The sequence below is a fragment of the Schistocerca cancellata genome, chromosome 11 (assembly GCF_023864275.1).
Source record: "Schistocerca cancellata isolate TAMUIC-IGC-003103 chromosome 11, iqSchCanc2.1, whole genome shotgun sequence".
Classification (NCBI taxonomy): Eukaryota; Metazoa; Arthropoda; class Insecta; order Orthoptera; family Acrididae; genus Schistocerca; species Schistocerca cancellata.
In genome coordinates this window covers 10,457,591-10,582,433 of record NC_064636.1, presented here as the reverse complement: position 1 = coordinate 10,582,433, position 124,843 = coordinate 10,457,591, and the positions used below count along the sequence as shown (strand labels likewise).

Below are 124,843 nucleotides of genomic sequence, written 5' to 3'. Positions count from 1 at the left end.
TAGTAAAGAGATTAGAGTGGAGTATGAGTCAGTTCGAACAGATCGGTAACACAACTTTGCGAGAGTCCACACCACACATCGACCTCGATACGCACTTTCGACTTCACGTCAACGTGACGACACTCGGATGGACGGTAGCATAGTTCATTTTGCCAGATATGTCAAAAGTTCGCCCACCGGAGAAAAAATCTTTTTGAAAAAGTTACTGTTCGTGTCAGTCGCGGCTAGTGTCTACACTGAAAACTGTTGGAGCGTCAGTGCCTCGAGCAGCTGCACCTCGTAGCCATAGAGGTGTAACTTCTGAGGTGGAAATCTGCGCACCGCCGCTCGCAACACCCCGGACTGCGGCCACTCTACGCGGGGATTTTGTCACGTTCCTCGCAAATACCTTACGTACCTCGTGCACGTTGCTGTCCGAAATAGACGAGTGACAAGTTACACGTTTCTGTAAATCCGATGCACCAAATGCGAAAATTGTCGTGGCAGTGGCTTCCTGCCGTACCGTGTCTGAACATTTTGCTGTGCTGCAGTATTGGAACAAACTACACGTCGAGGTGTCTCCTGTAGCGGCCACATTTTTTGCCAAATTTGCGGAACCTGAAAAACAAAATATAGCTTTTAATTGTTATCTCTCTCACATTGCAAACAGATTGTTTACCTGTACTACTATATAAAGATAAGTCTTCGTTTAACACCGTTACCGAAAATCTCGAAGTTCTCGACCAGTTTTCTTCAAATTTTCATGTGACACTTTAATTAAATGTTCAGACAGACACAGGCTACCGATCTTTTAAATGGGAAATCCAGGACGGAATAATGACAAGGAGAGATTGCTACTCGCCACATAGTGGAGGAGCTGAATCGTAGATAGGCACAACAAGAAGCTTGCCAAAACGAGTAAGCTTTTGGCTAAAAAGACCTTCATCAGAGTTAGACAACGTGACACACACACACACACACACACACACACACACACACACACACACTCGTACGCCGAAGCCTTTATTTTTTGTGCCTGTCTGCGACTCAGCCAATCTGCTATAAAGGGAATAGCAATCTATCCTTTTCATAATATTGTCATTATTTTACAAATCTTTTTATGTTATGGTATATAAATATGTCTGTAATGCATAAAGGAGAAACATTTATAGCAAAAATCTCAAAGTTCTCGACTGATTTACTTCAAATGTTGCTGTACTCGCTATGAATACATTTAGTTTTGTTTCGTGCTCACCGCCGGTTTTAACTCTTGATAGTAGGGCATTTAAACCATTAGAGAAATTGTTTTTCTCATATACATTCTTTCAAACAAAAATTGTATACACAACAGTGTGATGCTTTGTCCCCTTTCCTCACAGTCGGTTTTTACAGAAAATGGAAAAGGTTTATTTATTATAGATTATCAGCATACAATTAGAATACTACTAAGATATTTTTAATTTGCAGTAACATTAAATGAGGCCTAAGATTAGAGAGAAACAGGGAGAGGAGGATACGGTCGGGAGCGTCGAGTGGGGAGGAGGAGGAAGCGGACGTAGAGAGGTGGAGGGGAGAAAGCGACTAGGATGTGTATCCAATTCTCATGTGTATTTAGCAATTGTGAAGCATTGCCACATTCATGTTTAGCAATTGTATAGCAGTGCCAGGTTCACTAGTCTAGTATAGTTCCGAAGTTAGCAAAGCATCAGTAAGAGGTGAGTATGGGGAGTGTGTCACACACACACACACACACACACACACACACACACAAAACCTGCCTCCCTCATGGTATACAACCAGCCTATAGTCTGTCTGTAAACTGAAGAGCGAGCGAGCGAGTCCCCACTCTGCCTACCCAGCTACGTCACGAGGCACTTCTACAGGCTGCTTCACAACTTAGTACCGGTCCTGCCGCGGCGCGCGTTTTAAATCTTTGTCAACGCCGTGTACAGATACATCCTGGCAGCGTTTATTTTTAGACAAATGTGTTAAGACCATAATGAATCCAAAACACGATAGCTTCTTCCGAAACACAACATTATAGAGTAAGTAATATTAACGTAGGAACGGAAGTCAGGATTCTGCTACAAATACAGAACCGAACGCCTGTTCATGTGAATGTATGTACCCTCCACTGCTATTCGTAAAACGAACCCTGTATGGTGCAATCAATCTGTAGAATTTAAGCCTTGTTCTTACTTTATGTTTCTATTAAAAGCTAGAAATTTCCAGGTAAATCCCATTTTACGCTGTGTCTTACATAAAACATCTTTCTGCCAAAGAAAACAGATTTTTTTTTTCTTTTTTTTTTTTTACGGCAGTAAGTCATGTCCATAACGTCGTCATTATTTTTTGGTTTATGTGACAGTCCTCCATCGTTTGTCGAATGACCGATTTTGTGAAACTGCCTATAAGGAAGAGTTTCCTCCCAAAATTATCAGTTTTCTTTTGTGGCGGTTCCAGTAAACCACGCGGTTTGTTTTCGCGTTTCTTCCTTATGCGTCCTATTGTGGCGAGGCTGACGTTTGCATAAATTGCAGCCCTCTGATTGGGACTGGTAATATTAGCCCATAGTTCTTTTGTGCCGCCTCTTTAATACATGATGTTGTAACATTACAGACAATCGAACGCTCGTTACTCCATAAATACCTCCTCTTCTCCATATTCTGCACATTTTCTTGCAATGCAGGGCGATTATCCATCACTTCCGGATACCGAAGTATATCAGTAAGCATACAAAATTAACTGTCTGACACTGGCAATTAAGATCCCACGAACAGAACGACGTGTATCACTGCTCGCTGATCTACACCGCTAGGCAGGTAATGGGCAACTCATTTTGGGTGCCCCTGTAGGCCAGTGGCTGGCAGGGTTCTTCTGGGAAAGGCCACTTCCCCCACCAAAAGCACTGCTCGCTCTTGAGTTTACAGACAGACTATACCTGTGCCTCATATTTCTTACCAGCCAACTGTGTATAGTGTACTCCACTCTCAGGAGGATGTACCGGAACAAAGGCATCTGGGTTGCTTAATGCATTTTCATTCATCATGGTGTTTCCAACACTAACATTATCAGATCAAAACTTCTACACATGTACAAGGGTTGTTCTGGAACTAATGCCTCCTGTAGTTTTGTGTTGGGTGAGGCCTGATTCAGATTGTGTCAGAGAAGAACTTACTTGCTGCAGATGTCCTGTCATTTTCATTGTCCTGTGACTGACGGCAACAGTAGGGGAGCTTTCCAAAATAGTATCGGATGTCGGGCTGCGAACAGAAGGTGGCGTATCGCTCAATTCCCAACTCCCGGACAAATTGTGCAAATTGAAGCCTGTCGACACTTACCAAAGCTTTACGGAGGTGGTAGGTACTGTGTTTCGATTGGGGTGAAAGGATGTGCGTGAACCGGGCGACTCGGCTCGGCTCGGCTCGGCTCCTATCAGTCTTAAATGCGGGCAGTGACGGTCGGCAGATTACGACTGGGCACAGCCGAATGTCCGCTACGGCGTCTCGGATGAGATGTCGGGCGGCCTCTGTTATCGCAGAGTATGTGCGAGGTCAGTCCTGCTGCGTGCTCGCACGAGCAAAACGGAGTCGTCAAATAGAAATTTGTCGGGAACCTGCCGGAACAGTACTAGGCCGGAGGTGACAGTCGATGAACACATTCCTAGCTGGAGATGAAATGTGGTGTCACCAGTAGCAGCTAGAACACGGAGGACAGCCCACGGAATGGCGACGTACGAATTATCTGACAAATTAGTTGTTCGAGACACAGATGCCTGCAGGCAAAGTGATGTGCACAGTTGTCTGGGAGATGAAGGGTCTCATTCTTTTGCACATTTTGGACCCTAAAGCAACTGTCAGTTAGGTTTGCAACGAGACTACGACAAACTTACACTCGCAACCCTGTCGAGTCGGACCCCGCGACAGTTTTGAGAACGGTGCACCTTGTCGCCAAATTTATCTGTACTTTTCTACCACGACCACCGTTCGATCCCAATATATCACCTTCGAACTTCTGTCCCTTCGGATCTACAATAGGTGGACTGCGTGCCGACATTTTACAGTTTTGGGTGCTGTCGGCAAAGGTGTGATACGGAGGCTCTCCTCGACCCGTTTCTCGAGTCGCCAGTCAACTCCCCGCCTGGTGTAAATTTTATTGCGATAGACACGGCGTAAGGTTATCGACGTGGCGGTGTCACTGCAAATTCTCAGTGGAACGCGCAGAATTGAAGTCTCTTATCCTGAAATTGCTTTAGTTGGTAGTCTGACAGTTCAGTGACAGCTGTAGTACCATTGCTTTTAATTTGATATTTTTGCACCTTTTGTGCAAATTGAATTGCACTCTAGTAATGGCCGTTACTCACTACATTTTATCATATACTCGTCAGTTTGTTAATAAGAATTTTGTTAATAATACTCATCTTTTCAGTTCATTTGCTCAGCAGTTAGTGAATGAATGTAACAGATATTGACAATGGCAGAATAATTAATCGTTGTGTCTTTTTGCACATATCATGAATTCGTTGATAGCTAGGCACAGGTCATGTCACAGACACGTCAATAAAATGATTGCTGCTTGGTTATTATGTTAACTTACAGATTTTAGCTGTGTGATAGTTAAGTGCTAAACATAATACTGAAGGTGATCAGAATGAATGTCACTCACACTCACTTTTCCCAATAGTAATTATACGAACTGACACGGAGATTTTGACTGTGTGACAGCTCGAATCCGACTTTTTACACAGCAGATCAGATGTTAATTAATCAAATTCTAGCCAATGGTTAATGAATTCTAGGCAGCGATTGATGATTTTTCATCTACAGAAGTTTATATAAACACAGGCCTATGGATAATTTGTGAAATTGATTGTTATGTTTTAATTTAGTTTAGTTTATAGTTTATTAATTCAGGGGTCAAATTTAATAGTATTGTTGTTATATTAAATCAAATCACAATCTCCAAAACTTCCTGGACAGATAAAAACTGTGTGCTGGACTGAGACCCAAACCTGGGAGCTTTTGCTTTCACGAGCAAGAGCTCTACACGCTGACTTGGCTCACGATGCCTCCCCTCAGCTTTACTTCGCCAGTAACTCGCCTCACACCTTCCGAACGTCACAGAAGCTCTCCTGCAAAACTTGCAGGACTTCACACACATTTCGTTTCACAGTGAAAATTTCATTCTGAAGTATTAATCTTGTTTAAAAGTGTGTGCTACATATTTAAAATGATGTTGAAGTTCCAGGTATTATTTGACTGATACACTGTACATACACGATGGAGTACTAGGTTTCACCAAAAATTCTCAGGGTTGTAAATTCTCTAGTTTATGCAGTTAAGTAGTGGCTTGTTTGAATAACCAAAGACATATCTGATTCAGAAAAATTAACACAACAGAAGTATAACATCAGGTCTGGAAATTAAACAAGCCTCACAAAGGTAGTGTTCTTATGCGAGTGAAAACTTAGTTACGAATAATTTCAGAGCTAATGAATTTTCATAGTAAGTTAACTGATAATTGGAGGCAATGAAATTTGGGATTTCTAGTAAGGTATGTCCCTGCCAGTAAATAGGTATTACCTGACCACATTTTTACGATCAACTGTCACGGGAACATAATCGACTACCACTTTCTCTTAACTAAAAGGATTTTAGGCAAAACTAAACTCCATTATAATAAGGAGATCATGAATTAAAACTTAAACAATATTAATATGTTGTAAAATACTGCAAGAGTAATAATTTGGCAATTTTGTGTAAGGAATATACGAATTATGTATATAATCGAAAACAGACGATAATAGGCTATCTAAAGACTTCTGGATACCTGTCCGCCGTACGGCCACGTCTACACCCCACAAACCTCCGTATGGTGTGTGGTGGAGGGTACTGTGTGCTGCACTGTCTCCTCTCCCCTTCCCTGTTAACTAGATAGTTATTTGTGTGTTCTGTGCATCATTGCTGTGGGCTCTGGTAGCAATTCAGGATGAGTTGCTTTTGCAACCATATTCCAGACTGGTGGAAAACGTGGCTAGATGCTGACCATTTGTATGCCTCGCATACAGCGATTTAGACTTGACTATGCTCAACACACACACAGAAAGAAAACTACACATTGAGAAATTCTTTTACCAAACAGAAGTAGGCGCAAAACAGACCGTTTCAGTCTGCATTTGAAGTTAGCTTTGCTCTCTGTAGTGTTGTTGTTGTTGTTGTGGTCTTCAGTCCTGAGACTGGTTTGATGCAGCTCTCCATGCTACTCTATCCTGTGCAAGCTTCTTCATCTCCCAGTACCTACTGCAACCTACATCCTTCTGAATCTGCTTAGTGTATTCATCTCTTGGTCTCCCTCTACGATTTTTACCCTCCACGCTGCCCTCCAATGCTAAATTGGTGATCCCTTGATGCCTCAGAACATGTCCTACCAACCGATCCCTTCTTCTGATCAAGTTGTGCCACAAACTTCTCTTCTCCCCAATCCTATTCAATACTTCCTCATTAGTTATGTGATCTACCCATCTAATCTTCAGCATTCTTCTGTAGCACCAAATTTCAAAAGCTTCTATTCTCTTCTTGTCCAAACTATTTACCGTCCATGTTTCACTTCCATACATGGCTACACTCCATACAAATACTTTCAGAAATGACTTCCTGACACTTAAATCTATACTCGATGTTAACAAATTTCTCTTCTTCAGAAACGCTTTCCTTGCCATTGCCAGTCTACATTTTATATCCTCTCTACTTCGTCCATCATCAGTTATTTTGCTCCCCAAATAGCAAAACTCCTTTACTACTTTAAGTGTCTCATTTCCTAATCTAATACCCTCAGCATCACCCGACTTAATTCGACTACATTCCATTATCCTCGTTTTGCTTTTGTTGATGTTCATCTTATATCCTCCCTTCAAGACACCATCCATTCCGTTCAACTGCTCTTCCAAGTCGTTTGCTGTCTCTGACAGAATTACAATGTCATCGGCGAACCTCAAAGTTTTTATTTCTTCTCCATGGATTTTAATACCTACTCCAAATTTTTCTTTTGTTTCCTTTACTGCTTGCTCAATATACAGATTGAATAACATCGGGGAGAGGCTACAACCCTGTCTTACTCCCTTCCCAACCACTGCTTCCCTTTCATGTCCCTCAACTCTTATAACTGCCATCTGGTTTCTGTACAAGTTGTAAATAGCCTTTCGCTCCCTGTATTTTACCCCTGCCACCTTTAGAATTTGAAAGAGAGTATTCCAGTCAACATTGTCAAAAGCTTTCTCTAAGTCTACAAATGCTAGAAACGTAGGTTTGTCTTTCCTTAATCTTTCTTCTAAGATAAGTCGTAAGGTCAGTATTGCCTCACGTGTTCCAATATTTCTACGGAATCCAAACTGATCTTCCCCGAGGTCGGCTTCTACTACTTTTTCCATTCGTCTGTAAAGAATTCGTGTTAGTATTTTGCAGCTGTGGCTTATTAAACTGATTGTTCGGTAATTTTCACATCTGTCAACACCTGCTTTCTTTGGGATTGGAATTATGATATTCTTCTTGAAGTCTGAGGGTATTTCCCCTGTTTCATACATCTTGCTCACCAGGTGGTAGAGTTTTGTCAGGACTGGCTCTCCCAAGGCCGTCAGTAGTTCCAATGGAATGTTGTCTACTCCGGGGGCCTTGTTTCGACTCAGCTCTTTCAGTGCTCTGTCAAACTCTTCACGCAGTATCGTATCTCCCATTTCATCTTCATCTACATCCTCTTCCATTTCCATAATATTGTCCTCAAGTGCATCGCTCTTGTATAGACCCTCTATATACTCCTTCCACCTTTCTGCTTTCCCTTCTTTGCTTAGAACTGGGTTTCCATCTGAGCTCTTGATGTTCATACATGTGGTTCTCTTATCTCCAAAGGTCTCTGTAGGCAGTATCTATCTTACCCCTAGTGAGATAAGCCTCTACATCCTTACATTTGTCCTCTAGCCATCCTTGCTTAGCCATTTTGCACTTCCTGTCGATCTCATTTTTGAGACGTTTGTATTCCTTTCTGCCCGCTTCATTTACTGCATTTTTATATTTTCTCCTTTCATCAATTAAATTCAATATTTCTTCTGTTACCCAAGGATTTCTACTAACCCTCTTCTTTTTACCTACTTGATCCTCTGCTGCCTTTACTACTTCATCCCTCAGAGCTACCCATTCTTCTTCTACTGTATTTCTTTCCCCCATTCCTTTCAATTGTTCCCTTATGCTCTCCCTGAAACTCTGTACAACCTCTGGTTCTTTCAGTTTATCCAGGTCCCATCTCCTTAAATTCCCACCTTTTTGCAGTTTCTTCAGTTTTAATCTACAGGTCATAACCAATAGATTGTGGTCAGAGTCCACATCTGCCCCTGGAAATGTCTTACAATTTAAAACCTGGTTCCTAAATCTCTGTCTTACCATTATATAATCTATCTGATACCTTTTAGTATCTCCAGGGTTCTTCCATGTATACAACCTTCTATCATGATTCTTAAACCAAGTGTTAGCTATGATTAAGTTGCTCTCTGTAGTGGTTAATAAAAAAGAAAAAGGAGAAAGAGAAGAAAAGAAAAGGTTGACCATGGTGGGAAAAAATGGTGAATAAAAAATAGGGGGATTTTAAAATTGTAAATGCCCATGAAAAAAGGAACGAATGAAATGCAAATCGGACTTCGTATTACAGAAAAGCTATTGTTAGGGGTGGTCCTTGTGGTGTTTTTGAGCAAAAGTTAAACCAGTTTCCACTACAAAAAGTATTGAAAAGAACAGAGAATACCAAAATGTACCTGACAAGGGAAATGGTGTAGCTTTGAGTTCATTCTTTACCAGGTTAACATGTCTTCTTTTGGGCAGCGTCCAGGTCTTCAAAAATCTCCTTGATTTCTGCGTAAAAAGTCTGCTCCGAAATCTTGCAATAGTCCAGGAATCACTAATTTATACCAATTAAAATCATTTTGATACCGTATGCAATTTACTTTGCTACTTCCATCCTCCGAATTTCTTAACAACTTCCATAATATGTCTACACATTAAAATCAGATCAAGACTAGCTAATAAGTTTTTTTTAACGTCTTCATCAGATCACGTCTGCCTTAAGCTTCGGCTATCAAGAGATAATTAAGAAACGAATAGGAAACAAAAAAAAAAACTACAATATTAGTAGTTTCTCTGCCATCGAGCGCTCATACCGCTGCGACGGGATATTTTTTATCTGAGGGAACGAGTGTAGCGCGGCGAAATTCAAAGTCCCGCTACATCGCCCCCTCGACTGTCACGCTAAAACATTTAGCATGGCAGGCTAGCAAACAATATAATAAATACACTTAAATGTCAAATATACATATTTTCTGGAACACGTGAGGCAATACTGACCCTACGACTTATCATAGAAGAAAGACTAAGGAAAGGTAAACCTACGTTTCTAGCATTTGTAGACTTAGAGAAAGCTTTTGACAGAATACTCTCTTTCAAATTCTAAAAGTGCCAGGGGTAAAATACAGGGAGCAAAAGGCAATTTACAATTTGTACAGAAACCAGATGGCAGTTATAAGAGTCGAAGGACATGAAAGGGAAGCAGCGGTGGGGAAGGGAGTAAGACAGGGTTGTAGCCTGTCCCCGATGTTATTCAATCTGTATATTGAGCAAGCAGTAAAGGAAACAAAAGAAAAATTCGGAGTAGGTATTAAAATCCATGGAGAAGAAATAAAAACTTTGAGGTTTGCCGATGACATTGTAATTCTGTCAGAGACAGCAAAGGACTTGGAAGAGCAGTTGAACGGAATGGATGGTATCTTGAAGGGAGGATATAAGATGAACATCAACAAAATCAAAACGAGGATAATGGAATGTAGTGGGATTAAGTCGGGTGATGCTGAGGGAATTAGATTAGGAAATGATACACTTAAAGTAGTAAAGGAGTTTTGCTATATGGGGAGCAAAATAACTGGTGATGGTCGAAGTAGAGAGGATATAAAATGTAGACTGGCAATGGCAAGGAAAGCGTTTCTGAAGAAGAGAAATTTGTTAACATCGAGCATAGATTTAAGTGTCAGGAAGTCATTTCTGAAAGTATTTGTATGGAGTGTAGCCATGTATGGAAGTGAAACATGGACGGTAAATAGTTTGGACAAGAAGAGAATACAAGCTTTCGATATGTGGTGCTACAGAAGAATGCTGAAGATTAGATGGGTAGATCACATAACTAATGAGGAAGTATTGAATAGGATTGGGGAGAAGAGAAGTTTGTGGCACAACTTGATCAGAAGAAGGGATCGGTTGGTAGGACATGTTCTGAGGCATCAAGGGATCACCAATTTAGTATTGGAGGGCAGCGTGGAGGGTAAAAATTGTAGGGGGAGACCAAGAGATGAATACACTAAGCAGATTCTGAAGGATGTAAGTTGCAGTAGGTACTGGGAGATGAAGAGGCTTACACAGGATAGAGTAGCATGTAGAGCTGCATCGAACCAGTCTCAGGATGAAGACCACAACAACAACAACATATTTTCTTAGAAAAGGCCACGTGCATTCAATGAGATTATCTTTGTCAATACTCACTTTCTAAACCTATATACTAAATACAATTGTCACAGTTTTGATCATTTTTACAAAATTAATATACATATATTTACATAAAGTTTGTTTGAACAAGCTGCTTGCCAGCGCAGTTAATGTTGTGCACTTCCAGCGTTGGTTTCCCAATGCATCTCTGGCAGCACGTAGTCTTTGTGCATGCGCATTAGCATCACTGAATTTCGTGTGCGGCAGTTTCAAAATCGCTGTGTTACGACAGTCTTGCACAGTATTCACTTTCACATAGTGTTCATTACAAGTTGTTATTCCAGAATAAATGGCGTGTTAAGTCCGGTGACACCATAAGATTGCATATTGTGATTGTGTGCGTGATCTGAAGCAACGTCCATGTCTTCTGTTATGACACAACACTCCAGGTCCTTGTGCGTTTTCATGACTATTGTTCCCGGGGCATATATGGTCGATGTAGTTTTTAGCCTCCACATCGCCTACGACAGCTGCTGTGTTTACTGTCTCCAAAGCATCTGAAGGCCGCCCAGGAACAGCGGCGTCTGTTCGCAAAGGTAGGTGTTTCATCATGTTGTTTACACTCGCCAACAAACGTTCATTTGCAGCTCATTATCATCGAAGTAAATTGCAGTTTATATCAGTTTCCAAACAGTTATTTGGTTTAGGCACCATAAGTTCCACAAATAACACAAAATTCGTCGTTTATAACGTTCACAGTTTGCAACACATTTTGCCATATTTACATTTTAACAAAGTTCACTGTGTCCCAGCATGTTTACATCGTTAATTATGAAAGCTTACTCTTGTTGGTCACATTTCAAAATATGTTAACAATATGCAAAGTTTTAACACCTATACAAATACATATAAATTTACAAGAATATGCATGTGAAATATTTACAGTAAAAAAATTATACTAAGTCCCATTGGCTTTCTTTTATTGGGGTATTAATTTTTTTTATTCCGGTTTGGGCGTGCCAAGGGATATCAGACTTTAATATATAAAGCACGGGCTTTCCTTCATTTATTATTTATTTCTTTCTTTTGATTCCATATGTTGGCTAGTGGATGACCAAGCTTGTAATGCCATCAATATTCATGTCTTTTTATTCATACCTGAAAGTTTACTGTCACACAATATATTCTTACATTCCATAAACAAACAATACCCAGCTGCAAGAGGTGGTAGGATAATGGAGAAAGAAAGAAAGATAGACTGGAAGAAACTATTCACTACATATAAACTACCAAATCTTACAGCTACTACATAAAAAGAGAACACAATACATTATAACGTTTGCATCATCTTCAAGGGGTCTGTGAAAGGAGGTGCTTACAATTTACCAAATCATGGGTAAATGTAAGTGTCCTTACATCAAGTCTGTGTAGTGTAACATCATGACAGATTCTCTGTTTGTGTTCTGACTGTTCATATGACTAAGTGTATTATACATTAACAAATCTTTGCATGAGTAAATCGCTGCTCAGCACTTCCTTCATATCTCCACTTCTTGTGGATACCGTCTATACAAATGGAAAATATATCTCACAGAGATTGTCTCTCTCATAATGTGTATTATATAATAACATATCAAATTTCCTCTCAAGAGTTCAACCATGAACTTTCTTCTGCTTTAGTGAAGGTTAAACATCATATATGTTGTGTATATATATCATTTCTTTCTATAAAACATAAATAAAGAACATAGTATTATAATTGACAGTAAAATGTCTCTTTCTCAGTGTCCGTTGCTCGACATCAGCTGCACAGGTCGTCACTGCTCCTTTGCACTTACCTTGCATACCCTGAAAAGTCAAATGTTGTCTTCAATATCGATGTAATTTTGTCATCTGTTCGCTTAAGTGGAGGTGTTGTACGAGTCGCAAAACAGCCTTAATAACTCTCCTATCTTTTGCTTCCTCAGGGTTTTCTGTCATATGTAAGTATAATAAAGGCTAACATGGCACTAAATTTCACTTTCGTAAAAAAAAATTTATACAAATGTATTCAGATGAGGGCTGTGTAAAAACTATATTTCAACTTAAGTTCCTTAAAATATCATTCTCCTGTCTGAACACGAAATATAAATGTTTTCTTCCACACAATGGCTTAACAAAACTTAACGAAAGGTTACCAAATTACACTTCTGAAATAAATTAAGGCTAATGTGTTTCCAAGTTACACTCTTATTACACTTCTTTCCACAGCTGTAATCATCATTATGTTCACTCTGCTTTTCTTGCATTCGTTCATTTTCAAGGGCACTGTAAATAGATTCACCTTTAACGTCTTGTACTCACGTGTTCTAACTCATCACAAATGTTTTCTTTCAAACTGAAATTCTTATGTAATCTTAAAGATGTAGACTGTTTACTCACTTCTCTATGTAGCACAAATATTACCAAAATATTCTCACTCATTCCTTACTCACATATTCATCATAATATATATATATTCTTAAACATTAAACATATTCCTCATCAAACATTAGTATATCACATACGTGGGGCCATTTGGCACTTCCATTCTCATAAAACTCCAATAATATTTTCCTCAAATAATCTGTCTCCATCAACTACTTCACAGTAACTTACCTTCTTATATTAACTTAAATATTAACTCATTCATACTGATCATTCATTCTTACGTCATTCATTCTGCTACATACCTATGTCATTACTGATCTCAATAGCTATTATCTCCTGTCATTAGAGTGCCTTGAAATAACTACCTAATTCTTGATTCACCTTATAATTTACAATTAACAACAAATGTAACCTGCGTAGACTTCATTCCTATATGAATATCTTTTCTCATTCAGTAAGTGTACTCACCTGAGTTTACATTGTCTTCATAATTATGTGTACAAGTGTAACTGCAGTATATAATTTCCATAAATTAACGTTTGTGTTCTTAGGCTGTATAACTTAATGTTCGTGTATTCAATACAAATATATATGATCTCGTTTTCACAGCAGCTTGCTCATGTTCAAATTAGTTGTCATTTTATTATGTTGTTTTAGTGCACAAAGGGTTTCAAATGTCTGTGGGGATGCAGCCCCCTCGGCTTGCGAGATAACGGGTATTCTAGGGAGTAACAACCTGGGGGAGGTATGCTTGCTATTCTGAAAGGACCTGAATATAATAGCTGTCATTCTCTGTTCAGTTGTTTTAATGTTATAGACTTGGGACGTGAACGCAAAAGAACAAGGTCATCAACCTGATAGGTTTCCTAATTCCTGATCTGCTGTCATTTTGTCATCGTACCTGAGGAAACAAACCGTCTCAGCCGTTGCGCTCTTACAATACCTCACGACCGAAGCACCAGCGCTTAGCTCGGTCGTCGACTGTTTTCCGTCGTCTGCTGTGTTTGGCCGGGTTCATTGACCAGCTCCACTATGTTTACATTCCGGCCGGTTGGCGCCCACGCGTCAGCTGATGGCGCGCCGCAATTGTTATTGCTACTTCGTGGCGGGGAGTGCATAACTGTACTGGGGAACGGGGGCGGATTCCGTGGAGGGTTATGATTTGTCAGGCGTGAATTTTGTGTGTTCCACATATTCCGTCGGTGATTGTTGGGATTGTTGTTGTTTTGGTGGTAATTATGTCTGTTATATGTCATGTTCCTGTCAAAGTAGCCCGGGTTGTACCGGTTATTCGCACGTCTCCTATTGTTGTTGTTGTTGTTGTTGTTGTACTGTCCTGTAATTTTCATTTTGCTTGTAGTTACCATTTTGATACGGGTGATAATTATTGTTATTATTATTATTCCACGAATTTCTGCGGTTGTTCCTACTGTCATACACGTTTCCATTTGAATATGTTTCGCGCGCAGGCATCGTATTGTGTCGCGGCGCGGACGGATGGTTCCACCAACCACCGTCACTACGGTTCCTTTGGGGTGGGTGCTGATTTTGGTTACTAATATGAGTAAAATTTGAATGGTGTGAATCGCCTCTGTAAACTACGTCCATTTGATCTAAGAAGTTTAAGAAAGTCTTAACGTCATTCTCCAGTACTCCTATTAATCTGTCTCGGTATGGAAAGGGTAAGTGGCTCTTTAACGTGTCAGTTATCGCTGGCAAGTCGGCTGGTTTGGACCAGTACAGTGTTTTGTCTAGGTACCTCTCAAAGTATTGTCTTAATGTCTCTTTTTTAGGGTCATAGGTCTCGGGGTTACACACTTCTCTCCTTAGACTCTGTTGCTCATTCTCGGACCAGAATTCGTCCGAGAAGGCTTGTTCGAACTGTTCAAACGTAAGGCACCGCCGTTTCATAGCGGCACCCCACTTGGCTGCTCGTCCTCTCATGAGATTGGTGACGTATCTGATTTTATCGACTTCTGACCATGATCTAATAAACACAATAGGGTGGACTTTGTGCTTGTCCTCACTAGAAAATGTCTGGAAATACCCATGCCTTACAAACGTGTCATCGGCCATGCCGGTTGACATACCTGTATTGACGTGGTTTGTGTCACTTGCCACTCTAGGTGTTGTACCGTAATATTGCTCGTTTGGTGGAAAAGAAAGCGGCACATTGTAATTTTGACTTGAAATAGGTGATCCACATTAGGTGTTCTGTCTGTGTCATTAGCCGTGGTTTTAGCTGTTTTGTCGTTCCATGACGATGCTTTTGCACCAATCGCTAAACACGGCACAACATTGTCTCGTAATTTTGTCACTTCGTCTTCTATGTGTTTTGTCTCGTCTTTAACATGTATCTTTGTTTTTGAAAGTATGTCTTTTGTAATTGTTTCAAGTTTTTTGTCCAGATAGTCGTCACACATGTACAATTCTCTCGGCCATGTTGGTGTCGTTTAGTGACGCGAGGTCCGCGAGGTCTTCTAATTTTTCTATCTTTTCTTTGAGGTGGGTTTGTTCGAGAACTACCATTGTGAGTTGTTGGGTAATATTTCCCACTTCTTCAGTCAGCTTTTCTTGGGTGGAGCTAGCTGAAGTGTGGGCCTGAGCTAACTCTTCCACACGGGTGTTCACTTCCTGCTGCACTTCCTGCTGCACATTAACTATTTGAGTTAACTGATTCTCACATCGGGCGATATTGTTTTTTGTTTCATGTGTGAATGTAACCAAAGTTTCTTCCTGTTTAGTGACTCGGTCGGACAATGTCTCAAATCGCTGGCTGAGCTGTTGAGTGGTGTTATTTAATTCTGTCATCTGTTTTGTCGTTCGTTCAAAATTTTCGGTCATAGTACGGTTTAATACGGCAATTTTCTGAATAACGCCTCGTTTCATGTCTGCAAATAACTCTAATAGTCGGTCCAGTTTGTCAGTTTCCTGCGTCCGATTTGTGTCACATTGATGAATTTGTCTCATATTCGGTTCTGACATTGATGTTAACAATGGCGCTGACGGTCTAGTCTCGCGTCCATTCCACATTTCGTCATTTAAAGTCGCCATCTGTGTATTATCACAAATGTTGCGAGTTTGAGGCAAAATCATTGCATTGGTCTGTGAACTCGTCCATGGAGGGAAACGCGGACTCATCTGCCGAAACTATCTCTACCTTACCGCGTTCCATTGTAATAGGATGTATAATTGTAAGTCAAAAAGGGAAGAATATAAGTCTGATTAATAAAGATTTGACTCAAATTTAGGATGAAATATTTTCTCGTCAATGTAAATGATTGCTCTATTGCAAACAATGGTTGAGAAAGATGCAGCAGGGCGGACAAAATTTTTCGTAACAAATGACTGTTTGGCGATCAAATTCATGATTTTCACATGCTACAACAATACTATAATTACCACAAACTACAATAGAGATACATAATTTTGAAAAGTCTAGAAGAAAACTACAGGATGTGTGGAAAGGGAAAAATGGATTCTGCGTTTGGCTATTGAATCCTTGAATGAAACATAATTGTGTGACTCACCATTAAATTTTCTGTCCTGCAGCGGCTGGTCAATCACTTCTGCGTAAATCGTATTCGTCAAAATATGGATTTTCTTAATACATCTCCATCGGATAATCACCAAAAGGTCTCAAAATAACAGTTTTGCATCAATATATGCCATGTAAAGAAAACAGATTGAATTAGTTACAAAAATTCTTTACAATATTGTTGTATAATCATTTGCTTAGGTACAATAAAGTTGGTCTTTTCGTTTTCAGGATTTTTCGTTATTCTCTGTTGGGAAAAAATACAAATTAAAGTTTCAAATTTGCTCAAAAACGACACATCCGAAAATTGCGTCCTGTCACAGTCGCCAGTTGTAGTGGTTAATAAAAAAAAACGAGAGAATAAAAGAAAAAAGGTTGAAAATGTGGGAAGAAATGGTGAGTAAAGAGGGGTTTTAAAATCGTAAATGACCGTGAAAAAAGGAAAGAATGAAATGCAAATCGGACTTCGTATTGCAGAAAAGCTATAGTTGGGGTGGTCCTTGTGGCGTTTTTGAGCAAAAGTTAAACCAATTTCCACTACAAAACTTACTGAAAAGAAACAGAGAATAACAGAATGTAACTGATAGGGGGAAGTGGCGTAGATGAGAGATCATCCTTTACCAGGTTAACTTGTCTTTCGGGCGGCGTCCAGGTCTTCAAAAATCTCCTTCATTTCTGCGTGAAAAGCCTGCTCCAAAATCTTGCAATAGTCCAGGAATCACTAATTTATACCAATTAAAATCATCTTGATACTGTATGCAATTTAATTTACTTTGCTACTTCCATCCTCCAAATTTCTTAACAACTGCCACAACATGTCTACACATTAAAATCAGATCAAGACTAGCTAATAAGTTTTTTTTAACGTCTTCATCAGATCACGTCTGCCTTAAGCTCCGGCTATCAAGAGACAATTAAGAAACGAATAGGAAACAAAAAAAAAGCTACAATATTAGTAGTTTCTCTGCCATCGAGCGCTCATACCGCTGCGACGGGATATTTTTTATCTGAGGGAACGAGTGTAGCGCAGCGAAATTCAAAGTCCCGCTACAACGTCACGGCGTCTCCCTCTATTCTTACCTCCATGCATCTAACAAACAGAACTTCAGTCCAAAACGTGTCTTTGGTAAACCAACCCTGCTGATAAGTCAAATGTTGCTAGTGCTTTGGTACAACCTGACAGTGAAGTGTTGAGTGCACATGTTGGCTTTGATCACACACACTCTAAGAATTACATTTATCTGTCCTACAGTTGTGTGTGCATGTTTGTGTATCATGGTTTATAGGCCTACTGGGGAAACTCGCCGTGTAAAAAAATGAGTAACGCCTCATACTCGGTACCTCAGGGTGATGTTGAAATCCGAGTGTACTTAATAAAGAAAATGTCAGTGTCTGAGTGTTTCTTTTGACTCATTTATCTAATTGCATATAGTTAACAAAATGTAACTGAAATATCTACTAAACTATAACATTAATTGGACTATGTACATAGTCATTTCAAATGGTGTTGCTATTTTTCACAGTAAAGTATGAGGTTTTCACCAGTACGAATGTTTTCCAGTTGACAACTGAATGAATTCAAAAAGCAAAATTTGCTTGGACAAGCTGAAAATTGTTTATTCAGTTCCAGTTATTATTTTTTATATTAAAACAGTCCCTGAGAATCTATTTTGCTGACTTCATGGTCTGTTGTTGTTATTGTGGTCTTCAGTCCTGAGACTGGTTTGATGCAGCTCTCCATGCTACTCTATCCTGTGTAAGCTTCTTCATCTCACAGTACCTACTGCAACCTACACCTTCTGAATCTGCTCAGTGTATTCATCTCTTGGTCTCCCTCTACGATTTTTACCCTCCACGCTGCCCTCCAATACTAAATTGGTGATCCCTTGATGCCTCAGAACATGTCCTACCAACCGATCCCTTCTTCCAGTTAAATTGTGTCACAAACTCCTCTTCTCCCCAATCCTATTCAATACTTCCTCATTAGTTACGTGATCTACCCACCTTATCTTCAGCATTCTTCTGTAGCACCACATTTCGAAAGCTTTTGTTTTCTTCTTGTCCAAACTAGTTATCGTCCATGTTTCACATCCATACATAGCTACACTCCATACAAATACTTTCAGAAACGACTTCGTGGCACTTACATTTATACTCGATGTTAACAAATTTCTCTTCTTCAGAAACGCTTTCCTTGCCATTGCGAGTCTACATTTTATATCTTCTCTACTTTGACCATAATCAGTTATTTTGCTCCACAAATAGCAAAACTCCTTTACTGCTTTAAGTGTCTCATTTCCTAATCTAATTGCCTCAGCATCACCTGACTTAATTCGACTGCATTCAATTATCCTAGTTTTGCTCTTGTTAATGTTCATCTTATATCCTAGTTTCAACACACTATCCATTCCATTCAACTGCTTTTCTGTCTCTGACAGAATTACAATATCATCGGCGAACTTCAATGTTTTTATTTCTTCTCCATGGATTTCAATACCTACTCCAAATTTTTCTTTTGTTTCCTTCACTGCTTGCTCAATATACAGATTGAATAACATCGGGGAGAGGCTACAACCCTGTCTCATTCCCTTCCCAACCCCTGCTTCCCTTTCGTGCCCCTCGACTCTGATAACTGCCATCTGGTTTCTGTACAAATTGTAAATAACGGTTCGGTCCCTGTATGTTATTCCTGCTACCTTCAGAATTTGAATGAGAGTATTCCAGTCAATATTGTCAAAAGCTTTCTCTAAGTCTACAAATGCTAGAAATGTAGGTTTGCCTTTCCTTAATCCAGCTTCTAAAATAAGTTGTGGGGTCAGTATTGCCTCACGTGTTCCAATATTTCTATGGAATCCAATCTGATCTTCCCCGAGTTCAGCTTCTACTAGTTTTTCCATTCGTCTGTAAAGAATTCGCATTAGTATTTTACTGCCATGACTTATTAAACTGATAGTTCAGTAATTTTCACATCTGTCAGCACTTGCTTTCTTTGGGATTGGAATTATTATATTCTTCTTGAATTCTGAGGGTATTTCGCCTGTCTCATACATCTTGCTCACCAGATGGTGGAGTTTTGTCAGGGCTGGCTGTCCCAAGGCTGTCAGTAGTTCTAATGGAATGTTGTCTACTCCCGGGGCCTTGTTTCGACTCAGGTCTTTCAATGCTCTGTCAAACTCTTCACGCAGTATCTTATCTCCCATTTCATCTTCATCTACATCCTCTTCCATTTCCATAATATTGTCCTCAAGAACATCGCCCCTATATAGACCCTCTATATGCTCCTTCCACCTCTCTGCTTTCACTTCTTTGCTTAGAACTGGGTTTCCATCTGAGCTCTTGATATTCATGCAAGTGGTTCTCTTTTCTCCAAAGGTCTCTTTAATTTTCCTGTAGGCTGTATCTATCTTACCCCTCGTGAGATAAGCCCCTACATCCTTACATTTGGCCTCTAGCCATCCCTGCTTAGCCATTTTGCACTTCCTGTGGATCTCATTTTTGAGATGTTTGTATTCCTTTTTGCCTGCTTCACTTACTGCATTTTTGTATTTCTCCTTTCATCAATTAAATTCAGTATCTCTTGTGTTACCCAAGTATTTCTACTAGCCCTCGTCTTTTTATCTACTTGATCCTCTGCTGCCTTCACTATTTCATTCCTCAAAGCTGCCCATTCTTTTTCTACTGTATTTCTTTCCCCCATTCCTGTCAGTTGTTCCCTTATGCTCTCCCTGAAACTCTGTACAACCTCTGGTTCTTTCAGTTTATCCAGGTCCCATCTCCTTAAATTCCCACCTTTTTGCAGTTTCTTCAGTTTTAATCTACAGTTCATAACCAATAGATGGTGGTCAGAGTCCACATCTGCCCCTGGAAATGTCTTACAATTTAAAACCTGGTTCCTAAATCTCTGTCTTACCATTATATAATCTATCTGATACCTTTTAGTATCTCCAGGGTTCTTCCATGTATACAACCTTCTATCATGATTCTTAAACCAAGTGTTAGCTATGATTAAGTTGTGCTCTGTGCAAAATTCTACCAGGCGGCTTCCTCTTTCATTTCTTAGCCCCAATCCATATTCACCTACTACGTTTCCTTCTCTCCCTTTTCCTACACTCGAATTCCAGTCACCCATGACTATTAAATTTTCGTCTCCCTTCACTAACTGGATAATATCTTTTATCTCACCATACATCTCTTCAATCTCTTCGTCATCTGCGGAGCTAGTTGGCATATAAACTTGTACTACTGTAGTAGGCGTGGGCTTCGTGTCTATCTTGGCCACAATAATGCGTTCACTATGGTGTTTGTAGTAGCTTACCCGCACTCGTATTTTTTTGTATTCATTATTAAACCTACTCCTGCATTACCCCTATTTGATTTTGTATTTATAACCCTGCATTCGCCTGACCAGAAGTCTTGTTCCTCCTGCCACCGAACTTCACTAATTCCCACTATATCTAACTTTAACCTATCCATTTCCCTTTTTAAATTTTCTAACCTACCTGCCCGATTAAGGGATCTGACATTCCACACTCCAATCCGTAGAATGCCAGTTTTCTTTCTCCTGATAACGATGTCCTCCTGAGTAGTCCCCGCCCGGAGATCCGAATGGGGGACTATTTTACCTCCGGAATATTTTACCCAAGAGGATGCCATCGTCATTTAACCATACACATGCCCTCGGGAAAAATTACGGCTGTAGTTTCCCCTTGCTTTCAGCCGTTCGCAGTACCAGCACAGCAAGGCCGTTTTGATTAGTGTTACACGGCCATATCAGTCAATCATCCAGATTGTTGCTCCTGCAACTACTGAAAAGGCTGCTGCCCTTCTCCAGGAACCACACATTTGTCTGGCCTCTCAACAGATACCCGTCCGTTGTGGTTGCACCTACGGTACGGCTATCTGTATCGCTGAGGCACGCAAGCCTCCCCACCAACGGAAAGATCCATGGTTCATGGGGGGGGGTTTCTTGGTCTAATTTTCTATATATAACATGTCGGTTACGACATGCTTGGTGATGGATGTTTTGTCACCAGGCATATGGCATCAGGTGTGTGGCTTTTAGTGACAATACTGCAATCGGTGTTAACAGCTTTTCGAGACCTTGAGCATGTAGTATATGCATCTCGAAGTCTTGTTAAAAAAGTGCAGCCAAAATTCTAACGTCTGTCTGAGGAATTTTCCTTTAATGGAATGTTTTTGCCCAATAATTCAGTTACTGTCTGGTAATTACTTAACATGGTAAGTGCTGTGAGGGCAACACCAGCCACAGGAGAGCCGTCTGCCATGGGTGCTGGCAACTTTGTGACATTTAAGGGATAATATACAAAAGTGGGCTGTGCAAGAGGTTCAACCTAGTTTTCTTTGGTTAAAGCAATTAAAATCAGACTTGTGAAGCATGTTTATAATCACATACTCCTCACGATAATTTAAATGTTTACATTGAAATGGTTCTGACATGTGTATAATATATGGAAATGTTATATTTTCTTGAAACCTTGAGAACCAAACCTGTCGATTGAATTAACATATGAGTAAACCCATCACAATGGCACTATGTCATGCATCAATTAGCTGTAGTTACAGGATAAGTAAATGTGTACAGAAAACTTTTCATATAAATTTTATTATGAAGCTTGCAAAGGCTATAGAAAAGATGGACAAGAAGATAAACTTGTGTAGGCATCGTTGTAAATAAATTTTTACTTCAAGAAAGCTGAATAGGATAATAATCTCAAGATGCCTTAAATTGCATGACACATATCACCAATCGGGTATTTTCTGTTGGAGAAATAGTCTGGTTTTCCAGAATTTTTTCATTTGTTCTTGTGAAAAACCTTGTATGAAACAGCTGTTTTTCTATGATCAATCCATTATTACATGCATGTATTTTCATTGACCCAATGGCAGCCATCTTAAGGCTGTATGCAAACCATCAGATAAACATGTCTACATAGTTAGTCTGCATTGTGCAGGTCCCAGCAGTTTTTGTATTAGATTCTGTGAATTGTCTCCTTCAGTTCCATGTGGATGCCTCTGACATAAAAGTATTATGATAATTTTATTAAATGCTTTCTTGCTGTGTTGATCTATATCGATGGTGACACAAGAAAAATTTTTACTGAATCGGGATTTGAACCCGTGTCTCCTGCTCTCAAGGCAGTCGCCCTGACTACTTCACTACCCAGACACAGTGCCCATCATGACTATGTGGATTACCTCAGCAAGTCTCCCATCTGACCCAAAATTCCATATGTCACTACTACTGCAGTAGTACCCTCACTACAGCAGTCCATCTCACTCAACGTATCCATGAGATATTCCTGCAAATGGCTCTGAGTGTATGAGTGCGACTGAACTGAAGAAAGTTCCCAAATGCCAAGCTAGGCTATGTATAAATACAACTGTATGCACGGTGACTGTTCTTTTGGCTGTCTGAAAGAGTGGATACCATGCATATAATTGTAGAAATATAACTAGTTGTCTTATGACTGAGGTGTCCATGTCAGTCTGAAGAAGTCCGTGGAATCTAATAAAAAAACTGGTGGCACTTGCATAATGCAGACCAACTATGTGATATATTTATATGGTGGTTTATGTATAGCCTTAAGATTAACGGGATGCCGAAACTAGTTGCATATAGTAAAGGATTTATAAAAAGTAAAACAGCTGTTTGGTACAAGGTTTTTCACAAGAATTTGAAGCCAGCTGTAGTCCTATATCCCATCTCTGATGGATTCACAAAAAGAAGAAAAAATCATTCATTGCCCTAAGAATTTCTCCAAAAATATTACCCATCACATGGAATGACCAGATGCTGCATTCAGAACAAGAATTTTGGAGACCTATGCAGGACCAACACCTGGTAAGTGCTAGATCAAAATATGACCTCTTCCAACACCTCTTCATTTTCTACCACATTTTCATTTTCTTCTTCTTCTTCTTCTTCTTCTTCTTCTTCACCTAACTCTGAATTACTGTCACAGCTGCTATATAATCCAGATAAAGGCCCGACTCGGCGTTGTAGCTGGTTACTTTCTGTAGAAGAGGGCAAAAGGAAGGCAGAAGTCCTAAATTTTGCATTTAAGAACTTGTTCACACAGGGTGATCATACAGACACACTTGATTTTGCCCATCACACAGACTGGCATGTGATTGAACTTGAACGTGGCATCAGAGATCACTCCCCAGAATTTACAAGAATTAGGGGACTCGTGTGCACAGATGTGGTGCCAACTCCCTCCAGCGACCTATCGAGGCTTCGTCGATTCCGTGCAAAAACGGGTCACTGTTATCCGTGCTGAAGATAGGCTATTAGTTAGGTGGTCAAAAGGTTCTGGTTAATCAGTGTGTGTAGCTGTACTTAGTCAAGGATAGACTGTAGCCATTCATCGAGTTGATCACTTATTTTCATTTCTTTACGAGAATATAACATCGTTTCAATCTATAGGAACAGGAAACAGTTTGCTAGAGAAATTCCACAAGCAGTATGGTGGGGTCAGTCTGGCCCCAAACTTACCTGTTCTGAACACAACCACTTGGTTTTATAGTTCAGAGTGCAAAGTATGCAAACCTAGAGCACTACAATTTTACAAGCATTCAATCTAAACATAAACAAAATTCCCTGGCATCCGTATTACCCCACCACACAGGTTATGGGTTAGATAGGCTACGCCTGATGACTTGGCAGACATCTGTAAAAGAAAGAAGTGGAAATGTTGTGTGGCTAGGGCCTCCCGTCGGGTAGACCGTTCGCCTGGTGCACGTCTTTCGATTTGACGCCACTTCGGCGACCTGCGCGTCGATGGGGATGAAATGATGATGATTAGGACAACACAACACCCAGTCCCTGACGGGAGAAAATCTTCGACCCAGCCGGGAATCGAACCCGGGCCCTTAGGATTGACAGTCTGTCACGCTGACCACTCAGCTACCGGGGTGGGCAAAGAAAGAAATGAAGGTAGTTAACTGAGGTGATGGAAAAAAAGAGGCAAGTGAAAGTAAAGAGTAAGTATCATTGAAGTAAAGATGCACTTGAAAATTGCATAAAGGAATTAAATTTTGTGAATTAATTGGAAAATATTTCAAAATCTTGCAGTGTACAGAAACAACTAACTTTCAGTTAATTTAAATAATATTACTATTTGCCTAAATAAACACATGCATAATATTGTACATATATTTTCAATAAAAAAGTTTTGGTTGCCAGCAGCTTTTCAAGAAGTAATGTATCTTATACAAATTCATCCCACCAAATACAGTAATAAATTGTAAAGTGAAAGAGTTAAACTGATTGTTTTGATAGTTTTCTGTAAAGTGATCAGAATAATGGTGCTAATCCATTCTACAGAAATTCTGAAAGTGCTTCTTAGTTTTTCAGCAGGTTATATGATTAATGTTTTATGTACTTTTAAATTATTCATAATTCAAGTGAACACACTGAAAACAGAAAAAACTCTAATAATTCAATTAAAAATAAATACAAGCTGAAACACTAGCACGACCATAAAACAAAAAATAAAGATTGAATTTCCATATGCAATGTACCATTATATCTGTATAGGAAGTTACTTTTATTTTTTAAAATAAATGCAAAAGGAAATAGTGTGCAAGGATTAAATTATTATGGGTAAATCACCAGAAAATGTTAATCAAACAACAGCATATGTTTTAGCCACTTCTGACAACTAATTAGTAATGCATTTCAGACATTGCCCATCATCAGAATATCTGTCCAGAAACATCACAAAATATGTATGACACATTAAGTATACTTAGATTCATGGGCAAATAAGTTAACATACCAGAGAAAAAAAACTTTACTTCAAAATATCATGCCAAGTGTTATCTATCATAACTTTGGAGCTCTCCACTCACAGCATTCTGCCATCACATAATTAGCTGTTATAACATACCACTAATTGACTTGGTTGTAGAAGTGCTGAGTTCATTTGTCATATTTTGACAGATAATTAACAAAAATCAAACTGAAAAACCACAAAAACAGTACATCATGCTAAATAATTTTTAATTCCTTTAGGAAAACTAATAATCACAATTGAGAGTGCAAAGATCACATTGGAACAAAAGTACAGTATTAATACGGGTGGTATGGGCAAGAGACGGAGGGAAGGGAAGGGACAAGGGGGGTGTGGTGAGAGGCTTCCAAATTAATCTCAGCTTATGTAAATGAGAACTAGCAATCTCTGGTATTAATAAACTTAAAATAGGGAATAGAGGCTTACTGTAAGTCCATTAGGTATTGCGCATACACATAATAAGTTGAAGGTGAAATTTCTTTAAAGTGCATAAACTGGTTATTAAATTATTCCAGAACTTAGGTAAGAACACACAATATATTCAATATGTTATTCGAGCGCGATGAAGCCATCGGCCTCTGTCAAATAGTAGTAAGTCACATATTTAGCTTTCTTTTGTTTGTTTTCATAGTTTAATTCTTAAGTTAGAAATGATAGGATGGATAGCGTGTGTGTTGGACACAATAGGAGCCGGCTGCAGTTCATGATTGGCTGAAGGTGCTTGTAACTACAGTCAGCTGTCTTCAGGCTGCTGCATTCAGGTGTAATGGTGGCGGAGAAACTGGTGCATTGCTTGGAACAACTCGGGTATCATTTGTTTCACCATATGCTCTGCTGTTGAGGCACCTTCTTGTGTATCTGATGTGGTGGGTCTGTCCTGACCATAGGGTGAGTGGCAGTCGGTAATACATTTGCATTACTGGAGGCAAAGGGTCAGCATTGAGACAGATCAATGGGATGGGGGATTACACATGGTAAAGTGAGCATTCGTGATCAAGGAAAGATGTAAGCAAAACACAGATTAAAGGGTCGGTGGAAGAGGAGGGTTGGGGCATGGAGGTGTACAAAATAAGAGCAGAAGAGAGGAATATCTTTGTTTTGATTGTGGAACTAACTCCAGAAAATACACTCTATATGTTTTGATGGCTATCGATGTCAACACTAATAGGTAAATTTGGATATCATCTTAGCCATTTTGCACTTCCTGTGGATCTCATTTTTGAGATGTTTGTATTCCTTTTTGCGTGCTTCATTTACTGAATTTTTATATTTTCTCCTTTCATCAATTAAATTCAATACTTCTTCTGTTACCCAAGGACTTCTACTAGCCCTCGTTTTGTACCTACTAGATCCTCTGCTGCCTTCACTACTTCATCTCTCAAAGCTACCCATTCTTCTTCTACTGTACTTCTTTCTCCCATTCCTGTCAATTGTTTCCGTATGCTCTCCCTGAAACTATCTACATGTAACAGCTTTTTAAACAATAGGTGAGCGACGTTGCTAATGTCAATAGAGGTCATTACACTTCTTGTCACCAGCTGGCACTGCTACACACGTTCTGTCTCCCTTATGACGCCATGAGCCTCAACCACTCAGCAGACCCAATTCCTTGGCGTCGCCTAGACGCAAGTCTGTCACTTACATCTGGGGACTGCAAATTGTGGAGCCGTTCGGGTGAACTCAGCTGACTTCGGTTTGGCTGACTTCGGGTCTGCTCCACTTGTAGCCCTTCTGGTGGCAGACGGTGAAAGATTGACAGTTTACACTTGACAGCTGACAGCCGCTGTTACTTTCGGCTGAGTCTTGTGTGTACTGTTGGTTACTTCACTTGTTTTTGTTGTCGTTACCGTGTTGTTGTTATTGTGTGGTCCGGTTCTCATTAGAAATATGGAGCAATACAATTGCAATTTATGCACTGCAACTTATAGCGACAATAGGAACTTGTATCGCCACATCCGCTGCTAGCACCCGGTTGCTGTTGGTGAAAAATTTACGTGTGTTTCGTGCGGGTATTCCACTCCCAGAGCAGATTCTATAAAGTGTTGTGAGAATGCTGTACATAAAACAGAATGCAAAAATGTAGTACTGTGTGCTTTATGTGACTTTGGCAGCTCAAATAGAAACGGAATGCTTTAACATTATTCATTGCTCCACGATCTAGTTATCTGCGAAGAAAAATGAATTTTGTGATCAAAGTAAATTTTATGAATGGAAACGTGAATTAGAAAAAGTTACTGTGAGCGAATTTGTACATGCAAGAGGACAATGTAATAAAAGTGCGAATGGAAGCAGTAAGTTATATTTTAAGTGCCACCGTGATGAAAATTACAAACCCCGTGGAAGCAATAAGCGTCACTAAAAACTAATGGGCAGTAATAAGATTGGTGGTCACTGCCCATCTAGAATGGATGTGACACTTTATCCATCAGGCCAAGTGAAAGTTATCTTTTGTATCACAAATGTGGATCATCAGCAGGAGATGGGCCAGTTGAGGCTTTCGAAATTTGAAAGAGAGGAAATAGCAAAGAAAATTGCTATGAAAATTCCGTTTGACCACATTCTTGACTCCCTTCGATATCCTATTCAAGATAGTGGTTTGCAGCGTCATAACTTGACGTCGAGTAAAGATATCCACAATGTAGCACAAAGTTACAACCTGAAGTCTGAGGCTATAAGACCTAAAATCGATTGTACTAGTGTGGAATCGTGGGTGAGGGAGATGCAAGAGACAGGAATCTGTTGTCCAGTACTACAAACCACAAGGTGTTGCTTCACAGGAATACAATCTGCAAAATGAAGATTTCATTTTAATAATAATAATGAATGAAGTTCAAAAAGATATGTTGGTGAAATTTGGAGGTAACTGTGTTTGTATGGACAGCACCCACGGTTTAAATGACTATGGGTTCGAACTTACAACGTTATTGGTGTTAGACGAATTATGGCAGGGATTTCCATGTTCGTTCATGTTTTCTAATAGAGGTGATCTTCCAGTTAATGGAAGTTTTTTTAAGTGTCATAAGAAACACACTGAAAGTCCCAGTATATACAAATGTGTTGACGTCTGACATGGCAGATGTATTTTTCAATGCCTGGTGCAAAATAATGACTCCACCTAATCAAAGATTGTTCTGTTCGTGGCATGTTGACAGAGCGTGGAGAAAAAAATCTGTGTAGGGTAAAGGACACGAAAATCAAGTGCAAGTGTATATGCTAATTAGAACATTAATGGAGCACAACAAATGAGAAAGTTTTCAGGGAATTTTAGAAGAGGCTATACACTACATGAAAACAGAACCGGATCTTTCCGAATTTGGGATGTATTTTGAAAAAACCTACAAGGCCACAGCTACAAATTGGGCATATTGTTACCGACAGCACAACACTCCAAACACCAACGTGCATTTAGAAAGAATGCACAGTGTGATCAAACACATATATTTGAAGGGAAAGAAGCCCAAGTGACTGGATGTGGCTATCCACGCACTTGCGTGCTATTTGTGAGACAAGTTGGGTGACAAGTTCATTCATTTGAATAAAGGAAAACTGACAACCAAATTATCAACCATAAGGCAATGGCATCTATCATCAGAGCAGTTGAAACCTGAAAATGTTATTTGTAGAGATAGAGAGTGGGAAGTAGTATCAGCAAACAATGAGGAGACATACATTGTAAAAAAATTGCAAGGCAGTTTATGCAAATGTGAGCTTGTATTCGTGAATACATCTGTAGTTGTGTTGATTCAGCTATCAAATTCAACATGTGCAAATATGTTTATTTAGTTTGCACATTTACAGCTGAGAAGTTGATAGTGAACCTGAGTCCTCGGACACTGACTTGATTGTCTGTGAACCAGGTAGTGGCGATAATCAGGACGTCATAATAAAGGAGTTGCAAAACCCTGTCACATCGAGACACTTTAAAAGCCTGGAACACAAGTGAGAAAGCTTTTGCAACAGTTTAATCTATGTTTGAATGAAGCCACATCTGAAGAGGCATGTGAAGTCATCAGCAAATGTCTGTCCTCTCTGATGCCCACTCTTCAAGCTATGCAGCTAAATTACCTGCCCTTTCATCAGGCACAGTTTCTCAATTTGAGCCTCAGAAAAGCTTTGTGGCCACCAAAAGGAAACGGGAAACAACATGTGTGTGCCAATCATGAAGCCTGACATCTCGGAAAGAAGAAATATTGTCACTGGACTATTACCAACACATCAAGATAAGAGATTGAGCAGTGATTGATATACGCTTTGCAGGAGGGGTCTTGAGCCTTCAATGTCGAGACTTGGAATGGAGACTACACACAGTTCTTGAGTGAGTGTTTAGAACCATATTATTCTTGAATTGCTTTATTGTTCCATTTTCATCTACAGCTGCACAATGTGCAAGAGATATTTGGATTTTTATGTTAATAGCAACAGTTTTACATATAATATACCTTTGTACATAATAAAACACATTAATATATTAATAAATGATGAATACTTAAATAAATGTTGTTACGCTAAGCCTATATACAGAGAGAGAAAATACAAATCTTCTTCTGAATGAGACTGCATTGGGTTAACAAAGAAAAAATTATTTTTGTAGGTATTCATTTACTTTTGTAAAAGCAGTGATCAACCAAGTACAACTTCAATTTAGATTTGAAGCGACCAATGTTTTGTAGGTGTTTAATGGTATCTGGTAAGGCATTGTATAGATTGATACTAGGAGGGATAAGACCATTTTGAAATAACTTTGTGTTGGGGCTTTGAACATGTACATCCAATTTTTGTATTGTATCATAGCTATGTATTGTGTGATTTTGAGTGATGAGTGGTCTTTTCGTATGTAAGTTTTGCTTTAAATACATTATACTTTCAAGTATATATATGCAAGGAAGTGGCAGAATCATCCTTTTTTGAAACAATGGTCTACATGATTTGCAATTATCTACCCCTTCCATTATTCTGATATTTTTTTTTTTTTAATTTTTAGTGTTTTGATGGTATCTCCAGAATTTTCCCAGTACATAATACCGTACTGCAGGTGAGAGTCTACAACTGCATAAGAGTGTTGTAGCTGGTGCAGTTTTTTAATGTATGTAAGACAAAACAAGAAGTACTTAATCTTTTGTTCATTTGCTTAATATGTGCTTCCCATTTCATGTTGTCTTGTAAATGAAGTCTAAGAAATTTGGTACAGGCTGTTTTGGCAATTGTCTGTCCATATAGCTCTATATTAGGTGATACCAGATTTTTTGTTAGTGCTGTGTGTATATCCATAGCTACAGTTTTCCAGTGTTTATTATTAAGTCATTGTCATCAAAGAAACATGTTAGCCTGTCAGTGGCTTCTCTTATGTTTTTTACAAAACGTGTAAAACATATTTTTTTAATTGACTGGTGTATTGAAGTTTTTCTCATATTTTGGAGATGAGGAGCAAAATCAATTACCTCCTTAGCCCCTCCATTTCTGATTCATGAAATACGTAGCAAAAGGTGGATAATTCTTCATTCTATTATATATACTGATACATATCTGCAAATTTTTACAGCACTCTTGGAGGCTTTTTAAAGAGGCGCTGCATATGTAAATGGTGTGGGGAAAAAAATCTAATAATCAGCACAGAGGGCATAACCTCTGTCATACACTTCAGAATGAAGCTGAGAAGCTACCGAGTACAGATTTGTTTTATCTACATGGCCACACTACTGATTATATTTCAAGAGTATTCTCCCTGAATATAATTGTGGATGTATCAAGTGTTGCCATTAAAGAATTATGTTGACAATGATAAAAATGGCTCTGAGCACTATGGGACTCAACTTCTGAGGTCATTAGTCCCCTAGAACTTAGAACTAGTTAAACCCAATCAACCTAAGGACATCACACACATCCATGCCCGAGGCAGGATTTGAATCTGCGACCGTAGCAGTCTCACGGTTCCAGACTGCAGCGCCTAGAACCGCACGGCCACTTCGGCCGGCTGACAATGATACACCCACGTACCAAACTTCAGGCTTGTCATGCAATTCAAACCAAATTTCATCAAAGTGGTAACTGATGAAATTTTAATAGAAATCTGAACAATCTGATACAGAATGTCTTATGTGCGGTTTAAATTGCATATCTGAGGCAATTAAGATTACAAATCTTATCAAAGAAAGATGCTATCTTCTATCCACATCTATCTAACCACATAAAAATTGTGCTTTGGCGGTTTCCTTTACATTTTAAAGCCTTTATCAGTAGCTGTGATGATTTTCATTTGCTTTTTCTTTATCATCAAAAAACACAAACGACAATCAGAGCGCACAGGCAATAAATGTTGTGAACTCGCACTGTTACACTAAAGTACTTGTAAATTCCCGTAAACACAGGTTGCACTTAGCTAACAATTTCTTAACCCGAAATATCTTTAGCGAGTAAATTTCCTATGTCACTACTACTGAGATTATAGAAACAGGTCGCCCAATTTTTAAAATATTTCAAGTACCAACTGGTAATGTGTAGATCTTACTCTAATATTAGCTTCATTACGCTAAGTACCTTATTTCATGAAGCCTGCCATCTGTTTCTGACCCTTCAGTCCAGTGCAACCTATTAATAAATAATTTACCTCAGGCTTATGAAATAGCAATGTCAAAAAGGCTTCCTTCGAATGGAGTTTTAAATTTAGGACATTTCGAGAAAAGCAGACGCTAGAACGTCAACTGAGGTGTGAATAAGATCATACTTTCTGATTAAAACTTGAAAATAATAAAAAAAAAAATGAACTGGCTCAAATATTTAGTGAAATTATTTATCATCTAAAAGTAAGTAAGAAAGTGCAAAGACCACGTTATTATACGGAAACACAGAACGACACCAGCGCTACTTGTGGCCTGGCTGTGAACTTCAATACGAAAAAATATGGCGCGAAAATCTCTTATGTTTATTTCTAAATACGCGAATTAGATGACAGTATTTTCCATTTAATCTTTGAATGTGGGCCGCATAGTGCAGTAATAAAGGTTTTTGAGATCTTGGAAAGTAATATATAAAAGAAATTTCAATCAAAAACAAACATTAACTACTCGTAGCTGCAGTTTACATTGTGAAAATTTTCGTAAATTATGACGTCACCTTTTTACTGTGAATTTTTTTGTAAAACTCAGTACTGCAATTTTGGCCGTGTGGCCATTATCATGTGGAAATAAACGAGCTTTAGCACATGTCAGACTAAAAAAAATCATCTGACATTGCATGCATATATAAATGATTTTTACGTTTCCACATATCTTGAAGCACATGTCCACTCGCATGATCGAAAGTGGAATAGTAGGTTAGACAAATAAATAACTACGCAGCTAATGGATAGCCAAGAGGTCATTTACAAAAAAATCTGTGCTACAAACCAAGGATGTACTGTAAAGTCTACGAAATCCGATTTATTATTTTTTCTGTTGATTGTTATTTATGGATATTCAGTCATCTGAATTGAACTTCTGCACAGTTCAAATAAATTTATGAAACACACAAAATAATACTTTACATCAACTGAAAAACAAATTGGGGGCAGAGCAGGTAGACACTCCATGAATGTAGCCAAAATGTTTTTGCCAATGAGACATACAAAGGAAATGAACTGCAACACATAATTTTTTTTTCTTTTTTCCCCATCTTGGCTGTTATTTTGGCAACACCCATCATGTTTAAATAATGAAAGAAGACACTGGTACAACATCTATTTTTAAAATTTTTATTTATTTACTTCCTCTTTGAAAACTTTGTTTGGTACACTACTGAAAATTAACACAAATTCCCCTTGACAGCACTTTATTCATTATACTTTTAGCATCCAATCATCACATCTAGAAAGTGTTAAGTTATGTTCCTGCTGAATTACCAGATTTTGTCATAACAAATCAAAGGCATGATTTTGACACAAGAACAAAGTAATTCTCTGCTTTTAACACAACATTTGTATATGTATACGGAGCTTACTCTCATTGTACACATAATAAACAAAATACAAAGTCTTTTAACATGATTTGAACTTCCTTTTAAGTTGTTGCATACACAATTTCCTCTTGTTTGTAAATTTATTTTCTTTCACATACTTGTATATTATAAATGGAATACTTGTCTTCAGAAGTCTCTCTTCAATGTCATGTTTATTACAAATTGTTGTACGAGACAGAACAAATGGTTTTTTTTTTTTTTAATTATCGTGTAGTCTTGTTGTGTGACCATGACTATTTAGATACTCATACAGTTGATCATGGAGTGCCATTAGGAAAATCATGACTCTTTCACGTGCATATTTCAAATGAGAATGCTCCTCGCTATTCTCTATAAATGAGGTAAACAAGTGATTTTCAGTCACAACAGAGGAGTATAGACTGGTATTACATGTTTCACAATCATCTGGTACATCTATGGCTTTTAGTACATAGCCTGCTACATAGGCTAAGGATTGTTGTTGATCTTCTACAGACTAGATGATACCATCTGAGTACGGTAAGAATAAATTTGCTCAGGTGTATCAGTGTCATTCATCTCACATTCACTTAAATGTTCACTCCTACCACTAGCTGCCAAAAAGTGACACAAACTGCTCAAGGGAGTGTAATCATCATTTTCACAGTTACTTACACTCATGGCTTTGAAAGGCAAAGTCATATGATCGACAACACAAGTCTTCAGAGCTTGTACAAACTGAAAACATGTTGGGTTTGTATTAGCAATACCATGTTGTCTTATACAACAAAAGAAATTTTCTAAAGCATCTTGACTGAACGCCTTTAAATTTAAGTACTTAAAGCCGACCACTTTCAAGATCTTCCACAAGAAAATAATAGACTGTAATGTAATCTGCCAATATTTTATGAAGCTAAACATATTAGTCTTGTTTCTTCCCGTTTTTAAATCTATTATTTGCCAGATGCCTATTTCCCTCAACATGCTATACCACATTTCTAAATGTGGCGAATTTTCTGATAAAGCACACCTAAATTGTTTTCCATCCCTGGGATATTGCTCATTACTGTTGAGTGAATCAAAGAGATTATCTACCTTTTCCACAAACTCAGCTGTGTGTATAGCTTCAGATGGTAATGTGTGAGTAGAAACATATGTTTCAATTGCAGCTGCAACAGTATGGCTCATTTGTGCAGCAGCAACTTTTACCTTCATTTTGACATGGGAATCAGAAAAGTTAAAGTGTTGTGCTTTTAATTTTTTTTAAATCCAAAAAGAACACTGTACTGATGTACTCAAACTTTGCTGCTTTCTGAGGTTCAAATTGAATTTTATTATCTATCAAAGCATTTCTAGTGTTTTTGAGCAGATGTTGTACATCATAAATGGTAACAATTGGTTGATTATTGACGACAAAATGAAACATACTGGGCTTCAACAAATTTGCTTCAAACAGTTGCTTAAGGGCCTTTTGGTTTGTTGCATTCTGGTCACACACAGTACAAACCACTTTGAACCCAATATTCTGTAGTTCACTTATGACGTGAACAATGAGTGATTTCAAATGGGTGTAGTGGAAAGTGGTTGCGGTAAAATAATATGCTAGAACTTGTTTCCAAGTTCTGTGCATGCCTTTCAGCATAAAAACCAATGCTTGACTAGCAGCTACAGGTGAACGTCCAAAATGACCTAAGTCCTGATACCCATAGATTAGCTGTTTGTGTGCATCATAGTACATACCATCATCCAGAGACATTTCATCAAAAAGTAGAGCACAATACTTGTCATTTTCATGCATATTACTTACTTCCCTTGCTAAAAAGTTTAATAAAGCTGGATTAAGTCCTGTATCAAATGGTATGTGGGAAAGCATTCCCTTGAGCAGCCTGACAGATGGAAGGGAGAAGTATGTGGCCAAATATCTGTACAACCGAGGACTACGCTTATAAATAGATAAAGCAAATGCCTTATCTTGTATAGACCACCATACTGCTGTGGGCTGCATATTGGCATTTCTTAACTGACTATTAATAAGAGTTTTAGTCTCATCATTCAACTCTTCTTCAATTAACTGAAATTTCCTGTCATCATACAACTCTTTTAGAATTTTCAATTTATTCCTCTCATTCTGTAGCTGTTTTTTTCAATTTACACACTCTGGAAACTGTAATTCTATGCAGTTTCTACATTTTGTGTTTTCTTGGAGTTAAATCACGTTTAGAAACGCCAGATCCCATTACACCTGGACTACTTTCAACATCATAAACAGGTAAGGATAAAAAGCTGTACTCGCCATCATCTGTGCTCTGTAAAGGGGGACTGCTTCGTTGTATTACTCTAGATTTTGCATTGTGACCTGTCACGTGCACACTTGTATTTGCACCTGATGTGGTGAAACCACCACCAGTGTAACACAGATGGGTGGGGGGAGGGTGATACAACACCAATTCCATGTGCTTTCGTATAACACCAGGATTTAGCCTGTGTCTAGTAAAGTTCACAAAATCTGCTTCATAAAAATGATCCTCATACACACAATAATAACTACAGTTGACACCATCTATATTACAGATCAATTTCCACTTCTTTAAAGTCTCACTTTTTGATGCAGCTGGAAATTTATAGAAATGTTTATTCTTGTGTTTGGAATTTGTTTTTACATATAACTACTCCTGCATCTGGGAAACTTGCACGAGTATTTCAATTTCAATCGCAAACTGGATTCTTCTCTTCCTGTATGAACCATCCTCATGTGTCTGAAATATTATTCAAACCAAAAATTAAGAACGAGAAAAACGATCAGGTATGGTTTACATTGATTAATGTTAAAGAAAACTCAATGTGAAATTAATTTCACTATCAAAAATCATATTAGCATATGTCTAAATGCAGCTATCCTGTACTGAAGTATTGATAACTTATCATGGCTTGTAATCTGATGTGGTATTGCTACAAAATAGTGAAAAAACGAAACAAATTCTCATGTCTACTACGGATATGCACATCACTCTCGTGAGCGTAGTTGCACTATATTCTATATTCAACACTACTTCGTTAAACAATGCTATCAGGCAGTAGAAACACTGCTTATTGTACCATTTCAGTATATTTCAGCATCTAGATACCATGGTAGATACCAAATTCAACTGTACATTATCAGTAACAGTTACAGCTGTAAATCAGTATTACATTGTGTTGAGCATTAAAGTGCGAGAAGATTTCTACTGCATTGGATATTGCCACAATAATACGTGTAAATGTCGCTCAAACCTCCAACTCCAACTTCCAGGTTTGCACACACCTCAGGTTGGTGCAAATCTTCTGTCCACACGCAACGATCTGTCTGCGCAGATGTGATGTGCGCAGACATTTGCGCAGACAGATCGTTGCGTGTGGACGGGCCTATAGAACGTACGATGGACGTAAAAAAAAAAAAAAAAAAATCAGTTACGCACCAGAGCGCAACTGCTAAGGGCAGCGCACCAATCACAAACGCTATCCCTACACTATGCAAGCAACAGATGTAACGGCGCAACATGTTTGTACTTGACAGTTTTATATATTTGTTGAGTATTGAGAGTTTGTGGTCTAATAATAAATGCGTGTCTTCACTTCATTGACGAAGTAGTCAACCGTTTCGGTGCACATTCTCGTATATTCGCAGAATTTGTTTGTGATCCTCGTAGTTGGATAAATTCAGGGGCGGCATTCTTTAGAAACAGCTGGTCGGCTGTGGTAGCCATGTTGTAGCGGGAGCTCGTCGTATGCAGACCCGATGTCTGCCAAACCGAAGCTAGCCGAGTTCACCCGATCGGCTCTACGTTTTGCAGTCCCCAGACATAAGTCTGTCTGTCGGCATATCTTCGTATCTTTGACTTCCCGGTTCGCGCGTTGTGTGATGTTTGCGAACATGCGGGGTTGTAGTGTGTAACGTGTTTGACTGTTTGTAATGGATGTCAGACGTGATACTTGTGGTCTGGGCAATCGCCGGAGAAGTGACTCGTCGGCTTCGTCGTGTAGTGAACGATGTGAAGATGAAGACCGTAGGGATCAAGGAGTTGCGATGACTATTGTGACTCTAAATGCGATTTTGGACGATAATAATCGTATGTTTGAATTTCTGAGGAGTTTTGGTGTTCTTGGTGATAAATATATATGTGCTAAATGCCAGAAGCTCATGTCCTGTGCTGAAGTCCCACCAAAAAGATGCAGCGATCGGCTTATGTGGCGATGCCGAAAAGACGACGTATGGAGGTCCGTTCGCAAAGGGACATGGTTTGAAACTGCGAGGCTTAGCATTAGAACTATTGTTTTGATGTCGTACTGTTTTTGTATGCGCAAGTCTTTTATATCCACAAGTCGCATGACAGGTTTGAGTGAGAGATCAGTCGGAGACTGGTTTTTGTCATGTAGGGAAATTTGTTCAGCGTTGTTGAAGAAGAGAGGGAAGATTGGTGGCCCAGGTGTTGTGGTTGAGATGGGCGAATCGTGTTTCGGAATTGCTGAGAATCGTAAAGGAAAGTGGTTACCAGAACTTTGGGCTTGGGGAGCAGTCGTTTGTGGGAAAGAACGTGGGGACCTGGTTTTGAAAATAGTTGAGAAGAGGGATGCCAGGACTTCGCAACGCCTTCTTGAAGAACATGTCGAGGACGGGACTGTGATATGTTCAGATATGTGGAAGAGTTATGAGGACGAAGGGGCAGTGGACCTGCAGACTTTTGCAGACGCTCACAATTACCAATTTCGTAATAAAGTGATTGGTACCATGGAGCAATGTTGGGAGGAAGTAAAGAGAGTTGTGGGGAGAGGGAAGAGACGGCGCAGTGGTTTGCAAAGTCATTTGGATGAATACGTTTGGAGGGAGAGTGTGTTTGGAAACGGGTGTGTGTTTCATTCTTTTATGCGAGGTGTAGGAACAGTTTATGTACCGTGTGTAGAGGACCCTACGCCTGTAACAGAACATCCTAAACTGTCAGCCAGAGCCATGACGACAGCAGAAGGAAAAGGATGCCCTTCACAGTCATCAGAGGATCCGTCCTCGCCAATGGTAGCCCGAGACTCTACACCAGTAACAGTCAAGCGATACCCGTCACTGTCAGCAACAGGTCCATCTTCAACAGTAGCACCTGCAATGAACTTTACAGTGCAGCCAAAGGAAACACCTGAGAAGCGCAGAAAATGTGTCGTATGAGACTTATTTTTGGTACCCCAAATCATATCGGAGAGGAGGTGTTGGGGATATAATGTTTTTCTTTTATTCATCTGTCAGGTATGGAATACCTCACCAAAGACTTTAGAATCTGTTGTTTTGAAACTTTCTATTTGTGATGGCCCTTTTCTCGTTTGCACTGCCAGTTTTTCTGCACGACATTGATGTGAAGACTATGGGTAACCTTGTGGTAAGTATTTTGGTGTTTATCCTTCCATTTACATTATTGATTCAGCACCCTTTGCCGCACTGCAAAATAGAACACATGTGCCGTGTTGTATTGTAAGGACAACAGCTAACTGTGAAAGATCGGCTGTTTTTTAGGAAACACTGCCACCCGTCTATTTTATGGTACATTTTTATAAACACAGAGACTTAAAAATTTTTTTTGGGTGCATAATACTTTTATTATCCTGTCAGAGTTTTTCTTTTATGATTTGTATCTTATAGTTAGTGCCATCTTCCGTACATACCATATTTGTGAGAGGTCTCAAGGCATGCAGTGTGTCATATGAGTCAAAGATTGAGGGCTCATTATTTATAATATGGGGCTACATGCTGGGTGTATTTACCTTTTCGTATTGCAGAATATCTTTGTGGTATCTAACTTGTTAAGAAGAAGCAATTTCAAATGACATTTGAATTTGCTTCTGCATGCTCTTAAGCATTCTGTATCTTTCTCTGTCAAAATTAGTTCACTAATGGGAAGGTTAGCTACATTATTGTTTTTTGTAGTATTGTATAAATGAATTACTCTCAAATTATAGTGAATTTTTGATAACAAATTTCATCAGTGAATAAATCCCAGGTGCTTAAACAGATGCCTGGAAGATGTAGATTTGTGAATCCCACACATAGTTCTAATCATTTTCTTTCTCTTTAGTGGGGAGTTTACAGAAATCATCCTGTAGGACATCAGTGAATAAATATTTGAAAGAAGTGTTAAATGTGTCGTTTTATTGAGGTGTCTCGTATCCCTTCCTTAATATCGGGCCAGTCCACTTCAAATTGACCTAAGGTTTGCACCTCGTATTACTTTTTAGTTTTTTGTATGTACCCTCAGACTAAACAAAATTGCATACTCTTCAGTGCTTCAATAGTTTGGTTTTCGAATATCAAAAACTAGAAATATGTCATTTTTCTGAGAGTACCTACTGTGAAACAGTCAGTAATTTCAAAACTGTTGATGCTAGCTGATTACATTGTAAAGATCTTGCTTTAAGTTTTAGTTTTTTACACAGCAAAACTATGCTACAACAGTTGCTTGAGTTTAGTAACATTTCAAAAAGAAATTATTTTGAAAAATCTCAAAACACTCTTTTTCTTAAAAAAGATGTAGTGTTTTTCATATAGGTCTGTGCGTTTTCAAGCAGTGCTTTAAATTTCAAAATGATGAAGGAAGGAATTTTTGAGATATAAAATATAAGACCACTGTATTATGTAAAAGAAATAGAGATTTTAGTGGTAACTATCGATGAAATGGGTACTTTCCTTGAAAAACCAAACTGAAATATCTGGATTACTAATAACCAATTTACATGTTTATTAATCTTAGGTCTGTATTTGTACTGATACATAAATTACGGAATGAAAGTTACTTGAAATATAAACAGCTGTGTAAGAATGGCTTTAATGCACACAATCTGTATTTTGTTTGATGAATTGTAAGTAACCACTTTCCCACACAATAGAACAAGAAAAGCTGCACAAAGCAGTGTCTTGAAAAATGGTACCTGAACTCTCAGGTGGTAAGATACCTTCCTTTTGGAATTTTAAGCATCAGAATGCTGCTGAGAATTCTTCTGGGTTGTATGACCGTGGTCTGCGGAACTCTTCTATCCCTAATGATTCTTCAGAGGCTGCGTCGGACATCTTCGGAGGTGCCCCTGGTCGTGCCAAGCCTCACCGACTCGAGACGACCGTCAGCACCTTCGAAGATGTCCGACGCAGCCTCGGACGAAACGTCAGTGATAGAAGAGTTCCGTGGACCACGGCCATACGACCCGGAAGAATTCTCAGCAGCTGAAACATCCGGTCGTGGAAGCCTTCATTGTATGACCGGCATCAGAACTCTTTCTTACATATTCTGTTTTCTTTGTATGTACCTGAAAAGTTTTGAGTATTGTTTCGCTGCATGCTATTTTCCTCTACGTATTTATGAAGATATTCCCTCTCTCATTCTGGTAGCAAGTGGAAATCTTTTCACTAAGTTTCAAGATTTCTCATAATTTTTCTTCCATATTTTGCCTTCTTTCCCCCTGTTCTTGGATGTCATAGTTCAAAGTTTGTGTATTCTGACTGCCTGCAGGGTTCAAAACCGCTCCCTCATCTCCGATCTTTCAGGAATAATCTACAATTCTGTGAAAGAGTCTTATTGTAGACCCTAGTGTCTCCTCGACGGTAATTACCCAAATGAAATAGTACGAAAGCACTCCCAGCTTGATTAACCTGTGGTAATGTCCGTACTTGACGCGTAGTTCTAAGCTTTTTGGGAAAATTTTAACTGTAAATTAAATTGAAAAAAAAATAAAATAAAATAATTGTAGACAGTCGGAATCGACGGTATTGTCTACTCAGGCACAGCAGGCAATATCCTGTGAGCCAAATATATTTGAACAGAGATTTTTGTGCGTGTTGGGCACAGTCGTGATTTTATTGTATAATGTTACACTGGTGCAACTTCAGTGTTTTGCTCTGAAGTATGTCTGTGCAAATGAACTTCACCAGGAAGAATACTACAGTATTCAAATTTAGAGATCGCTCTTCGGCTGACAGTGTCGGGTAGCCACAACAGTATACGATTTGAGGATGTTTCCTGCTCATAAAATTAAGGCTAGAAATACGTCTGCTAGCACAAGAATACACTTGTTGCATAATTTTATTATATTTTTCCCAACACTAGAATCTGCACTAATGTAATTATATTTACATCAGTATGCTGAAGTTCACTTTTAACTAAAAGTGATTGAAAGATGGACTGCTAAATGGAATATCTTATCAGGAAATGATGCAGTGTTCTCATCAAAGTATAGGTTTAAAAGAGGTACCTCATTTTCATTTAAGGGCCATACACGCGGCCCATCTGGCCCCACTCGGCAGTTGCAGTGCCACAGTGTGAATTGTCTACAGTAAGTTCACTGTGGTTATGTTCGATGAAGTGTCACTTCGTATGAGGCAGAAACAAAAATGGGGACTTACCTTTGCCGTGTTAAAGGTAACGTGGCCAATAAAAACTGAGAGAAAGTACGGGCAAAGGAGTGGCTAATGCAAAAGAAGAAATCACCCACACTCCTGTGTTTAAGGAGCTGGGAGCCAATGCTTCCCAGAGTTATCTAAGAATGAATGACATATGCTTTTCAGAGCTGCTGAACGTCATGAAACTAGTCAGAACTGAGAGGGGGGGGGGGGGCAGAATATGGGGAATAAAATAGTGAGAGAGGCTGCAAGCTGCGAGGGTGGGCTGTTAGCTACACTACGGTTTCCAGCCTCTGGCGGAAGGTAAGAGGACCTCAGATTCAGTGTTGTCATATCTCTACACCGCGATTATTTATTAAAAAGGTTCCTGAAACCTGCAACGCGGTTTGTAGTCACTGGTGGAAATACGTCGTGATAAAGCAAAATAAATAAAACAAATGATGTGTGTGTAAACTTTATTAATTTATTTTTGTATACAGCATGAAAGATGTCCCTAGAAATTTAAGGAATTCATTTCAGGTTATGAGAAGAAAGGCTACAAATGGTGTCACCTATAATTAATAAATACAGGATGATATGCATAAGAAGTGAAGCATTTAGCAATTGTCAGAACTGGAAAAATGTCTTACACTTTGCTCTTCGTAGCAAAAGTCTAGGCAGGATTTTCTGTAACATTTCCAACAATGTAGCAAGTATATTTTATTATATATGACGGTAGTATCTGTTCCCGAAAGAACAGTTACCGTGGATGACCGTGCAGCTTTGCTAGAAATGAAATGATAATTAAATGGACACCCTAGCTGCAAACAGGCGTTGGTGTACTTCATTCGGACCATGATGAAAATGTGTGCCCCGAGCCGGGTTCGAGTCCTGGTCGGGGCTCACATTTTCATCATGGCCCGAATGAAGTACATCAACGCCTGTTTGCAGCTAGGGTGTCCATTTAATTATCATTTCGTATATTTTATTCATAAGTCCTTCATCTGTCTACAGTTCTGTTTTTGGGTTTTATTTCCGATGTGTATCAGAAATGAAATCTCAAATCTATTCTGTCTGTATCTCAGCATTTAGATTCTATTTTCAAGAAGTATCGGAAATAAAACCTGAATACAGAAGGTTATAAAAAAATATCTTTTGCTGTCTCTATGTCCCAAGTTAATCCATTAAATAATGAATTTCTCGAAACATCTGGAACATTTAAATTTCTCTAGAAACTCCGGCAACAAAGTTTCGTCCACCTTGCTTTCTGTCACGTTAGTAGCATTTGAAGAATGTTTAATCATGCACGGAGTGACAGAAGACCAACTTTTGTCAGGTGGTTGGCACGACACATCTTATCCGGTGAAGTGGTCAGGGGGTGGGGGTTCGGCTGTCGGGTGGTCGTACCCGACTGATAAGTGTAGGTTCTTTGACCAACTGACTGGTCAATTTTTATTGACAGGCAGTCAGTTGGGTATGACTGCCCTACAGGAAAAATTAATCAGTCAGTTGTACAAAGAACCTACACACGTCCAGTCGGTCTGTCGGTTGGCGAGTTTGTGAAGCTCATTATGCTTTGCATTCTGGTGTCACTACATGTGCTATGCACAGTTCTTTAGTGTATGTTTGTGTTTAAATGATGATTTGTTTTCAAAAAGTTCAGTTTGATGCACCCTGTGGGTAAGGTTGTTGTTATAGTAAACATGCAGCTCTACTGTATGATTAAATGATGATGGTGTCCTCTTGGGTAAAATATTCCGGAGGTAAAATAGTCCCCTATTCGGATCTCCGGGCAGGGACTACTCAGGAGGACGTCGTTATCAGGAGAAAGAAAACTGGCGTTCTACGGATCGGAGCGTGGAATGTCAGATCCCTTAATTGGGCAGGTCGGTTAGAAAATTTAAAAAGGGAAATGGATAGGTTAAAGTTAGATATAGTGGGAATTAGTGAAGTTTGGTGGCAGGAGGAACAAGACTTTTGGTCAGGTGATTACAGGGTTATGAATACAAAATCAAATAGGGGTAATGCAGGAGTAGGTTTAATAATGAATAAAAAAATAGGAGTGCGGGTTAGCTACTACATACAGCATAGTGAACGCATTATTGTGGCCAAGATAGACACAAAGCCCATGCCTACTACAGTAGTACAAGTTTATATGCCAACTACCTCTGCAGATGATGAAGAAATAGATGAAATGTATGACGAGATAAAAGAAATTATTCAGGTAGTGAAGGGAGACGAAAATTTAATAGTCATGGGTGACTGGAATTCGTCAGTAGGAAAAGGGAGAGAAGGAAACATAGTAGGTGAATATGGATTGGGGGGAAGGAATGAAAGAGGAAGCCGCCTTGTAGAATTTTGCACAGAGCATAACTTAATCATAGCCAACACTTGGTTCAAGAATCATAAAAGAAGGTTGTATACCTGTAAGAATCCTGGAGATACTAAAAGGTATCAGATAGATTATATAATGGTAAGACAGAGATTTAGGAACCAGGTTTTAAATTGTAAGACATTTCATGGGGCAGATGTGGATTCTGACCACAATCTATTGGTTATGAACTGCAGATTGAAACTGAAGAAACTGCAAAAAGGTGGGAATTTAAGGAGATGGGACCTGGATAAACTGAAAGAACCAGAGGTTGTACAGAGTTTCAGGGAGAGCATAAGGGAACAATTGACAGGAATGGGGGAAAGAAATACAGTAGAAGAAGAATGGGTAGCTCTGAGGGATGAACTAGTGAAGGCAGCAGAGGATCAAGTAGGTAAAAAGACGAGGGCTAATAGAAATCCTTGGGTAACAGAAGAAATATTGAATTTAATTGATGAAAGGAAAAAAATATAAAAATGCAGTAAATGAAGCAGGCAAAAAGGAATACAAACGTCTCAAAAATGATATTGACAGGAAGTGCAAAATGGCTAAGCAGGGATGGCTAGAGGACAAATGTAAGGATGTAGAGGCTTGTCTCACTAGGGGTAAGATAGATACTGCCTACAGGAAAATTAAAGAGACCTTTGGAGAGAAGAGAACCACTTGTATGAATATCAAGAGCTCAGATGGAAACCCAGTTCTAAGCAAAGAAGGGAAGGCAGAAAGGTGGAAGGAGCATATAGAGGGTTTATACAAGGGCGATGTACTTGAGGACAATATTATGGAAATGGAAGAGGATGTAGATGAAGACGAAATGGGAGATAAGATACTGCGTGAAGAGTTTGACAGAGCACTGAAAGACCTGAGTCGAAACAAGGCCCCGGGAGTAGACAACATTCCATTTGAACTACTGATGGCCTCGGGAGAGCCAGTCATGACAAAACTCTACCATCTGATGAGCACGATGTATGAGACAGGCGAAATACCCTCAGACTTCAAGAAGAATATAATAATTCCAATCCCAAAGAAAGCAGGTGTTGACAGATGTGAAAATTACCAAACTATCAGTTTAATAAGTCACAGCTGCAAAATACTAACGCGAATTCTTTACAGACGAATGGAAAAACTGGTAGAAGCCGACCTCGGGGAAGATCAGTTTGGATTCCGTAGAAATGTTGGAACACGTGAGGCAATACTGACCTTACGACTTATCTTAGAAGAAAGATTAAGGAAAGGCAAACCTACGTTTCTAGCATTTGTAGACTTAGAGAAAGCTTTTGACAATGTTGACTGAAATGCTCTCTTTCAAATTCTAAAGGCGGCAAGGGTAAAATACAGGGAGCGAAAGGCTATTTACAGTTCGTACAGAAACCAGATGGCAGTTATAAGAGCCGAGGGGCATGAAAGGGAAGCAGCGGTTGGGAAAGGAGTAAGACAGGGTTGTAGCCTCTCTCCGATGTTATTCAATCTGTATATTGAGCAAGCAGTAAAGGAAACAAAAGAAAAATTCGGAGTAGGTATTAAAATTCATGGAGAAGAAGTAAAAACTTTGAGGTTCGCCGATGACATTGTAATTCTGTCAGAGACAGCAAAGGACTTGGAAGAGCAGTTGAACGGAATGGACAGTGTCTTGAAAGGAGGATATAAGATGAACATCAACAAAAGCAAAACGGGGATAATGGAATGTAGTCAAATTAAGTCAGGTGATGCTGAGGGGATTAGATTAGGAAATGAGACACTTAAAGTAGTAAAGGAGTTTTGCTATTTAGGGAGTAAAATAACTGATGATGGGCGAAGTAGAGAGGATATAAAATGTAGACTGGCAATGGCAAGGAAAGCGTTTCTCAAGAAGAGGAATTTGTTAACATCGAGTATAGATTTAAGTGTCAGGAAGTCGTTTCTGAAAGTATTTGTATGGAGTGTAGCCATGTATGGAAGTGAAACATGGACGATAACTAGTTTGGACAAGAAGAGAATAGAAGCTTTCGAAATGTGGTGCTACAGAAGAATGCTGAAGATAAGGTGGGTAGATCACGTAACTAATGAGGAGGTATTGAATAGGATTGGGGAGAAGAGAAGTTTGTGGCACAACTTGACTAGAAGAAGGGATCGGTTGGTAGGACATGTTTTGAGGCATCAAGGGATCACAAATTTAGCATTGGAGGGCAGTGTGGAGGGTAAAAATTGTAGAGGGAGACCAAGAGATGAATACACTAAGCAGATTCAGAAGGATGTAGGTTGCAGTAGATACTGGGAGATGAAGAAGCTTGCACAGGATAGAGTAGCATGGAGAGCTGCATCAAACCAGTCTCAGGACTGAAGACACAACAACAAACATAGTAAACACATTTTGACACAGAAATATTGTTACAGCATCTCAAATCGGCTGTATCCTAATCGCTACATCCACATCCTCTGACAGCTTCAACAGACATTGCTGATTTGTAGTTTTAGAGAACATTGACAGCTCCTCGTAAAGTTTCAGTAATGTATTTTTTCCAGGAATCATTGATAGGATTCTCAGTCCAAAAGTCCAGGAACACCAAATCGTTCTGATTTTCTCTGTCCATTGTACTAAGGAAATTGTGTGAAATGATTGAGAGTCGAGTTTATTGTGTTACATATTTTTGGAACCTATTGTGATTTCTGTGAAGGTTCACTTACGCTCGATAGTTCATTATATTAGAACTCTGTTTCTTGCAAAATACTGGAGCATATTTAGATAAGAATGATACAGGAGAGTAGTTCTGCCAATAAGTTGTACCCACATTTTTGTCGACAGTGTACCTCGTGGTTTTTCCCAAATGCGGGGAAAAATAAATCTACTATAAAGAACACTCGGGAGTGGAGCTAACTCAGTTACAAATTCTGTGCAGAACTCGATACAGTCTCCGTCGGACCGGAGGGCCTAATTAATGTTAGAGAACGTCGTAATGACGCGGGGAAGTCACTAGCTGTAATATGCCGGCACAGTAGCCATTTAGGTGCTTCGGCCCGGCTGTCTGTCAGTGACGGGCGAGTTACCGAAACCGGAAATGCTTCGGCACGTGGTGTACTCTACGTTCGTGGCACCATTACAGACTCTCTTTGGCTCTCATAAATACCGGAAGACCAGTCTCCGAATTGACCGTTCAGTGTCTGCCGCAGTGTGGGTCTCCGCTCCACTGTCTGCAACCGAGAGACCGGACCGCCTGCTTACGGCCCGGCTGTGTCACCTGGCACGGCGGCGGTGCCCACTGCCCGAGACGCGCGTGTCGGCAGGTCTCGACACCGCCGTGGCGAGGTAGACGTAGCTGCAGGCAGCACAGTCACTGCTGCACCTCGTGCGACGAGGTCCGGGGCGAGACGCTGCCGTACTAATCCGGGCCGACCCGACAGGAATACGAGTTCGCAGTACACTCCGTGAGGGAAATATGGTTTTTGGCTACGACTGGCCGATTTTGACTCGACCCGATCTCCTCCCCCCACCGGAGGACACCCGTACCCGTCGTATTATCGACACCGAGAGTAACGTTTGATGTGTCACTCATTTTGGCATTGGTACGGCAGTTAAATGACGGTAAGAGCATTCCTCGATTTTCCTTTGTGAAGGAGTATTTTGACGCAGAATCCTCACATGTGACGTTTTCTTTTGTTACTTTCTCTTTAACTTTTGTGTCTCGTCCACTGGTGTCGGGACACTGATTTTTGATCCACCGACAACCTCGACACGTGATAAAACCTCCCGTTATTTTGGGACCGAGTCTGTGCTAATATTTTACTTTTGCGGCTACCGAAGGCTTCACGCTTTGCCCCTGTGGCTGTGGAACGAGTTTCACTTAACATTTGCCCGTCTGTGAATTTATCCTTCCGTCAGATGCTATTCGTCTAGACCTTAATTTAACTATACCCTGTGTGCAGTCACATTCACTTTATCTGTACGCATCTCGTTACATTAATCGTTGATCGTCAGTTAAATTGAAGTGATTTTGTTTCTGTTCGTAGTGTTTCATATTGCACACCACCTTAGGTGTTAAGTCTACTGTGGAAGAGTTGTGCAGATTGGTGGCACCACAGTAAACTGCCAGACTTTGGATCTGAAGGTCTCAGGTTTGCTCCATAGTCATTTATAAGATTTTTATCAGTAATTTGTCGCATTTTTCACCTCTGGCTTTGTTGAAAATGTGGGATTGCACAGTGCTTTGTTCCGCACCGAATTGTTGGTCCCGATTTGTAAAAATTGTCTAGACGAGTCAATTTTGAGGTGGGAGCGAGGTGAGGCCGTACCTCGTGTGGCGGGATCCCGACCGGCAGATGAACGCAGCACTGCCTGCTGTCTGAAATTACCCTCTGGCTGATGGGAGCTTTATCTCTCAGTAGGTGAGGTCTGTGAGGAATTCGTGGTGGCTTTTTAAATTCTTATATTCTTGCTGTGTATTGCACAGTAGTGAACTAAAAAAAATTACCACAAAGTTCGAAGCCTTTCCTTCTTTTCCAGGCCAGTGGTGCATTTGGGAAAATTGTATTACATCACATTTGGGTTTGCCACACTTTGTGTTGTCCAAATGTTACCAGACCAGTAACAGTTGTGAATACATTTACTTTCACAGTGTAGTAAACACCTCGCATTTCATTTTTGTATCTGTTACCGCAATTTCCAGGACCACACTGTCTTATTTCCTGCGACGTTTGACTATAGGCGGATCGATGCCACCTTTATATTCGGTCGTTTAGATGCAGAGAGCTTAATGTCGGCCACTGACCGGTGTGTTTCCCTTTGTATGCAGAATACGGAACTCGATTCTAGCAGCATTTAATTCTGGCACAGTTTAATGGGTGCTGTTGTTGACACAACTGTAGTCACAGTCTAGGTGTAATATAGAGCAACTATTTTCGAATAATTTTTGGAAGTTTGAGTAATGTTGGCTTACGTAAATTTGTCTGTTGCAAGTTACCTCACTTCACCATCATCTGAGTGTCGGTAATACGGAGTACCAGCTATAATAGCCGAGCCAGAAAGCGCAGTGTGATACCACCGAATACCAGATTTGTGAAAGGTACATAATTTTTCAGTTAATGAGTTTGATTGAAGCAATGAACTGAATTACATACAGAATTTAGTCAGTATAGGTCATTTTGCTACCTGCAGTATTCCAGTCACGATTACAATGTAGCAAAACTGTAGCGCTGTTTACTCATTTGCTCTGACTGAATATTTACATGGTACTGTTGTTGTTGTGGTCTTCAGTCCTGAGACTGGTTTGATGCAGCTGTCCATGCTACTCTATCCTGTGCAAGCTTCTTCATCTCCCAGTACCTACTGCAGCCTACATCCTTCTGAATCTGCTTAGTGTATTCATCTCTTGGTCTCCCTCTACGATTTTTACCCTCCACGCTGCTCTCCAATGCTAAATTTGTGATCCTTTCATGCCTCAGAACATGTCCTACCAACCGGTCCCTTCTTCTTGTCAAGTTGTGCCACAAACTCCTCTTCTCCCCTATTCTATTCAATACCTCCTCATTAGTTACGTGATCTACCCATCTAATATTCAGCATTCTTCTGTAGCACCACATTTCAAAAGCTTCTATTCTCTTCTTGTCCAACTATATATCTTCCATGTTTCACTTCCATACATGGCTACACTCCATACAAATACTTTCAGAAAAGACCTCCTGACACTTAAATCTATACTCGATGTTAACAAATTTCTCTTCTTCAGAAACGCTTTCCTTGCCATTGCCAGTCTACATTTTATATCCTATCTACTTCGACCATCATCAGTTATTTTGTTCCCCAGATAGAAAACCTCCTTTACTACTTTAAGTGTCTCGTTTCCTAATCTAATACCCTCAACATCACCCGACTTAATTCGACTACATTCCATTATCCTCGTTTTGCTTTTGTTGATGTTCATCTTATATCCTCCTTTCAAGACACTGTCCATTCCATTCAACTGCTCTTCCAAGTCCTTTGCTGTCTCTGACAGAATTACAATGTCATTGGCGAACCTCAACATTTTTATTTTTTCTCCATGGATTTTAATACCTACTCCGAATTTTTCTTTTGTTTCCTTTACTGCTTGCTCAATATACTGATTGAATAACATCAGGGACAGGCTACAACCCTGTCTTACTCCTTTCCCAACCGCTGCTTCCCTTTCATGCCCCTCGACTATTATAACTGCCATCTGGTTTCTGTACAAATTGTAAATAGCCTTTTGCTCCCTGTATTTTACCCCTGCCATCTTTAGAATTTGAAAGAGAGTATTCCAGTCAACATTGTCAAAAGATTTCTCTAAGTCTACAAATGCTAGAAATGTAGGTTTGCCTTTCCTTAATCTATTTTCTAAGATAACTCGTAGGGTCAGTATTGCCCCACGTTGTAACATTACGAGTCAAGATAGCTGTAACGGAAATTGAATGGCGTAAAGTTATCATTAAAAAACGCACGCCGCACAAATTAATTAAATAGCGTAAAGTTATCATTAAAAACGCACGCCGCGCGATTTAGTTGGTCATAATAGTAGTAACATGCTTTTGAATACAATTAAAATATAACGGCGATACCTGTTTAGTGTTATTGGAAATAATATGTAGTAAATTAATGAATAAGTTAGCCGATCCTATAAGAAGAGGTGAAATTGGGCATATTAAGGTGTTTTGCTTGATGTCGACTAAGCCGATTATACGGCGTCTTTTTTTTCGTTTACTCTTAAAAAAAAAAACAAGTAAGGAAGTGCTAATTGTGCGTTGTGAAAAATATAGGGGCGAATTTTAAACAGCTACAGTGTATACTCAGACTAACAAATGGACATTCAGTTTCGCGAAATAGCGGACAGCGAAGTGTGGTCATTAAATTGAGTACACCTACAGGGCGGTAAATTCCGGGATAAGTCTATTCGCATCTCACGAGGGACGCGGTATTGAGACCGTTTTTTTTTTTTATTATATCACGGAGAACGGGCTTCAATTTATAAAAAGGAGAAAAGATGTATCATTATCATTGACTGTTGGTGTTAAGCAACCAAAACTGTTCATCAAAGGGTTTCGGTGAATGAGTGGTGAACGCGAAATGAAACTGTGAACAAAGTTATGTTAAATAAAGCAGAAGAGACAAGACAGTTTGGTCGTATCTGTTATTATTCCATCAACCGTAACATTTCTTCTCGTTGTACGAAGCCTTTATAGACGATCGTTATGACAATTTGCTTTGAAGGGATCTCATTACGAGTTAAGTTTTGGGGACCTGGTCAACAGGGGATAGTTCGTAGATCTTAGCTACTGCCGCTATTCTGGAATCAGGTGCTACCGCGACCGTTGTGTGTTGTCAATGGCTTAAGGTAATCATATCTCATGCTCTAAGATCGACGCGCCTTTCCTCTTGGTATAACGGTGTCTCACGGTAACAACGACAACGCCGACGGCGAAGGAAGATACGGTAGAACGTGTTCCAACATTTCTGCGAAATCCAAACTGATCTTCCCCGAGGTCGGCTTCTATCAGTTTTTCCATTCGTTTGTAATGAATTCTCGTTAGTATTTTGCATCCTTGACTTATGAAACTGATAGTTCGGTAATTTTCACATTTGTCAACACCTGCTTTCTTTGGGATTGGAATTATTATATTCTTCTCGAAGTCTGAGGGTATTTCGCCTGTCTCATACACCTTGCTCACCAAATGGTAGATTTTTGTCAGGACTGGCTCTCCCAAGGCCATCAGTAGTTCTAATGGAATGTTGTCCACTCCCGGAGCCTTGTTTCGACTCAGGTCTTTCAGTGCTCTGTCAAACTCTTCACATAGTATCATATCTCCCATTTCATCTTCATCTTCATTCTCTTCCATTTCCATAATATTGTCCTCAAGTACATCGCCCCTGTATAGACCCTCTATATACTCCTTCCACTTCTCTGCTTTCCCTTCTTTGCTTAGTACTGGGTTTCCATCTGAGCACTTGATATTCATACAAGTGGTTCCCTTTTCTCCAAAGGTCTCTTTAATTTTCCTGTAGGCAGTATCTATCTTACCCCTAATGAGATAAGCCTCTACATTCTTACATTTGTCCTCTAGCCATCCCTGCTTAGCCATTTTGCACTTCCTATCAATCTCACTTTTGAGACGTCTGTATTCCTTTTTGCCTGCTTCATTTACTGTGTTTTTATAGTTTCGCCTTTCATCAATTAAATTCAATATTTCTTCTGTTACCCAAGGATTTCTACTAGCCCTCGTCTTTTTAACTACTTGACCCTCTGCTGCCTTCACTATTTCACCCCTCAGAGCTACCCATTCTTCTTCTACTGTATTTCTTTCCACCATTCCTGTCAATTGTTCCTTTATGCTCTCCCTGAAACTCTGTACAACCTCTGGTTCTTTCAGTTTATCCAGGCCCCATCTCCTTAAATTCCCACCTTTTTGCAGTTTCTTCAGTTTTAATCTACAGTTCATAACCAATAGATTGTGGTCAGAGTCCACATCTGCCCCTGGAAATGTCTTACAATTTAAAACCCGGTTCCTAAATCTCTGTCTTACCATTATATAATCTATCTGATACCTACTAGTATCTCCAGGGTAGTCCGACAAAAATGTGTTTTGGTATAATCCCACTTTTACATCTCCAAAATTAGCATTTTTATTTGTTTACAACATTCTTTATAAGGTTCTTCAAATTTTTGTGCCTAATGTTAATGAGCTCCTGCCTTTGTGTCCATCCACTTGGATTCCCCTCCATTTACACTTAATGAAACAGTGTTTGCGTGGAATGGAAAACTGGTCGATTTGCACAGGTGGCACTGACTTGCGAGCACTATTTGCAAACATTACTCGGTTAACTTCGATTCCTGGATTCTGTAGTTTTGAACCAGTAGAAGTCGCAGCAAGCTGTGCATTTAGTGCTTTGTCTCCTAATGCTGCCAACCTGGGAATAACTGTACTACGTATGTGTGCCCTCGGAATGTTTCGCGTCGGCACGTTCGACTAAAATCTTCTCGGTTTTCGAGCAGCGTCAATTTGAATAAAATTTTCGAGTTCTCGATGGCCGTTTCCGTAGTAGTCAGCAGTGAAACTACTGACTGTCCAGGCTGGCGCAGCTTCCCACTTATACAGCCACTATTGCCGCCTCTGGCACCACTCGAAGAAGAGCAAAATAACGCGTGTGCAGATGACGATCGGGCAGCTCTCTCTCTCTCTCTCTCTCTCTCTCTCTCTCTCTCTCTCTCTCTCTCTCTATTTTTTTTAAAGGCAGTGCTTAGCAATTGCCGACTCATTGAGCTTCCTTTTGTTTAATATGTCACTTGTGCTCGGTACAATGCACTGCAACTGTATAAACTCTCTGATCTATATAGATGCGGCCGCATTCACTGTGTACACCCGGCATGCGGAAAGCTGTGTTGCCTTTAACAGGACGCAGCACACCTCGTGTCTCAGGGGTGGTCCAGAGCACTGGTGTCAGTGCGTGCCTCTGCAGCGCGTGTCCTGACTTGCTGCCGGTTGCCCCACCGATTCGCGAGGTGTCCTTCTGCGATGCCAACTGAAAGCGTCTGCAATATCTCTCTTGCTGTAACCGTTCTCTCTGAACACGTGTCTCGAGTGCAGTAATTCAGACGTCGTCAGAAATAACTTTTGCTCTCTGTATTAACGTGTTCGAGACCACTTACTCGTGTACAGAGTGGTGCAAACTGTCGGCATTTGGGTATCAGTCGGCGCATGTCGGTTTCCTATACACTGAACGATCGAGTCGGTCTCCTGCCACCTGTCAGACTAAAACGTCCGGGAACGGTAGCCGGCCACAGTTTTCAATCTCGATGGTAAATTTGAGTTGGGATGGAAACTGTTTGTGTTATACTGCTGCAGCAACTTTTTACCGTGTGACCGTATCGGGAAGGAGTTGTAGACGTACCCCAGGAAGTGTAGACGTACCCCAGCAGTGAGACGGACGTGAGCCGTCGAGTTCAGAGCCTGCTCCTCAAAGTGCTCCATGAAGAAATTTTCGATTGCCAGAGACAGTGGTGAACCCGCTGCTGTGCCGTCAGTAATTTCGTAACGTTCCTTACAGTACGAGAAGTACGTCGTCAGAATGTGCCGGTACAATTTGTCGATTCCAGGTGGAAACTGTTAGGTCGAAAGGTCCAGTGTGTCTTGTACTTTCATCCTCGTAAAAAGTTACACTATGTCCAGACTAACCATTATGGCTTTTTGATTATTTCCATTTTCTCGAGTGTTTCGGCAAATGTCTGCGAGTTTCCAACACAGTGTTCACAACGTTCCAGTTTTGGCAGTAATAATCCTAGAAGATGTATTGCCTGTTTGTAGGTGCGGGAACTAATTGCACTAACAATGAGCATAAGAGGGATATTTTCCTTACACATCTTCAGCAATCCGTAAAACCCGAGAGTTTTGGTGGCACGAGGCATTAATGTCTTCACCACGTCATTTATGAACTTCCCTGTCTTCCTGGCAACGACCTGTGTGAGGTCGTGACTGAGCTTCCGGTACGCAACGTTCTGTAACGTGTGTAGCACCTTTAAGTGGTAGTCTTCAGTGTTCGAAACCACAGCGAGCGTAAGCAACGTCATTCCTTCCGGCTAATATTTGATTTCGCGTAGCTTTTGCCAGTGTACGGCCGGCTGTTAGTCTGACGTCCTCAGCTGCGTCGTGTGAGATGTGCCGAGTGTATCGCTCTATTCCATTAATAATATCGAAAATTGGCACATGTCACGGGACCGGTGAAAATTTGAGGCCTCTATCGATGCTGCCGAGGAGTCGTCGTCCGATTCTCGGTTGTAGAGATTGACGACTGTTCTGTGGGACTTACCATTCTCCACATCACTTCTGCGAGTTAAGCGATCAAAGTGGCACGAATCTGGCACCGTTCTGCTGCCGCGGCTACTCCCACCCACTACCGATCGAACGGTGACTAGGTTGGTGACAAAAATTGACGGCAGTCGAGTAGGTTTCTGGCATAGAGATACTTCGTACCTTGTCCGCTGTATGCTATTCAAAATTCTGTCTACTGCAGCGGTTCAGATGTGATCCTCAACTACAGCAAAGTGAAGAGTTACCTCCTCTTCCCAGCAGCATTGCAGAAATGCTCGAGAACTCGGCAGACGCGATTTCTTTTTCTGCCGTTTTTTCGGCAGTTTCACACACCACTTTACGTCTCCTCACCGTAGAGGAAAGACGTGTGTCCTCACAGTCTTTCGCACCGGCCCGTTCGAATGAAATGTTCTCAGTTTTCGAGCCGTGTCGATTCGAACAAAATTCTCGAGTGTCCGACGGCCGTCTCTGCCACTGCCGTCGGGAGTGAAACTGCCTACCGCAGAGCCGACACGATTTTGCTCTGATGTAGCCTCTAGCACCGAGGGCCCTGTCGGAGACGACACGGCTCTCCGCGTGTACGGTGTCCCTCGCGGATGTGGCAGTATCTGTGCAGGTCACACCGTTTGTACAGTCGCAGAGAGTTGTACCGAGCGCAAGTGATATAGTAAACGATGTGAAATTGACGAGCCGGCCGTAGCTGAGTGTCGCCCGGAAAATGGACTCGAAACAGTATTCGAGAGAACGAGAGTCTCGGCTCGGGAGTTGACGTGTCGGAATTCCATTATAGAGGAATTGGCCGCAATCCAAACGGACGGCGACAGTTTCAGCAGAGACCGGGAGTACACTCTCAGTAGGGCGGGGAGGAGGACTTTAAATGTCGATGAGAGGAGAGACGGGCTGTCGGCACTTGTAGTGAGCTGGGAGCAGCAGTTTCCGGCGTAGCGCCACGGGACGTAACTCGACCCCACGGCGGGCCGGCGCCACTGCGACCTGTCCGATCGGTGCCAGAGGTCGTAATTGTGGCTGTAGGAGTGGAAAACGGTGACGGCCTCGACAGTCGGTAGTATTACTCCTGACGACGGTGGCAGAGGTGACCATTGAGAAGCTCGAGAATTTTATTAGATTTGACGTCGCTCGAAAACTGAGACGATTATATTCTGTACTAAGTGTCGCGTCGTGTTTCGCCAATAATCTCAGCTGACAGTGTGTCGTGTCGGGCCGGACTTCGGTCCGAACGGTAGGAAAGTTGGCAGCAGTACGTGAGAGCATTCTCCGGATGACGGACAATTCAGTTTTGGACAGTCGACGCACGCGACGCTTCTTTTGTCAAATGTACAAACTACACTTCGAACGAAAGAACGTGACGATTCACGCCGGAGCGCGGTCGGGCACGGGAGGGGGCTGTGTCGGTTTGCCGGCAGGTGCGCGCGTCGTGGCTGTAGCGGCTACGGCTGTGCAGTTCATTACCGAATGTGTTCTCTTGCTGCCTTTGATGGGCAGTATCGAATTTGCGTTACGAGATCGTAATATCCTCGTGACTTGGCGAATGCATTCCTGCGTGTAAATTGATACTGTGTTTGTATTATTTGTTTATCTCAACAAAAGTCACTATCTTTCACAATAATCGGAATTAATCCCATTCGGTTGTCGTATTCGATGAAAGGACTGCTAAACTGGATCTGAATCGTTTGTGTAAATATGATATCTCACATCGTTAAAATAATGTGAACTGCGTAAGTACTTACCGGTCTCTGTAGAGTGTGTGTAGAGCTTCTACCCAGTCACTTGCAGACCGGTCTGAGGCGGCAAAAGAAAAACTCTAGTTTTAAATTTCAGTTTAAGAAATTACTTATGCGACAAAACTTCACGAACGTAACACTGTTTGACTGTCGTGCCGATTCCCCGGTCTAGAGAAGCGGCCGGAAGAGTTGGAAACGAGTAAGCAGCCACGTCCCGACAGAAGCCCAGTTCGGTTTTACGGAGAGCACTCTACGGCACCGGCCCCGTAATTAGCCTGCATTTATCGCAAATCTCTCACCCGGCATAAAGTCCTGAGCGAATGGAAAGAGGGGCTGGTGATTGTAGCGTATCGGAAGGGTCGAACGACACACCTGCAAAATTACAGACCGATATCCCCAACTTCAGTTTGCTGCAGAATCCTTCGACATATTCTCACTTCAAATATAATAAACTTTCTGGAGACTGAGAAGCTTATGTCTGCAAATCGGCACAGTTTTAGAAAACATCATTCGTGAAACTCGGTTCGCACTTTCCTTACACACTAAACTGTGAACTGTGGAAAAGTTTATGAGCAGGAAGAACAGTCGTGTAACATTCGAATACGGCATTAGTAGAATGCAGCTTGACAGTCACTTTGCTTAAATATCTAGGTGTAATTTTGCAAAGCAATACGAAATTGAATGAGCACATTAGGTTGATAGTACAGAAGACGAATGCTCGACTTCGTTTTGTTTGGAGAATTCTTGGAGACAGCTTATAGAACACTAGTAAACCCATTCTCGAGTACCGTTAGAGTGTTTGGGAACCTCACCAGATCGGGTCAAAGGAAGACGTCGAAGCAGTTCGGAGGTGTGTCACTAGATTTGTTACCGGTAGATTCGATCACCACACAGGTGTTACAGAGAAGCTTTGTGAACTCAGATGGGAATCCCTAGATAGAGAGTGACGGTCTTTCTGCGAGGCACTGTTGTGCAGGCTTAGAGAACTGTCATTTGAGGCTGACTGCAGAATGATTCTACTCTGCCAGCATACATTTTGTGTCAGGACCGTGAAGACGAGATGCGTGAATTTAGGGCTCGTACTGAGGCTTTTAGAGTGCCGTTTTTCCCTCGCTCTATTTACCTGCAGATACTTTTGGAGAGGAGCATTTCTTAATAATGAGATGAGATTTATTCTGTGAATGCAGAACACACCGTTATGCCAAAAATCTGAAACAGAAACACAGAAATGAGAGGAATGATGGCAAAGGGTAAATGCCACTTAGTTCAGGATAACTTTTTCCTCGAGACTGTCATTATCTGAGCTCTGGTCTGTGGAAGAGTCACTGGAATTGCCTGAGGATATAATTATGTTTTCAGTGTTACTAGCTTCGCTTCACTTTTGCATCCTTCTTAAACAACTCCCTCTTCTCTGGTGCTAATTGTTTCACTGCTTCCACTAACAGTTTTTAAATTTTCGCCACAGTGAAGCTTCTATCATTTGTTGCCAAGTAATGTTTAATCTGCGTCCACATCATTTCGACGGTGTGGAAGTGGCAGTGGTACTGTGGAAGTCCAGAATGCTGTGACCGCAGTCTTTAACTGCCTCATCAGCGATGTGCCGTTGAAACTGACTTATTTTTTGTCACCGTTCCCACGAGTTCCGCTGTACACAAATTGTGTGGAATTTCCAAACTGTTGCATTTTAACTGTTAGACATCGTCAGCTTCGTTTGTTGCTGTGGTCAAGACTTTATCTTTAGTAACTGAATGCGGGCATTACTCATTACTCATTACGATGATAGATGGCTGATCAGAGTTTTCAAATAGCTATCCCTCGAACCACTTCAGAAAATTATTGCAATTCATTCCTTCGTGGTAGTCACTTGTTTTCCTCAATTTGTAAACGAGGAGACAGTTAGGTACGAAACCGGATGCAATTCTGGTTTGCGAGACAATAATTGTTGCACTGTTGTCTATGGGAACAGCAGAACTCACACATACATTATCATCTATCCTGTCTTTTCTGTCTGAATGACAGACATTTATTCAGGTTTCTTCGAACTGCAGCTTAATGACATTTCTCAAAACCGACACTGCCACACTACGATGTCACTCTCTCCATTATAATTTTTTGTCCGTCAATTTTTTTTGTATAAAAAACGGAGAGCTTTGATGACCGTTACCAGAGAAGAGTCACTGAATAACTCTGCCTTGTGAGGAGTAACACACAGTTTTGTTATAGTGGAATGCTCTTGTCTTCCATAATATCCGTGTATGTGGTGACAAACAGCAGCTTGTCGAAAAGGGCCGTACTTAACTGCTCGTCGTTCTGTTCCTCCTTCTTTACCAGGTGTTTGCAGTTTGGATGAACCGGGCTCCTCCCATTTGACACAGCATTTTTCCTTCCGAACTCTGATGACAGTATTTTCGTGTATCTTCAGAGTGTCTGCAGTTCTTTAGACTGCCTTCATTACGGACAGTAGAGTCGCATTGCCATCTCCTCCTCCGCCTCCTCGAAATATTCCCGCACTGAGGACAAAGACTCGCATGTACGACCACGCAAAATGTGAGCAGATAGGTGAATTTCCTGTGTAGTGATTGCACACTTCTACTGAGAGGTTCAGACATTTTGTCGCACAAAATGAACTTGACGCACGGAAAAACAGAGCGCGTGACTACTGTTTACATTACTAGCTGCAAGCGTCGTCCGGTAATGCCTACAGTAGTTGCTACCTGCAGTATAAATAGAAATGATCTGAGGAAATATTTGAAACAAACTATTGTTCTGCATTTTTTGATTAAAAAATAGGAATTTTAGTGGAATATTATGCTTATTGTAAAAATAAGCATTTTTAATTGTAGGCTAGTACTGTTAGTAAAATGGCTTATGCAGATTTTATAGAATGTACACATAAAAAGGGAAGTCCCCGTTTCTGACTATAATGCTTTTGTACACCAGCCTCTTTAACTGTTTCAAATACAGAAACCTCTTGCACTTACCAGGCTAGTCTGTGACCTGTATGCCTCATCTACCAGTTTGCATTCAGAATCACAGGAACCAGTCACAGTCGTGCAGTGTTCTTAACCTTCGCTCTAAAGCACTCTCCCCCCTGAGTTATCTGTACTATCCGGGGGTCTCGCTTTCGGCCCTAAACCCGCATTTAATCATGCCACTTCGGTGGAGGACCTACTTTCCTTCACACGTAACGTAAACTGGAAGTATCACTTTGCAACCTGACGCCAAAACCTTTCCGACGGCGAGCCCGACGTCGAACACTGCCTCTAACAGTTCAGACTGCGGTCCCAATCGGATCCGTCACCACTACTTCAGAATCGTTCCTTATGTGCCTTCCGAGAATTCCTCACGTCCATAATTGCTTTTCGACCTCCCTCGGGACTCTACAGTGTGACCCTAACCTGTCCTCTGTAGAACTCCGGGCTTTTCGTTCCCCGAAAGCCGACAACTCCGTTATTCTCCCGGCTGACAAGGGACGTGTCTGCCGTCGAAAACTCGTTCTTACGGTCCCTTCTCGAAACCTCGGGACCTTCACGAGGACTGACACCTCAGTTCGTAGAACTTCTTAAACCGTCCAAATCGCACGATCTTTCCTTTTACCTCCTTTCTGAGATCCACATACCCAGTCACGCCGACCGTCTCGTAGTTGCCGGCTCGGAAGCACCTGCCGAACGTATATCTGCCTCTGTCGATCGACACCTTCGACGTATACTACAGACACTCCTCTCCCGCATTAAAGATACCGACTGTTTCCTAGATTGTCTGAAAGCCGTGCCTTCCCCACTCCCACCAAACACCACTGGTACCACTCCCTCTGTACATCCGTCGCCCACATACGTGGCCTGTCTGCTCCCGAACATTTCGTCAGTCGGCGCCAACCTGATTTCGAACGTATAGTATCTTTCCTGCTCACCTTAATCGACTTTAAACTTACAGACAACTACTTCAACTTTGAGAGGCAAGCGTACAAACAGATCAGGGGTACAACAGTGGGCTCCTTCTTACGCCCACCTTTTCGTGGACTGCATGGTGGTGGCTTTCCGGGTATCCGTAAACCTTCAGTACTTGGTTTGATTTAGACATGTAGGTGACGTGTTTGCCGTATGGACTCGAGGTGAGGCAGACCTGTTAAAATTTCTGTAATCTCTAAATATCTTCTCCCAATTAAATTCCACGTGGCCGTATTCCGAATCTCTTGCCACTTTTCTCGATGTCGATCTCGTCCTCGTCGAATTTCAGCTACACACTTGTGTCCACAACGAATGTACTAACAAACGACAGTACTTACATTTTGACAGTTACTGTCCTTTCCGTGTCAAACATTCTCTCCCGTACAGCTGCCAAACATTCTCTCCAGTATAGCCTCTGCATTCAAGGCAAATGTATTTGTTTGGATGGAGACTCTTTATAGCAATACACCTCCTCTCTCACTTCAGCCTTCACTGGATGTAATTACCCCACCTACCTAGTTCAAAAGCAGATTTCTCAGACCGTCACATCCGGTCCGGCTACTGCCGATCGCTGCAAAAAAGAAAACTTCGGAGCACACCGTTTGTCACCCAGTATTATCCTAGTCTCGAATGCATTAATCGGCTACTTTCCCGAGGCTGTCACTTTCTAAAATCGTGCCCTGAAATGAGGTCCATTTTGTCTGAGATTTTTCCCACCACACCTAGGATAACTTTTGTCGCCCTTCCGATATCCGCAATATCCTCGTCGGACCCTTCGCTCCTCCTGCACCCGTCTCCCTATCCTACTGCTCCTACCCCTGTGACCGTCCTGCTGCCCTCCTACCGCCGACTATTCTGACCCTGGCAGAACGTATACTGTCGGAGGGACAGCCACCTGTGAAACGGTACGTCGTGTACCGGCTGTTATGTAAACACTGTTTGACGTTCTACGTCGGCATGTTTACCACCTAATTGTCAGTCGGGATCAGTGGGCAGAGACGGAGGATGTATATTGGCAACACTCAATATCCTGTTGCAGAGCGTGCCCTGCGAGATGGCAGTCCTGACTTCGGTGCCCATTTCACCGCACGTGTCATCTCGATTCTTCGCCCTAGACACCAGATTCTCAGAACTCTGCAAGTGAGAATTAACATTATAACACACCTGGGCTCGACTTGCGTCAGATTCTTCAGTCTTGGCTGTCTTTCTGAGTAACTGTTACTTTCTTTCTAAGTAACTATTCCTTTCTTCACTCCTTTCTACATTTTTCATTTTCTTTCCTGTCTATTTTTCACCTCCCACCTCTACCACATGCAGTGCACTTAGCTTTCCGCACTTAGTAACTTGTGCGCCAGCCGCTGTGACTGAGCGGCTCTAGGCGCTTCGGTCTGGACCCGCACGGCTGCTACGGTCGCAGATTCGAATCCTGCCTCGGCTCAGATGTGTGTGATGACCTCAGATGTTAAGTCCCATAGCGCTCAGTACCATTTGAACCTAACTCGTGCACTATGTTTTGTCAGTAATCTCTGTCTTGCATAAGTTCCACCTTTAAGCTCTCAAATCTTGTCCAGTGCAATCACCAATGGTCAGGCTTTCATTCTCATCCTGTCCAATACGTCTCCCTGACCTGGGATTCTAGGCAACTTACCGAACACTACCTATTTCGTAAATATTGCGTCTTTTTCCTTCACCCCTCCTCCTTCTTTTTCAAACCTTCTGCGAGAAGAAGGAAGCACTAGCTCTGAAACCTGGCATATTTAAATTCCTTTATATGCCTTTTCTCTTGGCGCATCGTGGTGAGTAGACTTATTATCTATCCAGTTATATTTTAAAAAGTTGAATATTTTACTTGATATGAATACCTATTTCGTAACATTCACATTTTTCTGCCATTTACATGATTTTTAAAGTTGCTTGAAAAACATAAAAGAGGGTTTAATTGTGTTGGCTCCCACAGCCAGAGTCATTCGACATAAGTGTTGTCTGGGTATGGTACTGCATCATAATGTATAAAACTACTGCTGCTGGATAAAAATCAATGTTTCGGTCACGAAGGCAGTGGCCGAAACTTTTCTTTTTTTTTTTTTTTTTTCCTCTCCCCAGCAGCAGTAGTTTTATACATTATACATTACAATGCGATACTATACCCAGAAAACTTTTATGTCTATGAAAGAGGGTTGTCACTATATGTTCATCTTTGGGGCAATGAACTAATCTTTTCACAAAAATCTGTATCTGGGCTGAGTTAAGAAACAGTCACAATTCTGTACAGCTTCGTGACGACCTTAACGCAGCAGCACAGCCCTCGCAATTCACTCCAGTGAGACGGCAGCGGAGTTGTGCCAGGCCTCGCGCCGGACCACTGCGGGCAGTTGGCTGTTCAGATTTTGCACCCTCGTCACAATTCCAGGTACCGAGGAGAATGCTGACACGGAGAATCCTCTCTGCACGTAGTGTATAAATACGAACCCTGTGCCACTCTAGGCCGACAGTATTTTTTGTACGCAGCTACGGTACATAAAGTCCTGTACTCTCGTGGGCCGAAATACTGTTCTGTCGGTTGCAGACTGATACAAAACGGAATGCCTGTCCACACTCCACGTGTCCCCACGGCAGCTGCCACTGCTTCTGTTTAAAATGAAAAGTATTCTGCACCCCCGTGATGGCAGTGGTTCACTTCTCTTGTCGTTTGTCCAGGTCTGTACTTGCAACTAATGAAGTGCCGCCGTTCGTTCCCGGCCTCGGGTGCGCCATTATGAGGGTCGTATTCTGAGTGTTTATAACCGTCACTAAATATTGCTGTTAGGCTGGACCGTTCCTTCTAAATTTATCTTCTTTTGCTAGAACAATGTCAGCCCAGAAATTACAAGAGTAATTTGTTTACACTGAGGGTTTAAGGAAATAGTGTTGTGAAAAATTTGATTTTTGTGTGAAGATTTCAATCAGGTGACTTTTCTAAGATTTCTACATGGGCTCAGTCGACGGTAATGCTTCGGATCGCCTTTTGGCCTGCCTGGGAGATGCCATCAAATGGCCCGTCTTCAGTTTTGTTGAAATTTGTACGGAATGTACTTAAGAGTCTTGTACGAACTTTGGCAAAGTTACAGCAGGTACTAGAGCCACCTTCACGAGGGCCACCCTCTTCAGAGCTCAAAATGAACGAAAAATGCCTCGAGTTTGGCGAGTCGTCGTTTCTAGCTCGATAGAGTGAGGTGCCGGCAACTCGTTGTCTCGACGACATTTTGTTTCGAAACAAAGAATTAATGTAAATGAAGATGAGAAAGCAGTGCCCCTGGCATTGTCTTTTTTCAAATGTGCTGGAAAATTTTGAATTGATGCAGTGTGTATCTTAAAGTTAAAATTCTTAACACCAGTAGACGCTCTTATTTTCACTTTTGTGTTGTTTCATCCAAGCTGCAAAAATATGGCTTACATTTGTAAACAGAAAAACGAGAATTATATTAATTGTCGTGTTGGTTTCTTGCCGATTACATTACATTCTGTCATTTAGTCCACGTACGAACTGAGTGTACAGTCACGTGCCACTTTGGACATAATTGACAAAATTTTGAAAATTTAGCCTCGTATCCATTTCTGTTTTGATAAGCAATACGTAATTCATCCAGATAGTGCTGTAACAGCGTGTGAGCAGTCTCATTTGTTGGACAAATTTGACTAATGTCTTGATCTTAAAAACATTTCGTAACCTTTTGCCCTATGGTTTTGCTAAGCTATTTTCCACACTTGCTCTTTGGATGTATCAGTATTCGTGCTTCCTAACTTCATTCTGATTTTACCTTTCTTTTCTGAAGCACCTAATTTATTCCATAGTCTGTATGATGGATTTGCTCTGAGGTCAAAATGAAACTTTTTTCCTCAGCAGTTAGATATATTAGGGTTTTCCTTCATTTCTTTGGCCAGTTAGTTCTGATGTAGACAGTTAAAACATTGTGCGCTTGCACCAGTTTGCTCAAATTCACCAAGATTGAGTCCACTTGCGCCATTTTTATGTCCGCAACCTCGGACTACGTCTCGTACAGTGTTGCATTACATCGAACCTGACAGGAGCTGCATTTAAAATAATACACTTTCAATGCAATTGAACATTTCAGTTATACTGCCCACAAGTCTTTTCTATATAAGAACTAACTCGGACAATGGAGAATAGAGTAACAGTAAATATACGGATAAACAGCTACTCTAAAAGTCAACTTGCAGTGTCCACAGCTCTTGGATCACATGCTGGTATCGGTGGGTAACTTGAGGGCACGAACGGTGGAAATAAAATCGAATCAGTTTGTGACTCGTTTGAGGTAGCCAACCAGAATGCTCATAAATGAAGGTATCTGGTATTTTCTTTTATTAAATTGGAGAATTTGAACATGTGCAGAACTTTGACTATTTCGGTTCTAATATTAACAGCACAAATTCCGTGTCGACTGAAATCAAACTGCACGTCCTAAGCAGATAGGTGCTTCCACACGTTTAAGAAATTGTTGGCCTCTAGGTTCTGAAATCGGCAGTTGAAGCTCCACCTACACAAAGTCACGATCGGGCCAGTTGTAACCTGCGGATGTGAAATGTGACGCTAACGAGTGTCGACGAGCAGTGGCTCGGGATATTGGAACGTAGAGTTGGACCGCCTCGTACGAGGAGCTGACGTCGTAAGAATTATAAAAAGTAGAATAATAGCCTGGCTTGGGCATGTCCTCACTATGGATACTGGAAGAACAACTAAATGATTTTTGAATGAAGGCCAACCTCGTGTTTCTGCTGGACTATGGTATGATCTTTTCATTGGTGTTAATAAGAATAGCCTTATGTGGTATCAAGTATAGATAAAATTAATTATTTTTGGAAACTTAAGGAGCTCACAATGTAGTGAATAGATTTGTGGGAAACTTAACAGTTCACTAATTTTCCGGCAGGGTGGCTATGACAGATGATCGTGTTTCCAGTAGCTTTCATTCTTTACCTATTCGTTGTCAAAAATGATACGAACTTGTTGCGAGGTAATTTTTCACTTAGTATGAAGAGAGATTGTGGCGTGGCCATTGCTTTCTTTCATTTCTGCGTTCTGTCCAAAATGTTCCTGGAATTTCAAGTTTGAGTTTCCCAACTCTATTATGTCAGAAATAGTGGCTTGCCAAACGTAAGGAGCTTACTGTGTTTCTCATTTTGAAGAATGTGTTTCCCTGTGGTCCTTTAGGGACATTATGCACAAATTTCAACAAAACTGAAGATGTTAGAGTTGTTACCCTATCCCACTTATGGAATGCTCGTAATGAAATTCTGTCGTCCTTTCCATTTGCAACACAATTGAAGGGGATTGTCATGTGAGAGATAGGTGGCATAAGGCATACCATTACATTCGACACTGCACCAACTTCAGCCGTGAAATAGATGTGTTTGCAGTAGATTCTGCAGAATTAAGACTGGTGCTGAAAAACAGGCTTATCTCAATCGGTGTAAAGAAAGACTCGAAAAATTTGACAGAACAGATGGAAAATCTGTGTACGACTCTGTAAGCAGAGATGAGATATGCGTGTTGTACGCTGCAGTCGAAAATTTAGGCGCACTGAGATGAACTGAATATTACTAATTTGATTCGTTCGCAAAGCAGTTCTGAGAAAATGATTGTCTTTTCCTTTGGTTAAACTTATACATTGTGACCTTTGCTTTAAAAGATTGAGGAACAGTTAATGCCAAATGGTATACAACAAATTGTTTGCCATAAGTCATCACTAAAATTGGGGAAAAAATGGAAATGTCGTGTCATTCTTCATTGTGTCACACATCACGCCAAACGATTGCAGATTTGATGGATGAAAAGACTATTGGATTAATGTCTCGATGTCTATATTCACTTGACTTATCACCTAATGATTTTTTTTTTGCTCCTTAAGACAAATAAAAATTGTGTGGGCAGTGATTTTCAGCGCCTCAGAACGATGACCTGCTGAATGCTTCTGAAACTGTATTACTGAGACAAAAATAAATAAATAAATTTGAAAGGTGGCCCTTGAATCTCCGAACGGAGTACAAGAAGTACAAGGCGTGTACATTCCTGGACAATCAGGAAATCTGTGTGAAACCCAAGAATTATTTCACTTGTGAATTTTTTTTTAGAATTTTGGAAATTTTTCATTGTTTCAGTTTTCAGTTAAACTTTTGTAATTTTGACTTGTAAGAACTGATACTCTAAGAATTTTTCTGTAGCCCGCTACTGCAGAATATTACTGCAGCAGTAAAATGTAAATAAGTGAAGAACACCAAAATAAAACTTACGCTGTAAAGAAAACGCACCATTAACAACAAAAAAACACAGTGCACACACAAACGTCTCTCGACAGCAAAATTGTTTTGGACGCTTTAGGACGAGGACTTCGTGACAACAAACTGCTTCTGATAAGTGTGACATCACAACTGTTCACATATCTAACAGGGTGTGGAAAAATATTGGGGATGGTGGACTGAGAAGTGTTACTTTCAAAGTAAATTTCCTTTTACACAATACGAGTTATGTAGATGTGAAAATATGTGACGAATTTCTTAAATTCCGCATGTGTTTGACTCTCATTCAATATTTGACAATTCGAGAGTCGACCACTTAGAAAAATTCTGGGCCCAGAAAAGAAGCCATTTATGCAATTATTTAGAATTTTATTAGCACATTTGAGTTTGCTGTATCTTAAAGGCTAACACGTGCTACAAAAAGACAGAGCTTAAAGATTAGTTTTTCATATTTATCTTAGTTCTTTCATAGATTACGAATTATGCAGTAAAAATGGCAAAAAGTATAATTATCCCTTAAAAAGGGGGTGGGGGGGGGGGGGGAAGAGGGGAGTACTACTTCAGTTCTTGAGCAGTTTCACAGATAATTGGCTTTTCTGAAAAGTTGAAATGCTTGACGGAACACACATTCAGCCAGGTAATGTATGAAATCTTCAGTGCACAGCAATGAAATTTATAAGTGTGCTTGTCAGAATATTCAGGTGCTGCAATTTAAGCATTTGGAGGAAAACAAGAAAAACAGTGTTGATGACCAGTATTATACAGGGTGTCCCATTTATCTTGACCACCCTAAATAACTTTGTTCAGATGCAAATTACAAAATGTTTAAAGCAAATGTTCCTTAGCGATCCGAGGGACATCGATCGTCACGATTTCCTTAATTGTAGCTTTGTTTTTTACAAAGATATGAACAGCGGTATGACTTTTTTAAATGGAACCCGGTATATTTTATTCGGTAATTCATTTCCTCTTCTAAAGACCTATTCAAAAATGTATCACAGTGTACCATTTGCTGAAACACAACGTTATTAATTACATAACACGAGATCGACTTTGATCCCGGGATCACAAACTTGTCCACTTGCTGGAGTTGTCATAAAACAAATGAAAAGCAAGTAAAAACGTAACACAAAATTGACTTTGACTCTCCTGTACCATTGCCCAGGAGTAGAACATTCAAAGGTGCACAAAGTGGTGACCCTGGACACCGATTCACTGGTGGACTCATTGAATGAAAGAATTATTTACTGCTTCCAGTGTCGCCTGCTCGAGAGAATTACAGGCACTACGATACGTTCCCGCACGTCCTCTGGAGTTGTCGGAATATTGCGACAGACGACATCTTTAATGCATCCCCAAAGAGAAGAGTCCGGAGGATTTAAATCGGGAGACCTAGCAGGCCGAGTAACTGTTGCTCCTCGATCGATCCACCTGGCGGGATACCTTCAGTTCAGAACACGACGTGCACGCGAGGATATCCACCGTGTCGATACCACGTAATTATTCTGGTTCTTAGCGGCACTTGATCTAGAAGAGGAGGAAGAATTTGTCTGAAGAAGTTGGCACGCTGTGCCGTTTAGACCACCATTGATGAAATAAGAGCCAATAATTGTAGTACCGAGTATCCCACACCAGACGTTAACTCTCCATTGACGCTGATGTTCCACCTGTCTGAGCCATCGTGGGTTGTCGCTGGGCCGATAGTGCGTGTTCCTCGTATTGACCTGTCCTTTGTTTGAGAAGGAACATTCGTCAGTAAATAGAAGTAGTACGGGTTGGCAAGGATTTGCTGCTGTGCACACTGACAGAACTGTACGCGATTCTGGAAATAGTTCCCGCGCAATTCTTAATGTAGGTGTATTTGGTAAGGGTGCAACTGGTGACTTGTAAGAATAAGATGTACACTGGTTCTAGGAATGCCAATCTCACGTTCGAGCTGTCGTGTGCTCACGTGTGGATTCGTAGCAACATAAGCGAGAACAGTAACTTCGGCAGCTTCGTCTGTACGAGTCTACGACGATTGCATTGTCGTGGGTTGAAACTTCCCATTTCCGAAGCGTCGCAACGGGACGAGAAAACATCTGTCGGGAAGGTGGGTTCTTACCAGGATATCACTCTCTGTACAGTTCCGCTGCCTGCGTAGCATTTCACCTACCTTCAACAACAACAACAACAACAACAACAACAATAAAACAAACGTTATGTCGATGCAGTTTGCAGGAAGGACAGCCTTTACTGTGTGGCTACTCTACACGACAGTATTTAAAAGGACTACACTGCTGTACTAAATGTACCCGTACATAAGAAAACAGTATTGCAATTACTGTTCTGCTGACTTACATCCCCTATAGGTGAGTAGCATTTCTACCTTCTCTTTGTCGGTGTACATTCTACTCCCACAACTCTTCAACTGACAATGGTTGACGGAATGACAGGTGTGCATTCTATGTACGTTTTTACATTTGTCCTCTTTCAATGTCAGCACGTGGATATGTTCCATTACCCCCAGTACCTGCACTAAGCGCTGGGAGTGTCAACGTCAGTGTTGTGCTACGTAATTAATAATGTTGTGTTTCAGTGAATGGTACACTGTGATACATTTTTGAATAGGTCTTTAGGAGAGGAAATGAATTGCTGAATAAAAAAATACGGGGTGCCATTTAAAAAAGTCATACCGCTGTTCATATCTTTGTAGAAAACAAAGCTACAACGGAGGCAATCGTGCTGATTGATGCCGCCGCCCCCCCCCCCCCCCCCCCTGACGGCTAAAGGACATTTGCTTGAAACATTTTGTAATTTGCATCTGAACAAACACTTATTTAGGGTGGTGAAGATAAATGGGACACCCTGTTCGTAAAAGCTTATCTTTTCTTGTAGCTATATTGTATGTATATTGATTTAAACCATTAACTTTTCCTATTTATATGTTCGCACTACTTAAGTGATCTTCCTGTTGGCTGACAGCATCACATACCCTGTGCTCTGAATATTCTCTGCCATTGGCTGATAAAATCACATTACACAAGCTACGATTGGCCGACGAAAACCCATCTCGTAGTGTGATCTCGATTTCAGTGCTTCGGAAGTTGTTGTGCTGTATTTGGTGAAATTCACGTTTGTACTTTCACAGTACAAAAATATGCAGTGTACGTGTTGCCGCACATCAGAAATCTTTCCAAAACGTGGTGTTGTTGTAGTGGGTTAAGTTTTCTAAAGACCCAGAAAATTCTCTGCTGGTGTACAAAACTTTTACCATTCGAAGAGTTGATATGTTTTACAGCTTCGAAGGAAAGTATATCATCACTTAACATGGAAAAAATGTACTTTCAACCTGGGTTGTAATGTATTTTCACTTGGGAAAAAGTGTCTGCATGTACACTCTGTAGTGACTATTCGTGGAATAACTTTTAAAATGTGTGCTTTTTGAAAAAAAATTACACTACAAATTTAAATTTTATTAAAATTTTTTTTTTCTAATGTTAACCTTTACGGTATTTGTGTGTCATAGGAAAGGGGATTCTGGGTGTGTGGCTCATTTAGGAAATTGCGGCCGGTAAATCTTTCGGGCTATAAAACCATTGTCCACAACCTGATACCCCAAAGGTTTACCAACAGCTATGTCATCCAGTTGTGAGAACCTTCATTCTGTCACCAATTATGAAAGCTTTTACAGCAGTTTCAAAAATGGTCATTTCCTGTTTTTGGGCTCATTTATGACAACTTTACAACTTCATAATTCAAAAACAAATTTACACATCTCAGTAAAATTTCATATTTTTTCAAGTGTACACCAGTAGTAAAACTGTGCCCAATTAAAAAAAAAAAAAAAAGATACGCGATGCTGAAAATGGTCTGTTTCCGTGTTGATTTGACGTGGAATGACCCGAGAATTAAATTAATTTATTTAGGACAACCGTATATTTGTAAATATTTAGATTTTGTAAATTTGATGTACGTTCGTGCTTTGCAATGGAATTTAAAGAAGGGCCTTTGCATACCATCACTTTTTATGGTTGTGTACTTTGTTCGGTAGAAGACAACCCCTGTAGGATCTCTTCATCAGTAAATCCATTTTCCCTAAACAAGAAGTCAATATAAGTAAAAATTATTGAAAGAATAAAGCAATTTCATTAAGTTTTTGATACACAAAGCAAAATCAGTAAATCCTTGTATCCTATTCAAATAAATTCAGTGTTAATATTGTGGCACTTAACTCTGTTACTGAGGTTTTTTTTATTATTATTTGTTGTTTCTTTGGTGTACTACCCCTTGATGATCGTATCACTACAGTTGTAAACATCCAAACTACTAAGCTTAGCAGACCCCTAACACTTTATATTAGGATGTTGTTGTTATTATTAATAAATCTAATTATGATGGAGGTAACACCTGTATGTTGCCCCAAGCTACCCTTAAGTTACCTGCCAGAATCTTTTTCAAATTCATCCAGTTGTTTTCGAAATTAATGTGTTTAGACAGACAGACATGACAATTTTAGATTAGTCTTCAAACTACAATCCCTGTTTTTAGCTGTGATCATATTTTGAAGAATTAAAGCACATATGTTGCACCAAGCTATTCTCAAGTTCCATCTTGATAATTTGTCTAGTAGATTCGGAGATTAGCATTTTCAGACAGACAGAGAGACATGACAGTTTTACAGTTTACACGAGTGATTACAAACAGCTGTAACTACTTAATTCCTTCCGATGTATCGATAAGAATTACAGAAAATTTAAAAGAAAGTTCAAAACAATTTTTGTACTTACTTTATAGGTGTTCTGTACTACGTCCCTGAATCACGCAGATATGACATTTAACAATAGGTCATTACCCATTCCACACTGTACGTCCCTCAGTGAGTCACGATGATGTTCAGATGCACACAAATACTTTTCTCCACACCGTGTTCAAATGTCGTGTCGGTTAATCTCACCACTTGTACACAAAGTTACCTTGTCTCCAAAAATGAGACGTCTGATATTGCCATAGTGTAATTTGTACGTTATGAAATTTGAATTACCTACAGTTACCCTGTTTACTTCATTTTCAGAAATACCAAACCTCCATTTGTGGCATGTGCTGCTGCTTACTGACCTCGTAAGTTGATTTCCTTGGACTGTGTTCAGATGCAAGGCCATTTCTTTTCATGTTTTGTGCCAATAGGTGTAATTGGCCAGTACTTTTCCGTCTGCTCACTCATCCCATTCCTTAGACAGTACCGATGCTGTCTGTGAATGTCAGCATCCGTAGGTCCTCGATTGTATCGCTGACAAAATCTTAACTGCACTGTAATGGCAGAAGGAGAATTATGTGAAACGCATTGGCAATTGCGAATGTGGACAACTGTAAGCTGTGTAATGGAATGCCGATAAAAATTTATGTCGGACCGGGACTTGAACTTGGATTCCTCATTTATTGCGAGTGGTCGTCTTGCTATTAGGCTATCCGTGCGCACTTCACAGCTGGACCCAAACTTCCATACATCGTCAAGCGTGTGTGTCTACAATCTGCACTCGTACATCAGTTATGTACATTCCCATACAGGAGAGAGATTGTAATTGAAAGCCATTTGCCCAGTGTCGGTGGATAAATAAGATATTGCTGACACCGTACTTGCATGTACTGTATATCTACACGGTAATGTGATGTTTCCGTTACTACACTTTCGGTCAAATCTGTGAATGGGGAATGTAGGAAACGTGTATTGAATGCAATACCTACATTATTAAATGTACAAAATAAGCCACCACAACTGTAACTGAAGGGAAAATAACACTGGTCTGATATAAAACATCAAAAGTAATAAAACTTCATTCAACGCAAAAGATAAAAACCAATTTCACAGTTGTCACTACATCACAGCCACAGACACAGAGAATGCTAAAGACATTAGCTTTTGAAGCAACAGTAATTATATGTACAAAAATATTTGTGTATTAGAAAGTAGAGCGAAGCGTAAGGAAGTGCAAATCGGTAGACTACGTACAAAATTGTTACGTTTTGAGGAAAGTGCCTATTACGATAAGAACAGACAGCGACAGAAGTATACGCTTCTCGTCAACAAAATACGTGTTTATATTCTCTCGCTGTCAGCAGAGTAAGCTGCAGTTGTACACAATTTGAAAGTATTTCTTCACGAATAAGTTGCAGTTCGTGTCACCGAATGTGTGAAATCGGCCATTCTTACATTTATTTCGCTGCTTTACGTGTGTCTCGATAATTTACTAATGCTGGGAATGCAAAAATACAACACCGATTTTGTAAGTTAACTGTAGAGTTAATTAAAAAGCGAGCGTTACCCTTGCGGCTTTCTCACCACCGTGGGCAGTGGTGTCGTTCCAACTGTCAGGTGGTAACGATTTCAACAGTAGTGAGAGTCACAGCTGTATACGTCTGTATTTAAGTACCTACTGCCGTTGCTGAAGGGAGATTCCTCGATGTGCACTTTTTAGACGATTGCTTGCTGTTTTAAAAGATGATTTATTCACTGCACAAATTCACAATGATGTTTGTACCGAAAACGACAACTGAGAGGAAGTTTGCACTCACTCGAAATAAGTCACAAAGTGTATTGGCGCAGTACCACATCTGTGGAAAGCGTCATCCCGTATACCTGTAAGGTGGTATCTGCGAGGGAGTGTACAGTGTGTAAACCTGCCGCCACGTGCATGGGGGCTTAATTAAAATAAAATGCAAATAATTTTAGTAGCTGTATGTCCGATTACGCAAGTCTCGTAAACGGCTGGCCCTGACTAGTATAAGTACGCAATCTGACTGCATAGAACAACAACAAAGAATGAAATGAAAATTTTCATTAACACAATTAATTAATTAAGTCCCCAGCAACTATAAAACCAACGCCACAACAAAGCACAAGTGTAGCTGTTCTGTGTGTGGTAGTATGACTCAACGCACATCTGGCACGGTTCTTCTTCAACAAGACAAGAATTTTTAAATACCAATTATACTGACGTGATAAAAGAAAATTAGAAATACTATAATTGCGTAAGGAAAGCAGAATTACACTCTAATACAAGAACACAAGCCAGATGCTTTGTTGACTGAACCTGTAATGATGCATTATTTGCGATACACAAATAATAAAAGAACATAGCGTGGCATCTGCGAGGGAGTGTACAGTGTGTAAACCTACCGCCCATATACCTGTAAGGTGGTATCTGCGAGAGAGTGTACAGTGTGTAAACCTGCCGCCCATATACCTGTAAGGTGGTATCTGCGAGGGAGTGTACAGTGTGTAAACCTGCCGCCTGTATACGGCTCGGTGTCGTGACGCGCGACGCGTGTCTCGTACGAGTACACGATCGCCAGAGGTGGGAAACTTTCGGACGACGGGTAGCAGACTCGGCCGACATGGATACGTCGGACTGGCAGCAGTGGTACGGAGTAGTTGTTTTAATTCGAAATGACTAAATATCTCGAAAAATATGTGCTGTACGAAAAATATGTTCTCGGTGAAAAATTAAAATTAGTAAAGAGGACGTCTGTCCGTGCTACAGCTGGCCATCCCTGACTGCACTTCGTGCGTGGGAGGAGGCGACTTCGTATTTTTAAATGGGAAACCCCCTCCCCATTTTTATTGCATATTCGGATTCTGTTCCGAAAGAAATGTACAGTTTACTCGAACCGTTGTTGTATTTGTGGTAGATGGTGCTGTAATCTACAAATATTGTGTTTTTGAAAATTAAAAGATGGTCTAGGTTGCAAAGGCACATTTATTACAAGGTTTTTGAAATACTGAGCGTGCTTCTTTTTACAATTGAGAAAAGACACATTTGATTCTAGATCTAATTTACAACATAAATGTAAACCTTCGATTCGTAATGGTCGATACTGACGATCGAACATTACTCGAGTTTTCCAAATGTAATTGTACGATACAAATAATGTGGCTAGAAATTGATATTCCCGGCAGACGAGATGCTTCTGCGGAATTCTAGATTTCGGTGGCCACCCTCGGACCCCGCCCTCGGCGTGACCGATTTCGGTGCTCGTTTCCGTCCGACCGCCGTACGTTTCACAGTGGCCGCTACGTGGTCACCGGCAGAATAGAAATCGCACAGATCGTAACAAATTAGAATGTCTGTGAAGCGTCAGTGAGAGGTGCTGCAGCTGCCACGGGCGGATACTCGTCGCAGTAGGGCGGCCCCAGTGGTGGGCGGCGGGGGTCACGCCGGTGTCGGGCACTCTGACGGGAACAGAAGGCGATTTCGTCTGCATCGCCGCTTCTGGATCACACTAAATATAGTTTCTAACTGGACAATGACAGAGCGAAACATATTGTCTTGTACAATCAAATTTGCAACACTGAAGTAAATATCAACCGTTAAAACACAAAATTTACATTTACTTTGGAAATTAAATATAGAATCAAATGTGTCAGTTCTTAATTGCAAAAGTAAACTTATTTGATATTTGTCGATTACAGTGCCATCTATCCTGAAAGGAAAACGATGTTTTGAGTAAACCGTACATATTTCTTGGCACAGAATGAATGCCGCCCTCAAAATTTAACCACGTAATTGATTATTAGTTTTTATGACGAGTGCGTCGTGTGAAGCTCACGACTATTTCTACTGTCTCAGACTAGTGAAAGACCTTACCGAGATCCCGAGAAAGCTCTGGTCCTACATAAAATCACTTAGTGGATCGAAGGTCTCTTTCAATCACTCGTCCAGTCTGTTATGACGATAGGGGAAGGCAGAAGGGTAGCTGAAGTTTTAAATTCTGGTTTAAAAAAATCATTCTCTCGGGAAGATCAGATAGGTGTGCCACCGTTTGACTCCCGTACGGAGGAGGTGGAAACGAGCACCCTCGGCATCGGTGAGTGACTGCAGGAGTTGAAAACAAAGAAGTCAGCAGGTCCGCACGGAATCCCGGTTCGACTTTGCAGAGTGTGCTATTCCACATTGGCCCCTTACTTAGCTCGCATTTGTCACGAATCTCTCAGCCAGTGCAATGTCCCAATCGACTGTGGGTGACTGTCGTATACGAGAAGCGGAGAAGAACAGACGTGCGAAGTTACGAACCGGTACCCGTATCTTCGATTTGCTGTAGAATTACTGTGGATATTCAAAGTTAGAGTTTAATAAATTTCCCTAAGACGGAAAAGCTGGTATCCACACGTCGACACGGATTTAGAAAGCTTCACTCGTGCGAAACTCGATTCGCCCATTTCTCGCGCGATATCCTGTGACCCGCAGGGGTAGGGCGATGAGCAGATTTTGCATTCCTAGTTTTTCAGAAAGCATTTGACACAGAGCCTACCACAGACTGTTAACAAAGATCAGAGCGTATGGAACGTGTTGTCGTATACATGAGAGGCTCGATGACTCTTTTAAGCTGTACAACCCGGTACTCTGTTCCAGGTGACGCGCGTTCGTCACAGACCAAAGTATCGTCGGGAACGCCGCAGGAGAGTGCGATAGGACCACTCTCGCTCTGAATATACGTGAATAATCTGCCGGTGGGACGAGCAGCAATCGACGACCGTTCGCCAGCCCTGAGGTACGGAAAAGTATCGTCACAGACTGACTGTAGAACGGCACGGGGTGATTTGGATCGAATTTCTATTTGGCGTGATGACTGGGAGCGTGTTCTAAATGTCGTAAAATGTAAGCTAGTGAAGATGAGTATGAAATACACTCTTGTAATGCTTGGTCGCATTAACGGCGTGCTGCTCGACACAGTCACATCGGTTAAATATCTCACGCCGGATAGTGATACAGATAGAATGAACAGGTCAGGGGAGGCAGAGGGTCGAATTTGGAAAATCGTAGGAAAGTGTAGCTCACCTATAAAGGAGAATGCACACAGAACACTCGTGCGACCCACTCTCGAATACTGGTCGAGTGTTTGGAAACCCTAACTAAAGAGACACTGAAACGGTTCAGAGGTTACCGGTACATTCAGTCGACAAACAGGTATTAAAGAAATGCTGTGTGAACTCGGATCGGAATCACTCGATGCGAGGTGGTGCTCTTTTTGCAGAACTTCGTCAATAAAGTTTTGAGAACGGGCATTTGAGACTGACTGCAGTACGATCCTACCACCACTGACATACAGGTTGTGTAAGAACTGCAAAGACAGCCGTGTGTGTGTGTGTGTGTGTGTGTGTGTGTGTGTGTAGCTGTACATGTAGATATCTTATACGTGAGAATGTTTAACCATTTCCTATTATGACAGTGTGCTCTTTTATTTTCATTTCAGGATACCAGTTGGACCCAATCGAGTTTAAAACTGTGACAAAACACGGGAGAAGACCACTATCTACAACTGCCAAACAGTTTGGTCCGTGGGCTGATGTGGAGAAAGTAAAAACTTGGAAGTGTTTCACGTTGTGCCTCTCGAAAAGTGGGTAACAACTTTTCCTTCGGAAGAAAAGAGCCTGGAGCTAGACGTACGGATCAAATTTTGAGGAAAATGTAAAATTGATAAAAAATTGTAAACTGTATAAATTTTAATTTACAGTCGTCAGAATAAAGTACTGATATAATGAACAAACTGTTACTTACAATGTGTAGTTCAGAGTCGTATAAACCCTACTTTATTTTGTCTGCAATACATTTCACTTCGCTGCCTCAAACAACTTGACGGAGACGAGGCGACACCCAATCGACTTAAAGTGCCGTGTTGTGCAGTACGGAACACTGCAGAACGGCCTCTGCGTCTGCCCCGTCTGTCGTCAATTGTATTCTGTTTGCTAGCACTGGGGAGTGGGACTTACACACATTCTTCATTCCCGTTTAGGACGACACGGAAAAGCACACTTTGACGTGAGCTATCTGTCTCAGTTTGTTATAAACGTTCTCACTGTGTGCTGAACCTTCCTGTTTAGAAGTAAAACCCAGTGTATTCAAATTGCAGTTGACATTGTACATTAAAAGAAAAAAAATTTTTTTTTCCCTTCCTGTCTGTTTTGAAACTTTTTGCACACTTTGGCAAGGAGTGTGACGAATTCAGAGACTTACCGTGTGCTCTCTTGTCAGGGCCAGTGAAACCACAAAGACGTGTGGGAGAAAATCTGTGTGAGTGAAATGTCTCGACCGAGTCATTACCGTAATAGGAATTACCGAGCCAACTGAAATTCGTTTCTTTATAGACACTGCTTCTCTAAAGTGTATTGATGACAAGTTATGAACGGTGCTTGTAATGACAATTACAGGGAATTACTTACAAATTGCTTTATACTGTATATACGAAAAGGCTATGATTTGAAGAAAGGACCACAGCTCTTCTCTCGGACTAATCTGCTGCTGCTATTTCAAACAAACCAGTTATGCAACTCCAGAAAGTACACCATCCATTATCGCTCTTCTGTCAAAACCTGTTTAATATGAACACTGGAGCTAAGCACAATTTGCATCTCTTAATCCAAATACTGAGATAAATTGTGGCACTGCCTAATTGAAGTGTTTTTCTTGTCAGTTTAAGGTTTCCCTCTCCCCCCCCTCCTCTCTTTCTCTCTCTCTCTCTCTCTCTCTCTCTCTCTCTCTCTCTCTCTCCCCCTCCTCACCCCTCCCCCTTCTTCTTCTTCTTCTTCTTCTTTTTTTAAAATATGTATATATAAAAAAAATCCAGTCACTGTAGTGACACTCTCGAAGTAGTCCCTTGTGTAACCAAGGAAAGGCTCGACTTCTTTACATTCTGCAGCTGTTATTGGAACAAAGGAGATAACCTCTACTTCTTTCATTTTGCAGACATATATTTCCTCAAATGGGTGTGCAGATCATTAGAGTGAACCGTGAATTAGAGGAGAACACAACTCTTTTCGTACTACATATGCCTCGAAGGTTCGACACGAACCGTCTTATCTTCTGTTTTCATTCTCGGAGAGTGCAGTTGGTCTCTTACGGTCATGACACCAAAACATAGAAGGCCCTGCCCACAGGAGGTGTAGCTGTTTGTCGTAATACCTTGACGTTTTCTCATATTCCACAACTCCCATCCAATATCTGCATGTATGAAAACAAACAACTGTGCACAGTGTGTGTGCCGCAACATACTCCCTACTTGACATTATTCTGTCATGATCGTCTTCCCTTGTACTACACGAGGAATGTGAAATCTCATTTGCCTAAATTACATGTAAAACTTCATAATAAGGTACAGTTTTCCCTTGTTTGTGAATACTTGGGGATTTTCAGTTTCCTCTCACGTCCAACAGCAACCTACTGTACATTTGCAGGAGAGTATACAACTCCGTTGTGAACTGTAGGCATCAGTGCACGGTGAACACCGGACAGTGCTCTATTTACGAGGCCCTCGCCTTCCTTAGCCTGGACTCCCAACCGTTGTGCTACACAGAGTTATAAGTGGCACATAAGAATCCTAGCATTGAGTGTGGTTTGAACCCCCAAGCATTTGGTTTCGTGTGCGGCACTTTGCCGTCGTGCCCCCCTGCATAGTGTATTTGGTAATATTACCACCACCACCACCACCACCACCACCACCACCACCATTAATTCGTTCTTAAAGAGGAGTGATGTTTTCTCTCTTTCTTTCTTTTTTCTTGCTGAAAACCTCCCATATATTTGAAGTATTTCTTCTTTCTCTCTTCTGTTCACCCTTTTCTTGTTTTCTTCTCTTTGGGCATTTGCTGAAATTTCTGTTTCCTGATGTTTTCTCTGTATTTTTCTCTGTCTGATCAATTTCTGTGGAGATGTTCAATTTCTTGAGGTCTTCTACGATTTTCATTACCCAGTTGGTTTTCACTGTATTGATTGTCACTATGTTAAAAATCTTATACAATATCTGTTTTCATTCATCCTCTGTGTGTGTCCGTGTCGGAAGATCTTCGCTCTTCTTTTTGCGAAGACATTTGTAATCGTCTCCATCTGTTCTTACAGTTCTTTTCTGGATCCTCTGTTCTGAACCGGGCCGTAGATCTTTGTCGCTATTTCCCTCTCTTGTTTTGCCGTATCCTCGATTTTCGTTCTTCCCTTGCTACTGTTGTTTCTGAGCATACTAGACCTCTTGTCGGGTTACTGTATTATAGTGTCTTAATTTCACATTGGTGGAAATATTTCTTTTGTTCTAATGGTTCCATGTAAGTCTGTATGCCTTTTGTAGTGTTGTGATCCTTTCTTTATCGAACATAGAGCTCAGTCCTTTTTAATGTATAATCTCTCCCAGGTATTTGAGACTTTTTACTTGTGTTAACTGTCCATACTTCATTACCAGCGGGTGTGTGTCTGTGGATTTTATGACTGTGTACTGCGTTTTATGATATGAGAGTTGTAGTCCTGTTTTGGCTGAGATTTTGTGTAGCATCTCTAGAGATTCTGTTCTGTAATTTTTTGTGATGTCTGTATCACCAGTGAAGGCCAAACGTTTTATGTTGATGGTCCTATCCTTGTGTTTCGTCATCTTTACCCCATTGACTCCTTTGTCTGATTATTTTCTCGAAAACAGAGTTAAATAGAATGGGTGACAATCTCCCTGTCTCACTCCTGTCTTAATTTTGAATAGTTCAGAAATCTCTCCCATATATTTCACTTTGTATGTTGTTTTTGTTAATGTTTTGCTGGATCAGCTTTCTGGCCTTGTATACCTTTATTTCTTGCAGTGCGTTACAGAGTGTTTCTGTGGAGTTGTAGGCCTTCTTGAAGTCGACAAATGTTACTGTGGTGTTCCTAGACTTCCTTGTTGTCAGTATTGTTCTCAGGCACCAGATGTCTTCACTGCATGTTTTTCCCTTTCTGAACCCTCCTTGTTATTCTTCTATCTGTGGCTCTAGCCGATTTAACGTGGCTTTTGATAGAATTTTTTATATCACAGGCAGTAGGGAAATCTCTCTGTCATTATTAGAGTCTGTTTTGTCTCTCTTCTTGTGGAGGGGGTGTATTAACGCTGACTTCCTTCCTTCTGACACCTTTTCTGTTTCCCAGATGTTTTTGATGATTCTGTGTTTTTGGGTGTGGTGTGTGTACGTGGTCCAGTTTCCAGATTTTCACAATCAGTCCATCTTCTCCAGGTGCTTTGTTATTTTTCAGTGTTTTTGTTATTTTCATGATCTTCTGTATTCGCAGTTTGGAATTGAGGGTAGGTTGTGGCTTCTGAAAATATAGATTTAAGTATAAGCTCAGTGGTCCATTTGCTGTCATATTTTCTCTGAATGTCCTGTAAAAAAATTGATGTGCTATTTTTGTTGAAGTCCTCTTCTCTTCTTTCAATCTGTTGGTTTCGTAACCTGTTTTTCCTCTAAGGGTTATTTTGGAAGTGGTCTCCTGTATCCTGTTGAATTCTTCCCATTTTTCAGATGTTCTTTGAATTCTATGAATTTTTTCCAGTCTTGTATTCTAACTTCTATGGCTCTGTCACTTGTCACGTTCCATCTGCGTTTCCTTTTTCTTGGTGGTTGCCCAAATTTTATCAGTTCCTTCAGTTTTTTGACAATTTGTCCAATGATTACTGTTGCTTTTATTAAGGTTTTCGGTTATATTTTTCTTGTTTGATTGTAGATACTGTGGGTCTGTTCTTAAAGTTCTGTCGGTTGTTTTGATTTTTCTGTTGGGTGTAAATTTCATTTTGATTTGGTCTAGGTGATGCTTGGATTTGAAAAATCCTTTGCTTTTTCTTACGTTTGTAATTTTGCTGGTGTCTTTCATAGATATTGGTGTGTGGCCTATATGATATTCTCATAGGGTGTCATTGGGGGATTTCAAAGATTGTAGTTTCTTGTATGGTTTCTGAAATGGTCAACGTGAGTTTGAGGTTGAAATACCTGTATAAGTTTATCAGTTTCTCTCCAATTTTGTTTGTCCTCTTGTGGACCACGTGCTTTCCTGTTGTGTCCGTGAATTTTCTTTCTCTACCCTAATTGTAAATTAAAATCTCCTAGCAAAACTTTTACTTGCTTTGTGAGGATTTTGTTGGTGGTTTCTTCCATATCTTTCCTGAAATCTTCTATTGTCTGTGTGTTTTCTTGTCACAGCTGTTTGTGGGGGCACGTGTATTGATTAGTGTATAGGCTTTGTTTCCAGATTGTATTGTGAGTGTCGATATTTTTTTCTGACTTTGAAGTTAAATCCACTACAGAGTCTAGTATCAATCTATGTACTACAAATCCTGTTCCAAAGAATGTAAGATTCCTTCCCGGATCGGTTACGGCTGTTTTCCCCTCGTTCTGCAATTTTCCAAATCAGAGTGGTTCTCATCTCGGAATCGTGTTTCCCGTATTGGCAGAATTTTGATTTGAAATTTATCCACAGTGTTTGTCAGTTGTTTCAGTTTACCCGGTTTCACTAGTTTGTTCGTGTCAATCGTTCCCGTGTAAAATATTCTCTCCGTCGAGAAGCTCCGATTCTTTTCTACGTGACATGCCCGATCCCTCGGAATCCGATGATTAGGTCTATTAACCGATCTCAACGATCGGGGCCCAGGGTTGTGGATTCCTTCGCACCGTTCTACCACGATAATCGGTTCGTGTTGAGTTTTAATGGTGAAATCCCAAAGGATCTCACATAATTTCGACTGCAGTTTTGAGTACCAGAAGATTTGATGACAGCTGAGCTCACAGATGCCGACCAGAGTACGGGTGGCTGCCTCGCAGACGTGTCTGGGTTTTGGTGTTCCGCCAGTAACCGCAGGCAGCAGTGCTACCATCCAGAGCCGGATGGATCCAGGTTTTTTTATGAGGTTGTTATCCCTCACCCTCCTCCTTCCCCCTCACTTGCAAGACGAGTCTGTGGGTGTAACCAGCATTGGGGAGTTCTGCTGTTATTATTATTATTATTGACTTTTTTTTCTCAGACTTAAGTCTGGTTAAAAATGGAACGTGACGCGGACCTCGGTCAAGCGTGACTTCCTTGTAACTGTATGGTATATGTTATATTGCATTTAGGAACTTTCGGGTAATTGAACAAGTATCAATAATTACAGATTTTTGTAATTGTATATATATGTTTGGATGTAGCTGTATTGCATTGATGTACTGGTGAATATTGTGAGGTATGACTCCTGTAGTTGATAGTATAATTAGGATAATGTCGACTTTATCCTGATGCCACATGTCCTTGACTTCCTCAGCCAGTTGGATGTATTTTTCAATTTTTTCCCCTGTTTTCTTCTGTATATTTGTTGTGTTGGGTATGGATATTTCAATTAGTTGTGTTAATTTCTTCTTTTTATTGGTGAGTATGATGTCAGGTTTGTTATGTGGTGTTGTTTTATCTGTTATAATCGTTCTGTTCCAGTATAATTTGTATTCATCATTCTCCAGTACATTTTGTGGTGTGTACTTGTATGTGGGAACGTGTTGTTTTATTAGTTTATGTTTTATGGCAAGTTGTTGATGTATTATTTTTGCTACATTGTCATGTCTTCTGGGGTATTCTGTATTTGCTAGTATTGTACATCCGCTTGTGATGTGATCTACTGTTTCTATTTGTTGTTTGCAAAGTCTGCATTTATCTGTTGTGGTGTTGGGATCTTTAATAATATGCTTGCTGTAATATCTGGTGTTTATTGTTTGATCCTGTATTGCGATCATGAATCCTTCCGTCTCACTGTATATATTGCCTTTCCTTAGCCATGTGTTGGATGCGTCTTGATCGATGTGTGGCTGTGTCAGATGATACGGGTGCTTGCCGTGTAGTGTTTTCTTTTTCCAATTTACTTTCTTTGTATCTGTTGATATTATGTGATCTAAAGGGTTGTAGAAGTGGTTATGAAATTGCAATGGTGTAGCTGATGTATTTATATGAGTGATTGCTTTGTGTATTTTGCTAGTTTCTGCTCGTTCTAGAAAGAATTTTCTTAAATTGTCTACCTGTCCATAATGTAGGTTTTTTATATCTATAAATCCCCTTCCACCTTCCTTTCTGCTTAATGTGAATCTTTCTGTTGCTGAATGTATGTGATGTATTCTATATTTGTGGCATTGTGATCGTGTAAGTGTATTGAGTGCTTCTAGGTCTGTGTCACTCCATTTCACTACTCCAAATGAGTAGGTCAATACTGGTATAGCATAAGTATTTATAGCTTTTGTCTTGTTTCTTGCTGTCAATTCTGTTTTCAGTATTTTTGTTAGTCTTTGTCTATATTTTTCTTTTAGTTCTTCTTTAATATTTGTATTATCTATTCCTATTTTTTGTCTGTATCCTAGGTATTTATAGGCATCTGTTTTTTCCATCGCTTCTATGCAGTCGCTGTGGTTATCCAATATGTAATCTTCTTGTTTAGTGTGTTTGCCCTTGACTATGCTATTTTTCTTACATTTGTCTGTTCCAAAAGCCATATTTATATCATTGCTGAATACTTCTGTTATCTTTAGTAATTGGTTGAGTTGTTGATTTGTTGCTGCCAGTAGTTTTAGATCATCCATGTATAGCAAATGTGTGATTTTGTGTGGATATGTTCCAGTAATATTGTATCCATAATTTGTATTATTTAGCATGTTGGATAGTGGGTTCAGAGCAAGACAGAACCAGAAAGGACTTAATGAGTCTCCTTGGTATATTCCACGCTTAATCTGTATTGGCTGTGATGTGATGCTATCTGAATTTGTTTGGATATTAAGTGTGGTTTTCCAGTTTTTCATTACTGTGTTTAGAAAGTGTATCAATTTAGGATCTACTTTGTATATTTCCAAAATCTGTAGTAACCATGAGTGGGGTACACTATCAAAGGCTATTTGGTAATCAATGTATGCGTAGTGTAGGGACCTTTGTTTAGTTTTAGCTTGATATGTCACCTCTGTATCAATTATCAGTTGCTCTTTACATCCTCGTGCTCCTTTGCAGCAGCCTTTTTGTTCTTCATTTATAATTTTGTTCTGTGTTGTATGTGTAATTAATTTCTGTGTGATGACTGAAGTTAATATTTTGTATATTGTTGGTAGGCATGTTATGGGGCGATATTTAGCTGGGTTTGCTGTGTCTGCTTGATCTTTAGGTTTCAGATAGGTTATTCCATGTGCAAGTGTATCAGGGAATGTGTATGGGTCTGCAATGTAACTGTTAAATAACTTAGTTAGATGTGAATGTGTTGAGGTGAACTTCTTTAGCCAGTAATTTGCTATTTTATCATTTCCAGGGGCTTTCCAATTGTGTGTAGAATTAATTGCTCGGGTGACTTAATGTTGCAAAATTATCACTTCAGGCATTTGTGGTATCATCTTGTATGCGTTTGTTTCTGCTTGTATCCACCGTGCATGCCTGTTATGTTGTACCGGGTTTGACCATATGCTGCTCCAGAAGTGTTCCATGTCTGTTATGTTTGGTGGATTGTCTATTTTAATGTGTGTGTTATCCATTGTTTGGTAAAATCTCTTTTGGTTTGTGTTGAATGTTTGGTTTTGTTTCCTTCTATTTTCACTTTTTTTGTATCTTCTAAGTCGTTTGGCCAATGCTTGCAATTTCTGCTTTTTTTCATCTAATTGCTCTATTGCTTCTTGTTGTGAGATTTTACCTAACCTTTTTCGTTTTTTGTCTGATATTTCATTTCTTATAAATTGTGTTAGCTGTCCGATGTCTTTTCTCAGTTTTTCTATTCTGATGTGTAACCTGTGTTGCCATGCTGGTTTTGTGCGTTTCTTCTGTGTGTTGGTTTGTTCTGATCTCTGCCTAGTGTGTATATTTAGTGTAGTGAGTGCTCCTATATAAACCAGTAGTTGTAACTCTTCCATAGTTGTGTTTTCATTTATTTTGTTGTGTATGATTGTGTTGATAGTTTTTATTGTTGTTTCGACTTGTGGGTTATTTGGCGGTCTATGCAAGAATGGTCTAATGTCTGTATTTGTGTCTTTGTATTCTATATATGTCAGCTGAAATTTCTCTTCTATATCTAACACGTGTGTCTCTTCGTGTTCTATTTGTGCTTGTTCTGGTGGCTGTCTTAAGATTTCGTTTTCCTCTGATTGTTTAATTGATGCGTGTTGGTCTTTGTTTGTTTGCTCTGGGATGTTTGAGTCCATTACTGTGTTTTCTTCTTCTTCTGATTGCACATTATTTTGTTCCAGTATTTGTTGTACTTGTTGTTTGATGTTTTCTAATTCTGACTGGGGTATCCTGTTATTTTTGACTATTACACGGATCTGATCAGCTAGTCGTTGTTCTGTTAAAAATTTTAATTCCGGGTATCTGGTAATAAATGTTGTGTATACTTGTGATCTGTATCCAGTTGTGTTGGTTCCTAGGTTTGTTGCTTGGTAATAACAGAACATGAGGTGTCGATTTACTTCATCTGACCATCTCATCCTCTGTCTTTGTTTTCCTTCTAGGGTGGTTGCAGGAAGCATATCCTGCAAAACACCTCTATTCGGATTTAAATCATTTTCCATGTCGCTAGCAGTGTCGTTACCATTGTGGGCGGGCATAGGGTTCAAGCGTTGTCCCCGACCATGACGGCGCTTGTCCGAGGCTTCTTTAGTTCTGTCCTGAACCAAGTAATCACACTAAAAGGGGGGTTAGCCCTATTAGTGGTTTGTTCTTTTCGTCGCCTTTTACGACTGGCAGAACATACCGGAGGCCTATTCTTTTCCCGGGCCTCCACGGGGGTTATTATTATTATTATTATTATTATTATTATTATTATTATTATTAATAGTATTGGAGAGAGAAGAAATTTGTGGCACAACTTTATTAAAAGAAGAAATCAGTTGTTAGGACACATTCTGAGACCTCAGGGGATCACCAGTTTAATATTGGAGGGAAGTGTGGAAGGTAAAAATTGGAGACAGAGACCAAGAGGTGAATACGGTAATCACATTTGGAAGGATGTAGGTTGTAGTAGTTACTTGGAAATGAAGAGGCTTGCACAGGACAGAGTAGCACGGAGAGCTGTATCAAACCAGTCTTTGGACTGAAGACAATCTGAACAGTATCAACAATATTTTTTATTCTAGTCCTATTAGGCGGACTATACCATGAATGAAATCAAGGGACCTTACAATGAGCAGAATAAAGGGTTGTAGTTAACTATAACATTTGGGTTGCATTCAAAAAGTATTGATACAATCAATCAACCTTAAATAGAATAAGAAGCGAAATATTGCAGTCAGTTTCGACCTGGAAGACTGGTAAATAAAATACCCTTATTCTTATTAATTGAAGCCAACGCAAGGCTTAGGCCTGTCCCACCCCTCATTAAATCAACCAAGACTTATACGAAAAATTGTAAGAACAGTTATTATTATTATTGTTATTATTATTATTGTTATTATTATTATTATTATTATTATTATGTTCTTTAAGTTTGTTTTTGGGTTTTCAGAAATACTGTGGGAAGAAAGTTTATTTACGTTGCAGATAACGTGGAACGCATTGCTCGACGATCACCACAAAAGTTCGACATAGCGGCAAGTGGGCGAGGAATAAAACGAATGCCGCAAACTACCGCGAGCCGCGGAAGAGCCCGGGCCGCAAGGGCGTCCAGCTTCCCAGGTGGTTGTCGGACGACGTCAGAGGAAGAGATATTCTGCTTTCCCTTTGTTAACAGATTTATCGAGTCTTAAAAAGGTTCGTGTAAAACGTGTAGGCAGGTGACACATTAGGTGGGACGCGATGCCTGTAATACCTCCACAGTTATTAAAAAGTCGTTGAATGGCAAAACCAATAGTTCCGTCATTTATATAGGTAAAAAGTAGTAAAGATGTAGGAAAGGAAGAGTTGCGGTGTCGGAACGAAAAGTGAAACATCGCTCAGCAACGAAGGAGGACGTAAACCGCGGGCGTTATGTGGAGAAAACAAATCAACAGATGAAACAGTAAGTCTATAATTAAGCATAAAGCCACGTAACACTACATATTCTTAGTCAAACCCCATATAGTGAGCATAATTCATTCCAGAATCTTACTCATAGTACGAAACATTTGTTAAGCAAAACCATGTATCCCGTATAAATTGATGTAAAGTACGATAATGCATTCCATCCAGAAAAATTACTGAAAGTTAGGTCTTATTCGTCCCATTTATTTAAAGATAATTGTACGTACAGTATTATGTACTTTGTTATTCATGATACATAACTAATTCTTGCTCGAACAGCCCACGGATGTACTGCCAGTCCACAGTGTCCGTTGGACATACAAGAAATATGCTGAGAGAAACTGAAGAATCACATAACTAATTCCTTTTTTCTAGGAAGCTATCTATAGCCTGCCTCTCTCTCTCTCTCTCTCTCTCTCTCTCTCTCTCTCTCTCTCTCTCTCTCTCTCTCGTTTTTAAGGACTCTTCAACACTTGGCAAAATGTGACACAGCATTATCGTCAAGTAAATTTGTAGCAGCCTCAGCAACAGCTTTATTGGGGTGATGATTTTCAACGCATGATGCAACCGATTCCTGTGCTTTCAGAATTTCTCTTATTGCGCCAGAAGATTGCTGCTTTGCTGTTACCTCCTCCTCCTCCTCTGAAGAATTCCTGTCCACAACTTCCTGCTGTGAAACACACAACAACTCATAAGCTGTTCAGTGGTCATTTCTTGTCTGTAATCTTCCACAAGCTCATCAATATCTTTGTTCACTTCTAGTCCCATACACTTGCACAAAGACACAAACTCCACAGGTACTGACCCAAATGGCTCAGAGTCACATTCGATAACGCACTCTGGGCAAAGCTTCCGAGCAGAAGTGAGAGTTGTGTCGGTGACCCCTTCCCGCGCCTTTTCGATCGTCTCGACGAGGGCGACAGCGTCGAAGTGAGAAGTCCGCAACTCTCCTAGAGTGAGACCGGTAGCCTCGGTCGACTCGGAGCAGTGCTCGAAGGGTGCTTTAGCGTAGACTTCCTTAAAGTTAGAAATAATCTGATGGTCCGTAGGCTGCAGTAACAAAGTGGTGTTGTGAATCTTGACAAACTGAAATTCTTTGAGGCGGCGGTCTTGTGGGCCTCGAGAATGGGCAGGAACGTTGTTCGTAACGAGCAAGACGTGGAGTGGCAGGTTAATCCCGAGCAAATATTTTTTCACCGAAGGTCCAAACGCTTCATTGATTCGATCACAAAAAACACGTGTCACCTGAGTCTTGTTGTTAGGCCTCCACATCACGTTTAACCTGCACTTCTCGACTTTACAATACTCGAAGGCTCACGGACTTTCTGAACGGTAAACGAGCAGTGGTTTCATTTCCGAATCACCACTTGCAGTGGCACAGAACAGCTGTGTGAGACGGTTTTTCATCGGTTCGCGACTGGGCGGTATCTTTGTCCAGAATAGATTCGTCTCGTCACAATTAAAAACCTGTTTCGGCAGATGACCCTCGGAATCTACGAGTGTCTCGAAGTTGCCGGCGAGGTTCTCTGCTGCCTGTGTGTTGGAGCTGGCTGCTTCACAGAGCTGTCGGTACCGGTTCTTCTCTTAGACTTACGGAACCGTCCGCGCCATCCCTCAAATGCTTCTTCCGCCGGTGGTGATCCTGGTATCTTCTTGACAGAGTCAGTGAAAATCATTCTCGCCTTCTCAAAAATGTTGTTCTCGTTAATAGTGTCGCATTGCACAATTGCTTTTCATCTCGACATATATGGGGCAACCTTTTTACATCATTCAGAATACAAAACTGTTGTTCAGATACTCTTCCTACTCGTTTTGAAGCATCTATATCCTTAATCTTGTCCTCGTTCTTGAGATTAGTGCAAATAGTTTTGTAAACCGACTGTATGTGTGTACTGAATCGGCAATGCTCACACCACATTTGCATTTTTCGAGGCCATTTTGTCTCTCTTATTGTCGTCAACTTGTGGCTTTATTTTTGGGACATTTCTGTGAAGTTTATTCGAATTTGCACACAAAAGAACACTGTGTAAACACAAGTTTAGAAAAATGTGTGATGGCAAGCTGCACTATGATCGTAACAGAAAGAGCGCTAAACCCAGACTGCAATACGTACCAAAGACATTGTTCGTAGACGCTGTCGACAGTTAAAGGTGTTCGTATTACTGAACGTTTCCCCTACTGTGTACAAACGGCTGGTGACGTCACACTAAATCGTTGCCACTCGTTAAGCAAAACATCGCTCATTAAGCGAGTCATTTTTTTTACAATTTGTTTCACTCATTAAGCGAATTGCGCATTGTGGGAGGTTCTCGTTAAGTGAGGTTGCACTGTATACACCTTTGGCCGCTACTGTAGCGTGGACTGTACAACAGAGATCATTTGTAGAGTTTTGTTTTAGCTTTGTTTGTGTGTTTTATCAGTTTCAGCATTGTGATTGTGAATGGCATTGTTCGTCGTAAATTCACTCTTGGTATTAACCACCAACCCTATTTTGTTGCTTTTCAGAATTGATAAAGTGAATTGTTGCTCTGCCCGTGTCAGAGTGCACATTCATACTACATAAGTCACCTGCTTCATTCACGTATACTATTTGCAAAATAAAACACACTGTCCCTTCCTTGTTCAGTGATCATCTAGAAACCTTTTTGCCTGATGATTGTGTGAAGCATTTTCTTGCAGCTTCAAATAATCGTGTCATCACCCAATGCAGAAATAAAATAGTCAACGACAATGCAAGACCTGTGTGATTAAATTTATAAATGTCTCAATAATGTTATTTATTTGGTGTCGATACCTTCCGTATCGCAATATACGTAGTCTGTGCCTGAGGATATACAGATATTTGGGGAAGACTATTCAGGAAATGAAAAGACAAATTAGAATGAAAGAGCACATGTGTTTTTGGCCTCCTTAATCTGTGTTCTTGTTCCAGTAGCTTTATGTGGGGTACCGAGCCATCGTACTGTTCACATTAAAAGGAACTACACGTGGAACTGTTAAAAGAGAAAAACTGGAGTTGACACGGTTATACACTTATGTCACATTTGTCAACATTTTATTCAAACTGTGATAAAATGAGACACTTTCGATCGACCTTAATTGTGTTAGAGTACGTAAGAATTTCATTATATTAGCACGTAAATTACGGTTTGAAAACCACCAAATGTGGCGCAAGAGGTGTCAAATGTCGGAATACACGACGGCATTAAGACTTTGCGTCAACAACTGGAACGACAAGTAACTAAACTAAAGAGTGATGTGCATTCTCGGTGAAAACGTAACAGTTTTGAACGAACGAGGAGCCTTTTTTTCTGAGTAAAATGGTGTATTTTAACAGTATCTTTGCTAAATAATTTGCATTACAATCTTACGAAAAGGATAAATCCAACAATGGAAAATCCAGAATGGAATGTAATTTTTTCTTTTGCATCACTATACCCTACGTCAGTTCTTCTCTTCTTTCCTGTGCTTCTCTTGTCAATTGTGAGAGTCTTTTTGTCGTGCCTATCTGTGACTCGGCATGTCCACTATACGGTGAGCGGCAACTTGGCTTCTCGTAGTAATGTTGTGAAAAGAATAGGTTGCTAACCGTCATAAAGTGGAGATGTTGAGTTGCAGACAGGCATGTCAAAGAGTAAGCTTCTGGCCAAAAGGCCTTCTTCTGAGTTAGACAACACACACACACACACACACACACACACACACACGAAGACCGTCTCTGGATGCCGAGGCCTGCCTGGGAGCAACTGCACACGGTGGAAGAAGCTGTCTGGTTGGTGTGGGGATGTGAAAGGATAGTAGGGTAGGGTGGGGGACGGTAAAGTGGTGCTTGTGGGAGCGTACGGGGACAAGGTTGGGAGAAGGTAGGGCAGCTAAGAGCAATTGGAAGATTAGGCGGAGTGCAGGGGGGTGGAAAAGGAGAGAAGGAGAAACACTGTGGGTGCATTGGTGGAATAGAGGACAGTGGAGTGCCGGAGGGGGAGCAGGGATTGCGGATAGGTGGGTAAAAGAGAGAGAATAACAAAGGTCAGAGCCGGGGGGGGGGGGGGGGGGGGGTTACGGACGTATTGCAGGGAGAGTTCCCACCTGCACAATGCAGAAAAGCTGGTGTCAGTAAGAAGGATTCGTGTTGCACACACTTTGAAGAAGTTGTTAAAATGAACACTGTGCGGGACAGTGGGTGGTGTTTCTGGGCCAGAGTTTGTCTGTGGCCGTGTGTGCAGGCGGCAGCTTGTCGGTTGTCGGGCCCACGTAGAAGCACAGTGATGGCAGCTCAGCTCGTAGATAACGTGACCGGTTTTACAGGTAGTCCTGCCTTTGTCGGGATAGGTGATGTTTGTGACCGGACTGGAGTAGTCGGTGGCAGGAGGACGCTGGGGACGGGTCTCACATTTACGTCTATTACAGGGGTACGAGCCCCGACGCGAGGGGTCGGGAGCGGGGTTTGTGTAGCGACGGACGAGGCTTTTGTGTAGGTTCGGTGGGTGGTGGAATACCACTGTGGGAGTGGCGGGAAGGATAGTGGGTAGCGTATTTCTCATTTGAGTCACGACGAGAGGTATTCGAAACCCGGGTGCGGAATGTAATTCGGTTGCTCCAGTCCCAGGTGGTACCGCGTCACGAGGGGAATGGTCCTCTGTGGCCAGACTCTTTCGGAGGTGGTGCGTGACTGGAGAGATACGGCACAGGAGATCTGTCGCCGTACGATGTCGGGAGGGTAATTGCAGTCTGCGAGGGCCTCGGTGAGTTCCTCAGTATATCAGTGACCGCTCGTCACTACAGGTGTTTCGGCGACAGGTGGCTAGGCTGTACGAGAGGGACTCCTAGGTACGGAATGGGTGGCACCTGTCAAAATGGAGGTGGTCGCTAGATTTGATACGGACAGAGGTACTGACGTAGCCATCTTTGAGGTGGAGGTTGACATCTAGGAATGTGGCTCGTAGGGTCGAGGAGGACCAGGTGAAGTGCGTGGAGGAGAAGATGTTGAGCTTCTGGAGGAATAGGACGGTGCCGTGCGGGTGCCGGTAGCTGCTCCGTGGATTTGTTTCTAGGTGATGCCTTCGAAGGGTAGGTAATTGTGGGTGAGGATTAGCCGGTCACGGTGACCGGGAAAGAGGTCGCAGGTCCTCAATCTGTCGGGAGTCGGGAGAGATAGTGCTCGATATTGCGAGGCCCCGGGCATTAGGAATGTTGGTGTAAAGGGAGGTGGCACCGGTAGAGATGAGTAGGGCACTGTTTGGCAGAGGAACAGGAACTGTGGAGAGTCGGTCAAGGAAATGGTCAGTATCTTTTATACAGGGTGGTGGTGGTGGTGGTGGTGGTGGTGGTGGTGGTGGTTTGTGGGGCGCTCAACATTGTGGTCATCAGTGCCAGTACAAGTTGCAACCTTTCCATTTCCAGTCTCGCCACTACCCGAATGATGTCAAAATGGTGAGGACAACACAAACACCCAGTTCGGAGGCGGAGAAAATCCCCGGCCCGGCCGGGAATCGAATGTGGGGCCCTGTGATCTGGAGGCAGCGACGCCTAACCACTACACCACGAGCTGTGGACTTTACGCAGGAGGGCAGACTGCGGGTAATAGGCCGGAGGTGTCTGTCTGAGAAACTGAAAAGTCTCTCGTGTGGGCCCTGACATCGGAGGCAAAATTCTTATCTTGTCCGTGTCGGATTCACATTTCTGATGAATGGTGCACCGGGGAAAAACTCCATTTGAATTCTGTTACGGATGATGGGAATAACACAGTGCAGGTTGCAGGTGCCCACAATTGTGGAGATCTGCACTAACCACTCCGTGCTTCGTTACCCTACTGACTCTTACTTTTACACTGAGACATTCTCAGAACACCATTCAAACGACAGTGTGCCTGTCATCACCTGGGAGTCGTAGACACACGGCAGCCCGGCACGCGGGTCTCGTGCGGCACCGTTCGTACCGGAGAAACGCCCCGTTGCACAGAGACCAAAATCACTCTGATGAAAAGACACATTTGCAAAATTCTACTGAGCAACTGCCCCGTCAGAGAACCGATACGTGCACTCTGTCGTCGTACGGAAATGGGATATCGCGAAGTCGACCAAACGATGTCCGAAAAGACAAACCCTCACACTGTCGTGTTTGTCATTTGGATACGATTACAAATGAAATGTGACCAATTGTGTGGGTTTCTGGATAGCTGAAGCCAACAACAAATGGAAGAATTGTAGCCCACGTATCATTCCATTGAAACCTCTGGATCTCACCCTGCAGGACAAATGCACAATTCTCCGCAGAATCACATATAACGATGTATTCACAGTCACCGAGTGTCTCTTCCAGATGTCGCAGAAATTCGGACTTTCGGGTGGCTACGGAGGAGCACGGCAGGAACTTTTTTACGTTTCTTGTCGATGTTTTTCGAGAAGCCTCCCACAGGAGACAGACGTGTCTGGAGAGTTGTCCACGGTTCGGAAGTTAAGTCGTCAACTTCGTTTTCGTCGAGCGACACTCCTAGGTACGACACGAAAGAATACGAGCCCGGGCAGTTGTCATGCGTCGACAGACGACAGTTTGGCCGTGCGAGATTATAAACGGTACGAGTGAGACGGTGTCTGTGTTCGTCGAGTTGACTGTTGCGTCACGTGCCGACTCTTTCGATCTGGAAATGTCGGAACTGCACAGCAAAATAAGTAATTCTGAATACGAAAATGCAGGAATAATGTGAATTATATTTTGACTTTGATAATTACGTAGAACGGCGCATCGCAGGTCTGCTACACTCCGCGGAGCACACATTGCTGCAAACGTGTACGTCTATAAAATACGTCGTTCGTGTATCCCTGACGGAAACCTTTGGAGACGGTGTTCACATTTTCACAAACACTGCAAATGCACGTACTGTAAGTGCCGACTGCACTGGGCAGAACACATTTCTTGCATAATAACTGGCAAAATTTGGATAATGCTACTTTCAGTCCCGGGCGGTTACCTTTAATTCTTCGGTACGCCTCATTCTAGTTTCCCCGACACCAGTCATTCTCGTTAACCGACCCCAGAACCGTTTTCCTCGACAGAAAGCTTTTTCCCAGGGAAACCGCGAGTTGTACCGATTACATTTTCTCGTTGTCACGGCTGTGTCGGCAGGTCGAAATCCGCGAGATTTCGGCTACGTACTCCTCGTCCGTTCGAGTGGCGACTGTCGGGTGATTGCTGCCGCAGTCCTCGTGTGCCGGACTTTCTCCGGTGACGTCACTGGCGGTCGCTCTGGCACCGCGTACGGTAACGTGCCGGTCGCGCGCTCGCTTCGACCTCTCGACGGCCGGGTTCCGATCTGTGCTCGGCTGCAGGCTGTCTTCGAAAACGTTCGTCTCGGTCTCGTCTCTGTGTGACGCTACCCCAGAATCTCGTACGTGTGGCACTGTAGCGAGCACCGGTGACGTGACTGAAGGCGGCACGGCTGTACGAGGCTGGCAGCGGCGCCATTCGACGGTGGCCGAGGAGCCCTCGGTCGAAAGCTCGTAGGTTATAAACCCCTCGACGTGGCTGGAAGCCCGAGGGAATTTTATCGGTTTATATTGCCACGGTGCTGTGCACTTGTATGCAGTGGCCTATATCTTCTCTGTTGTAGAATTCTGTGACACAGTTCACAATGCATTCACTTAGACAAGTCTAGGTCTCAGATTAGGAGTCACTAGGAGGCCACGTTTTTTTTTTTTTTTATATATATTTTGTTTTGCTCTTCTCACTGAATAGTTCGAGGCTCAAAATTCGTTGTCAGTTGTTTGAATGCTCCAACTTTTCAGAAGAAGTGACAGTATTCAAATTCTGTCACTGTTTGTAGAGCTGGTACTGAATTTCTCTTGTAATCGAATTATAAATTCAGAGTCCACATTTGTTTTGCATTATGCATTTTCTCGTATTTAGTTAGGAATACTTCAGACGCTTTCTCAAACGAGAGAGTCCAGACTGTCATTTAGTGCGGCTAATTCGATATTGTAGTCACAGATGTGTGACGGGAGTTATGCAGATTTGTGATTCCTGTCTGTTTCGATGCAGTTTGATTGAGATACACACCCTTGTTTTTGTGTCAATATTTTCCTGGATCTACCACGTATTTTGTCGTCTTACCATTACACCACTGATCCTGTCTACCAAACGCATATGCACTTTTGCATATTAAAAACGATTGCTATCGGTCTGATCGTATTGCTACCTTACTGTGCATCGCTATCGTACCATCTTTTTAAAAGGTAACGTGTTTTCGAGTACTCTGTCATTTTGTTGCAATTTTCATTCAATTTGTATACCTCTATTGCATCACGTAGCTGTAGTCATTAATTTATATCTCGTAACTGAGGTGTCGTCCCAACTTGATTTTTATTACTATGTTGTGTAGTGTTTGCAGTATTTTGAAATGACATATTTTGACATATTACAGGTCAAGGTCACTGACCTTTATTATGTACGTTGTTTGAATGTGGCCGTGATGGATATCATTTGAGAGCTTTTTCTTTGCGATTTCCAAAATTACCTGATTCACGCTCCATCCCTATTAGAATAGAAGTTTCTGTCAGTTGTGTTTGTCGAATTTTCAGCACATTTTTAAAACTTTGGGTGGTCGTTACGTTTGTCATACTTGTGCTGCAAGTCCGAAATTTGGCATTTCTCATTCTCTCGACATATGCAATGAACACACCAAATTTAATTAAAATTGGATTCGGCTGGGTTGATAATTGTATTTTTCTGTATTGATTTGACGTGCAGTGACCCTGAAGGACTTTCTGCAGTTAGAGCTTCAGCTAAGAAGCTTGACATACACAAAATGACATTGATAAGATATGTTGCTAAATATAAACTGAATCCAAATGATGTATGTAGTCTACAGCCTAACTTCAAAGGTAGACAAATATTTTATCGAAGATGTTCAAGAATTATAAAATCACCCAAATTACACTGTGGCCTCTCTAGGAAATGTGTGTGTAAATTAACATAGGGATTTTGCTACTCCACGGATGGAACATAGACTGCCAGGCCTGTTTACATTAGATTAGATTTACTTTCATTCCAATTGATCCCGTAGTGAGGAGGTCCTCCAGGATGTGGAACATGTCAGAGAAACAACAATATATGACAAATATTTACAACTAAAACAAGTAAGCTAATGTACCATTCCACAGGTCCCAAGTGGAATGATCGTCATTTTTTAATGAACACTAAGAGTCATTTTACAAATACTAATGCACTTAATTTAAAATAAAAAAGTTTATTTATTTATAAGGTAATAAACATGTAATACAACTACTGTAATACTTATTTACAATGAGCACATTATGAAATGGTGCAGAAGTTAGATTATACTTACACACACACACACACACACACACACACACACACACAGATTTTCAGTGAACACATTACTGCACTGAAATTGTGCAGAAGTTATGTTGTACTTATATACAAATCAGTTGGTTTTACTAAGAAATTCATCAATGGAGTAGAAGGAGTTGGCCACCAATAAATCCTTTAGGCTTCTCTTAAATCGAATTTCATTGGTTTTTAAGCTTTTTATGGCTGCTGGCAAGTTATTGAAAATGTGTGTTCCTGAATAATGCACACCTTTTTGTACAAGACTAAGTGACTTTAAATCCTAGTGAAGATTATTCTTATTTCTAGTATTGATTCCATGAATTGAGCTGTTGGTTTGAAAAAGTGATATATTTTTAATGACAAATTTCATTAAGGAATAAATATATTGGGAAGCAGTAGTTAGTATCCCTAGTTCCCTAAACAGGCTTCTGCAGGATGGTTGGTTGGTTTGGGGGATGAAAGGGACCAGACTGCTACGGTCATCGGTCCCTCTGCAGGATGTTCTTGAGTTCACACCACATATCACTCTTAATGCACGTTTTTGTGCCCGGAAAACTTTAGCTTGGCTTGATGAATTACCCCAAAAAATAATCCCATATGACATTATGGAATGAAAGTAAGCGTAGTATGCCAGCTTTTTCATTTTTATATCCCCTATGTCTGACAAAATTCGCATTGCAAACAGAGATTTGTTAAGACGCTTCAGCAGTTCTGTGGTGTGCTCCTCCCAGTTGAATTTATTATCAAGCTGTAATCCCAAGAATTTAACACTGTCCACTTCTTCTATCTTCTTGTCATCATATGTTAGACATATACTCTTGGGACACCCCTTACAAGTTCTGAACTGCATGTAGTGTGTTTTTTCAAAGTTTAGTGACAAAGAATTGGCTAGGAACCAGTGATTAATGTCCACAAATATTTTATTGGCTGATTTGCAATGTTTGTATCATCGGCAAACAAAACGAACTTGGCATCTGGTAATGTTACTGATGAAAGGTCATTGATATACACAAGAAAAAGTAAGGGCCCCACATGTAATTAGTTCCCAGTTGGATGATGCCTGATAGCTTGATACATGTCTCTTTCCTAATAACACCCTTTGTTTCCTGCCAGAGATATAAGATTTGAACCATTTTGCAGCATTTCCCGTTACACTATAATATTCTAGTTTACTTAAAAGGATATTGTGATTTACACAGTCAAATGCCGTTGACAGATCACAAAATATACCAGTTGCCTGCAATTTTTTGTCTAGTGAATTAAGCACATTTTCACTGTAAGTGTAGATAGCCTTCTCAATATCAGAACCTTTTAGAAATCCAAACTGTGACTTTGACAGTATGTTATTTGAGATAAGATGGTTATAAAGATGACTGTACATTACTTTTTCGAACATTTTTGAGAATGCTGGCAACAGTGAAATTGGACGTAAATTTGATGCTATTTCTTTATCTCCCTTCTTGAACAGTGGCTTAACTTCAGCATATTTCAGCCACTCAGGAAATATTCCACTGATAAACGACTGGTTACACAGATAGCTTAATATGTTACTTAGCTCAGAATCACATTCTTTAATTAACTTTGTTGATATTTCATCATACCCACTAGATGTTTTTGATTTTAAAGATTTTATGATGGACATTATTTCTGTTGGGGTAGTGGGGGTCAAATTCATATTATGGAAGTTACTTGAAATGTCTGGTCTAAGGTAATCCATAGCAGCATCTACCGAACCTGACAACCCCATCTTTTCAGTAACAGTTATAAAATGTTTGTTAAAAAGTTCTGCAAATCTATACACATCTGTCACCAATGTATCATTTACTCTTAAAGCTATTTGTTCCTCTTCATGTCTGGTTCTACTGGTCTCCTCCTTCACTATATCCCATATTGTCTTTATTTTGTCATCTGATATGACTATCTTTTCCTTGTAATATATTTGCTTTGACATACGTATTACAGTCTTTAATATTTTGCAGTATTTCTTATAATGTGCTATAGCATCGACATTGGAAATGTTTCGGATTGACAGATACAGTTTTCTTTTTGTTTTACAAGATACCCCTATTCCTCGAGTAATCCATGGCTTCTTTGTAGACTTTGCTCTAACCTTGGTAAGTTTTGGGGGAAAGCAGTGTTCGAATAAGGTAAGCACTTTATTAGCAAAAATGTTATATTTTTCATTCATGCCATGAGCACTGTAAACATCAGTCCAGTGAATGTCTCTGAGGAGTGTCCTAAAATAATCAATTTTTGGCTTACTGATTACCCTCTTGAGCTCAGATTTAACAGATTTTATATCCCGTTCAGTATTAACATCTAACAGAAGGAACTGCATGTCATGGTCTGAGAGGCCATTGACTATTGGTTTTGTTCATTGGACTTTTCTATAAAGATATTATCAATGGCTGTTTGTGAGCAAGTGGCTATCCTAGTGGGGAACTTTACAGTGGGAATTAAGTTGAATGATAGTGTTACTAACTCAAATAAGTTCTTATTGGGAGAGTCTTTAACGAAATCTACATTGAAATCACCAGCAACCACTATTTCTTTGTTTTTGGTTGTTAAATGGGCCAGTACAGCTTCAAGATGGTTTACAAACAGATTAAAGTTACCTGCAGGTGCTCGATATACACTTAATATTATGAAGGATTTTTTGTGAAATTCTAATTCTGTTGCACATGCTTCCATATGCTGTTCTAGGCAAAATTTATGAATGTCTATGTTCTTAAATTTATGACAGTTCCTGATGAATGTGGCAACTCCTCCTTTCTCCATTTCTGATCTACAAAAGTGAGATGCTAACCTAAACCCTGTAACACTTAAAAGTTCTATACCAGTGGTCACATGATGTTCAGATAGGCAGATTATGTCAGCTGGGTTTGAAGACTCTAATTCATCTATGCAGATAGTTAATTCATTAATTTTATTTCTCAGTGCTCGAATATTTTGATGCAATAAAGATAGCTGACATTTCACATTGACTGAGTTAAAATTGGGTGGAGTTAAAATATCTGCTGACAGTTGAAAATTCTTAACCAATGGCTGTTTATGCTGATGTAATAAACTGGAATTATGTTTTTTGATTTCTTTCTCAAACTGAAGGTTTGTCTCAGTTCTAACCTCTCTTAAAATTTGCTTTCTTTCTGTCCTCCCTACCCTAAAGAAAGGTCTTTTCTGAATCCTATAACCACTGGTATTTTACCAATGACGAATGAAAACGAAACAAGACAAACGCAAAAGGAAAGCAAACGGAATGAGGATAGCATAATTGATTTCTTAATTTCTCGTTATTTTACAACTGTTTGTATAAGATGTTACTGCAGCAAACAATCTCAAGTGCAACTACAGCTTCAGCATGTGTGTAAAATATTGCGATACATTAAACCTAACGGAAATTACGTACCAAGGAATGAATGTTACTAAAGAGGAGATGCTAAGTTTTTAAATTAAAAATTAAATTGCTTTCAAGCAATTCTGTAAGTGGAATGCCACAGATGAGTAGGTATTATTGTGTATTACTCGAACGTGTGTGTTGTCATTATCAGTAATATTTCTACACTTGTGTTGTTTTGCAGATTAACATCTTTTTCATTTTTAAATATAATTGTAACAGATAGTTACGAATTTTTTGCACCTTTAATACACAGCATACGTAATGAGGTCAGCCAATTATAATTTCACCGATAATTCAAATCACATTATTCCAGAGCCATTTAAAACTGCGGAACAGATGGATTTGTGATACTTAAACCAGTGCTGCCCCCAACCTCTTTTTGTCCATGTGAACCGCTATAGGTACGCAAGGCCATTGCAGAGAGGAAGATGTTTTTGAAATATGCCCCTAGCAAACATGTAAAATAGAAAAAATAGTTTTATAACATATGTAACCTACACATCTTGTTAAATTATCATTTGCTGCTGAATGACAACTGCCTCAAATACTAAAGGAACACTTATGATTTATGGTTTCATTAACAGAATGTGAAACACTCTGGGCCACAAGCCTGATATTCTAACAACAGACGTGAACTGATTTACCTGACATATGCTGTGGGGGGAAAAACTAGTTTCGCTAACTATTTAAACAAAAATCAGTTTTTATTGTACTGTAAAGTTTAAGTGGGACGAAAGGTATAAAATATTTTCATCCAGCCCCGTACAGATAACCATGAAAATGAGCGATGGTGGATCATTAATAGCTCCAGAAATGCTTGTAAAACTTAAAACCATTGACATGGAGCACGTTCAGTAGATAATTGATGCCTGAATAGTTCACCTGTTTGCTATTAAATTTAGGTTGCGATATTTCCATAATACGTTAATGTGCGGAAATATGTAAAAGATGTCTGCATTATTAATTCATCACGATATGCCTATTTCTGGAAATACCGTGGACTTCTTTGATTCTAGTACTTCTTACCTCTCACTATCTTCTAAGAAATGTGCAATCAGATCCTCGCAAACTACCAACTGATTCAGCTTATTTGAGAGATAGCTCAGTAATGCATCTACATTTCTCCAAAATCACGGGAAGTCTTGTAGACCCCTGAAGAGTGTTATAATTAGATGTGTTTTATTCTGCAGTGATAACTAACAAGCAGATGCTTTTACATTCCAGTCTACACAAAAATTGTTTCTTTCTATATTTTTGCTTTTGTATTGCAACTCCTCCTCCTTTGAAGTTAAGTGTACACATACATGATGAATGTAATCCATTATATTTAACTTCTCCACCACTGTGACTTCATGGTGTTGAGAGAGGCACAAAGCATCACACATCAGAATTTCACATACCTAGACATAAAAAAGCTCATCTACCTCTCCATGGAGCATCCTAATGTTTTGACAGAACAAACGCTTAACTTAGGTGCAAACTGTTCCATATTTTATGGTGCACTGCAGTTCTACTTCCTATCAAAGCTGTCTGTCTGTAATCCGATTCTAAGCAAAAGATGTGTTGCATTACGCTTCCTGTAAGATGCTCGGGAAATACGGAAGCGTCCGATCCCACCCGTCTACTTTGACCCATGACGTCACAAATATGGCGGAAACGACCATAAACCACAATTCCAATATGGCGCATATAAAGTCGTTGCGTACACATTATGAGGATGAAAATACATCGATAAACAAACACACACTCTTTCCACAAAAAGCCTAATGACACTAACGGGACAAGCGCGGGAAATGGGGTGTTTTTGGGTGGGGACAAACTAAATATAAACAAATTTAGAGATCCACCTCCATACAAAACCACACAAAACTCCCCAAATACCACTAAACACAAAATCATCTGGAATCGGACACTTCCCATGACCTATATAGCTCAAAAACATCTCCCGGTACCAATACCACACAGCCACACATTAGGATCGAACACTTCCATTGACCTGCGCACTGTTAATTTTATCCGTCATATCCATTCCTGAACAAAAACAACAATCGATTAATTTTACTAAAATTACCACACGACGTACAGCGAACAACACTAAATTAACCTTCACGTAAAATCGTTAACTCACTGAAACGAATTCCACTACAAACACGGCCGACACTCGAACAATTCTGGATAATGAGCAAAAGCAAACTGAGCCCACTATGCCACACAAACGAAAACCCTGAACATACCACCAGAGAGCACAAGAAACCACAACACGACGACATCTACAAACACGCCACAGTCACAACCCAAACTCCAAGCCATCATGACATCACACACGACAATACCCTTATGTCATGGGTCAAAGCCGATGCGTGGGATCGGACGCTTCTGTCGACCCGATGCTCGTCTATTTTCACTCCCTACGCGTCACCCCCCCCCCCCCTCCATGAACCATGGACCTTGCCGTTGGTGGGGAGGCTTGTGTGCCTCAGTGATACAGATAGCCGTACCGTAGGTACAACCACAACGGAGGGGTATCTGTTGAGAGGCCAGACAAACGTGTGGTTCCTGAAGAGGGGCAGCAGCCTTTTCAGTAGTTGGATGATTGACTGATCTGGCCTTGTAACAATAACCAAAACGGCCTTGCTGTGCTGGTACTGCGAACGGCTGAAAGCGAGGGGAAACTATGGCCGTAATTTTTCCCGAGGGCATGCAGCTTTACTGTATGATTAAATGATGATGGCGTCCTCTTGGGTAAAATATTCCGGAGGTAAAATAGTCCCCCATTCGGATCTCCAGGCGGGGACTACTCAAGAGGATGTCGTTATCAGGAGAAAGAAAACTGGCATTCTACGGATCGGAGCGTGGAATGTCAGATCCCTTAATCGGGCAGATAGGTTAGAAAATTTAAAAAGGGAAATGGATAGGTTAAAGTTAGATATAGTGGGAATTAGTGAAGTTCGGTGGCAGGAGGAACAAGACTTTTGATCAGGCGAATACAGGGTTATAAACACAAAGTCAAATAGGGATAATGCAGGAGTAGGTTTAATCATGAATACAAAAAAATACGAGTGCGGGTAAGCTACTACAAACAGCATAGTGAACGCATTATTGTGGCCAAGATAGATACGGAGCCCACACCTACTACAGTAGTACAAGTTTATATGTCAACTAGCTCTGCAGATGACGAAGAAATTGAAGAAATGTATGATGAAATAAAATAAATTATTCAGATAGTGAAGGGAGACGAAAATTTAATAGTCACGGGTGACTGGAATTCGAGTGTAGGAAAAGGGAGAGAAGGAAACGTAGTAGGTGAATATGGATTGGGGCTAAGAAATGAAAGAGGAAGCCGCCTGGTAGAATTTTGCACAGAGCACAACTTAACACTTGGTTTAAGAATCATGATAGATGGTTGTATACATGGAAGAACCCTGGAGATAGTAAAAGGTATCAGATAGATTATATAATGGTAAGACAGAGATTTAGGAACCAGGTTTTAAATCGTAAGACATTTTCAGGGGCAGATGTGGACTCTGACCACAATCTATTGGTTATGACCTGTATATTAAAACTGAAGAAACTGCAAAAAGGTGGGAATTTAAGGAAATGGGACCTGGATAAACTGACTAAACCAGAGGTTGTACAGAGTTTCAGGGAGAGCATAAGGGAACAATTGACAGGAATGAGGGAAAGAAATACAGTAGAAGAAGAATGGGTAGCTTTGAGGGATGAAGTAGTGAAGCAGCAGAGGATCAAGTAGGTAAAAAGATGAGGGCTAGTAGAAATACTTGGGTAACAGAAGAAATATTGAATTTAATTGATGAAAGGAGAAAATATAAAAATGCAGTAAATGAAGCAGGCAAAAAGGAATACAAACGTCTCAAAAATGAGATCGACAGGAAGGGCAAAATGGCTAAGCACGGGTGGCTAGAGGACAAATGTAAGGAGGTAGAGGCTTATCTCACTAGAGGTAAGATAGATACTGCCTACAGGAAAATTAAAGAGACCGTTGGAGATAAGAGAACCACTTGTATGAATATCAAGAGCTTAGATGGAAACCCAGTTCTAAGCAAAGAAGGGAAAGCAGAAAGGTGGAAGGAGTATATAGAGGGTCTATACAAGGGCGATGTACTTGAGGACAATATTATGGAAATGGAAGAGGATATAGATGAAGATGAAATGGGAGATACGATACTGTGTGAAGAGTTTGACAGAGCACTGAAAGACCTGAGTCGAAACAAGGCCCCCGGAGTAGACAACATTCCATTGGAACTACTGACGGCCTTGGGAGAGCCAGTCCTGGCAAAACTCTACCATCTGGTGAGCACGATGTATGAGACAGGCGAAATACCCTCAGACTTCAAGAAGAATATAATAATTCCAATCCCAAAGAAAGCAGGTGTTAACAGATGTGAAAATTACCAAACTATCAGTTTAATAAGCCACAGCTGCAAAATACTAACACGAATTCTTTACAGACGAATGGAAAAACTAGTAGAAGCCGACCTCGGGGAAGATCAGTTTGGATTCCGTAGAAATGTTGGAACACGTGAGGCAATACTGACCTTACGACTTATCTTAGAAGAAAGATTAAGGAAAGGCAAACCTACGTCTCTAGCATTTGTAGACTTAGAGAAAGCTTTTGATGCCCAGAGCGACAAGCCTGTGTTAATGTGTGTTTAAAAAAACTGAAAAGTCGTGCTTGATAAGAGTAACCTGAGACCAGAGTCCATTTGGAACATTTGTGAGAGTGGCGTCACTGCTGTGCAAAAGCCAGGGATGATTGTGGCAAAGAAGGGGGAAAACGAGAGAGAGTTTTAATCATGTTCTGCAGTGCAACAGCCAATTCCACTCCACCTTACTTCATTTCTCCAAGGTCAGTAAGCAAGTACTTTTTTTAAAGGTGGTCCGTTGGCTTCTGCAGGACCTGCACATTCTTCCAATTGGATGACAGCAGCAAACTTTGAACTCTTCTGAAGAATTTTCTTCACTACGTCAGATGTTCGGAGGACAGTACGGTGGCGATGGGCAGTACGGTATTGACCCTATACCGTGACGTCTGTTGTGTTGTTTTATTGGAAGGCGCCACGAATACCGTTTGTATATGTTGTTGTTGTCTCGTCTTTCCCTCGTCGATATCAGAGCATGAGAAATGTTTATGTTAGTGTTCACCTATTTTTTATTAACAATACACAACTACACGACCACGGTACCACCTGATTCCTGAATAGCCACCTTAATATAGTATAAAGATAGTGGGTTTTGATGAAGCGCTGTTTAAGTGTGATTTTATACTTCACTTAATCTTTGAGACTCTAAGAACCAGCTACTCTTAATCAGGCCCAAAACTCGACTTGTAACGAGAGCACTTGCGATCAGTCTGGCACAATATTAATAATATTCAAGGCTCTACACCACTGTAAGAAAAATCACTGTTCATGAAATAACAAAATATGCGAGTAAACTTCTTTATATCTTTCCTTTTATTCAGTCAAGTGCTTTCAAATGTTTATTTCGTACCCACAAATTATTCACACAGCGATGTAGAGTGTAAATGTGTGCATGAAAAATAGTACACTGTATCTGCTGATAACCACGTATGACCTTTTGGGTTGCTAGGCTACTTCGATCAACAGGATTTATATTGGATTTTGAAATCCTTCTGTCCAAACTTATGTCCTCCACAATGGCGCATCAACAGTGGGATAACCATCAAATATTCTACCCTTTCGCGATAATTAAGAACTCGCGTAAATTGTATTTTTGCGGGTTTAAAGCAAACCGTCGGCGGCGCAAAAGCAGTCTCGATACCGCGACACACTCGTGACGCTTACCAGCCTGTCACGAAATTGACCTGCACACATCTACAATCAATTTCAGGGTCATAAATCGCCCCACGGGATTGTGTGATCCTGACACTGACCGTTCATAAACACACTATTAACACACTTTTTTCTTCTTCTTCTTTTTTATTTATTTATTTTATCCACCCCCCCCCAAGAGTAAAAGACTGACGTCCCGTCATCTACATAGCTATTAAAATATTATTCCAAATGACCTCAAACATTTATCGTCATTATATTTTAACGGTAATCAGAAAAATATGGTTCATTATCGAAAAATAAAACATAAAAGATCACAAATCGCACATAACTAAATGACAGCTTTGTATAGCATTGGGCCTTAATCACACAAAACTATATAAAGAAATGCCTGAAATCTCAATTTCTCCATACCAACTGACAGATGCAAATAAGATATTCAAGATTTCATAGATCAATCCCAACCTGTAATGTTACAACACTTTTCGATCATCACGACAGCTGCATCTCTGTTGCTTCCTTCACTTTTGCGTGGAGAAGCAAGACTTGAAAACAAGTAAGTCACCAAGTCCGGATGGAATGCCGATTTGGTTTTACAGAGACTACTCTACGGCACCGGCTCATTTGGCTCTCATTTATTGCAAATCTCCAATCCGTCATCAAGTCCCGAGAGACTCAAAAATGTGCGGATGACAGCTGTGTATAAGAAGGGCTAGAGAACGGACGTGCATAATTACAGACCACTATCCGTAACATTGATTTACTGCAGAAATCTTGAACATATTCTGAGTTCATATACCATGAAACTCCTGTCAGCAAATCGACGCAGATTTAGAAAGCATTGCTCGTGTGAAACTCAGATTGCCCGTTTTCTCACACGGTGTCCTACAAACTGCGGGTGGAGAGCAACAGGCAGATTCCACACTTCCAGATGTCCGGAGAGCATCTGACACGGTGCCCCACTGCTGAACGAACGAAGATCCGAGCGTACAGATTAGGTTCCCAGTTATGCGACCGGCTCGAAGACTAAAGTGCTAGAACACAATACATCATTATTGACAGCGAATGTTTGTCAGAGACGAGGGTGTCGTCGGGAGTTGCCGAGGGAAGTGTGATAGGACCGCTCTTATTGTCTGTGTGCGTAAATGATCTGACGGGCAGAGTGAGCATCTGTTTGTCGATAATGCTGTGATGTACAGGACAGGGACTGCAGGAGAGGATACGAGGTGACTTTGGCAGGAAAACCTAAGTCAGTGCGGACGAGTAGGGAAAGCGAGCCCGTAATGTTCACATACGGCGTTAGTAGTGTGCTGTTGTGCTGCACGGCAGTCGTCACTTAAGTATCTGAATGTAAAGTTGCTCAGTGATACGAAATACTACACTCGACTGAAGTGCTATAATGATAATGGTTGTCAGAGTGCAGGTTTTGTGTGTCGCAAGTAAACCGTCAACACAGTTACTAATTACAATGTCCTTCCAAATAAATAATCGTACCAAAACATAAACGGCGGCAGAGTAAATCTAATTTAGGACTAACACAGTTCGCAGTACAGTTCTCTTGCTGCAGCCTGCAGAATCCATTACCAGAGTTTGACACAGTTCTTTTGAGATCAATTGCAAGATCACAGTAACTCATTAAAAACAGTCACTGAATTACCAAATGATTTCCCGGATGCAAAATTCTGATAAAACTTTATACTTTGTACAAGCTGCAATTTGTGCTACCTTGTCCGCAAGAATTTTGGGCCCAGTTTTTGCTCGTAACGTAACTGTCTGTGCACTCGCTGAAATGGATCCCGGCATTGTCTCTCTTATAATGTTATAATAATTAGTGATACATTCAGCAGTTGTTGCTTGCTGTCCTCTTATAAATTACAATTAAAGATTTTATTTCTGAATAACTCGATAATGGAATGAGATTCATTTGACTGAGGACTTTTAAACAAAACATCAACTGCTGTTGGATTATGCTGTCTAGTGTTTCAAAATATGGAATTCTACTTCAACACCATTTTAGATAAGAATTCTAATTACTCTGAAACTAAATGAGGGCAAAAGTTATTAACATATTTCCAAAATTAACTGTAAGGATAAGTCATTTATTAATATGTACTTTTGATCTACTTTATCTGAAACTGAGTACTGCGATACATGTTTACATATGAACAATAATAACGAAGCTTGCAGTTACTAGTATTTGTAATTAGCAAGTTTTTAGGTACACTGAATACATCTACAGTTTCTGATTAAGTAAATGAATGTACTGGATAATGAAGTTTAAATTGCCAAAGCCCTGAGTTAATATTTGAGATTTTTTTGTATTGCGCACAGCATCAAAAAAATTTAACTCTATTGAAAGTATTTGCAAAAAGAAAAAAATGGTTGGTGGGGGGAGGAGGAGGAGGAGGAGGAGGAGGAGGAGGCGTGGAAGAAAAACAGAATGGGGGAAAAATGCATGTGGTTTGTTAAAGACACTGTAGGTGTAGTTGTGGACTGGAATTCAAGAAGCAGTGATTGGTTGTTGGTAAAATTTGAGGGAGAAAATAATGTTAAACCGTTTGCTGGAAAATTTATTAATAAAGGAGAGGAAGGACTGAAAGTTAATTTTGCAACACAAATAACAGACTCTTAAGTTTAAAGCATCCCCATTCGAAGACAAGTGCGGAAAAATGGACTGACCGTTTTTGTTTCTGGGTATGGGAACTATCAAAATTGACATTGGTCTCACCTTTAAATATCCTAATGTGATATTTAGGAGTGAGACCAATGTCTCTAAGTTTTTACATTTGATGGTTAGCTGGTTTTTCCACAGATGTCTTCAACTGAGGCTACCACTGTTGTTAATGAAGATTAAATAGAAATGATTCTTCAACCTCCCATTGTCAACACCAAAAATGATTGTGTGAATAGTTTCATTTTCATAACTGGTTTTGAAGGACTTTGTGTTTCACAGATTTAAGTTTTTCGTGCCATAATGTTATTAACACGAGATTTTAAGCCCTAAACAAAAATGGTTCGAGAACCGAACGATAGTCTAAGTGCGTTATATTCCAGCTCGAGCAACCCCACTCCCCGGATCGAGTACCCCCATCGTGGTGATCGGTGAACCGAAGTGTAAACTCTAAACCATTTCTGTAAACAGTTTTTCAAAAAAATAAAAAGTTCTCGGCTATCCGTGCGATTAAAATTACACGAGCTTTCGAACGATTACTCCTCGGTCACTGTCAGGTGGTACGACCGACGGAGGGCCGCTGCTACGCTGCCGGTTGTGACGCCACCAGTGCCTGTGGTGTCGCCGTGTAGGGCGTACGTCGACTGAAGTGCAGGCCACCGTCCCCACGTAGGGTGTCGTCGGTGACTTTTATTTTGGTGGCTTCTTTAATTACACAGTCCCAGAAGCTGTCGGTGCGAGCTACGACAGAAGCTCTGTGAGATTTTACCCGGTGAGCATTTCCTAAAGCGAGCTCGGCCGAAACGAATTTCTCGGGGTAGCGTACACGATAAAACTTCTCGTGCTCCTTTGTGCTTTGCCCGACGTAAGACTGACCGCGCTCTCAATGTAAGCTGTAGACCCCAGATGCTCTGAGGCCTGCTGCGTCTTTAACTGGTCTCTGATTTGACGGAATTTTGTCAGAGGCCTGAAGGTCGGTACAGTCTCGTGTCTCTTCAGCAGCTTCGAGTCACTTCACTTACTCGACGAACGTTCTCTCTGCCGTTCCCAAAGACGGTGTGTAGGTGGCTCGGTTCGTGCGGCAAGCTGTGGGCGTCAGATACGTTCTGGCACCGTGCACCGAAGTTTGTAACACACTGCGATTCTGTGCCAGGTGACGGTGGTTCGTGGCGTGCTAGCACAGATTGCAGTGGATATGTTTTCTAGAGACACTGTGGCTGAGGCGTCCGTTTCATTTGTGGCAGACGGGAAGTTGAGAAGGGGCAGTGCATTCTCTTCTTCTGCCTGCCACTCTGCATTCTTACAGTTTTCTTTTTTTTTTTTCAATTCATGTTTTTAATTATATAATTCGATGGGGAAAATGAAAGGTTTATATTTGCAGTTTTGTTTAAGCATGAAGCAAAAAACTAAAAAAATATCTGTCTCAACTGTCACCATTCTTTCCTAATGTCAGTGTCTAAGAACTTACTAGATAATTCTTTAATTTGTGTTTGTGAATATTTTGACTGAATTGTGTTTTTTTTTTTTTTTTATAATAGGAAAGTTGGACCATTTTTTTTTTTTAACAAATTATTATTGTAGGATATGATTCAAAAGAAATATCTCTGGAAAATCTTTTTTTATGCATTACTTCAAGACACTGTGTTTAGAGTGATGCACAATGTAAATGTTAACTGTGTTCTGTGCCAAACTCTTTAATTTTATTTTGAAGACTTTTAAAATGACAATTGATCCTTTGATGGTGTTTCAAGAAACAATGCTTCCAAAATGCGGAATTTGACTGATAAATTGTGCCACTGGACTACCTGTACATCCACATCTATACTTTGCAAACCACGGGCAGAGGGAACGTCCTGCTTTACCATTCCCATTCCACTCGCATATGGAACGTGGGAAGAATGATTATTGAATGCTTCTGTGTGTGCAGTAATTATTCTAATGTAATCCTCAGGATCCTTATGTGAGTGATACGTATGAGATTGTAGTCCACTGAAGTGCCAAAGAAAGTGGTATAGGCATACATATTCGATGTAAACAGATAGAATACAGCGCTGCAGTTGGCAAAGCCGATATAAGACAACAAGTGTCTGGCGCAGTTGTTAAGTCTGTTACTGCTGCTACAATGGAAGGTTATCAAGATTTGAGTGAGTTTGAATGTGGTGTTATAGTCGGCACACGAGCGATGGGACACAGCATTTCCGAGCTAGCGATGAAGTTGGGATTTTCCCCTACGACTATTTCACAAGTGTACTGTGAATAACAGGAATCTGGTAAAAAGTTAGATCTTCAACACTGCTGCCACTGGAAAAAGATATTGCAAGAACAGGACCAATGACGACTGAAGAGAATCATTCAGTGTGACAGAAATGCAAGCCTTCCACAAATTGCTGCAGATTTCAATGCTGGGTCATCAACAAGTTTCATTGTACGAATCATTCAACAAAACATTATCGATATTGACTTTTGGAGCCGAAGGTCCACTCTTGTACCCTGGATGATTGCACGGCACAAAGCTTTACGCCTCGCCTAGGCCCATTAACACCGACATTGGACTGTTGATAACTGGAAACGTATTGCCTGGACATACGAATCTCATTTCAGATTGTATCGAGTGGATGGACATGTACGGGCATGGAAACAACCTCACGAGTCTATGGACCCTGCGTGTGAGCAGGTGAGTGTTCAAGCTTGTAGCGGGACTTAGAATTTCGCTGCGCTACACTCGTTCCCTCAGATAAAAAATATCCCGTCGCAGCGGTATGAGCGCTCGACGGCAGAGAAACTACTAAAATTGTAACTTTTTTTTTTTTTCTATTCGTTTCTTGATTGTCTCTTGTTAGCTGGAGCTTAAGGCAGACGTGATCTGATGAAGATGTTAAAAAAACTTATTAGCTAGTCTTGATCTGATTTTAATGTGTAGACATGTTGTGGAAGTTGTTAAGAAATTCGGAGGATGGAAGTAGCAAAGTAAATTAAATTGCATACAGTATCAAGATGATTTTAATTGGTATAAATTAGTGATTCCTGGACTATTGCAAGATTTCGGAGCAGACTTTCCACGCAGAAACGAAGGAGATTTTTGAAGACCTGGATGCCGCCCGAAAGAAGACAAGTTAACCTGGTAAAGGATGATCTCTCATCTACGCCACTTCCCCCTGTCGGTAACATTTTGTTATTCTCTGTTTCTTTTCAGTAAGTTTTGTAGTGGAAATTGGTTTAACTTTTGCTCAAAAACGCCACAAGGACCACCCCAACTATAGCTTTTCTGTAATACGAAGTCCGATTTGCATTTCATTCTTTCCTTTTTTCACGGTCATTTACGATTTTAAAAACCCCCTTTTTATTCACCATTTCTTCCCACAATTTCAACCTTTTCTTTTTCTTTTATTCTCTCTTTTTCTTTTTTTATTAACCACTACAAGCTGGTGGAGACTCTGTAATGGTGTTGGGCACATGCAGACGGAGTGATACGGGACCCTCGATACGCTTAGTTATGACTCTGACAGGCGACACGTACATAAGCCTCCTGTCTCATCACCTGCATCCATTTGTGTCCATTGTGCATTCTGATGGACTTGGGCAATGCGACACCCCCCATGTCCAGAATTGCTACAGAGCGGCTCGAGAAACAATCTTCTGGGTTTAAACACTTCCACTGGCCACAAAACTCCCCAGACATGAACGTGATGGAGCATATCTGAGGTGCCTTGCAACGTGCTGTTCAGAAGAGATGTCAACCCCTTCGTACTCTTACTGATTTATGGACAGCCCTGCAGGATCCGTGGTGTCAATTCCCTCCAGCACTACTCTGGACATCAGCTGAGTCCGTGCAATGTCATGTTGTGCCACTCCTGTGTGCTGATGGGGCCCTATGTGATATTAGGCAGGTATACCAGTTTCCTTGGCCATTTAGTGTGTACTCCTAAAATATTTATAGCCAGTTCTTGAAACTTTGTTAATAGACTTTCTCAGGACAGTTTAAGTCTATCTTCAAGAGTCTTTCAGTTCAGTTCATTCAGTATCTCTGTGACACTCTCCCACAGAGAAAACAAACCTGTGACCAGAATGAGATTTTCACTCTAGATTGGAGTGTGACCATTTGAGTTGCCCTTCTCTGTATACATTCAATATCCCCTGCTAATCCTATCTGATACAGGTCCCACACACTGAGCAATATTCTAGAACTGGTCCCACAAGTGATTTTTAAGCAATCTCCTTTGTACACTGATTGAACTTCCCCAGTATTCTACCAATAAACTGAAGTCTACCACCTCCTTTGCCCACGACTGAGCCTGTGTGAGCATTCAATTCCGTATCCCCACAAAGCGTTACACTCGGGTATTTCTACGAGTTGGCCGATTCCGACAATGACTCGTTGACACAGTCGTAAGATGCTATGTTTCTTCATTTTTGTGAAGTGCAGAATTAAAAAAAAAATTCAGATGTGTGTGAAATCTTAAGGGACTTAACTGCTAAGGTCATCAGCCCGTAAGCTTACACACTACTTAAACTAAATTATCCTAAGGACAAACACACCCGTGCCCTAGGGAGGACTCGAACCTCCGCCGGGACCAGCCACACAGTCCGTGACTGCAGCGCCTCAGACCGCTCGGCTAATCCCGCGCGACCTGCAGAATTTTACATTTCGAACATTTAAAGCAAGTTGCCAGTCTCTGCACCACCGTGAAATCTTATCGAGATCTGACTGACATTTATGCAGCTCGTTTCCCATTGTACTTCATTATAGATAACTGCATCGTGTGCAAAAAGTCTGATGTCGCTATCGATATTGACTGCAATGTCACCGATATACGACACGAACAGCGAGAGTCCCGACACACTTCCCTGGGGCGCACCTTTAGTTACTCGTACATTTGACGATTACTCTCAATCCGAGATAATCTGCTGTGTTCTTCCTACCAAAAAAGTCCTAATCCAGTCACAAATTTCACTCGATATTCCACATATCCTACTACTTACAATGAGCGTAGGTGTGGTGCCGAGTCAAACGCTTTTTAGAAATTAGGAAATACTTCATCTACCCGACTGCTTTGATCGAAGGCTTTCAGTGAGAAAAGTGCAAGTTGGGTTTCACACAATCCGTGCTGTTTGGCACTGAGGAGGTCATTCTGTTCGAGATATCTCATTGTGTTTGAGCTGAGAACGTGTTGTAAGATTCCACAACAAATCACTGTTAAGGAAAGTGGATAGTAATTTTGTGGATGACTTCTACTACCCTTCTTGTAGATTGCTGTGAGTTGTGCCTTTTTCCAAAAACTGGGTACGGTTTTTTTGTTTGAGGTATCTAAGCTAAATTGTAGTCGGAAGAGAGGCTAACTCGGCCACAGATTCAGTATAGAATCTGACAGGGACTCCACGGGCCCTGGGGCTTTGTTCCATTTTAACGATTTCAGCTGTTTCTCAAGACCACTGACTCTTAACGCTTATTTAATTCGTCTTTTCAGTGGAACGAGGACTGAATTGGGGCAATTCTCCTGGGTTTTCCTTTGTAAAGGAACATTCGAGAACAGAATTGAGCGTTGTAGCTTTTGCTTTGCTACCCTCAGTTTCAGCACCTGTCTCATTAGCTAGAGATTGGACACTAACAGCCTTTACGTACGACCAGAATTTTCTTCAGTTCTGTGAAAGATCACTCGACAATATTCTGCTACGAAGGTCACTGGAGACATAACACATTCCTCTCTCGGTAGCCAAACACGTTTTACTCGACATCACTCTACTTATAGCCCTATGCTTCGTCTTAAACCTATTATGCAGTAGTGTCTGCTTCTTTAGAAGTTTCTTTACAGTGACTGTAAATCGTGGAGATTCCCTCCTATTACAAACTGTTCTACTGGGTACATATTTATCCAGTGCACGACGAATTATCGTTTTAAACTTGAGCGAGAGTTTATCTACGTGCTCCTGCCCTGTGCTGAAAGTTTCGAGTTCCTCTTCGCAATATGACACTACTGATTTTTTTATCTGGTTTATTGAACGTACGTATCTTTCTTCTGGTTTTTGTTGTCCTTTATACTTTGCTAATCGTTGTTGCCAGAACGACATCGTCTACACCGATACCAGTTTCGGTGTCGACATCCTCGAAGAAATTGGATCTATTTGTTGCCGTTAGATCAAATATATTTCCGTCGTCAGTGGTGTTCCTATCTATCTGTTTGTAATCTATCTCCTTCTTCCTAATTCCATCTGTTGTCCACATTAGTCTTTTACGAAGATTTGAGAGGAGCGAAGATTGCAATGAACTTTCTAGTTTACTTGGCTTGTCGTGTAGAGTTGGCTCCAATTCTTCTCGTCAAGGGGCCTGATTCTTGAAGCTGAAAATGTCACATTTTATTGGTCTAAATAAATTTGAAGATTGTTGTTGCAACATTTTTGTTTTTACGTAGATATATTTTCTCACATTTTAGTATATGATAGTCACTTGATTTTTTTACATTAACAAAGCCGAAATTACTGTGCCCTTCAGAAGTTTGGAAACACCTTGCTACATATTAAAACGGTGCGAGAAGCGAGTAATATTTGTAAGTTATTGATTAGAATACTGAACAGTATACTTGAATAACGATTAATAGTGACACTTACAGTATTGTGCAGATAATTACTGTACATATTCGAGCTTATTGGTATGGCTCAGTTTTATATAAGGTGACTTTACCTGACCATGGGGCACCACTAAACATGTTGGGTGGTGGCAGTGGAAGGCCCGAGTGTGTACAGGTACATCGTTTACGGTTACATTCAGCTGCAGTTCCATCTGTACCGAGGTAGGACCCGCTGCGAAAAAATTTTGTATGCGCATCGAAAAAAAATGAAAATGGTCCCAAAGTGGCAGATTCCTTATTATTCACAGGTAAAGATAATCACTTTGCACCGAGAAGGTAATAGTGTCCGACAAATATCAAAGAAATTGAAGATTTCCATCAGCAGAGTTGTCAATACCGTACACCAGTGTCGAGATACGGGCTCCTGCGACGATCGTCTTCGCTAAGGAGCACCTGTCAAAACATCGGCATGCTAGGAGAACTAATTGGTAGTGACCGGCAAAATGTAATGCACTCAGAAATGTCCGTGAATTGACTCCTAAACTAAACACAACTAGGGACGCACCAGTGAGTGAGCCAGCTGTGAGACGGTGGCTGGCATAAAACGAGTTCCCGGATTACGTAACAGCAAGGAAATGACGGTTACGCCCTGTTAACGAGAAGGAAAGGCTTAATCGCATTGTGACCCACTAACATTGGACAGTAGTTGGTCGGGAAAGAGTCTTATTCACTGGTGAATGCAAGTTCGAAACATTTGGAAGTAAACACCCTCAATTTGTTCGCCGTTTAACCCACGAACACTCGATTCCTCAGTGCGTGACTCCAACTGTGAATCACAGAGGGGGTTCTGTGATGGTATGGGGATCTTTTGGAGGGAATAAAGTCGGATATTTGATGAAGTGGTTGGAAAAATGAACCTAAAGGATTATTAAACTGTTCTTCAGCGACATGCCAAAAAAATCCAGTTTCTGTCTGATGGCGAAAGTGTGTGTCTTGCAGCAAGAAAATGAGCCAAAACACTTGTCGCTCTTGTGTGAGAACTATGTAAGGCCTCTAGAGGTTTAGAAAATTTTGAAGAAGGCAGAATGCCCTCCCCAGTAACCCAATCGAGTTACTGTGGGACGGGTTGTACTGGACGATCCGAATACTGGTAATCACGAGCGGGACACACTTGTGGGACGTCCTGCAGCGAGAGTGGTTACTAATTCCGAGCGAAACTCTGGCAACATTGACCCGTCACATGCCGATAATATGCGAGACAGTGATTGAAGCAAAGATTACCTACCCTGAGGAATCTAAAATTTAATAGTTACATTTACCTGTGAACTGGTTGAGTTTAATGAACATTTAGAAAAGAGAAATAAAATTTATTTTCTAATGTACTTGCTTTCATCGCCCATAATCAATTGGTGTTTTCCAACTGATGGAGGGCAGTATACATTGTTCACACAAGATACAAAAATACGTCCAATCAAATCAGAGGCGTGCTTACGACTCTCACACTCTGTCGAAATAACTACATTCCAAAGGGTTTACAATTTTTCTTGACAAATGAATTTCTACTAGTTTCTCTTACATTATTATCATTCAGTATTATTTCATAAATAAATCCAGAAATAAACAAAGTGACCATCACAGTATTGCATACTTAATACCAGAAATTTTAAAGTGTGCCAATAGTTTGTAATTTCAAACATTTCTAAAAAAAATTAACTGTACGTTCAGATCTAGTTTCGTTAATTACAACATCTAGACTAAAACATTTTATAAACTAATTTACTTTCATGAATTTTAGCTTGAAATACTGTGTATAAAATTACATGAATGTTTTCAGGACAGCAACTGAGAAAATATTGCCCTGTCCAATATTAGAAAAATAACACTGGTATTGTCAACTACTGGTGAGGAAAAATAATGCTCCAGGACTATGTCCCATTACATGTTCTTGGTAGCTTTCAGAGAAGGCAGTTAGTACAGTTTCACAGGATATCTTATCATGCCCACCGCTATCAAAACTGTAATTTTCCCAGTTAATTGTTGGATGATTAAAGTCTCCACTGATGATTACAGTATGATTGGGGAACTTGAGTAAGAGTGAACTGAAGTTTTCTCTGAACTTTTCGGTTAGAGAGTAATCCACCCTGTTGCTGAACATGCTGGCAAACACGATATCCTTCACTTCAGTGACTGCTTCGCAGCCTGTGCCGTACGGATCCTTCCCACCGACACCAGCTTTTCTGAACCACGCAGACGAGAACTTTCCCTGCAATAAATCCTACGTTCCCGTAACCCTCCTGGCCTCGACCTTCGTTAGTCACTGCCCTCACTCATCCAGCTTGGTGCTCCAAAAACTTAGAAACAGAATAGAAGTGGGCCAAGCAAGTACTCTTTTAGTTTCATTTTAAATTTAGGTAAATTTTGTATCTGTTTCAGAAAGGATGGTATGTCGTTATATAACATAATGCCAGTATGATACACTCTTCCTCTACAAATGTCTGCATCTGCACTTACTGAACTGACATGCAGGTAATTCTTCTGCTAGTATAATGAGAGTGGAAACCAGAATAATGCTGTAGGATATTTTCTTGTTTTAATATGCTTACTTTTATGGAGGTTAGTACTTCGTAGATTTATAAACAAGGAAAGGGCAGTATGCTGAAACTCTAAAATATTGGTCTACATGAGCTTCTGTATTTAGCATGTGTTGTTATTCTAACCATCTTTTTCTGTGGCTAAATGTAATTCTGCTACATATGGAGTTCTCCCAAAAGATAATTCCATACATCAGTAGTGAACGGATACTGCTGTCGTACACTGTGTCTACTGACGCACAACTTGTATTTTGTGTGAGGATTCTTACAGCATGTGTAAGTTATTTAGCTTTTTATTTGTGCGTGTCTCTGATTTCAGGTTATCCTGGATATGTGTACCCAAAAATTTTGTTACATTCAGAGATAAGGCAGTTTTTCCATCAGTGTTAAAAATTGGAGTTGCCGGGTGGAGTTTCTGTGAAGAGTGAAACATGAATGACACAGTTTTTTTTTTTTTTTTTTCTTCAGAATTTATTATTATCGTATTTGTACAGAACCATTATGTTAAATCTTGTATTACATTTGCAGCTGTTTTTGAAGGCTCTCTGATTAATTAAGATATTTGTGTCATCTGCAAAACATACCGTTGTCCCTTTGGTTAATTTTTCTGGTATAGCCGTTTCCCTGCCATATCCTCACCTTATTCTATCCTATTTTGTAAATGTTATGTATATATAACATGTCTGATACTTTTCTATCAAATCGATTATGGACGAATACGTAAATAAATAAATAAATTTTGCTCTTGCTAAGACAATTGTGGCTACATGCCCGTACTTGCAGTTATAGCATTTGAGACCTTTTTTGAAAGTAACATTGTTCCTTTTCTTGAGTGTATTCATAGGGCAGCGTCGCTAGTCGACAGTTTATTACATGTATCGTTGTTTATTTCTTGCAATATTTTATTTTTTATGAAATTTCCCGTGATTGGCAAGTTTAAATTTTCTGAACTAGTAATCATACGCCTATATTTGTCAATCCTGCGAATAGAATACATACAATTCATTCTACTTTAACTTCAAAGCTCAAGACATTTAGTTTTTTGACATGGGAATTATATTAAGACCAGGTAGATGTATTCTAGAGGTAGCACAAAATAACGTAACTGATAGAAACAGCCGGTTATTGAGAAGTAGCGCCGGCCGTGGTGGCCGAGCGGTTCTAGGCACTTCAGTCTGGAACCGCGTGACCGCTACGGTCGCAGGCTCGAATCCTGCCTCGGGCATGGATGTGTGTGATGTCCTTAGGATAGTTAGGTTTAAGTAGTTCTAAGTTCTAGGCGACTGATGATCTCAGATGTTAAGTCCCATAGTGGTCAGAGCCATTTGAGAAGTAGCAATTACTGTGATAGCCGCTCGTCTGAGACCACCAGTTATTTCAGTAACTGCTAGCAGTGCCTCGCGCCATGTGTTTACCGAATTTCGTACTATACTTTTGCGTCAACTACTATGGAGAGGATAGACCATCTGGGACGCGTTCTGTACTCCATGGAAATAGCTGAGAGACTGCTCGCCATCTGTTGATAGAACTGTGTGCTATTCCATGCTCTCTCACTTACTTTCAGCACAAACAATAAAATAAAGTTAATGTCAGAGCAATGGTTGATAAGAGCGATCGTAAGGCATTACACATGTACGATCGTTCCATTGAGTCATCGCTCTGTGTGCAATTTAGTTTGGGCAGATAGTACAAATAATTACCATAAGGAATATGAGCTAGTATGGAAATTACTGTCAGAGATCGGTATTTTTCTCTGGCAGTTACCATATTCGCCCACAGTTCTTGTTCTCCTGCAGTTGAAGGGCTAGGGGCTACAACTACAGGCAATCCGGAAGTTTGTGCCTGTGTTCCCGACTCCAGTTAAAGGTCGTAGAATCCGGTGATATTTCCAGAGATGATAGTTACTGGGGTGAACAAAATATTTTCGTACTGCTACGGAAATAACCGCTGACCATCGAGGGTTGCAGATAGCGGACAGATAACGGAATTCTTTTGTCTCCATATCTTGTAGTTCCGGAAGTGGTGTTAGTAACTTTCCGGCCTTTGGTTACGTTAGAGGATATTTACTTCCATTTCGTATTTGTTATGTTTCTTTGTGTTGTCACTATTAGGCTAGTAGTACCAGCAATAACTTATACATGGAAAGCTATGAAATGTTATAAAGAGTATGCAACACACTCATTACTGTGTTGAGGTTCTGTTATATGCAAAACTTAGTCCTTCATTTTGAGTGTTCACCTATCTCGTGCATGAATTAGTCTGTTACATATTCAGATAGTAAACTGACATATGGCCGCTGTTACACTATCAAATTTCTTTGTCAAAGATGTGATCAAATATTCGTCAAATATATTTGACAGTGATCTTTGACAAGGCGCTAAAAAGGTGTATTAAGGCCGGTATTACACTATCAAATTTCTTTGTCCAATATCTTTGTCAAAGATATTTGATAGTGCAATAGGGACTTTGTCAAATGTCGTCCAATATTTGATCAAATCTAGGGCCTCGCTGTATATTTGATCAAAGAAACCGCTTGTCTTCTGTTCACTGCAAAGTGACATGTTACCACATGGAGCGCTAGCATCGCTGCAGCGTACTGTCGTCTGTAGTGTTTTTATAACCATTGCCGGTAAATACAATTGGTGTGTGCCGACAACTACAAAATTAATAGAGATGTCTGAAGCTGATGAGGCGCTTTACAACGTGAGGCACCCTGAATACAAAAATAGATTAAGGAGATTGGAGACCTAACCTGATCTAACCTAACCTAACATAACATAACCCTCTCCTGTAGCAAGGAATGGGAGTGTTATAGTGAGCCTGTCTTCAGAAGATGTTGCAGTTCTTAAGTGAATATTGTGCTTTGTGATATGAGGATACACTTCATTGAGCACATACAGAAATGTATGCAGATCCATTCTTAAGTAACTGATGTACGACTTGACGTCTTCCACTGTAAGCTCACGTAACAAGTTTTGTTGAATGCTTTTATCGTGTCGTCGTAAAACCCACGGCTTCACCCAGATTAGATTAGTTTTTCGTTCCATAGATCCATGCTGAGGAGAGCCTCGAGGATGTGGAACATGTCGATTTTTTTTAAGCTGAAATAACAATAGTAATAGTATGAATAAATACAACACATCATTTGTTTCTATTAAAAATTTCGCCGATGGAGTAGAAGGAGTTGGCCAGTAGTAAGTCTTTCAGGCTCCTTTTAAACTGATCTTTATTTCTAACTAAATTTTTTATGTTTCCTGGCAAATTATTGAAGATGAGTGTTCCTGAGTAGTGGACCCCTTTTTGAACTAAAGTTAAGCACTTTTAAGTCCTTGTGCAGATCATTTTTGTTCCTGGTATTGTATTATGAACTGAGTTGTTTGTTGGAAAAAGAGCTATATTATTTACGACAAATTTCATTAAGAAGGAAATATACTGAAAGGTAGTAGTTAGTATACCCAGTTCTTTGAAGAGGTTTCTGCAGGAGGTCCGTGAATTTACTCCACAAATAATACGTATTACACGCTTTTGGACCTTGAAAACCTGTTTGACTTCAAGATTTACCCCAAAATATTATCCCATATGACATTATGGAATGAAAGTATGCAAGCTTTTTCATTTTTATGTTTCCTATGTCTGCTAACACTCGAATTGCAAATACAGATTTGTTAAGGCCTTTCTGCAGTTCTGTGGTGTGCTCCTCCCAACTGAATTTATTATCAAGTTGTAATCCCAGGACTTTTAAGACTGTCAACCTTATATGTATGGTTCAATTTTTCCCCCACTTCTTTTCCGCATGTGCACACAATGCAATTGGAGTACGTAGAACTGCTGCAGTTAGTAACAAGTTGTTGTCAGCCATCTTGAACTTTGACGAAAAATTTGATGACAGTGTAATACCCCCTCTAGCGCTGCGTCAAAGATCTTTGTCAAATATATTGGACGGAATATTGGATCACATCTTTGATCAAATCTTTGACAAAGAAATTTGATAGTGTAATACCGGCCTAAGGCCCGTCCACACGCAACGATCTGTCTGTGCAAATGTCTGCGCTTATCACATCACATCTGCGCAGACAGATCGTTGCGTGTGGACAGAAGATTTGCACCAACCTGAGGTGTGTGCAAACCTGGAAGTTGGAGTTGGAGGTTTGAGAGAAACCTCTCAAATCTGTGGGTTCAAACCACATCTGCGCAGACAAGTTGGAGCGTGTGGACAGGAGATGGCCGCAAATCTGGCGCGAAACAGCTGTTTGCTCAGTCTAGTGTTTGTATTTGTGTGCACAGGGCATTAAAATGGTTGATACTAGTCAGTGTTCTCGAGAGTTTGTAAGTGAATTCATTGAAATATATAGAAACTACCCATGTTTGTGGAAGATTAAAAGTAAAGAATATAGTGCCCAAGACAAAAAGACAGCAGCATACAATGCTCTAATTGAAAAATTGCGGGCAGTTGACGCCTCGGCAAACAGAGAAACGGTAACTAAAAAAAAATTCGTTGCGAACTGGCGAAATTATTTGTAGATGGATGTCGAAACTTATAATTATCTCTTAAAGCTTGTAACCCCTCATATTATGAGAAAAAAATACTTGTATGAGAAGGGCAATTTCTCCTCATAAACGGCTGGTGTAACATCAAGATTCCTAGCAACAGGAAGGAGCTACAAGGATTTGGAATTTTCAACTTCAATATCGAAACAAGCGTTGAGTAAAATAATACCCAACACATGTGAAGCTATTTACGCTGTCCTGAAGAATGAGTTCATGAAGGCAAGTAAAGTAAATTAAGTCTGTCAGCGAACTGTTTACCGGAAAGAGTTATCCAAAGTTCAGAAATCTAGAAGATCTGGTGTAAGAGTAGATCAAGTATACCAGCCAACGTTATGGTATTTTGATCTGCTTGGCTTTCTTAGTGATCAAGAAATGCCAAGACCAAGCAGGAGTACAACTGAAGATGAAATTGGAGTGTCAATGTGCGAGGAAATGGAACACGAGGTAATGTAAAACAAAACAGGTTCGCCCTGCAACTCTCGCAGTAAATGTACGTGAGAAAACTGCTTTCGCTTTAGCAGCCACTGTCTTCACCATTTTGACCGCCTTCTCTGTTTCCTGCGGTTGGTCTGAATGTTTTTTGCAACACAAGCTGCGAACACAGACCACAACAGAACTTCCTCCATTTCTATATTTCAAAATAACTGAATTAAGTTTTTGACGTTTACGGGAGCGTAGTCGCTTGCCACTGATATTTCTTTTCTACACCGACAGATGGCGGGCGAGTAGTAGATTGGGGTTTGTGTCGTGTGAACACACCACATTTGCAGCGATCTTTTGCATGTACAGGCATCTGCGCCAATGTCTGCGCAGACGGATCGTTGCGTGTGGACCGGGCTTTACACTGTCATAATATTTTTCGTCAAAGTTCAAGACGTCTGACAACAACAACTTGTTATTTACCACATTCAACAAAACTTGTTACGTGAGCTTATAGTGGAGGACATAAAGTCGTACACCAATTACTTAAGAATCGATGAGCATACAATTCAGTATGCGCTCAGTGAAGTGTATCCTCATATCACAAAGCACAATACTCACTTAAGAACTGCTATAGCTGCAGAAGACAGTCTCGCTGTAACACTCTGATTCCTTGCTACAGGAGAGACTAGAGAGTAAGGTCTCCAATTTTCTTAATCTATTTTTGTATTCAGGGTGCCTCACGTTGTAAAGCACATCATCAGCTTCATACATCTCTATTAATTTTGTAGTTTCCGGTGCACACCAATTGTATTTACCGGCAAAGTTTATAAAAACACTACAGATGACAGAACGCTGTAGCGACGCTAGCGCTCCACGTGGTAACATATCACATTGCAGTGAACAAAAGGCCGTTCTCAGCAAACTGCTGAACAGGAGCGCTGGCAGTCACGCCCTGTGTGGAGGTGGAATCACGTGACCAGCCTTTGGATATTGTGGAGGGCAGACTGCAAATTCTGTGTGAAACTTGAGTCTTGCTGAACAGAAGACAAGCGACTTCTTTGCTCAAATATACAGTGATGCCCTAGATTTGATCAAAGATATTTGATAGTCTAATACCGGCCTATTAAATTGTAAAAATGAAAATAAGTCTAGAGAGGCGGGTAGCATTGACAGATGAAGTGTTATGCTTCTTAAATGTGACAGAAGGGAGAAAAGCAAAACATTGGATCTACAGGTAAAGTATTCCCCAGGCCAGGAGAAATTTATAAAAATGCAAATTCGTATTCCCAACATCAGTACTATTAATTCAGACTCTCGCAATCTGGATCCCATAAGAATAAGATGAACAGAATAAAAAAGTCTGAAGTGTTTAAATCTGTTAACCTTAAGAGGTCAATACAATCAATTGTCCACTGGAATTCTGCGTGCAGTAATGCCATACGTAAGAGATACTCAATGAACTGAAGGCTTGGAGAAATGTAACTTAGTCATTCTACCACCAAAAAACAAAGACCCTCACGGTAGCTGAAGAAATCACGCAGTTTTTCAAATCTCACATAAAACTTGGCTTAGCGTACTCGCACTTTCCTCAGTTGGACTATCTCATAGAAGAGTAAACGAATCTACCACGTTATGTATGTTTTTGTGTTGTATTACAAGGCCGTAAACCTATTCTTTTGCGTGAACAGCACAAGAAATGAAGCTTCGTATTTTACCTACTGTATGCAGCTTACGAATTAGAGCACGTTTTTAACAATTCACTTAAACAGTCCTGCGACAAAGTTTCGCATGCTTTCTGTTGCAACTGCGAGAATAATATTTCTAACAGCCACTGATAACCTACACATATATGAAATGGATCACCAATAACCGGATATCAACTGAAATGTATCGAGCATTTAATTAGCTAAGGCTATGGCACGATTCGTACGACATTCCTGCCACTTGACTACTCGCAGTTGTAATTAATCTGCTAGCTAAACAGATGGATTCCACTTACTTCGTTATTTAACTCTGACTCCTTTTGGATCTGGGCACT

At 40.6% G+C, this 124,843-nt stretch overlaps 1 protein-coding gene across 2 annotated transcripts; it reads left to right on the top strand.

Annotated features, from left to right (window-relative positions):
- Positions 1-36,744: 36,744 nt before the first annotated feature.
- LOC126108722 (uncharacterized) lies at positions 36,745-77,231 on the top strand. Of its 2 annotated transcripts, none has more exons than XM_049914053.1 (2): positions 36,745-38,469; positions 76,956-77,231. In XM_049914053.1, exon 1 carries the CDS (start codon positions 37,150-37,152, stop codon positions 38,389-38,391), a length of 1,242 nt encoding a protein of 413 aa, XP_049770010.1. In that variant the 5' UTR covers positions 36,745-37,149; the 3' UTR covers positions 38,392-38,469; positions 76,956-77,231. The 2 variants fall into 2 exon arrangements, with proteins under 2 accessions (XP_049770010.1, XP_049770009.1); XM_049914052.1 differs by having other exon boundaries at positions 36,745-38,599.
- Positions 77,232-124,843: the final 47,612 nt, after the last annotated feature.

Coding starts and splice junctions, on each gene's coding strand:
- LOC126108722 (XM_049914053.1), top strand. CDS start 37,150: ATGGATGTCAGACGTGATACTTGTGGTCTGGGCAATCGCCGGAGAAGT.